The sequence below is a fragment of the Pelecanus crispus genome, chromosome 1, assembly GCF_030463565.1.
Source record: "Pelecanus crispus isolate bPelCri1 chromosome 1, bPelCri1.pri, whole genome shotgun sequence".
NCBI classification, from domain to species: Eukaryota; Metazoa; Chordata; class Aves; order Pelecaniformes; family Pelecanidae; genus Pelecanus; species Pelecanus crispus.
This window is the reverse complement of record NC_134643.1, coordinates 104,329,419-104,473,597: the sequence shown is the minus strand read 5'-3', so window position 1 is coordinate 104,473,597 and position 144,179 is coordinate 104,329,419.

Here is a 144,179-nt window from a genome sequence, read left to right as displayed (position 1 = left end):
CCTGGTCTTACCTCTTTGCGTCACTCCCCTTGGCAAAAGAGGGAGCACATGCTTTTTGCACTCAGGATTTCTCCAGCACAGGCAGCTAGTCATCACCTGTGGTACTGGACAGAGGGATTTCTTGGCATGCGTGACCATAGCACACCGCTTTTGTTACAGTAGTTCTTTTGTAGATAAAAGTCTGCAGACCACTGTGGCAACAGAGCTATAGAGGTATTTATCATACCTATACTTGCTCACAAGTTGAGAGTACTCAACAAGCTGTAACATGGAGATACAGGCACCACTCTGTCCTGAAAACAAAGGGATTCAAAGGATTCAGAACGACTTCTCTGTTTTCTTTCTTCCAGCCATACCGTATCCCTTACTTGAAGTTCACATGAGATAAACTTCTCTTTTTCACTTTTTCCCTGAAAAAAACCCCAAGGATGTCACTGGGAGAGCTCCACTCTGCCGACAAACCTCTGTATTCCAAGTTTTCTGCCACTTCAGTAATATCTCTCTCTCTCAAAACCCAAACACGCTGATAGAAGCTCATGTTTGCAAATCCCAAGACGTTATTCAGGCTCCTCATTAAAAGCATATTCTGAGTTGGCGCTTCACAGAAATCAGAGATGGGAGAGTGAGTAATAGTCTAGGTTAGACAGAATTTCATTAAAATAAATAATACATTCCGTGTATGTTCTTAAGGAGTTTTATGAACATGTGTCAAAACACTTCAGTGATAATTGTGACTATTATTCCACTTGCTAGACTGTAGCTTTTACTACTGTAAGCAGAGATTTCCAGGAACATACCTGCTGTCCCATAGCTCCACGCTCCCCACCAGGCAGATCATGAAGGGTGAGTTTGGGACCTCTGCTGTGGGCAGGCGGTAGCAGCCAGCCAGCTGTACAGCATGGCCCACTGCAGGGGAACACGGGAGGCCATGGTGGGTCAGGAAACCAGTCCAAACATGGTACATGAGCAATACAGAATGAAAAACATGCAACAAACAGTGAGGCTGGACCAGTGCTCGTGTCATCAGTTGCCAAATGCTACAAAAAAAAGACTGAATATGAGTCCTAGATAACAGCTGTGGAAGAATCACAGACATTACAGACAGAGCAATCCCACTTTAAGTCATAATCAAGAAGAAGAGGCAGCAGAAGAAACAGGGATCTCTGATCTGCATAGCAAATTCTGTGTATTTAGTTAAAGATTTGTCAGATAAGTAATTTACTGAATTTTAAGGGCTCATATTGTTCTATATGAAAGTTCAGATTAATTTACATCCCAAAGTAGCTAGCTGTGTTTGCTGAGCTAACTTGATCACATAGCACTTTTCAATGGATTTAATCTTTACATATCCATAGAGAGAACGTCCCTTTCAAAGACAACTCAGTGCTATCCTGTGAAGCCCATGTACTGCTCTGGGGAGCCCAGCTGCTTCAGGATATGAATTAGAAATGCAAACTAATCTTATCCTGTGATATAGGTCAGCATCAGTTGCTGCTAAATGCATCCAAGACCCAGATATTTTTCAGAGAACACCTCAAATAACTGTGCCTTGTGCTGGGTATTCCTGCCTCATCTGCAACAGCTGAGTGATCTTTCAGTGCCACAACTGGACTGAAATCCTAGCATAAATGTGCCAGGGGACAAGCTCTCCTCAATCATATTGCTCTTTCATACATCCAGAAGGACATCGACACTGACTGTTCTAGAGTAAATGCAATTTTTGCAGAGGATGAAGACTGTCAGTGTCATCAAGCTCCTGCAAATGTTTAAATTCTGAATTGGGTCATGAGGCCACATAACTCCGTATGAACATGAAGCCACAGTTTTGCCTTGCATCCTATAATACAAGACAACGATTGGCAAAGTAGTCCCAGTTAATCTGTTCTGCAAGTTGTAACTTTTCCTCACCCTTCCTCTGCATTGAAGAACTCTCCACTGGCTGTTTGGGTTTTGCTGGTAGTTTTATTGTTGTCATTTCCTTCCTTTATAAACAGGACGTATTTGTCATATGCTGTCAGTATTCAGGATTTTAAGGAGTAACTGGAACAGGTTTCATCTCTGAAATTAGGATTCACTTTTCCAAGCGGCCCCACTCTGAGTGCTGGGAGAATAAGCTGCCTGCATGCATTTCAGCCTGCAAATCACTCGCTATTCAGATCAACAGCTGATGAGCTGTTATTCACATGGGGTTTACATCCTGTGAAGATGTCAGGGTGCAGGAGGAGCTGGGCTTGGAGCCAGGAGCACCCCTGACCAGGGTGCAGCCCCTGAGCCCTGCTCTGGGCCAGGGGCAGGAACAGGGTCCCTCCAGGGGCCCGAGTTGATGCTCAGGGAGCCCAGCCAGAGCAGCAGGGCACGGGGCCAGGCACAGGGCCAGGCATGGTGCTACTTGGGGCAGGCCTGGGGCCCTAGCCGCGATGAAACGATGCCCTTGGGCTCAGGGAAAGGGTTCTGGGGGAGCCAGTCAGGGAAAATGAGGCTTGTCAGTCCCCATGGAGCACTGACACAAGATGCTTCCTCCTTGCAAGCATCTGTTTTCAGAAGTTACCTGTTGCTACTTATAACACTGAAATTAAAATAGTATGAAAAAAATAATAAAAGCTTCTAAAACATCTATGAGGGCATTCTGGGAGTAAAGAGATCTACTTATTCAGGGTAATTTTTGCAGTAATTTCATTTTCAATGAAAGTTTCTATGTTACTAAAATGAATATGAAATGAAAACAAAATGCTATTATCTACAACAAAATTATTTTACAGGCTGTATTCACTAGTTCTTTACACATATCCTTCTTTTCCAGAATTCAGTCAGTTGTAGGATAAATTATATTCTCTTGCCATCTCATGAAGAGTATCAATTCTGTTACATATCTGTTAGGCAGAAACAATACAAATTAAATTGTGGGGAATCCATAGATCAAGAAGGACAACATTAGGTTTTAAAAACTAAGCTCCTACAAAAATATTTTGTTCATTCCTCATTACAAGTAGAATTTGCAGAATCAGAGCACAGTGAAACTTTAAATGTGCATGTGTGTGTGTGTGTGTGCATGATACAACACCTACATCTACAGTTAAAAGATCTTTTACAAGGTCTGTATCATAACAAACTCCAAAATCTATTATTGTCCTGTCTCAGCTTTGACCTACTACTTGGCTATACACTACCTTACCAATATCAGACAACAAATTAGCTAAAAATATGTATCTGTTATGAGAAAACTGTAGTGCAGTGCCTGAAGTGTTAGGACTAAATTCTGCATGCAGTTAAAAGATGTCCTGACATATTATTACATGAGCATTTTATTTGTTGCTGAGTTATCTTTTTGAGATCACAGCAACACCAACAGCCAATCTGAGAGCATTGCATTGGTGCCATACCCATACATCATGACAAATAATGAAAGTGCAAATACTATTAATTCAACTACACAGCTCATTATGATGAAAAATTTATTTGCAGATACCTCCTTGATTAATGACTAATGCCTGGTTAATCTTAAACATATCCAATAGGAAAGAAACTAAAGTCAATGAGAGGTACCTGACATCAGAGCGAACACAATTTATCACTCCAATGAATAGTCCATGGCATTGTTCATTGTGCATACAAACACACACAAACACTTCCACAGCCTCCCTGGAATAATGAAGTATCTAGGAAATACACAAAAGGACAGAAAACTCATGAGGCATATAGTATAGGTATTTACACAGACAGTAGACAAAAGCAGCTGTGAGGAGGAAAGAAGACATGCCTGCTGAAAAGAAATCTGTTCTACTCTCTTCTGCTGTACTCAGTGGCATTTTAGAAGTTGCCAAAATTGTTGGTACTTTCTGCTTCAATACACCTACCCAATTTCCTCAAACGTTTGGGGTTGCATTTCAACTGAATAGATTTACTCCATACTAGTGCTTAAGAAAATATTCTTTGCGTTACAATTGCTGGTATCTTAGACAGATTTCTACAGTACCTCTTCTGAAGAATTATAAAGGTGAGATAAATAAAAAGTGCTATATTTTGGACTCTGCACTAAACTGCATGACATTAAGCTGGTCCTTCAAAACCTTTACATGTGTTTAACTAGGCTTGAATCTAGGACTTGACCCTTTGATATGAGTGGCTTAGATTTAACAGCTGCCACATTGGATCAGACCAATACTCCATCCCACCCAGAAGAAGCGGAAGATGCTGCATGGAAAGAACACATGAGCCTGGCCACTGTGTGAAGCCCCTTCCCCTTGTACCACCCCAGACTTCTCATCTGGAGAACTCTCATCATTTGTTATGCGGGTGCTGAACCTTTCACGTAAGGTTAGCCTATGAGATTCAGATCTAACCACTAGGTTATTTAGAGCTGTGTGCATGGAATAGACTCTCCTATCAAACAAATTAAATAATTTCTTTGATATAACTTTTCTTTTATAGTAGTTCTATTAATCAAGTCTACTAATTTAGTGGAATCTCCCTGCAATATGTACATAGTTACCTTAAACACAGACCATAATGAGCTCTGGGAACAGATGCAATTTTCTATTTAAAACAGAAGCAAGGTCCAATATATTGACATCCATCAAGGCACTAGCAACCGCTGCCAGCAACAACATGTACCAGCGATTACATTCCTCTTTTGCAATCAAAAGGGCAAGCCCCACCATCATGCCAGTGTCTCAGAAGAATCAGTGCCAAGGTTACTCCTTTCCAAACCATCCTGCCAGAGTCCTCTGAGTATGTCCAGGACAGCAGCTGGCTCCACAGCCTGAAACGGAGACAAATGGTGCGATCAAGAAAACTATCTGCTAAATAGCTCAGGGGGTTCAGATGCACAAGTGCAACAAGTGCTCGTGGTACAGAGGGGAAAGAGGCTGGACAACAGGGGAGGGAAGTGCAAGGTCAGTGCTGCAGGCACTGCCAAACCCCTGTCACAACCAACCCAGTTGCTCACCTGTCACTAGGTAGAGTGTGTTTACAAATCTACCAGTCATAAAGTGGTGACAGAGACCTATCATTGAAGAACATCCAACGACTGATTTGCAAGTATTTTGAAGAAAATCTGCTTACGAATTCAGAATGATCAGCTGCTAGTTTGCTCTAGATAGAATTCTTCTAGAATTTAATTTCTGCCATGTCACTTTTTTAAATGTGACATCTAAGCTAATTGAAGAAAAAAAATTACAGTATTTTAAGGTTTTCTGGAGATGGTTCAAATACCTAATTTTAAAATAACCCTGAATTTTATGGTAGTCTTTCAGGGGAAAAACACCTTCCCTTTTGCTATATTACCAGTCAAGCACTTCTCTTATAGAAGAAATGATTAAGGAAAAGTAAAATGTGGAATAACTAGGAGATTTTTTTTTTATTCTTGGGTGCTCAACAGAAAGAAGTGATGAGAATATTAACTACAGACAGTGCTTGAAAAAAATTGACAAAATAAACTAAAAATATGGAAGAGCTTTTCAGTTCCAAATGGAAGAGGAAGAAAGGAACTATATTACCATGTGCACCTGCAGTAGCTCTAGTGGCCTGCAGCTTTACAAAAGCACAACATAAATTACTGTGTGAAATCTATGAAACTGAAACAAGACTCTGGTTTCTGAAGTAGCTGCCACACAAACTCCACTAGAGTTGCTAGAGCAGGGAAGGAAAATTAGAAAAGTCAATATTGTATTGCCTTAAAATAAAGACTTCTTGCCAGAAAACTAAACAACAAAACCAGCATTGGACTGGGAAACATAAGAAAGACTTTTTTATTTATAGAGGTTATTTAGGAACAATAAGTATAAAAAAAAAGAAAGCCAGCAAAAAGCAAGCATATCTTCAGAGAGAGAAGCGACAAAAAATCTCATGTCAATGTTAGATTTTCAAGACATTGTAATACCTAATGAATCAGTAGTTCATTAACTTCTTAAGCCCATGGACTGCCTGTAAAGTAAAAATCTTTTTGGTGTTGAAAACTCCATGAGAACCTCTATGCACAGAGCATGTTAAAAATATACAGGGCTTTGGATGGACATCTACAATAAAGCCAAATCATAGAATCATAGGATCATTTGGGTTGGAAAAGACCTTTAAGATCATCAAGTCCACCACTAAACTATGCCCCTAAGCACCACGTCCACATGTCTTTTAAACACCTCCAGGGATAGGGACTCCACCACTTCCCTGGGCGGCCTGTTCCAGTGCTTGACAACCCTTGTGGTGAAGAAATGTTTCCTAATATCTAACCTAAACCTCCCCTGGTGCAGCTTGAGCCCATTTCCTCTCATCCTGTCACTTGGTACCTGGGAGAAGAGACCGACATCCACCTCACTACAACCTCCTTTCAGGGAGTTGTAGAGAGCGATAAGGGCTCCCCTCAGCCTCCTCTTCTCCACACTGAACAACCCCAGTTCCCTCAGCCACTACTCGTGAAACTTGTGCTCCAGACGCTTCACCAGCTTCGTTGCTCTTCTCTGGACATGCTCCAGCACTTCAATGTCTTTCTTGTACTGAGGGGCCCAAAACTGGACACAGTATTCAAGGTGCAGCCTCACCAGTGCCGAGAAAAGGGGACGATCCCTTCCCTGCTCCTGCTGGCCACACTATTCCTGATACAAGCCAGGATGCTGTTGGCCTTCTTGGCCACCTGGGCACACTGCTGGCTCATGTTCAGCCGGCTGTCTACCAACACCCCCAGGTCCTTTTTGGCCAGGCAGCTTCCCAGCCACTCTTCCCCAAGCCTGTAGCGTTGCATGGGGTTGTTTTGACCCAAGTGCAGGACCCGGGACTTGGCCTTGTTGAACCTCATACAGTTGGCCTCGGCCCATCGGTCCAGCCCGTCCAGATCCCTCTGTAAAACCTTCCTTCCTTCAAGCAGATCAACACTCCCACCCAACTTGGTGTCGTCTGCAAAGTCACTGAGGGTGCACTCGATCCCCTTGTCCAGATCATCGATAAAGATATTAAACAGAACTGGCCCCAATATTGAGCCCTGAGGAACACCACTTGTGACCGGCCACCAACTGGATTTAAATCCATTCACCACAACTCTTCGGGCCTGGCCATCCAGCCAGTTTGTTACCCAGCAAAGAGTATGCCTGTCCCAACCATGAGCAGCCAGTTTCTCCAGGAGAATGCTGTGGGATACAGTGTCAAAGGCTTTACTAAAGTCTAGGTAGACAACATCCACAGCTTTTCCCTCATCCACTAAGCAGGTCAGCTTGTCATAGAAGAAGATGAGGTTAGTCATGCAGGACTGGCCTTTCATAAAGCTATGCTGACTGGGCCTGATCACCTGGTTGTCCTGTACATGCCACATGATGGGACTCAAGGTGATCTGCTCCATAACCTTCCCTGGCACTGAGGTCAGACTGAGAGGTCTGTAGATCCCTGGATGCTCCTTCTAGCCCTTCTTGTAGATGGACATCCCATTTGCTAACTTCCAGTCAACTGGGACCTCCCCAGTTAGCCAAGACTTCTGATAAATGATTGAAAGTGGCTTGGTGAGCACTTCCACCAGCTCCATCAGAACTCTTGGGTGGATCCCATCCAGTCCCATAGACTTGTGTGTGACTAAGTGGTGTAGCAGGTTGTTGCTAACCATTTCCCTTGGATCACAGGGGTTCATTCTGCTCCCTGTCTCTGTCTTCCAGCTCAGGGGGATGGGTACCCTGAAAACAACTGGTCTTACTATTAAAGACTGAGGCAAAGAAGGTATCAAGTACCTCAGCCTTTTCCTCATCCTTTGTCACTATGTTGCACCTTGAAAGTGCCCTGCAGGTGCCATGACTTCCATTTATCAGAAAGTTTAATATATTAAAAGCAGAAGTTATTTGGATAGCCCTGGACCTCACTGCATAGGTTTTGGCCAGGGAAGCAGAAGCCACTTTGTTTGAAAGTGGACACAACGTATTTTATACTCCTGCAGTGTTAAGACCCAGGAGAGACCTCAAGGGTAAGAGAAATTACAGTTCTAGTCTATATATTCTCTGCCTACTCAATAGTCAGAACAGGTGACCTCTTAAAAATAAGCAGTGACTGACCCTATGTCTCAATAAAATAGTGAAATGTCGGTAGCTTCTGTGTTTTGGAGGCTAGTACACAATTTTTAATGCTTCCTAGTCATTTTGGACGAATAACCACTGGTTCTCTACCACCTGTCTGATATGCACCTGAAGCTCCACAGAAAAGAAAGTTTAGCAATAACTAAAGAATGAGTCTTGTTTAGATCAGTGTGCAGGTTCTCTCTATAACATTATAGTGCTGAAAATAGTTCCTTATCTGCCCTGCAGTTCATAGGGCCAGATGATATGAACTCCTTGTAATAAAAGGCAGGAGAACCCCTAAGGATATTAGTTTGCTGGGAAATAACGATAGAGAAGAAAGAAGCTGTTAGAGTGAAAGATGGTGAGCTTGAAAGGGGAGAAATGAAAGAAAAAAGAATGAAATATTTTCAGAAACCAACATGACTGCCAAGAAGGGGGAAAAAAAGGAAAGAAAACTGAAAGCTACTGAGTGACCTTTGCTTCTAGCATGGAAAATAAATGTTTCCTTTTACAGTTTCTTGTTAAAATAAGACCAGTAAGGGATCACGAATCTTTATACAGTTTTATAGTTTCCCTTTCAGTGAACCATTTCAGTTTTACACACAATTTTATAATGTAACTGCATAAGAAATTAAGCTTACCCTTAAAATGCCGTGATGAGAACCTATGTATCTGCATATACATACACATACATTTATGTTTGAGTAAAAAAGAATCTGTAACATTTTTGTAATTCACAAAAAAATCTTCTTTGAAATTGAACTGAAATAATATTTCCTAATAATTAAATCAAAACAGAAGACAGAATACCCCCCACAACCATACATGCACACAGCTGCAATCACTATTTTTTAGCAGGCACTGTGCCTTTGATCTCTCCTGGCCCTCTTCCATCTTCTAGACAGTACAATCCCAAAGGAATCATTGTCTACCAGATACTTCTCCATCCCTCACTGGTCCTGGATTGCCTGCCTCTGCAGCAATGTCATATGGAAAATGTGGTAAACATCCTGCAGCAATGTTCTGCAGAAAGTGAGGAAGTCAATACCCACAGTCTTTTTATATGACTTGTTCTCCCCCTGGAAATAGACTCCTCACTTCCCAGAAGTCCATAAGCACTGGTGGAAAAGAGGGCGAACATGCCACAAGTCATTGTTCATCACAGCTGTAAATCAGGGATTGCCTCTGTGTACCAATCCTGAGGAGGCTGCTAGGACCCCCGTGTTCATTGAGTCCTTTCTTATGGAAGACCTCACTGACAGTACCTGAGTGAGCAGGTCTGGTTCAGGGTATAGCTCAGAGCCAATAACTTTCAGAATATCTGGAGATTTTTCTATTTTCCACATGGTTTACTGGTACCAAAGATCAAACTCTAATACTAGCACATCAGTCCAGTATCTTTGATCTGATGTTGACACTGGCCCTCTAGCCTGGCATGTAGGTCGCAGCTCTGATACTGATGTATTTAGTTCTATCCCTGAAAACACTTCCTTTGATTTCTGGAAATGGCTGTTTTCTGCTACCTGCTTTGCAGTGAATGAGGGCTTCTACTTTTAGAGATGGCTCAGATGCCCCTCAGCATAGCTCTGGTATTTCATCTTGGCTGCATTATGGTACTTCTCAAGTCTGTGTTGGCTTCTGTTGGCTGATGCACTAATCTGACATTCCTCTGCAGGCAGTGAGGCACTTTTCTTGTGATTTCAAGTATTCTGATCTGTATCTGACATTTTTAGGTAGTTAGTGAGTCTTCATGGTGCATGCTTTGTCTTGTTTTAAAATGTCTTTCTTCCACTCAGGTTATAAACAGCCAGACCGAGTTACCTGTGGCTTCAAGATCAGGCCCATCAGGTAATTCAGTTCTGGGTAGCTTCTCCTTTCAGAACATCCTTTGGATAGCCTGGATTTCTTGGCAAAATAAATAAATAGATAAACAATAAATAAGTTATAACACTAAAAGCACTTAGATCCCAAAGGTTTTGCAGCAGATTCATCTCATGTCCTGCACTTCAGTATTTGTCATCAGACCGGAGCAGAGGAAGGAGGAAGGGAAGAGAAATGCACAGATTGCTTTCCTTCCCCTCCCCATGGCCAGAGAGATTGCCTCTATCCACCTCCTTTGCAGAGGAGAGCAAGCTTACTCAGGTGGGATGTGGTTTGGTATGCAGAACCAGGGCAGTACCATAGCGTAATTTTCCTCTTCCCAGAGTGACAGAAACTCCACTATAAAATATCAATTAAGGTGATGCACATATTTTAAAGCTGCCTCCAGAACTTCTTTATCCCTTCAATTTATAAAGCATTTTGACATGTTTAACTCCCTTTGGGTTTTAAGCTCTGTTTTTGAACTGATTTTGCCAGGAATTCAGTAGCAGAGAAGAAAACCTAATGAGAGAAATTTCTGCCCCTTGAAGTCAATGCCATACAATGAGAGTCCGCATGATATGGCAGGGAATATTACATCTTTTCTTCTCTTTTCATGCTAGATACAATGGAGCTTTATCAATGAAGTCATACTAGCAATAACTTTTAATAAATACATGGCACATAGCAGCTAAAAGGAGAAAGAAAACAACTTTAATGATAGATACAAGATCCTTCACACAGCGTGTTTCTGGAGGGGTTATTGTAAGTGGCAGCAGTGGCCTATTCTTCAGTCTCCTGCTTTTTGATATACTGGGATTCAGGGCTGGTCTTAAAATGGATGTATTGCCTTACAAATCACATAGCATATTGAAGCATGTTCATGATATGCTGCCAAATTTACAGCCTGCTGCTGACTATCCTCTAGATCAGGCCACCTCTCCTCTGCCTGCTGGTAGAGGATGAGGGAAAAGGAAGAATGGACAGAAAAAGTTGACAAGAAACCATAAGGACAGAGGAAACACAAACCCAGATGAAAGAATCATAGAAACATTTAGGTTGGAGAAGACCTTTAAGATCATCCAGTCCAACCATTAACCTACACTACCAAGTCCACACTGAAACAGTCATGGGTAGACTGGACTAAACCATGTCCCGAAGTGCCACATCTACCCATTTTTTGAACACTTCCAGGGATGGTGACTCCACCACCTCTCTGGGCAGCCTGTTCCAATGCTTGACCACCCTTTCCGTAAATAAATTTTTCCTAATTTCCAACTTAAACCTCCCCGGCGCAGTTTGAGCCCATTTCCTCCCGTCCTATCGCTAACTACATGGGAGAAGAGACCAACACCCACCTCGCTACAACCTCCTTTCAGGTAGTTGTAGAGAGCCATAAGGGCTCCCCTCAGCCTCCTCTTCTCCAGGCTAAACAATCCCAGTTCCCTCAGCTGCTCCTCATAAGGCCTGTGCTCCAGACTCTTCACCAGCTTCGTTGCCCTTCTCTGGACATGCTGCAGCACTTCAATGTCCCTCTTGTTGTGAGGGGCCCAAAACTGGACACAGTATTTAAGGTGCAGCCTCACCAGCGCCGAGTACAGGGGAACAATCACCTCCCTGCTCCTGCTGGCCACACTAGTCCTGATACAAGCCAGGATGCTGTTGGCCTTCTTGGTCACCTGGGCACACTGCTGGCTCATGTTCGGCCGGCTGTCTACCAACACCCCCAGGTCCTTTGTGGCCAGGCAGCTTTCCAGCCACTCTTCCCCAAGCCTGTAGTGCTGCATGGGGTTGTTGTGACCCAAATGCAGGACCCGACAGTTGGCCTTGTTGAACCTCATACAGTTGGCCTCGGCCCATCGGTCCAGCCTGTCCAGGTCCCTCTGCAGGGCCATCCTACCCTCCAGCAGATTGACACTCCCACCCAGTTTCGTGTCATCTGCAAACTTACTGAGGGTGCACTCGATCCCCTTGTCCAGATCATCAATAAAGATATTAAACAAGGCTGGCCCCAAAACAAAGCCCTGGGGAACACCGCTCGTGACCAGCTGCCAACTGGACTTAACTCCATTTACAACTACTCTCTGGGCTCGGCCACCCAGCCAGTTTTTTACCCAGCGAAGACTACACCTGTCCAAGCCATGAGCTGCCAGCTTCCCAAGGAGAATATTATGGGAGACGGTGTCAAAAGCTTTGCTGAAGTCCAGGTAAATGACATCCACAGCCTTTCCATCATCTACCAGGCAGGTCACCAGGTCATCAAAGGAGATCAGGTTGGTCAAGCAGGACCTGCCTTTCATGAACCCATGCTGGCTGGGCCTGATCTCCTGGTTGACCTGCACTTGCCTGTTGAGTTCACTCAATATGAACTTCTCCATAATCTTTCCCGGCACCGAGGTCAGGCTGACAGGCCTGTAGACAGGCTAAAGATAAGAAGCAAAAGCAGCTGTTTCTGTTGTGCTTTTCAGTCAGGTTTCATGAAAGGGAAGACATTATAGGAAGTTACCCAGCTGGTTTATCCAAAGGAGCGGTGCCTCCACAGAACTGCTTATTATTTCCACTGGCGCGAAGCCTGCAAGCACACCTGACACAGCACATCACGTACCACTGGAAGAAGAGAGAGAAGTGAGAAGTAATCCCTGACAGACACCCAAAACAGCAAAGCAGCAAAGGAGAAAAGCCTCTGGCTGCCTATTTACCATCCTGGACACCCAGCTGCTCCGCGTGCCGTAAGGCTGTGCTCTTTGACCCCACGCTGGTATAAATCAGCACCAACTCTACTGACGTTAATAGAGTTATATCAGTGCAGGGTGAGAATCATGTCCTCTGGTGTTTCCACTTCAGGTTATATTTCCCGTTCTGATTTCTAAATGTACAGAGAGGCAACCTAATATACACGCACACACACTGACATACACCGTTCCTTTGCATTTAGACACTCTGAGGACCAAAGAGATGTTCCTCTCCTGAAAGTAAAACAGAGGCAAGGTAAACAAAGAAGTCTGCAACTACTGCAGCAAGTAGTGCTGTATGTGGTTATTTTTAATGAAAATGTCAAGTACCAGTTCTGCTCAACAGTGATCTGAACTGAAAACCTCTTTTCTGAGTGAAGCTGAGCAGGACTTTTATCTGCATTTCTTCTATCCCAAATCATTGCTTGAAATCAGCCAGCTAAAGTAAACTCCTGATGTGTATACACTCCCCTCTCCCAACACTGGAGGCAAACATTCAGAAGTTCTGCTTCATTTCATTGTCAACCTGAAAAAAACATACCAAAACCCTGGAAAACACTGAAAACAAGTACTGATTTCCACTTGTTAGCCCCAGTGACTGGCCCATGAGGTCAATAATAAACCTCCGGTGTTTAGTGCTATTGCAGTTCTAATCCACCTGCCCAGTCCTCCAAGATGACTTCCATTTCTCTGGGCTCCCAAGGTCCATTTTTCCTCATCTTACTGGTGGGTATGCTCCCCATCATCTCAATGATCTCCTACAGTTCTTGTGTCCTTCTCAGCACAGTTAAGTACCCACAACCAATCCTGCTCGCTGCAGCATCTGATTGACCCCACACATATTTCTTGGTGATGCCCTTTTCTTCCACTGGATCCAAATGTCTGCCATTGCTTTCATTCCTGAACATGCTACTGTTTGTCCAAAACAACTGAAAGGAAGCAACTTATGCACATCACCATCACAGGCCCGGTGTGTGTTACAATATGCTGTGTCAAGAGGGCTGATTGAAACATTCCCCTGAGGATGCCTTGAAACAATGGTTGGAGTACCAGATATAGCATGGCTTCACGAAAATAGCGTTAAGACGGATGACAGCAGTAAGTGAGCAACTAACATGGACAGAGACTGACATAAACAGAAGAAAACATAGAGGTGTCTTGCACAATATTAATTAACAGCATAGTTTTTACTGAAGGAGTTCAAGCAGGTTCAATAGTTTGTTCAGAAGAGACTCTCCGATTCATTTAAAATTATTCTGCCAAGCATATCTTAGTAGATAAGTATTTTGGTTACAAAAAAAAAACAAAAACAAAACAAAACAAACAAAAACCTCAACAATGCAGGTGGAGAGATTCATCCTTCTAAAAATACACTGAGGCTTAAGACCCTTTGGTGTCTGTGGAAAGACCACCAGCCTGGGCTGGGTAAGCAGCAAATTAGCAGGTATCTTAAACCCTGAAATCAAAAACTCACCTTCACTTTTGGAAAAACACCAACCAGTGTAGGGTTAGAGGAGTCAAAGTTACCAGGTTTTAATATTTTATAAGGCAATAGAGCCTCAACAAACCAATCCCCATAAAAGAAGGTCTTGTACATATTCTGGGAGGATAAAGACAGCTGCCCTAAGAGAGCTCACATACTTGATGTAAGACAAGAGACACTGTCTTGAACAAGCACAGGATAACACCACAATGAAATTCAGTGATCACAAGATACCAGTTATATAGAATCATAGAATCATTTGGGTTGGAAAAGACCCTTAAAGTCATTGAGTCCAACCATAAACCTAGCACCTGCCAAGTCCACCACTAAACCATGTCCCTAAGCACCACGTCCACATGTCTTTTAAATACCTCCAGGGATAGAGACTCCACCACTTCCCTGGGCGGCCTGTTCCAGTGCTTGACAACCCTTGTGGTGAAGAATTGTTTCCTAATATCTAACCTAAACCTCCCCTGGTGCAGCTTGAGCCCATTTCCTCTCATCCTGTCACTTGGTACCTGGGAGAAGAGACCGACATCCACCTCGCTACAACCTCCTTTCAGTTAGTAGAGGCCCTCCGAGCCTCTTTTTCTGCAGGCTAAACAACCACAGGTCCCTCAGCTGCTTCCTCATAAGACTTGTGCTCCAGACGCTTCACCAGCTTCGTTGCCCTTCTCTGGACACGTTCCAGCACTTCAATGTCTTTCTTGTACTGAGGGGCCCAAAACTGGACACAGTATTTAAGGTGCAGCCTCACCAGCGCCGAGTACAGGGGACAATCACCTCCCTGCTCCTGCTGGCCACACTAGTCCTGATACAAGCCAGGATGCTGTTGGCCTTCTTGGTCACCTGGGCACACTGCTGGCTCATATTCATATAATATGGTACCTGGTATCACAAAATACCAATTATCTGTGACCAACAGAATTTTTTTTCTTTTAATCAGCATCTGTGCTGTTGCACATCTGTGTATCTGTGAAGCTTGGTTGTCACAGATGCAAAGTGTTTGTATGCGTTTTATGAGTTAAGGGCAGAGGATTGTCACTTTCAAAGTACATGATGGTAGAAGAATGTTTAAACACAGACACATGAAAGGGAGGGTTGATCATTTCATTTATGTACTCGCCAGCAGGTCCCTCATTCATCCAAAAAAGTGTCACCAGTGTCACTATCTGCAGACTTGAGAAGCTAATTGATGCAGCTGCAGCTGAACTCAATATTTTTGCTGGCAAAATAACATGATGTGCTGTGGAATTACAACAACCTAAAGGAGTTGCAGGTGGTCTGCCAAGAGATGCAGCAGGAGACCAGGTTCTCTCTGTGAGCACAAAAGCAGCCTCGTATCAAAATGGAGAGAGACTGTATGTTTTGTGCATGCGTGAGGATAGCCAAAGCCTGGAAATCCTGAGCAACTCCCAACCTGGAGGATTAGAAGGTGCGCAGCTGGAATACCAATGCTGTATAATTTTGGGATCTCTCATTTAAAGATACAATCCACCCCATTATCAGGAGATCTCTGAAAGGATTTTGCCCATTCTGGATATTGCCAAGGAGGAAAATAACTGCAGCACCTACTATAGCTGACTGCAAAATCAGTCAGCTTTAATTACACATATATTTCTGGAAGGGGTATTTGAAAGACTTTGGATTTCAAGCTCTTGATTTGTCATTGTGGACTTCTTAGTATATAATGGGGCTGTACAGATGCTAACTATTTCCACATTATTTGAATTAGTCTTGAATTAGGAAAAGTGACAGATTTATTAGAGAGCCACTATGGAGTTTTGTCCATACGCCCACACAGTATAAAAAAAAAGTTGGAACTAACATATTACTGTAGACAAAGGTTTTATGTAACTTAATGATCTGGCCTTTATCAACAGCCTGAATCAGAAACTTCAAATTTGCATCCTGCTTTTTATGATACTTGCTTCAAACTCTCATCCATTCTAATATCTCATGTGCTTTTTTTTTTTTTTTCTTTCTGAGCATTTTGGGAAGTGAAGATTTCATATACTAAAGTATCATCCAGTGATCCTCTGAACAGTTATAGGTCATCTAATTCAGGTGATTCTTTTTCCAAATAATATATTTTGCACTTTCCAGTAGAGAATTTTATTTAATCCCAATATATGAAACTAATTGTTCTTGTCAGCTGGAAGTTTTGATACTTCAGTTTTTATCCTGTTTTCCAAACCACGCATTGACATAAGGAACAATTTCTTAGTACAGAACACTGTGGTATGTCCAATTAAACTTTGCCATCTTGTAAAACAATTATTTATTTGGAGTTTTTTTAATGTTCTTTGGATATCTCTTCTCTTGCTTGGTGACTGCTTTCATGATGGTCTATGAATACTAAACCACCAGAAACCGAGACCCCTAATGCCTGTCAGTTTTTTTCATATATCTAGCTGTCTTTTGGTCTTAACAAGGTACCCACATCAGGAGTAAAGATTTGGGGAATCCTCCTAGAGCACCAAAGCATCAGACTAGTATCTACTTTTCTCTAGAGTTTTTTCATAGTGCTCAGTCTGAGCTCTGCAGGAGTGAGTCGCTGAGAATTGGTTGGATTGCATCAATCTTTTACAGCACCTACAGTTTGGTCAAGGGACTGATCTCTGCTACAAGCCCTGGGTTTAGAAACAGAGAGCACAATCTACAAGAACAGCTTTTGGAGTCTGTGTTAGTTGTACGTTTCACAGCACAGTGAAACAGTTGTATTCTTCTCATTACTTCTTTCTAGAAATAACTTAAAAGTAACAGTCCCAACTTTTTTTCAGATTTAGAAACAAAGCACATCATTAATGCTGTACAGAGGGAGAGACTGAAAACATTTTAAATTAAGCAGAAAAAAGCTTAAGTCTCCCATCAACTAAACATGGTAGGAAACATGGAGTATTTTACTGTGAGTTACTACAACTACTACATCAACTACAGAGAACATGATCATCACTGCAAAGAGCTTAGTAGACACTCTTGTAGAGAACTCTATGCCTACAGCCTTAGCAATGTCTTCCTGGTTTTGAAGAGAAACAACAAAAAGCAGTATAATAACCATATATTCAAGTAAGCTTTCATTCACAAAGAGCAAGCTGGGAATCTGCTTTCTGTGAATCCTGTCTATGTTAAATGCAATATATGTATGCTGGTAGTTCTCAATATATTTTTACTGCACTGAAAAACAATGGGAACTTGTAAATTCCCCTGCCCGTAATAGCAAAACTATATAGCCTTTTAGATAAAGTTTGGGTTTGTTTTGTTTTTTTTTTTTTTTAAAACACTACACAAACAATTGTATTCAACGGGTGAGCTTAGCAACACTGCAGGAGGACATGTTATGAGAAGCTTTTTTACTCATGAGACATTAATACTACACACAGGAAATAATTATATACAGCAAATGGAGGAGTGTGCAAATTTACCAAATGTTTATTATTTTGACTCCTACACTCCTGTATGTTTGCAATCATAAATCACTCCTCACCTAAGAAATTGAGTTCCAACCTCTCATTTTCCTTAACTAAAGCACTACCTATGGCGCAGGCAACAAAAGCCTTATAGCACCCACACAAACACCTATTATACTGGATTTACACCTCTTCTCTTTAAAATAATCTTCCTGCTCATAGCATTTATAAATTAATCAGTTACTGTAGAAACAAATACTATAGCTGTATGGGTGAAACTTGGGGATATTTATCTATACAGTATAAAGAAGCTATTTTATATCATGGATTGAAAAAGATAAGCATCTAGGCAGACAATTTACGGCTGACAGTATGTGTTCTAAATATAGCTACTCTACCAAAAAGTGCAAAGAAGCAATAGCAAATTCTCTTGCCATGATACACTGCCTTGTCAGTTATCTTCTTTCACTGCTGCACACACATATAATAAAATGAGAATAAGGAAACATTAAATGTAGATAACGTATTTATCAAGAGTGCACCTAAGTGACAGGAATTAATTTAGATGCACACTCTTCAGGTTGAGTAGCAAGGAATAATGACAAACAGTTATACTGTACCATTCTAGCTGAAACAAAGTGTTTTATATTGAAGTTATTAACAGTTTTTATTTGCCAGGAGAAACTATTGATTGGCATTATGGTCAAGTATATTTAGTAGAGTAAAATTCTGATGGTCAGACAGGGTATGCATGATTGCATACAGCAATATAAAGAAACTAATGGAAAGACACTGACATACCCCCATTAATCATCCATGTATCGGCATGCATTTTGTTTGTGCTTCATTTTAGACATACACTTGGCAACTATTTTTTCATTGAATTTTGAAACTTACCCCTGTTCTCAATTATCACATCTATTCTCTGGAAAAATAGAATAGCCTTAGTTTACCATACACTGAACATGTCTCTGGAGACAAGGAGGAAAAAAAAAAAAATTTCAGTGAGAATACATTTTCAAAAACTCAACATTTCTATTCGCTGGTTCCCAGAAGCCACAATGAATCAAACTCACTTGTGTTTTCTAAAGGCAAAATTCTGCAGAATCAACATTTTGTTTAGCATCATAAATAACAGCATAAGATTTGAGGATCAGTTTGTTGCAAAATTGTCCGTATTACTCAAGTCATGATTCCCAGTTCAACATTTCTCAGCTTCAGTTTCTGAGCCAACTCATTCCTGAAATATCAGACATTAAAAAAAGCAGAGGAAAACTGAAGCATATCAGTGAAGGCTGACTAACATAATATCCAGTTCCACATTCAACTGATAGGCAGAGAACATTTCTACAGCATATTCTTGAAAAAATAACAATAAAAATGCAGTACAGTTCAAGCAGAGATTTACTAGTGGGTAAAGTGCAGCTAACATTGTTGTACTTTTAAAAGAAAAAAATTAATTGAAAGACTACAAATCTCATATGAACACACTTTTTATATATGCAAGAAGTATACACAAGGCAAATAAAAGTCTCTATGAATTCTAGCTAGGGAAGTATTTACATTAAGGAGGTTATTCACGGTAAGGCACCCATGCAAACCCAAGGAATGGAGGAGGCATTGGAGAGAGAGGTGAAGGCCAGAGCTGATTCCTGGAAGGAACTCACAGTTATTAAAAATTCCATATTTAGTTTAGAAAAATAAAGAACCATACGGCCAACGTCCAGGAAGTAGACTTTGCATATTTTTTTGTGTAAATTAATGCAGGTAAACTAATTTGATGCCCGTGGAACCTTATCATCACAAAACAGCTTTTGCACAAAACAGCTTTTTTGTTTGAGCTACCATTTCTTCCCATGTGGTTTTATTCCTTAGAGAAAGACTGCTGCACAGCTGTAAAACAGTGTGTATACGTATAAGATGCTACAGAAATCCAAAACTCATTCATGTCATCATTCACAGAGAGATAGAGTGCATACTTGATAACTGTCTGAGTTGTTAAGTGTAATAAAATTGTTTGGAACAGAAAGGCCTGATGTTTTTATTAAGCTGGTTCTTACGAAACCATTACTGCAGCAGAGTTGTGACAGTTGCAATTTTTTCCAAATTATGGCACTCTTGAGTGTGGAAACACTGAGATACAGAACAGTAGAAGAGCATCTGTTCTTAAAATAAACGATTTATGAGTATAAATAAGAAAATATATGTGTGTTTATGTGTGCGTGTGTGTGTATATATACACATACATGTACCACATACATACATAGACAAATACTCTCACTGAATTATTTTCACATGTGGCACACATGGCAATAGTACAGATCAGCACACAAGCCCCATCAGGAAGTGCACTTTCATTGAAACAAGCAAAAACAGGTCTGGGAGACTGCAAAACTCACCAGTGGTTTTTGTTTATGAAAAATTGTTCTATCTGCTTATAGAAATAGAGGTTTTAAAAACCTACACAATTCTCAACAGTTTCAGGACATATGTTCCAGCCTATTAACTAGTAAATTATCCAACAGTTGAATTATAATCCGCCATTTTTAGTTAATCATATAGTTGTAAAATAATTCAGCCACTTTGACTAAAACTGTCCTGTACATTATCTGCCTACGTTTGCTTCCTCTGTGCCCCTTTCTCACTTCAGTTTGTTTCCAGCAAAGTCTACCCAAGGAAGTACCTTTTCTTACACAGTGCTCTAGCTGGGAGTTTCTGTCTGGGAATCAGAGCAGGTACCTGTGATTCAGCATGGATGACACTTGTGTCAGGGATGTTTCTTTTGCCATTTCTGCAAAACACTAATAAACCAACACAGAAATAAGATTTTGAGGGGGGGGAAAAAATAAGCCAAAAGACAAAGTACATGTATGCATAGTACTGCTAGACTTTTACAGCTTAGTTTCCCAAAGCTAAAGGAGGCTGAGCATAACTTTTCCTCTTGGCTGTAGCTCCAAACTCCTGAGGTTTGTGTTGGATCTAAGCTGTAGACTGAGTGGTGTTATACTTCTGCTGTCAAGAAACTCTAGTGAAATGCCTAGAAAGACAGCACACCCTCTCCTCCTGTAGTGCTGGTTCACACAGAGGGCAGCAATCACTCTCTTAGCTGCCCGAATGGGAACAGAAGCCAAGAAGATGCTGCAGGGAGATTTCCAGGGAGCTAATTTGAAGTATTAAAAAGAATATAATTAGACATGCAAATTCAAATATACCAGGAATGGAGAAAAAGAAAATTATTTAGTAACACTTCTTGTCATTTCTGAGGGAGACAATGCCATTGATATTAAAGGAATTGAAAAGGGAAGGTGAAAGTGAGCATTGGAGGAGAATCAAGTTTGCCGCACCTACTGAAATTATTGCTTCATCTTGCACAAGTGATGATTTGGTTCTGTGGTCTTCACGTGCTGAATTTCTGTGATCTCCTGTGAAAACACTCTGAGTTACTTAGTTTTGGCTGGGTCGAGCAGGAGCTTCTTTTCCAATACGTGATGTGTAAATTATACTGCATCCTGTGGAAAGCTCTAAGTATCAAAGCCCCAACGTTAATGAATTCTTTCTCATGATTATTTGAATTACTGCTTGTGGATTCTAGAACTTGGAGTGATGCCCTCAAAAATGCCAGGATGAAAAGCTAGTGAGGAAATTAATCATTCAGTTGTCACAGTGAGGTCTAAAGATTACCCTGTAAAGGGGGTATGATACTACCTAACAGTGATGAGAGGGCAAAATATTGGTATCCATCAAGCATCTTTAGCCCAAAGTAAGGTAACAGGAAGCTAAACCAGTATGTACTTATATAATCAAAGGTTATAAGAAAATATATGCTCTGTCAGGCTAAGATACATTATACAACAGTCAAATACTGATATTTTTAATTGATTCAGTCCCCAATATTGTTATTTAATAATATTCTTCTACAATAACATGTATGCGAGTGGAAAGAGAGGCACATGGGTGATTATTGTTGCATTAGATGCAATGATCTGTTACACTGGGCATTACCCAATTCAGAAGCAATACAATTTGCATCAGCTGACTCTTGTGAATAAAGGAACCTACCTCACAAAGATCATCTTGTGGAAAGATAATATTCTTAAGAAAGCATAATTCTATAATGCCCCCAAATATCTCAATAACACAGTGGATTTGCTTTGTTACTGGTGTACGCTTCCTGATTCAAACTTACATTTAGTCTTTAAGATTAACTTCTTGAAAGCAGATACACATATTTGTGTGCCTACATACCTGCAGGCAACTACAAACCAAAGTGTACTTCCAAAAGTAAAATTAATAAGGTTCATCCCTAATCAAAGTAACAAAGTCTACACTTGTACAACTCCATCAAGCTGTTCAGGCTCACACAATACACTAGTTGGTCCTCTTGGTACTGTTAGTATAGGGGAGAGGTAAAAGGAACTAAAGGAACTTTTTTTGTTGTTGTTTTTAGTTTAGATACAAATTTTCTGAATGAAGCTTGATTTACCAATGGCCCTGGACTGAGGCTACTGCCTACTACTGTAGATGTCAATTGGTTTCATGTGTTAATTAGCCACCAGAAAAAGATACAGCTTTGGTGAGTTTGTTATACAGGAGAAAATATGAAATAACTGCTCTTCCAAAGCCACAACAGCAGCATTAAATATTTTGCTAAGACAACAATATGCTCTATCCTCTTAGGTGGACCTTGCACAAAGTAGTAGCGAGGATAGTTCAGCCATCCCCACCCTTTCCCATTTCATCTTCTAGATCAGACTAAGGATTCCAGGCATCTGCAGATATTCCACATGCAGATTTAACTCAGGTTTCAGTACACTGAAATTTTGTCAACAGAAAAGGTACAAGCTCCGCAAGATTATACTTGATTCAAGTGACACAGGCTATACCCCCAAATATATGGATCTTCTTGTTCTTGCAACTTTTACAAGCTCCAAACTAAAGGGCAAAGTCTACAGGCAAAGCCTGTTCTTGCTCTCTCCTAAATGCTTCCATCTATCTTATATCCACACATATGAAAAAACCCCACCTAATGTCTAAAATTAAGATCACATGCTCCAGTGTTGGCATTTTGACAGAAACAACCAGATCTCAAACTTGGTTTAGTGAGCACTGGCATGGCAATTTATAGAAATGAGAGTTTGAAGAGTTTCCATTTTCCCTTAAATATTGGGCTTCTAGGTCAGACAGTATTCCCTAGGCTCCACCAAAGTCACCTCCCTTCTTGCTGAGCTGTGGAATGACGTGAGAAGCCTGATCCTGAGAGGAAGATGAATTCATGAAGTACCAAACCACAAATCCCACCGGGCATTAAAAAATTAGCAGGTTTTTGGACACAAGCCATACCATATTCAACTGTTAGGCAAAATATTTAACTTTTCCCTTGGGAAAAGCAGATCTCTCTTCTCTTCCAAAACAGTTTTTTTTCGTTGGTGTTTTTTTTTTTTTTTTTAAAAAAAAAGGAAGGGTTAGCCAACTCTGTTAAGAGATGAAAATGACTGAAACTACTTTTTGCAATTTCTACATATGAATAGTGTTTCATTCTAAGCTCTTCTAGAATTGGTATAATTCAGATTATATGTCCAAGTCTGTTACAAAAAGCCAGCTAGAGGATCAGGACCTGATACTATAGTCAAACTCCAATTCCTCACTTTTCGTTGCTGCTCAACTCTTCTTAATAATATCTTCATTAAAATCAGAATTGTCTAACTAAAAAAAGGTGGAGGCAAACCTCTTGTTTTTCTCAGTTTTGTTTTCATTTGTTTAAGGCCCACATAAAAGTAATTTAAATAAATAAAATAAAATAAAAAGGCCATTTGGGAAGGCTACAGATACAAATACTAAATCTTCTCTCCATTACAGTCAGTGTATCCTCTATGGAAGAATTTTAAGGTATAGAAAATTATATACAGCATACATTGTATGATAAAACAACACAACAAGCTCATGTTAGTCACAGAAAGGTCAAGTTAACCAGTATCACAATTCATAGCAAGGTGGAATATGCTGAGAAACTAACTTCTCTACAAATGAGTCCACAGGACTTTTCATGCCTGCAAATATGCATTTTTAAAAATTACATCTGGATAAAAACTGTACTATTGGAGGCATCTGATCCATCTGTTGTTGTGTTACTTTTCTACTAAATATCTATTGGCTGCAAAATATTTCATAAGCAGACAGAAAAAAAGAGCTGTAACACATTTAATAATAAGGAACATGTTCAGAATTATTCTTTTCTTCATAAACGCTTGTATGCCTGTGTTTTAACCCTCTTTTCTCTATCTTTCAATATTTTCTTTCTTCTGCCTACACCTGCAACAAATTTGGCACGTAATATTCACAGCTTTGTATAAGACTCAAGTGCCTTGTATTCACACTGATGGAGGATATGATTGTGTACAGATGCTTATTTTCATTTTCCGATGGATTTTTCCTTTCCTATCCAGACAGTTTTGGCGGTGTTTAAAGCAGAAGAGTGGTTGAGAGGTGAAATAAAATAAAAAGCAAGGGGTTTTTGGAAAGAATTACATGGAATGTATGTAAAATAAACATTTGCAAAGACAGCAATTTACTGTTCAAAAAACAGTTAAAATTGCCTAGTCCTATTTACTTACCTGGGGAGACTCTGTGTCAGTAACCAATGTAGAATCCAGTCACCTGTGTAGCTAACAGAGTTTGGATTTCACCACGTGCTGGTGCAGGACCCTTCAGGTCCCAACCTTACTGTTAATAAATAATTTTATTTTGACCGTGAATTTATTTTATCAAGGGGATAAACAATTTCTGAAATTCAGATAAGCCAGCACAGCTGGACAGAGCAGCAGTCACAGGAACAGCTGGACAGGTTCTGGCAGGAACCAGCCAAAATCCACACCCTGGCACTTGGCAGCTTTCCTGCGTTGCATCTTCGTGTCACACAATAACTTTTGGAAATGCTGAAAGACTGAATGATGTTATGAGCCTGGATTTAATGCTAGAGATCTTATGCTAGCAGACAACTTTGGAGAGCACTGTGCTGAGAGCTGTGTCGTGCCTTCGACATCAGAACAACTTGTCTCAGCCCTTCACGAAGGAGGCACGAACGTTTCCATTCGTCACTTCAGTAAGAACAAAACCCTGAACAGGGAAACCAGGAAATCCCAGAACTGTGATTCTATTTCTGGTTCCTATTTGATATGGAGGTTTAGATTAATCATGCAAGCTCAAATTTCCACAGCCTCACTGTTCTGGGGTGCCTTAGATTTTAACGTTTCCGTCAATATGGGGATCACCAGAACTTCAGAAGTTCCTAGTGCTCTTAAAATTAACTAAAGACAGTCCAAAATGAAACCCAAGTCACTGAATACTATGGAAGCAAACGCCACAAACTAGTAAGTCTTTTACAATACTGTCTAGATGTTTCCCATCTGCAAAAATGGCAGCAAAATCCTATCCTGACATAGGATTATTATCAGATATTTACTCAGACTGTGGATGAAGGTGGCTGCCTTTGCTTCAAACTTTCATGAAATTAGTGGTCCCAAGGAGAAAGGGAGTCATGCTGTACACATGCCCTCCTTCCTATTTCACTAACCTCCTTGCTTTCAGCATTGTTTTCCTTTTTCCATTCTCAGTTTGGCCCTTTTCAGCTTTCAAGGAGAGCTGCTACCTAGTCAAAGCAAGCAAAAAATTGATGCCACAGCCAGGGGTTTGAGGAAGTCTTGCAAATTCATCAGCACTACTGTATTTTTACTGCTTTTTTTTCCCCCAGAGCACACAAACTACACATCTGGCTGAAGTTTTCATCTCAATTATTAGGTCTCCACAGCTTCCTGTAAAGAGAAGAAAATTCTTATTCAGGCCAGAACTTGTCCAGCAGAGTTCAAACTGTTAAAAAAACCCCACTAACCAATGTCAAGGAATACAAAGAGAGTCTATGAAGGCAGGTTGCAAGTCAGTCAGTAGATCTGAAGGTGATGGATGACAACTATAGGTACCTGTCCTCTGGCTACTCTTGGAAGAATAAGTTTATATCACAGTTGTCAAAGATGAAGCCTTAGTTTAAGGAGTTCATGCTAATCAGGCTATGACTGACATTCTCCTTGGGTCTCCTCCAGTCACGTAAGTAGAGAAACTCCACGTGCATCTAAGACACCACTGAGGAATCACAAACGAGGAGAAATTTAAACATCTATTTGGGGCTTATTTGGAGATTTTTACTGGCATCTATTCTATAATAGCTAATTTTGCACTTATCTTTTTACACTAACTGGTCACCTCTTTGCCACAGGCCTGCCTAGATATGCCACCGTGTTTGCAGATATGCAGACACACTGTGGAAGCTCACAAAGATATGCATCTCTTCGGGAGCTATTAGATCTCTGTTGTGTCATTTCTTAAATCAGCAGATCCTTGCTCCTCTTTCGTCCCCGCTGCTCTTGTCATACAAGCTTAATCTGCTCTGCAGATTGACATTGGTTGAACATGGAGTCTGTAGTGCATGGAGTACAGAGAAAGTGTCCTCAGATCTTTCCTGTCCTACAAGTATGCGTAGGTATGGCTACTTCAGGGTTCTTCTGAGCTTGTGAAATCCTGAACTGCTTTTTCTAGAGTCATTGACCGAATGCTCCTATTTGACTATGCTCCTACAGCTAATAGATGTTGCTAGGAAGCCATGAGTCCAGGCTTATCATGCTGCCCTGATTTAATCCAGATAACATTTTTACCTACTAGTTGGAATTACTTAAGGTTTTGTTTTCAGAGAGGGTGGTTTGTGGGTTTTTTTCTTGTTTTAAATATGGATTTGGTCATCAAAAAACACACACTCTCACTGAATTAAATTATTTCTGATTTAGGAAGAAGTGAACACGTACAAGGAAAGACACACATCTGGAAAATACAGGAAATGCAATTCAAGCACTCTGAGTAGATGGTTCAAGTTACTTTTCCCAGGTAATTATTCTCCTGCTCCCCTTCTACTCACAGACATTTGCTAACTGCATATTCCAACCTCAAGCACTTTATACATTTAGAATAGAAACATAAGTCTTTTCAGTCAGTAAATAAGCATGCATACTTTCAATTTTCTATGTATGCTAAGAAAGCATCTCTGGTTTCTGTACAAAGAAAGCAAAGGAAAGCAGCTTTTACCTGATTTGCCTGAAAACAAATTTATGTCTTCTGGTCATTGTATATGCTTCTTGTCCTTTAAATTACATTGAGCCCAATTTGAACAATCTTTCTGCTAAAAGTAAGTTTTCAATTTGCCAACTTTCCACACCATTTTATTGCTTTTGGTCCTCTACATCCTTAAGAAATGTAGCTAATCCATTACAAATTTCAGTTTGAACAGCTATGCTACTGCAAAACAGTTCATACTTCTACATACCTTTGGCAATATCCAGTGTAAGTTGCCAGTTTTCAGTAAATGCAAGTTCATTATTGTACCAGTGAAAATATCTGCACTCAAATTTTGCGTCAGCCTCTATTTCCTGAAATACTGTAGACTAGTCATACCTCATCACCCTACGTGGCTCCCAAATCCCAAGCCATGCGTCAGGAAGAACCCCATTTGCCTTAAGCTAGATCTGAATCTTTCAGTTCTCTGTTAAAAATGTCAAGTAACTAGAAATTAGTCCCAGAAATCAATCTGCATTTGAAAATAATTCAAGAGTTTGTGTGGGACAGAGGCAAAATTTCAGACCACAAGCTTCGCTCTGCACTGTGACTGAAACCCCAAATACATCCCAGAGCTCGTTTGTGTGAGTCTCAGTCCAGCCCCCTGAAAAGGATGCTAGTCCTTATCAAGGATGCTCTTAATGTCTTGTTGCAGCCACGATTGTTAAGATACAGTGATAATCCAGGTGTGAATTTTTGCGTCTACTGGTTTACCTTGCCCTAAGCCCCATGGCCACCAAGCACCAAGAGAAAGCCAGGTCCTCCATCCCATCTCCGCTTCCCTCACAAACACGTCCGTAAGTCTCCTCCTACAGCCTTCCCTTCCCAGACAGTGGGGATCCCCTTCCATTTGCAGCAGCCCCGGGGTAGCACCCTCCACCCTCTGCCTCTTCCCCATCTGTTTCTTTGCTGTTGGCAGGCACTTGGCTCAGAAGTCAGCCTGGCATTTGGCATTGTTCCCCTTTCACCTCTGGGACCAAGCTGAGCTGAGTTCCCATGCTTCTGCAGGGAAGGATGAGGTTGCGATCAAGACGGGATTTTCTTCTCAGCGCCCCAGATAAACAGCACACAGAGACTACCAGTCTCAGCGTCTGTCCTTTGCAGAGGGAGCCAGCCATAAGGCCAACAAATCTAAATCACCACTCTGAGCAGTGCCTTCCCCAGGTGCCAGCCGTGCTCATGAGTTTCACAAGCAAAGGAAAAAGGCAGGATAAGAACTCATTGCCGTCTCAAATCCTTATTTATTCTGAAGTCCCAGTTTCTCATTTTTGTTGGCCTTCTGGTTTCTAAATTTGAACTCTGTTCAATCACAACAAACAACATGATCCTAAATAATTCAGTAGCAAAAGGTCCCTGTTGAGAAGAAGGAAGCTGCTTCAAAATAAGCACGTACCTGCAAGTCCTTTCACATCATGCCTTGAAACAATCATCTCTATTAGCAATAGCTGTGTTTCACAAGCTGTTAACATTATTGTCTCTTTTTTGTGGCTTTCTAAAGCTGTCACTAGTGTGTTAAAATTCAAAACGTGAACCAATGGTGAATATAACTGTGCAGGATTCTTAGGATGCCATGGTTATGGCTTTTCTTTAAGCAATATTTTTTTTTAGGAGCTCACAGAATCCCAACAGTTCAACATCTGCTGGTCCTGCACCTCCACAAAGGAAGAACCAACACCATGCCAATAAAAACACCACTGCTGAATCAACTACCTTGTTTAATCCGCTGTCAGGAAACAGCAAAGCTGTGCATCTAAAACTATTCTAGATTTTCCTACTGAGAATGAGAGATAATTAATACGTTTTAGGTATATATGCAGAAGCAGATGCATGCCCCCCCCCCACCCCAAAATACTCATAGGCAGGTCAATTTTTAACTCGCAACTTCCTTCTTAGCCTATGCTTTTAGAAACCTTGAAAAGAGTGTGATGGCTTTTATTTTAGCATTCAAAAATGCCGGAACACACCTAGTCTTCATTTTGAACATTTGGTAAATACCTTTGCAGATCCAGCTTGGATCTGTGTGTTGGAAGCTTTGTCTTGAAATTTTTAGCAATCCTGCCCTTAGTTCTTGCTATTTTAACACTGGCCCATGATTGCATATAAATGAAAGAGTGCTCAAAAAAACAAATCTAAAATGAATGATTCGCTTGAGAATTCTGAAAAATAAATGCAGAAGGGCCGCAATAAAAGTTTTATTTAAAATTTTGATATTGAAATTTTATTACCTTTCTCAAAATCAAATTATATTGAATGTCTGTAAAAATAGCTGCATTAAAAAACTGACAGTGCTAGCCAGGACATTGCTGAATGAAGTGATGTATTACTGGAGACTCAGTTTGATCCAATTCATGGTCACACCAAGGCCAACACTGAAAAACCCGCTCACTTCACAGGGACTAGAACTTGGCACAACAGGCTCTGTTAAAATGCCCATGTAGATCCCTTAATGTTTTTACACAAACATTTTTCCAGAAATCACTTTTAGCAGTCACTAGCAAGTGATACGAGTTGTGTAAATGCAATTAATTAGCCTTAGCTTATTGTATGATTTTAAGACCGATTTTTTATTTTATTTGGGTTTTTACTTTTTCAGTGAAGGTGACAGGTTGATTTTTGTCTGGTTTTAAGCTCGGCTCTCTGTGCGCCTGCAATTTTTGTTTTTTTATTAACATCTGGAAATGAGCTGCAAGAGGCTGTTTTCCCCACATGAAGCAGCAAAAATTTCTTTCTCGGCCAGAGAATCCTCAGCCACTGCTGATGGTACTTCAGATGATGTTGCTTAACCTATGAATCTCCACAGGCAAGGACTAACTAACACCATCCTGGGAGAGCTGCATTCATCACGCAATAGCTCCTTATTCCCACTGCGACTTGCAATCAGCTCTATCCCCATCCAATCAGGTATACTTGCCTGTAAACAACAAATTCGCCCTGGACATTTCCCATACCAGCCTTTCATTAGCTGCCACAGCCTCCCTTTAATTTCATCTGCTTGATGCACCAGTAGTGTCCATTTAACATGTCACTTTCTATTCACTGGCATGCCGCCAAAGGTAACTATTGCTTTCTACCTACAGTGCAGATAATATTAAAGGTGCACTCTCTCATGACTCTTATGAAAGCAATCACTGTTGGAACCACCAGTATTTCAGAGCTGCCAACAAACCATAATGGAAGGCACACAGAGAGAGAATACATAAAAACAAAAGGGCAGCCACTGCCAGTACTTAAAACACTCCAGGCTGGGCACGGCTGGCAGGCCAAAATAAAGGCTGGCTGCCACCATGGTGTGACCAGACCCGAGAATTGCTACCAAGTATCCTGTAGCACTGCCTGTTCTCAGGCAGGGAGTTTTCCACTGTGGTATATCTTCTAAATGGATACCACTGTTTCCCCACCTCTCATTTTACGAATAGGAGCAAATTGCCCCTTCTGTGACAGACCTACTGATCTAATTGCCATTTTATAAGACATCCAAGTGACAGTCACTGGTGCAACATTAAGACGTCGTGAATGTATTCCTTCCCATAAGCCGCTAGGAAAGAACAACAGAAACAAAAAGTGGCAACGAGATCATTTAATTTGCTTCTTTGCTAATTGACATTTCCATAGCAACTTCATCAGGAAAGTCATTCTTATTTAATGTTCCTGCTTATGTTTTGTTTGGGACCCATCAAAGGCCTGGTACCAATACTTGTTTTGTCCTTTTTCCAGTGGCGATAATTTTCAGGAAAGTTTTTTGGTATGAATCGAAGAAGTCACTCAGAAACAGAATGACAAAGCTTAGGGATCTACATTTTTCACTGCTAAAAGAGTGAGGAATGTATTTGGTTTACCTTGAGGGAGTATTATTTAGGCCATGATTCATGAAGGTATTTAAGCACATGCTTCACTACATCCAAGGCAGTGCTTTAACTTACTTGACTTTCACCTGAATAGGCATCATCATGTGCCAAAATACATTCTTGAATCAGGGCTATTAAAACATCTGTCAGTTATCACTTACTATATGTGTCTATGAAGTATTAATGCACCAAGAACAATACAATAAATAAATGAAACCAATAACGTAGAAACTGGTACAGGCAACTAAAGTAATTCAAAACATATGGGTTTCTTCATGATCACAAACTAACTCTTAGTTTTGTATAGTATATATACATTAAGGTCTTTCCTCTCGTTATTCAAGCATCTTGTTAATCATCCCACCTGAGTAACAGAAAATGTTGTATAAAATCCATAGGCCTTTTGAAGCCTCTTGGGTTAAATTCAGCATTTGATCTTGGAAAGGAAACTTAAATCAGCTTCTCTGGAAAGTCTATTCTTCGTATTTACAAAATATAAAATTTTATTTCATCATTGTTCTGAAGAGCCAAAAAGGTATAATGGAATCACTGAAAACTTCCTATATAAAAAGAAATCGTAAAGAGAGCCCTGCAGGGAAGTAAACAGCAACACAACTAATGCAATTTCTCTCTTTGAATTTCTCCTACAACATAAGATGAGAAGATCCAAATTCTTTCCCCAAATGATTTAGCTGGGAACAGGCTCAAATTAACAGATGGCAAAAGCCAATCTCATTACGGGAGGAAACAGATAAAAGCAAAAGTCCACTATCTGAAGAGGGATAAGGAAAAAACATAGATTAAGCTATTGAAGCTATTGAAACTTCCCTTCCAAGCACCTACTGCATGCAGCCTCATGACGTATTTGCATATATATGTTTATATGTATATAAACCAACAAACACTGGCTTTTATAGCAAAGTCCTATACTTTTAAGTCTGTCTGCTAAATTTGAATGTAGACTCTCAAACAAACTAAAAAGAAAAAGGAAATTTAAGACAGTTACTGATCTACTGTAGCATGAGAAGATGAGAGATTGTATTCTTAGGATTGCTGTAGCTTTTGAGATATGCAAGTAAAACAAAAAATGTATTCACGTAACTGCTATAAATGTGGAGTTTTGTCCCTAATAGTTTTTTCCATACCTTGAGTTTCTGAACTGCAGCAATTAAGCAAGACAAGGCCTCAATCAAAAGCAATACAAAATTGTGAATTGAAGACTTGCAAAGAGTTGCAATGAGCTTCCTCCTGAATTAGAGATGGGCTCAAATGGAAGAATCCAGATCCAAAGCCAAACAACCCATTTCTTCACACTAAATAAAACCTCTGTAATTATACACAAAGGTTTAATTCCTCTTTCCAGTAGGTGCCATTCCTAGGAGCAAATCTTAGGAAAATGACACAGAGGTTTCTCCCTCTCCTAAGATATACAGCAATTTTTAGTCTATACCGAACATTAGAACATAGCACTAATGTGAGACATATAAGCACACTGCTGAGCTCTCTCAAAGAGCACATGCTAACACCTGAGGATTTCTTGGAGGAAAGCTTAGCATTTGACACATAGACAACTCAGGAAAACTATTCCAACAGTGTTTCCCACCCTTTTGCTTTACTGTGAAATGTTATGGTTAAAAGATTGCTTTAATATCTCTTCTTTGATTTATTTACACTCTCCCATCCCTTATAACTACCTTGTTATGATTCATTCTGGCTTCAAAACATTTCATCAGTCATATCAGCTCACAGCACAGCTGTATTTCAAGCAGAGATTTACACAGAGGGCACCAAATTTCGCAGTACCAGAATGCAGGATGTGTCCTACACGCACATTCCACTGAAGCTGCAAGGTCACCCGTTGCAGGTGCAGGGGGTTTTCTGCTCCACCAAAGGGAAAAGAAAAAAAAAAAAAGAAAAAGAAAAAGAAAAAACTTTTAAAAAAAGGGTTCAGGCTGCCCTGGGACAAGGCCACTTTTTTCCTCCATTGTGACAGAGTGACATTTATGCGATGTAAGTATAAACTGTGTGACATTATACTATGACACAGTATAGCAAGCAGCAAGAATTTATGTCCTCTTCTGACATAATCTATGTGCTCAGTTTTAAGCTAGGAAAAATATACACTGGTGATCCTTGTTGGAATGTGATGCCTCTAGAGAAGGTGTTTTCATGCTTTTTATCACTTTAATCACTACCTAACTATGACAGTTACTATTCAAAGGGCAACTTATATTCAGAAAAATCATCGCAACAGTATCTCAGATACCATAGTTTGGTAATTATGAATGAATGAATGCTGATTCCTCTATAGAAATCATTATCCTAGAAGAACAAGGGGGAAAAACAGAGGAATGAACAAACAAAAATTGAAACAATGAATTCTGCCTCAAAGGATGTGTAGGTATAAAGCCTCCCAGAGGAAGGTTGTAAATTGAGTTAAAAATGGAACAAGAACAGAGTCAAAACTGGGCTAATCACGAATTTACCTTGGATTTCCCATGACCTTAAGTATAACCTTAATTTCCCCATACCTTATCCATAGGAAGGAAGTTTTTCTTTCTTAAACCTGAAGCTTGTTTTGCCTCTTGAAAACTGTGAGGGAGCACTGAGATGCAGGAGGAGCAATCTCATGTAGTGCATAGCACAACTGGTCCCTGTAGAGAGCCTGCAATAATCTATGCCGTGCTGTCGATGAGTGAACGTAGGCTCCGGTTGACTGCGCTGTGAGGCTCAAGCAGGTCCTCTCTCCAGTGTCCAGGCTGTTCACATTCGAGTTCCTGCATCTGATTTTCCCAAGCTAGCAGGTTCCCAAGAGCAGCCTGACTTCAGCCTTGAGCAAAAGTGCAAGTCAAAATGTCAAGAGCATAAGCAAATAAGGATTTCCAAGAATAACATTTTATGCAATTTTTAGAACTTTCTGTTGCAAAATGGAAAACTGAACAAAAAACTAAAAATGCATTTAGAGTAGATATACACTTAGCTTTTATGAAATTAAAATTTCTTTTTTAAATTTTTAAGTCTTAATAAAGCTATATATTATAAAAACAGCAACAAAATGTCAAAGAAAAAAAAATTATTACAGAAATACCGAAATAAAAATCTTCACGCTTACTGTTTTTAGCCATTCTCCTGCAAAAAAGATTGACCTTAGTTAACTTTTCTATAAAATGTTTTGCTTTCTATAAGATTTCATTTTCTAGTAGAAGTCACTTCAAAGAAATATTTCCAAGGACTGGTAATGACAATTTAAAGTGTTTGACAAACAATATTTGTCTTGCACTTCCAGTTTCTATGTCATCAAGAGCTACTGTGACACAGATGAGCAATAAAATAAACAGAGTTACTTCAGAATTGATCCTGGTTTTATAAAGATTTATAGATTGTTAGTAATTTTTCAACAAATCCATCTTTCACAGAGAAGTTTAAAATGTTACGACTCCTAAGTGGTGCCAGCTGCTTTGAAAAATACGTTTTGTGATCCTGTAAATTTAAAGGCTAATAAAATGCATATTCTGGAAGTGGGAGAGCAAGCAGAGAGCCTCTGCCCTCTCTCATACCCTGGGTTACTGCAAAAGGAGGCACTGGGGTGGGTGACACCAGCACTGGAGCCCACTGACACTGAGGCAGAGCCAAGTCCTCCTGCTAGAGGAGATCACATGGATACTCTCACAGAAATGGGAAGGAGGGAAAGACAGGACAGCCAGACAACCAGTCATGCCAGCCCTGGGTCAAAATCCTTGGGCAACAACCTGCAGGGACACGGTGATATTTTCCTGCAAGCTATGGCGTGGTATTGCAGGAGGGTGCTCTACTGATGAGGGTGTTAGCGAAGAGATGGTTTAGAGAAGAGCCGTAAGAATGATTAATGGACTGGAGAATTAGCAACAGGAACAAATTGCCAACAACTGTAAGCAGATTTTTTTTCTTTGCTGGAAATTTTAGCATTTGAATTTGATGTTTTTTTAATTTGAAAATATTCTAATTCAAACAAGATTCATTTCACTTAACGTCATAAGATTTCTAATACGTGAAATGTCCAAACAGAAATACATAATAGCTCCTTCTTAATTAGCTAGATTAGGATTTTATTCTTTTGAATATTGAAGCTGCAGTCAGGCCTTCATTGGTTGGAGAACCAAGACTCTGGCCCATATGTTTTCCCCAAGAGCACATTATACCAAAGACAGAAAACTAAAACCAATAATGTTGGGAAAAAGAGCTGATTATTTATTTTGATTTTATGCATATCTATTTTTCTGTCTCCTGCTCATATGTTCTCCATAATCAGGACTGGAAGGCAGTGGAGTCCATAGCAGAGTGACGGTGTGATCCTTTATGTCATCCTGAGTGACAAGAATTTCTGTTATCCAGGCTGGACCTTCTGATCTGACCGTAGCTCTGTGTGAACCTCAGGGCTTCCTTCACACAGACAAAATCAGAAAAACAAAATAAACCCCAGATCCATCTCTATTTTGTTTCCAGTAAACTCTGTCTGTTTAAAGTAGGGCTGACTTTTTTCCCCAGAAAATAATAAATACTCTGCTTGGAATTTATTTACTTTTAGGTCACACTGGCACAGAGATTATGCCCTTCAAAATGAAATTTCCATTTGAAACACTCAAAAAATTTAAGAGTTCTTTACCTTAACCTTATGCCTACCTTGAAGTGAAGAAACATGTTTGTAAAGATACGTTCTTAATAAAAAGCTGAGTTAAGCGGTGGAAAGGCACCGAAGTTACCCAAATACCCTCTGTTTTGACGCCTGTGCCTCTCAGACTCATCAAGCTGTTTCCTTATGTATTTTCTGGCACACCACAGCAGAAATTCAATTGCTTTTCCTCCATTTGAAAAACAAAATCTGTGAAGTTTCTATTTTAATGGAAACCTTGTCCTTATTCTCCCCAAACTTCAATGAAAAGCCCTTTGACACTTGATACACCAGTGTGTTAAACATAACAGGGCAGGAGAGCAGTGGATGGCCCAGTGTCAGGCCCTTAATACACCATTGCATCTCGAAGAGGAACCTGATTCTCTTTGTCTGTGGGTGCCATGGAGAGCTGATGTCATGAAATGGCTATGAGGAAGAATAATACCATCAGAACTGTTTATTTAATTAGTAACAAGGGTAAAATCCTCCTAATGCAGCTTGATCAAGGGTCAGTCTGAGGGGTCTTTATCGTAGTATGGGTAGCCTTCAGTGGCTGAGGCTTAATAATAATCTCTAGACTTCAATTTCCTACTAATAAAGGGTAATATAATGTAGGGTAAGCCCTCTTATTTGTTCAGATCTTTTTAACCACTGAGGAGCTAATATGCAACAACTGAACAAACAACGGCCACACAGGTTTCATTTTTAGAAGCACAGATGACCTCTGATGAAAGAAATGATCAGTCAAGCTCTGAGGCAAGGATGGAAAGTTAGCTAGCAAATGCATATTTTTTCTCCATGAACCAAAAGAAAAGTAAGCTATTCTTAAATAACCATATGCAATATCAAGTAAAAGTGCCTGAAAATGAGTGTGAAATTGGTATCCTATGAAAATGTTACAGCTTTCAGTGAATTTCTATTGGTAGATTCTGACGAATCTTGCAAGCGTATTTACCTAAACAGAGTCTGTAGAAAGCTCTACAGTTATTAGTGTTGCGTACATGATAGAGTTGCTGAAGTCTGAACACTGTCTCTCTATAATTTTAATAGCATGTAAACTCACTTTGTTGTTTTCTCCCACACTCTCATACCCAAATACCTGCTAAAGTTTAATCTCCCTAAAAAAAGCCTGCCTATGCAAAAGCGCAGCCAAAGCACAAAATAATTCCTCACTGTAGAAGAACACTACTTTGTCCTTTTTTTTGAAATATTGAAGTCTGAATAATGCAGTAGCCTCCAGACATCAGGGCCAATTTCAGCACCAATGCAAGACAGCAGAGACACATACAACATACCCACTTGCTGTAGGGGGAAATTCAACCTATTTAATCCAGGATTTTCAAGACTGTGTTCCAAAAATTTGTCATCTTAAAACTGCTGGGGTTTTGTTTTCGGTATGCCCACAGGTCTTTGAGTTTGGTTTGCCATTCTTTGCTTACTCGCCGTTCTGTGGATGACACCAGCCCCATCTCCCCTCCTAATTTGCCATCTTCTAATTTGTCTGGATTGTTGCTCTGACAGCAGCTCCCCCAGGAATGACCCTGACTTCCCATGTCAGAATTTTAATCCACTGAGTCTTTTTCCCTGGGGTGCGTAATCAATACTGAGAGTCAGATTTATGTCCCTTTAAATATATCAGTTATGAAATAAAACCCAGAGAGGGTGCCATGTTGTCTTGTAACATGTTATTAGGAAAGAGATGCGATAAAACCAATGCTTTTATGTTTCACTTCTCAGACTAGAATAAATTTGAAGACAAAGTTGGTAACATGAAATATTGAAAATACTTGCAAATATACTGTAGTATTTTACCCTATGCCAGACTCCTGTTACTTAAGTATTGAAAGAATGAGAGGCAAATTAAAGAATATGGTCTCCAGTGAATAGGAAATGTAAATCCTATTAATGCTTATAGGAATTACACCTACACATTGAAAGGGCAGTATACAAGACCTTTAAATTGATTACCTGACAAATGACTATAAAATGAGAATAACTTTTTTTAAAGCACTATGTGACTCTATTTCAGACTCTAGGGTTCATGGATTTTACAGTTATGGAAGCAGATTGTAAAGCTTGTAATACAATATGTACGATATACAGCATTGGGAAACAGCACAAAAATTTAGTATTTACCAAGCTAATAATGAAAAGCTATAGCTAATTCACCATCAATAAAATAGGTGGCAATATGATTGTAATTATCAGGCAGGGACACTATATAGGATAGAGAAGGAAGTTCTGGTGGTAGTAAAGTTACTTACAAGCAGCTACTTAAAAGGCCAAAGAAATTAAATACCAGCAAGGCTATATAGCATCTCTGGAAAACCTGCACTGGACCATTGTGAAAGGTGTAAACTACACTTGGATGCTTCTTTCTGTGCAAGCAGCAAAAAAACTGCAGCATGTGTGTGTGTGAGAGAGAGAGAGAGAGAGAAGGACATGAAAGGGGGAAATAGTATCAGATCTCTTTCAGAGAAACATAATCTGCAGGAATCTGATGCAATTCAGTGACTCTGACAACCACATATTTAATTTTACCCACAAACATCCTCTAATGGTGCAGAATTCTCAAAATTTTATTCTTGTTGCCATCTTGCAGCAACAAAAGAAAGATTATTTAGGATATTGCTGGGAGCAAATGCCTTGCCAATCACCTCCAGAGACATTTGTTAAATAGTGATTCAATGAATTCCAACATAATGAGAATTTAGATTATTTCAGATAAGATTATTGGAAAGGTGCTTAAGGGTACATATCCTCTTCAATCCTTTTGATGGCACAGATGGTCACAACAGTTTACTTTCTGTTCATGTATTTCATAGAAGTTTTTGGTATCACCTTCTTCCCTTCTCTCATCCCAGCTGTCCTCTTTCATGTCCTCAGTTCCTACATGTCATGGATTTATGGTCTCCATTCTGACTCTGGTTTCCACAAAGGCATTATCAAAATTTCACCCTCTCATCTTCAGATTGACGTAATTATTGGTAAATGACTGACCTGCAGCTGGATTCCCACCCTCCAGCCCCCCACCGATGAAAAGCAGGAAGCTTTCCCGTTTGTCGTCACAGACAGATCCTGCAGCCAGCAATGACAGAATAAAACTGTAACACCACCTCCCATCCTTCCATAGCTCCTAAGTCCTTCCTGCTTCATTTGTCACTGTTATTGGCATGGCATAGACACTTTCTGTATTGGAAAAGGTTGCATTGCAAATTAATGATGAACTAGCTAAACTAATTAGCTAAGAACTGATTGTGTCCTCTACCCTCAAATACTATAATCAGACTTCAAAAACAGGCACAAACAACAACGAATCATAGCATTACTGGGGGAAAAAAAAGAAAAAGAAAAAAAAGAAAGAAGAAAAAAACCCAACCAAAAAAACCCAGGCAGTCTTTTCTCAGTATTGTTTTTTCCTTAATAAAATAATATAGAAATTCATTCCTTGACAGAAAGCAAATCCTATGATCACATATAAAATGGGGGAATTAAGTATTCACTTGCAGCACAACAGAGGATATTTCTTTTATGTAATGCTTGTACATAAAAATGAGCATTGAGTTGTGCAGGTCAAATTGATAGCCAGGTTAAAGGTCCTATGTAATTTGGACTGCAAATCTCTGCTTTTCAAATTGTTGACTTTCTCTGATGCAAAATGAAATAAACGTGAAGTCTTTATCCTGTATTGCTTGCACAATCAGATCATTAGATAATTAAAACAACAAAAGACACACAGAAATATTGGCTATAGATGTAAATCAATTACTCTAAAAGCAATTACTTTGGATCTAAATTAGCCAGGGTTATATGGGAGATATATAATATTTAATTTGCTGTATGGCTCTGGCACGAATCCAGTCAACAGCAGCAGCAAACAAAAGTCACCACTTCTCAGTCAAGTTAAAGAGCAACACCACAATCACTCTCTATTGGTGACCCCAGCTCTTAAAGCAAAGATGTAATTAGTACTGCAACAAGTTATGGCATGGAAAGAAAATTCAGCTACTTTGAATGAAAAGAGCTTACCGTGAGGCATAACGAAGAGTAGCTTGGGAAACCCATCTTCTCATTTCTTCTAGACTGCACATGAATTCTGTCACCAGATATGCAAAATGAATTAAACCTTTACCCAAAAAATGTGTGAGGTACAAAAAAAATACAGCTGGATACTGAAAACAAACATATGCTGCAGCATTAAGTAGATTTAAAGGAATCTGATTACTCCAGAATAATCAGGACCTGGATGTTATTGCCACAGGAAACTGTTTGTCTAGCACCTCTCCTATTCTTTTTTAATCGGTTGTTCTTACAGCAGATCCTAAGCAAGGACCAACCACCTTCCTCCCGAGATAATTTCAAAGGGATATGAGGAACACCTTTGCACCAGTCTTGAATGTTTGGAGTTACACTGACACTGCACACTTGCACCTCTGGCAATGCTTTCGTACACACTGACTTCTTGCTTTTGGCCCCAAGAGGAAGCCAACATTTGAACTTGGATGGGCTCCTTCTGTTGAGGAAGAGGAACTAGAGAGATGATCAAGTAAACCTATTCATGAAACCTCAGTTACCTGATGTATTTGTCATGTGTGCCCACATGTTACATTCCTCCCTTCAGGAGGGAAAAGGCAGATTGTGCCTTTCTTTGGGGAGTCACCAAGCACAGAGGTGGGAGAAGTAGTGGAGGGGATGGAAAGAGTGAAAGTCTCTGCAAGGTGGCTGGAGGCTGGCAGCACCACTGAGAGGAGTCAAGCCGAATTCCTAGGAACCAGTCAGGACCGTGCCAAGTTTGCTGTAACTGAATGGGCTAAACATTGGCATCACAAGCCCTCCTGGGAAAGGCAAAGTAAGCAAGAGAAGGTTTGTTTAACATCTCTCCTTTTTCTTTCTGCCTTTATTCCTGCTTGGTTTTACCTAGTCACTTTGAGTTGTCCCCCAATGGTTCTCATCTTTTTGGACCAAAAGAGAGGATGCCTGGGCAGGTCGACCTCAGGTTGCTGGCCAAGCTGCATCCCCACACACACAAGGCCTTACCTGGCTACAAATGGGCAACCAGAGGAAATTCCTCTGAACTGGAAATCACAAGTGTTTCTTCTCTTATGAAAGCTCCCTCTACTTGCTTGTGGCAAAACTCACAGCAACACTTCTTGTTTTCTTTTTTCCCAGTTTGATTGTTTGCTATCTTTCCCCTGCGATCTGCCACCCTGACCCCAAACCCCTTGGTCCCTGCCCTAGTCAGGGCAAAGCCTCTGGAGCAGTATGGATTAGTGTTCCTGGGGGCTCAGTATATGGTCAACTGCTTTGGGCAGTAGTTTCTGTTGTTAAGGAGGATCTTTATGCTCTGGAATTTGCAAAGGAAAGATTTGCATTTTCACCTGTTTCCAAAAAAACATCTCAGTCAACAGCTCCATAAAAAAAGTCTTTTTTCTCTCAGCCACTCACCCAGGTTGGTAAGGTGTGCTCTGGCGTGCAGCTGGTTACACAGCCCTAGAGCACTGGGGAAAATCTTTACCACCACCTTCAAAGTCACTTTGCGTGGGCAGAACTGCACAAAAGGCAGGATCGCAGCCTCACTGCAAATGACTGTCTTGTTTCTCAAAAAAACATCAGAGCAGTCCCCTTAAAAACAGTTGCAGCTCTAAGAGCTCTGCTGTTTGGTTGATGTATGCTACTCCTGCTTCAGGAAGAGAAGTCTCTGTGTAAGTCACCACACAGAGCACAGCTGGCCATTATCAGGGCAGGCAAAATACACATATATTAGTTATATGACATCTAGAATCTCTCACGTATCCCAAAGCACTTCAAAAATCTACATCATGCATTTAAGAGAAATCAATTTTTGTGTCAGGCCAATACAACTCTAAAGTCACAGTTAAGACTTTTTTTGGAGCAAAGCCCAGCGACAGGCAAGATGAAGTTTCATTTTCATTTTCTCTTAGAGCGAGAAGCAGGGGAGAAGGGGGAGAGTTGGGGTCTGGACAGAGGAAGAGAAGGTAGTATAATGCTGCAAAAGGAGAAGGGTAATAGTTATAGGTAATCAAAAAGAAAATTGCTCAAAGTACCATAAGTAGTTCTAAGAAAACCTCAAATCCCACTTAAGAACTTAAAATAGGACAAAATTGGTGCTTGAAGAGGCACACTGGACTTGTTCTGAATATCTCAGGCTGTTCTGCTAAATCAATTCTCTTTCATCATACATTTATTCTGCCCCTCTGTAAACAAACACTTGGCTGAATAAAAACTCAGGGCAGACATTTGGCTGAATAAAATCCCAGGACAGGGTAGGGATGCAGGAAGGTTCAGTTCTGGGAGTAGGTCTTTCCACACTAGTCATTCCAGGAAAGACTTTGGAGAACTAGCCCCTTTTAACATAATAAATAAAATAACCTATTAAAGCAGTGGGAGAGAAGCTTCTGTCATGCCTGCACCTCAGCCCTCAACCACGTCAGCCCCATGGCTGCCTGATGCGGGGAGGCACAGCATAAGGCCCCCATCCATGATCCTGTGCAACTACTGGAAAAACAAATTACTGAGCTAGGAATGTGAGAGAAAGAGCAATTAAAATTTTTCCCCTTTTTTAATCAAGGACTGTTTTGCCTTGGGGGCTTGGAGGGGAAGGAAATCAGGCTTTTCAAGCTTTTGCAGGGTAGGCTTTGGAAAATATCCGTAACAGACATCCCCGTCCTTTACAGACTGTGCTCTGCCCTTTTTTCTTTCCCTTATGGCACACGTGTAGGGAGATTTGTTAGACCTTAAACTTGTCACAAATGTAGTTGCTAACAATTTGCCCCCATGTTCAGATGCTCTTGCAATTGCTTTCTCCAGTAATTACTCAGTGGGTACGCCACAGCAAGCTCCATAAGTTACAGCTAATCACTCTTAAGTGCTGGAAGCAGGACTGTATTTGTGCAAAGAAACAGCAATCAAATATGGTAAGCAGATGGCTGTTTCTTGTCCTGTTACCACACTGAGCACAACAGATTAAGCCACGATGGATTTATCAGCACTGATGGATACATTAACACCATATGCTTTTATAGAATAAATAGCTTTCGACTTTTCATTATAACTTCTGATGCCCCAATTTTTTAAAAGCTGGTTCTTTTGAGATGAAAATGCAGATGTTTCCAACAAAGCCTGTAGGTTTTCCTACGTTCTCCTTAAATGTTGTAGATCAGCAGTTTATATTATGAAAGAGACAATTAAAACCCCAGAAATAGTTTAAGAAATCCATAGCATTTCTTTCGACCGTAAATTGAACATGCACTGCTCTAGAAGCTTTGTGACAATGGGTTCTCGTAATTGATAAACACCAGCATTTTAAAACTGATTAAAGGCTTAGCTCATTTGCCATATCACAAGAATCACATATAACATTATGTAAACAGCAGTAAACTAAACATAAGTATCCAAAACCTTTTTATTTCTGATTTGTAGGCTGATCTGTAGCGTAGAGGATTGCACCGAACATTTAACTGATACTTCTCAATCCTAGCAGAAAGCATACCCTCAGATTTTTCAAAAGTCCTCATCTCACAAGATGAGGAGGGGAAAAAAAGTAAGCAATTTTCTAAGACTGTGGGTGTCAGCTGCCCAGGCTGCTGTCAGTAAGTGAGCAGCTGAAATGTATAATGGGTGCATTCGTGCACTGACACAGCAGACACTTCAAACCAGGCTCTGAACAGCTACTGCGCACAGTCATCATACAAAGAGTGATCAGTAGGTATTCGTTTCTAGTCCCGCTGCCTCTAGAAAAGCAGAATACTAGCTGCTTAAATTGCAATAAAACTGTTAACAAAACCATGTGCTTTCTGGGGACAATAGGCATTTTTGGTGTTTCTATTCAGTAGCCCACAGTAGTTGAAAACATGCTTAAAAGCCTATTTTGTGTCATCAATCAAAACCAGCTGCATGTGTGTGTGTGTGCACTTCTGCACCTTTTGCGTTCCTCCCTGTATATACTTAAGTTCCTGTACAGGTCGTCAGTTTGGCGTTTGTTAATTGCTCATCTGCAGTCTAGGTTTTAATCACCTGATCCATCAAAAGCCCTTCTTTCCCTGCCTATATTCATCTTGTCAGTTAGTGACATTTTTTGTAATGAAAGCAGTAGATCTATTGATAGCATCCCTCAACAGAGTGGAAGGCGTCCTGCATTTGCTTTGTCTTCTAAACCAGCCTGTTCTATTACAATTGACCTTCTCTTCTTGATTACCACACAAATCATAGTCCTCTCCCCACTCCTCCCCCTGCTTCCCTCCCCCCCATCTATTAGAGTATTTCGTCTGTAGTCGTTCAATTGCCTGACTGCAGCTGGTAATTGGATTCATGTTTGGAGCACAGCTTTCTACATACAAGCCTGGAATAATTCAAATAGGACTCTGGCCTAGGGCTGGGGCCTTATGTTAAATTCAGATTTGTGTCTGTAAAATCTGGAGTACCCTGACAGGAGTATAATCCACTTAACAGTACAAAATCCTGTCCTATTTGCAACCTGCACTTATTTTCTTCCCTGAAGTAAAATTCCATTTCGGTACTCTTTTAAGATGTTAAGGGACAGGCAATTTCATTACGGTGACTTGGTGAAATGTAAAGATGAGGTTACTTTGGCAACGGTCTTGCCTCACTCTAGGTTTCAGGAAACAATGCAAGCAGTTTTCAATTATGGTAATACAAGAATTAAACACCATAAAAAATAAAAACCCAACCTGGCAACATGCTTTGTGTATACCGCACACCATTTAACGTGGTGTCTCCAGAGCCTGAAACTTACCATTGGGACCAAGCTCTAATAAAGCTGTTACACTGAAAAGCAGAAGTACAGTTAGCGGTATCAGCTCTCCAACTCCGCACATAACGTTATTTTGGCTTCAATTTATTCACCTAAAGTTAAATAATACAGAAATGAAATGCAGTCAGATTCATCTTGCTCCAGCTATGAGGGTTTGTAATATTTCACTTTCTGTTTCTCGGGCCCTCACACAACCAGCCCTAAATTTTGTGCTGACCTGTAGCCCCCACTTAACTGCTGAACAGTTTCTCTCAGCCTGGGCACTCTGCTCAGCTCTGACCCATGAGTGTAACTGTCCATAGCCCATCACAATGTCTAATAGCAGCTCCGTAACACAAGTTTCCACCCTTCTTTCGGATAATGCCACCTGAATCTCTTTTTACCTGAGCTTCTTCCAGCCTAAGCCATAGAAATAACATCAGTTTGTGATTGTCCAAATGCCATAACACACACCACCTTCATATTAGAGTATCTCCCTGTAGTTCTAAGAATAGTCTGGTGGCACTTTGCTCACACACCTAAAACTCAACCAGCTCCAAAAATGAATTCAGACTTAATACTGTGTCCTCTGGCTCTTCTGAGCCTTTCTGCAGCATCAGCTATCTCCCAGCCCAGTCACTACACCTAACCCTGGATCTCACTTAGAATTAGCCAAGGAGCCTTTACCAACCAAAGTAAATATAACACAAGTATCCCTATTGATACTGACTCTTAGTACGGGCTCCTCTCCCTCCAGCCTCCCAACAGAAGCAGAGAGCTTGAACCAGAGCACCCCAAATATTCCTCACCCCAAGGACGCAATGACCTCCAAGCTGTGGAAGCACCTGAGTGTCCCAAGAAGAGATGAGAAATCAGGCTTGGGTATTATTACATACTCTCCATTTAAGCATTTTCTTCTGAAACCAGTTCATTGCCTGAGCTGTTCAGTGTATTCCAGCTTGAGCCCAAACCTTTACAACAGTTCTCCAACCCCAGACCAAATAATGCAGATCTGCCAGGGGAGCAGGTTACTGTGAAGGCTCCTGTCCTACCTCCCAAGTGCGTGGTTGTACAGATGGCCATCTAAGGGCTGCCTTCTGGGACTTCACTGTCTTCACAGTTTATCAACAGGTGAAACAACCAGCCTGAAGTAATTAATTTCTGTCTCCATTTCTTGCAGAACATCAGAAAAGAAAGATGCCATTTTAAGAAAATATTTCAAAGTTTTGACATTCAACTGAGGGGTCATTTCATACCAATACAGCAGCTTCTGAGTTTCTGGTGAAAAAGCGCCTGCCTGTGATGTGGAAGATCTGGGTTATGCTTCCAGCTGTGCTTCATTCAAAGCAAATTGGGAACACAGGGTCCTCTGACGTACCTGGGAAACGTGCTCTTGCTGCCCTGACAAACAGTCAGCTTTGCTGCTCCATTTTCCATAAGCAACTCTTCCCCTCAGTGAGCTTCTGCGTATAGTACCATATATACTATGCGCACGCTATGCGATTCCTAGTTTGTTACATGAAGTTCAAAGCACCATCTTGAAACTGGTCTCCCCCATGACAGGCCTAGCTCTCCCTTGTTCCCTTTTCACTGCATGTTCTATTCAAGACCTAAGTTTTCTTGCTGAAAATATCACCCAAAGTAACACATTCCTGCAACAACAGCAGGAGCAGCTCTCCACCTCACTAATCCTCACTAATCAGCCAAAGTACCACCAGAATTAGAGAAGAACTAGAAACTGGCTAAAATATGTTTATCCTGCCCTCCCCTCCACAGCTTCTGCACTGAGTTGTTCACCTCCTCCTCTTTCATCACTGAAGGTCTGAGGTATTGGCTGATAATAATCACCTGAGCCCTTTGGCCCATTCTGGCATGTTATCTATTTGCAGCAAGAAAGATAAATTAAATCATTTAATAAGCTTACGAGTTCAACTTATCAACAGTCTTTAAGGTTTCTGAAACCTCCCTCCTTCTAACAAGGAAAAAAAAAAAAAGAAAAAGCTATAATCTTCACTTTTAGTGTTCCCGGCATGAGAAGGAGCTTGTAAAGTAGCTGTTGGCTCCAGCTCTTCAAAAACCAAGAGCTTCCCTGTTCATTTTTGAACTGCCAATTTCTAACTCTTTTCACCTTCTTTACCTTGTGAGTGTGCTCTGGGACTTAGTAACTAAAAGCTGTCCCTAGGGTTTAAATGCTGGTGATGGCCTGATTTCCTCATCTCTACAAACAGGACTCAGCAGTAAGCAGAATTTGTCTTTTCACCTACATCTATCCTACAAATAAAATGGGGTTTCTTCTACACTACCTGATTGAAAGTGTACTGGAACCAATGGAATCTATCTATTGCTGACACCACCAACACCTTTTGTGGTAGATCTTGTATTTGCTACTTTCCTTAGAATTGCAGTTCCTAAATGTTAGTGATGAAGTAAAAACATCATCTTCCTCTCTCTCATTTTCTGTTACCACTCACCTTGGGAACTCTTACCACTATCTCACCCTCTAAGCCTGAAAATGTTACTGAAGTGAGCTGTAAAGCCATTAAATTGACAGAAAAAAAAAAATATCTTTTTCTTCCCTTCCTCCTCCTATTTTATAGCTTCAAACTCTTGCCTCCTGTAGAACTGAAATACCCTCCAAGTCATGATTAAAGAGGTCATTTCTGTCCATGCAGTGATGGAGAGCCTCTTCACAGGTGCTGATCGACTTTTACCTTGCAGCAGGAGGTTGGAAAGATCTGACAAGCCAAAAAGGACCAAAGAGCTACTTCAGATTCCAGGGTGTGATTCACCTCCTCACAAGTCTTCTCATTACAAGCACTCACTTGGCCAGACAATTCCATGAGGTTTGGGGCCAAGAGAACTAAAAATTATTTCAGTGAAAAAGAAAAACAAGTAATAAGCACAAATTCACTGGTGACAAATTATTTCTCTCGGTGGTCATGCAAACATGCAAATTAAACAATACAGGTGCTGCTATCTGTATTATCTTATTTTGCTTGTGAAATTTGTCTTTAAGTTACATTACAGTGTGTCTACTAATGCAACTAAACCATAATTCTGTCTGTGGGAAACAAAAACTGTCAATACATTTATAAAAAGTGCCTTACTACACTTATTTCAGTCAACATTTACTCTATGAAATGTAATCAGGGTGTTAGGTGTTTCTTTCTGGAAGGTTTGAGATGCCATCTTTTGCCATCTGTTCTAATTATTTTGAATAATTTGGCAGACCTCCTCGGTTTTGTTGCCGAACTACAGAAGCTGACTTCACTGGTCTGAATCACATTTAAAAAAAAAAAAAAAAAAAAAAGTTGGTATTTAGTTCAAAACTGCAACAGCATTGAAGGGTCACATATCAGTAGCATGCAATCAGAGGTCTGGAACATCCAGGCTAGGGAGATAAAGTAGAGGTAGGTCTTTACAATTCTCTATGGGATGACATAAAATTGAGGAAAAAATAGCAGACCCAGATAGGGTCTGGCATTAGTTCTTGTGCAGTATGTTCTTCCTTTCTTGGATTATTTTCCTTGAAGAACTCTAAATGAATTTATCAAGTTATTCAGCTCATGATCACAGCGCCTGAGACCCTCACCCAGGCCCTCAAAGGAAGACAATCGTTATTGCCCCTTCTTACATATGGAGAAACAAGACAGAAAAGCAGTAAATGAATTCCCCAAGGTCACACAGGATGTCTGAAGGAAAGCTGAGGACAGCACACAGGGCTCTCCAGCTCCAGACCAGAATGTCAAGAATTATGGTGGGATCTTTATGGAACAGTCACTGTGACTGAAGCTGCTTTGTTTTAGGGCATGGACCACTTATTGAAATGATGGACAGAGTCCAATGCAATGGGTTTCCTACCTGTTTGGTGACAAAGCTCTACTGTAGTATAAATGCTAAATATATAGTATTAACTTTCTGGAAAAGTATAAGAAGCAGGATGATCCAATATGAGTCAGTATTGAATGGTGAGTAGAGGGTTCCCCAGTTATTTATTCTGAAGGTAACTCCGTCACTTCAACCTACCTCATCCAAACCCACACTGATTTTGAAGGAGAAAAACAAAAATGAAAACAAAACCCCAACTGGAAATAAATTTAAGAGCCAAATCATGAGTTCTGATCCAGTTTCTGTCACCGGCTAGGCAAATGACCTTCAACAGGTCCTTTATTTCACTGCCTCAATTTCCCATCTGTGAAACAGGCCAGAAATTCCTCCCTATGCTTTCTCACAGCGATGCCATGAGAGCCAATGGATATTTGCACAGCTTTTTGAACGTAATAAAGGCTAGGAAGAGACAAAATGTCAGCTGAAGGCTGACAATGCTGGGATTTGTATTATGATGACTCCCACATGTATTAAATTTTATGGAAAATAAACAGGCGAATGACAAACACTAGCTTCAGTAATAGCACTGGTAAGGTTGTATTCAGTTCATCTGTAACAGCTGGTGTAATATGTACGTAAATGTTCTTGAATCAGAGACGGAAAGGAAGAGTGTACAAAGTAGCTAGGATTTTTTCCTCAGAGTGTATCTATGTACCAGGGCTAGGTTCATGATCAAGATCAGCGTTTTCATCCCCCAGGCTTAGATAAAGCTAAGGTGCAATGGTTTCCGGCTTAGATTTCTCTCTACAGAGAGCACGCATGGTTTGCCTTGATGCCCTTACAACCAGATCACTCAGCAAATACAGTCCATAAGAACGTTTTCTTTTTTTTCAGCTGAAGAAATAATACACTGCATTATCTTCTGCAGAGAGTGAAAATGTTGAAATGATTTGGCAGTAGCAGTATTATTTTTTCCACTGTGCAGTGGAGCGATGTGGCTATGTGTGGTGTGGGCAGGAACGATGAGACCTTCCCCACCCAACTCTACTCAGGTACCACCAGCCTGGTTTGACGCCGTATGCCTCATCATACAGGATCCTCCCTCTGCCAGACCACCAGGTGATTTCCATGATTCCAGCTATACCACTGCACAGATCGAGACTACCAAACCCCATTTTCATTTCAAACTTCACAGACAGTGTTTAAAGCCAGTGTTTTCAAAAATTGCTTTTGATTTGGGGTGTACAATGTAAGGTTTCACAGGGCCCACTTCTCACTCTGAAAAGATGAAATATAGGAGCAGGACACTATTTACAGATTCAGAGAACCATATATATAGATGCTATATCCTCCCAACAAATTACCTCTTTTTTATAAAACTTTGGTTGTAGTTCCCAAATCTCTAGCAATAGAAACTATAACGTGAAGTGACTACAGTTGTGCAGAACTCCTATATTTGCAATTTAATTTGCGGTGTGCTTTGCAATTAATAGACCACTATGCTGTAGGAACATTTTAGGCAGTTTTAAAGCACAACTATTTTAAGCATTTAGATAAAATTGCTTGCCAAAACTTGAAAAATAAAGTTAATCCATATGGGTTTTCATCAGGGCTATTTTTATGATGTGATTCCTTAGAAAAACCCAAATCAGTCTATGGTAGGCAAGACACACTACTCTTACCCATTGTGATAGCACATAATATAATATTGACTTCTATACTTCAGTAGCATATTTCAGTGTCATATAAATACATATACAAACAAGGTATTTCTTGTATACTTGTATGAATTCTGTAATTAAAAACACCCAACTAATGTAATTTCTCTTTTTTATACCAAGTCTCAACAAAATAATAAAAAAACTCCAAATGGTTGTTTTGCAGTCTTTCACAGAGAAAATGGGAACATTTCTACAATTTTCAATGGAGGCATTTTCAAGAAACTTGCTTTTTGTGAAATATTCTTAATGAAAAAAATTGATTTTCCAACCAGCTATAATGGTAATTACAGTGTTAAAGCAGAAGTCATTGCAGAGACAAAGAACATGCAGACACAAACAGCGTATTTGGATCATTCAGTGGACCAAATTCAGCCATGGTATAAGCAAGAGCTTGTTAATGTTAGTGAAAAAGTCACCAGAAGATAGCAGTGAAACAAAGGCACAAGTAAATGAGAACACAGGAGGACATGTCAGATTGACAATATAAGATGGAGTGTAAACCCAAGTTTACTTAAGGGTAAAAAAAAGAGTGAAGATCAAAAGGAAAAATTCCCCAAGCTGTCTTAAAAGTGAGGTGCTGAGAAGTATTTATTGTTTTAATAATAATAACAATAATAGTAATAATAAAAATTTTACTCTAGGAAGTACAAAATCAGCCATTAAGAAGATCTGGGGGAAAAGGGGGAAGACAACATATTTCCTGATTTAGAACCTAGTAAATCAAACAATAAAGCAATTAGGATAATTTCATTCTTATTTTCAGACTTGTCTATGCAATGATTACAAAGACACTGGGCCAAATACATCTTTAGTGTAAGTAGGCATAACCCTCATCATCTCCAGTTCAAATGATACTGACTTATGCAATGAATTTCTTTGATCCTGAAATTGCTCAGTCATACGTACAAGCATCTTACACAAACAGTTAAGTAAGAGAGCTATTAAATAAATTCAAAAAGCAAGTTTGCACCCATTCAAATCTGTTCAAACACATAGATTTTAAGGTTAACATTTTACTACAAGCTCTAGTTTACTCTACAAACACATCATTCATTATGTCTCAGTGGTGTCACATAACCTCAAACAATATAAATTCAAATTTTGGTTTTTAAATTTTTCTTACCAGCAGACTCTGCAATCATTGCCTATGATCAGGATATCAAGGTGAATTCTTTTTGGCTCACGTTTCTCCAGCGCCATTATAAAGTCTGCAATACAAATTTAGTTGCAGATTTTAGAAGTTAAATGTCCCAATCAAGACATTCTTCCAATGCTGCACCACATGGATAATGCTAAAAGAGTAGAAAGCACTCAAAATTTTATCTTTGAAATAAGCACACATCATCTATTTAATACTTTTGATATACAGAAACAAAGACTTGTTCTATCAAATCCTGCTGGTGCACAATTAAAAAAATAAAATGGTAATGACACAAGACAGTGTTTTGGTGTGCTTGTAGTAGTAATGCATAAAGACATATCCAAACTCTTGGAGTTCTTCAGTGCTTTGAAAAAGAATGAGGTGCCAATCTACCGGTATAATAATTAGTGGGCAAGTATAAAAGCACTTAATGATTTAAATTGGTTAAAATAATTTCAATGAAAGATCAAAAGAACATATGCGAGGGATTTAGGGTCTTCATCTACTCATGCAGAAAAATAAGAACTTGATGTCATCATATAAAATAAGAGCAGCTATATGCCAATGCTGTTGGGTGACTAGCTGATCTTAGTAAGTTTTAATAGAGAACAGTTGTGGAAATTAAGGAAATGACAGAAAGCAAGTGACACAAATCATTCATGCAAATGTTTCTAGACTTTGGACTCATTTGGACTGAAGACCACTCACAAGATTTGTTAGGCCAGTTGAGGCATCCTGAAAGGAGGAATAAGAGCAGTCTAGGGGCAGTAACCTTGTAGTTCAATAGAATGGGCTCTGCAAGAGGAAATCTGACCATAGTCTTGCATTAATGTAAAGACCTTAAGCCAGTTTACTTTGTCTCCCAAACTGGAATATGCTGCATCAGTGTAAAAACTTATATTTTAATGTATTTCTATCTGTACTGCCAAGGGAACTCATCTTTCCTACAGCCATAGAAATAAAGCAAGGAGGTTTTGATAGTTGATTCTTATGACATGGGGCGGGGAACAGGAACACAAAAACCAAAAAACAAATTGATGGACACAGAGTAGACTTTTGTCATCATTTCATCAGCCCCAGAAAACTAACATAGGAATGAAGAGGACACATAAGTAATAAAATGCAGCTAGACATAGAGAGCAGTTTGCACATAAAGAACTCAATACCATGCATTATCTTCCTTCACATTCACTACCCTAAACATAACTATTCACATTTTCTCAACCCCTAATGCTGAAGATGAAAACATCTGAATTCATTTTGTAATGACACTTACAAACTCAGGAATCCAATGCATGGAGCATCTTCTTTGCAAAACTTTATGGTCCTGCAGGACCCCATTGTCCAAGAGAACCTGAATAATATAATAATATTACTACCACTTTCATGTAAAACACACTCATGAAGTCAATGCTTATTTGTTATGGGATGCTGGTGGGGTGATGATAAGAAAAGAAAAGGATTCTTACATATTTATAAGGATCATACAATTAGCAAATCTCCAATCCCAGACCCAGCAAGAGCATATGGCGGGGGGCGGGGGGAATCACATAATCATACATCAGATAATAATCTTGTGAGGGAAAATTATTAGGATTACAAGAGGAATCAATGCACCTGTAATTAAAAAAACCAGCAGCTCTAACAAATGTTCATCCCTCTAAGATCAGTATACAAAGCTAGATGGGATCTACTGGATCAGCCCAGTCTCCCATAAACACAAGCATTTAGACAGTGCAACTTTAGTCCAGAAGGACCAACAGAGCTCCTGCTCTATGCACCTTCATGCACAAATCACACTTCACTGCCCTCTATCAGTTTAAGGCCTTCAGCACTACCTAAAAGAAACAGAAACACTGGAGGACATCAAGGGTTTCACTGGCCTACCAGCCACCTTCAACAGTAAGGCTAAGAGTTAGTAGGTTAAAACCTGTAGGTCACTTCTGGAAGCAGAGTATGTCCTGGGGAATGTCCCTCATGGCTGATGTCTGTAAAAATCAGAGCTCCACAAGTTAAAACTCCAGTAGATATGAAGCCCATTATTTTTTTTTTTTTAAGCTGTCAGCTTGAAAAACCTTTAAAACTTGTTTGTATAAATAGTTAAGTATTCCCATTTATTTATGGGAAGTACACATAAAAATTAACCTTCATTATAGACACTTGCAATAAATGCCCAAAGACTAGTGGAATTTTTACCATTGCCTTTCCAAACACAATAATCTGCAAAAAGTGTTCAGCTATACCCCATGCTCATAGTCTGCACAAGGCAAATTGTAACAGTAGAGCTACTCTGGCTGAAGTTCACAATAAACTGTAATTGAAAGGGAAAAAAAAATCTATACCATTAACAGACTTTTGCTTGAAAAGCCTCTATTGTCTGTTTACAAAGCACCCAAACCTAGCAAGACTGAAGAAAAATTACCACTCAGTGTCATAAGCAGTTTTGTTGGAACAGGAGAGGAAGCAAAGGAAGGCTGCTTCTTCTGGTGGCAGTTTTGATTTAATGTGTGGCTGAATTACAACATCAAGTACCAGTAATCTGATGTCTTTCACACTTTCAACTCAGAATCATTTTTAGAAAGAAATGAACAAATGATAGTGAAATGTTCTCATTAACTTCTTATCCTCAAGTTCTACAGTATGAACAGTAAATACAGCGATGCAGACTAAAAATATGAAATACATATTCCAAAATCTACTACAAAATCCAATATGATGTGTTTCTGAAATAAAATAATAATTGCACGAGCAGCCTGTGTATAAAGGCTTTCCCCTGTATTATGAGATGTGTATATCTTCAAGAAACTACTGAAACCAAGAAATTTTGGCAGTTGTCAAAGGAGAAATAATAAATTAGTCAGAATAGGTGCTAACATTTGCTAGCTCACACACACAAATCTGTCAGTTGTCTCAACTTCTTTGGTCTTTTTTAGTAAATTATCCCTTAAGGATCATTTGCAAACATCGCTGACAAGTAGTACAGACTCTCTTTTCTCTAATTTCTTACACACATTTGCTATTAACTTACCGTTCAGGTGCACCTTCACCATAACACAAAAACTACAAAGAGAGAATCACATCTTGTTATAGCAAGTTTGAAATTCATTTACAGAAACCCAAATGTTTATAGAAATGCTTAGGTTTCTTAATTATAGAACTAAAATACATAAGCAAGTCTACCTTACAGCAGAAGCATGGAAATGAGATGGCACCTGGGGAGGCAGCTGCGTGGCCGAAGCTAGGGCATCTGGGTCCTTTCCTCAGGCTCACGGAGGCCCTTGGTTCTGAGGGATTTCTGGCTAACCAGGGAGCTGGGAGTCCAGGCGTCACCCTTCAGCTTGCAAATGCCATTTGGTTCTTCATTAATTGATGTTTTGTTAAAGCATCCTCTCCCCCGCACCCACCAACCATGTAGCATACTCAGTTGTTCAGTCAGATTTGGATTCGGTATTTTGAAAAAAGGAGACATTTTCTGTGAAGCATGGCGATTCCTGTTCCCACAAAGTGCAAGTGTAGTTTAGCTCCTCTCACCACTTGCCATTCAAAGGTTGGAAAGAGCCAGTGTTCTGTTTTGCTTTCCACCCAGCTGATAAAGCTGTAAGTCGCATGAAAGCAGGTTAGCAGCAAGAGTGTTCCCTTTAGCTTAGAAGACTATGCAGAACAGTCCTGGATCCTGCAGAACACAAAGACTAGCTGTCTCCAGAATCACTGCTTAACGTCAAGTTAAGCAATGTAATGTCAAGTTAAGCAATGTTTAAATACCTTGAGGGATTGATACGTTTAGCATCTTGAAGTCCACGCCTTCTTTAAGAAAAAGATATTCTTATCTAGTCTTTATATACGAGTCATCTGGGGAAAGATCAGCTGTGCACCCCTTTCTTCCTAAACAAGCAGCACTATATCAATTGGATGCTCATCTCAGAGATGTTTGAAGACAAAAATAACATGAGGAAAAAATTATAACATAAAATGGAAATGGATACAAACAACAATATCCTTCTATAAAAATATGCCTACAGAGAAAGACTAAACCCCTATAGCCTTGACTTTGGAATAAACTCCAAGTAGTTTAATTTTCATCTTTCAAATTTCAAGAATTATATTGCTGCAAAATTATACCTAATAAAATGTATACCCCAACTAATTAATACTGTTACTCATAAATTCTCGCAGAACTCACTCAGCAATCAAAGTAAGTGCTGTAAATGTGGAGTGAACAGTCTTTCTATAATTCATATCTGACAAAGAGGGTTAAAATATTTTAAGTGAAAAATTTGACTAAGGAACTACTGCATATTTTATATTAGAATGTGTAAAAAATGCATTGCCACAAGAATGGTCTCATGATTAGACTGCAAAGTTTTGTGATATGTTCATTTGCAGGAGGAAAACACAAAATGCAGACAGGAAATCACACATACAAGCAAAAAATGCATATTTAACAGAGGAATTTTGCATCCTAAAATTACAACCAAATCTGGTACTATCATACATTCTTCAAGAGCCCACTATTTTTTTTTAAGGACCCGTACATAAAATCCACAAGTAGAAAAACAGCAGACCTGGGACTACTCAAATCATGTAGCACTGAAGATTGTGAAACATTTACTGTTGATGTTGTATCAAGTACATACTCATTGTCCTGGTTTCGGCTGGGATAGAATTAATTTTCTTCCTAGTAGCTGGCATAGTACTGTGTTTTGGATTTAGCATGAGAATAATGTTGATAACACACTGATGTTTTAGTTGTTGCTAAGTACTGCTTATGCTAGTCAAGGACATTTCAGCTTCCCATGCTCTGCCAGGTGCACGAGAAACTGGGAGGGGGCACGGCCAGGACAGCTGACCCAGACTGGCCAAAGGGCTATTCCATACCATACGACATCATGCTCAGTATAGAAACTGGGGGGAGTTGGCTGGGGGGCAGGGATCGCTGCTCTGGGATGGGATGGGCATCGGTCGGCGGGTGGTGAGCAATTGCATTGTGCATCACTTGCTTTGTATACTGTTATTATTATTATCATTATTATATTGTTATTATTACCATTACTATTTTACTTTATTTCAATCATTAAACTGTTCTTAACCCAGGAGTGTTTCTCACTCTTACTGCTCCGATTCTCTCCCCCATCCCACCGGGGCAGTGCTTAGTTGCTGGCTGGGGCTAAACCACAACACTCGTGAAAGCTGAAATGAAGCATGGCTTGGACTATGCAGATTAGTTATTTTTTAATTTTTTTTTTTTTTTTTAGTTTGCATTTGAAGCCCTGTTTGAAATGGAGCCTGAGGAAGGACATGTCTTTGTACAACCTTCACTAAAGAAATATCCACATCAGAGACAAAATTGTAATTGAACTCCTTTCTAGTAATCTATACAAAGAGGCAGAGGGTCTAAAGGATAACATAGATCAAATGACTTAGAAGTAGAAAATAACTACAGAAAAAAACAAAATCAAAAGAGACTACAAAGTTAGGTGAACACGAAAGTGTAATAAAAACCTGCCATGAAGATATGCTTTATGGATAAAATAATGACGTAGAGTATCCAATATTAATGCTGGAAAACTTTTTTTTTTTTAAATAAGATTAAGATTACACAGTGTTTTCCTAGATCATCCACCTTCCCACACTCATGCTCAGGATGTTGTATGGATTAAAATACTATTTGCCACATACAGCAAAAATGTTCTTCAGTTTTCTCTATTTTGAAGCACAGCACAAGAAGGTCAGTTCTTACACAAAATCATATTTTATTGATCAGGTTTAGAGCCACAGTATCTTGAAATTCCTGTGAAAAGCATTTTCTACAAAAACTTAGATTTTAATATGCAGTTGAATACATTATGATAAGGAAAAAAATACCCAACTCCAACTTTTTGACTCAGGAAACAGACTAACCTGATCATAGAGTCATAGAATCATTCAGGTTGGAAAAGATCGTTAAGATCATCAAGTCCAACCACAAACCTGGCACTGCCAAGTCCACCACTAAACCATGTCCCTAAGCACCACGTCCACATGTCTTTTAAATACCTCCAGGGATGGGGACTCCACCACTTCCCTGGGCGGCCTGTTCCAGTGCTTGACAACCCTTGCAGTGAAGAAATTTTTCCTAATATCCAATCTAAAACTCCCTTGGCACAACTTGAGGCCATTTTCTCTCATCCTATCACTTGTTACCAGAGAAAAGACACCGACCCCACCTCGCTTCAACCTCCTTTCAGGTAGCTGTAGAGAGCAATCCCACGTTCTGTCACCTCTAAGCAGAAGTACCACCAGGTCCCTGCTTTAGAGGTGACCATACAAACCTTCTCAGTGTCTAAAGCCCATAGCCCAACTGCCAATTAAGTCCTCAGCCTTGCAACCGAACCAGGCATGAAAACCTATACAGGGGAACTTCTTAGTGATCAGTGAACCCCCCTCAAGTCCTAGATTGGCTTAGCAAGAAAATTTAATTTTGAGAGGGATGGAGGTAGATGGCAATAGGTGAGGGTCTATCCTTTACATTCAGGTGAGTTGGTGATACAGGACAAGCCGGAGGAAAGAGAACAGTGGTAGACACTGTTCCCACTCTGTCAAATACAGCCCATGTTTCAGCTAGGTGAGCCTAATTTTAGGCTGAAGGTCTAACTCTCCAAAAGGTTTACAGACTTCTTAAGATCCCAAATGGCTGGCCAGCAGTGAGTGATGGATGGGAGATTCCCCAAACAAGCTTGAGCTTCTCTGCAACTTCTGCTCTCCAGAGAGATGGCTTGCTGCAGCTGTACCGAGCGCTAGGGCCCACAGCCAGCTATTACTCCCACTAATGACATTTTTAGAGGGTGAAGACCTCATTGAATCCATTGATGTTGACCCACGGGGCTACATTTTCTCTGCGCTGCTCAGTGAATTAGGCAGGCAACTGCTATTAATGAAAACAGGAGATCTGTATATCCAGCTCCTAGCTCACAGGGCTGCTAACAGACCCCATAATTTGAGAGAATTATGTCTTAAAGGCTATACTGTGATAGAAAAATCACTCATGATGAAACAATGTTTAAGTGGTGGAAAAATTTTGGTTCTAATGTTAAATGAATTTCTCTAACACAGACTTTCAAGCAAGTATTGCAGAATGAAAATTTCACACTTCAGAATACCTAATTTAAAATAACAACTTATATCTTAGGTACTCTCGCTTACTGAAATGACCAGGGCCATTTCTGTGAAGCACCTGTCCCAATTCATTTTGTCTAGACTTTGCTGCCCCGATTAATCAAAACAAAACCTAAGATATCTACATTTACTTTTTTTTTTTAGTGAATATAATGATTATGAGTGGAATTTTTATGCTGCTTTTTGCAAGAAGAGGTGGGTACCCACAAAAATACAAGTGACCTACCACCAATGCCATTATTTTAATTGACATCTGTGAGCATATTTTCTTAGGTTGCACCGAGACAGACGAGAGCCCTTTGTGCCCTTCTGACAGTGATGGCAATCATTAAAGATTTACCAGGGTCATTAAAGTGAGAAATAGCAGTAAGGCAGAGCTGAATATCACCATCCCATGTGGATTCAACTGAAGTGCAAAGAAAGCCAGCACAGAATTAGCTGAGATCCTGCACTGCCACCTTAACCTCATTGTAAAAAAGAAAAGGAAAAGAAAAAAAAAAAATCACCAACTTGTCTGAAACACATTAGAGTGGCACATTTCACTTATATGGCAGGCATTGCCAGTAAAGCACATAACGCTTTAAAGCACTACTTCGCATTAAAGCACTACTTGTGCTTTCACGCGGTGCTAGCTATGACGAGAGCTGGTGGGGGGACCCCGGGTCATTGCATTAGTGCCAACCCAGGAAATGTCTCTGTTGGATTCTTCTGGGACACTGCAGCAAATGCACCCAGAGGCGGCTTGTGTGCCACCCCCTCCCCACCACCACCCCATGGGGATGCATCCCCCGGTGCTGGGCGGAGGTATGCAAAGGGACACCTTGACGTGGAGCCAACGGGGAAGCCCCAGGGATGAACCACCTCGCATTCACTGACTGCAAGCGTGCTAGGCCACAGCATGCATGCAGGATGTGGGTAGCTCCTCACTCGTGCCCTTCCGGAGATCCTTGCTGAGAAACCTGCACAGTCCTGGCAGCACACCAGTTTGAAAAGGAAAGAGCAATTCCTAGGAGACAGTAGGTTGTTACCTTACAGCCCAGTTGAACCTGGTACCTCATTTCCACAGCATCTGTCTTCCTTCTAATGCTCTTCTCTCTCGGCATGAACCAGATTTCTGCTTTGTTATTGGATTTGAACTTAAAAAGCAACATCCCACCATATCTTTGAAATACAGCCTTTATGTAGGCACTGTAACTATTTTTAGCAAAGACCAAGAGGCACTAAGAGGCAAAGAAACAAACAGCTGCAGGTGTAATAAGCTTTAACATGTTTAACTACAAGCCTGATGACTCATAAGACACACACCTTGCCAGAGCATCTATATGTAAATTATTCTAAGGTAAAAAAGGAAATTATTTTTTAAATCATTATCACATGTGTGTTCAATTATTATAATACCTTGTGAACTGACAGCACAAAAATCCTCAGAGAAAAGGTACAGGGGGTTTCTAACCTTGCTTTGATTATCCTGTTCATTATATCAAATGGAACAGGAAAGTGATCTCCTACGGGAATCAGTCACTGCTCTTGTTTTAATCCATCTCCTTTGATTTCCCAAGTAGCTCAGATTAAAGATAGACCTTCTCCTCCCTCTGATGTGGTGCCTCGCTGTGGAGCTGTGAGAAGGAGCAAGCAGCACAAAGCCTTTTGTCTGCCACGGCTGTGCTAACCAGCCAGCCTGTGGCCTGGGTACAGTGCCAGGCTGCTCGTTGGCGGAAAAAATGCTTCCTGTCAGTCACCTGAAAAATGAAACAACTGACAGCACCGGGCGCAGGAAGGAGGGGGCAAAAATAATCGCAGGTTAAAAATAAACACTGTGAAGATCGCTCTGGGCATGCAAACGCACAGATGCACACGTATATTTGTAAAAAAGTGAATAATACACAACAGTTGTGAATGCTCCACTTGAGCTGATTACACGCAAGTACTCTCTACTGCATTATGGATGCTGGTTTTGTTGAAGCTGTGGGATTATGGCGCTAAAGTCCCTTTCAAGATAACTTTTGCCAGCCTTGCATATCCCAGTGAAAAAAACCATGCTCCTATTGACTCACACCTGATATATTGGTCCTTCAGAGTCAGACATAATTACTGTATGATGCACAACAGTGAACATGTTTTAAACATATGTTTTACATGGTACAATCAATCACAATGCAACTAATAATGCTAATAGTTGGTATATAGTAACAATACGCCCTCAAGCTTGTGCAGTGGTGAGATAATGTGTTTCCCAGGTCATTGGAGGCACTAATTTCACCTTCTGCCTCATGATACTTCCAATAAGCATGTTATCTCAGGGTAACACATGTCTACTGGCACCTGACTGTTTAATTATTGTACACAAAATTCCAAATCAGAATAATTGTCATCTCAAGGTACTGCTGTGCACTGCAGGGCCCTCCTGATGTAAGTGAACAAATGCAAGTTATGCAGCAAATAGAACGACCTTGGTAGAGATTTCCTCCCCAAACCTATGGCATCTCACAACTTTAAAGCACAACCCAAAGAAGAAAACAATAAAAATGTTGTAATTACACTTTCAATTATTATTAACATGTAATTACACGTTCAAAAATTCACAACAGTTTGCAACTTGTTTTTAATATGGAATTTGTCTATACAAAAGATGGTTTGTGGGAAATACACAAACCAGGATCTTTCAAAATATTTTCCCTAGGCCACTTCTTATCAGTAATGGCTATTCTAGTCTTTCTTAGTGACAGCCTTCCACTTTATATAAACAAACACACATGCACACACTGGAGCAAGGCTTTTACATATGAGGCGGATGGCTTACAGAGTCAGTCTCCAACCCAATGAAATAGCTGCATAAGGTGGAACAGCAGCAGCAGGAGTGGGAAGGACCTGCGTCTGAGCTGGTGAAAGCATTGAGTCATGGCTACTAAGCTTGAGGTATGGGAGACCCAGTCCTGAGTCTCCGGTAGGACCAGCATACACAGACATGAGTTTGCATCTGAATCTGCTTTCTGTGGCTTGAACTTCTGAAATACCAAGCATCTGTGGCAGAGGTCTTGCTACATATGACTAACTGGGTTTACTTTTTTTTCAGGAGAAACCTGATCTCAGAGTTGAGATGCATTTCCTCATACAACTCAGCCTCATAACCAAAACCATTCCTACAAGCAATGGGACTTCTGATCAGTTGGCGTTTTCTGTCACTCCATATCCCTGAAAAAGAAGCAAAGACTGATCCCTTAAATATCCACAGGCCTCCAAGTAACTTAGAAAAAATTTCAGTCATATCTAATTTTCATTGCTATTTTTCAAACACTCAAATATTGTGATGGTAGGAACTCTTAAGTATCCAGGCACATTTATTTACTATAAACAAGGAACTTTGGGGCAAATGAGGAACTTCATGGTTTCATATACATAAACATAAGGTTTCATATAATCTCTGTGCTGTTCTGAACCACAGCTGCACCATCAGTTCTAGATGCAATTGGTCCTGGCTTGTCATGGGATGAAAATCCATCACTCAAATTGCTTGACATTTGGAATGGCAATCCATCATCCAAGCTACTTGATACACAGCATACCAGACAATATCTTACCATGAATCACTAACAAGATGATGTAGAATAATACAAAAAAATATAGAACCCTAAAGGATCAATAAAGTCAATTTAGTGCAGCCCCCAGCCCAACAGCAGGATTATTAATACCTATCCCAATCCTGTGAGATGTTTGTGCAACCCATTCTTTTGCATAATCAAAACTGCCTTAGCGTAAATGCCATGATGAGGACCTCAGGCACAGTGGCAGTTATGACTACCTAATGGTCTAAAAGGTTAAGAAACTGGCATTAATACCAATTAGCTCTTAAAAAGCAATAATCACAACTTTTTTTTTTTTTTCTGGAATCACGTTATCTTCTAGAGGCTTGAGGCACATGAGCTCTTCTAATAGATTATTTATGAATACGTGCAACTGGAATTCTGATTTTGTTCCTACTTGGACAGTATCTTTCAAGACATCTAAAGCAATCAGGGCTTCTCTAAAAATTGTTTTTCTATTTAATCATTCCCCTTCTTGTTGTGGATATTTACATATAGAACTAAAAGGAATTTATGAGGATATCCAGTTTTACAAACTGGAATTTACTTTGGGCTCTATCTACGTTAGCAAGTAAATCAGCACAAAAGGGAAAGATTTTCTTGTGGAAACAAATGTTTCCGAGGTCCTCACATCTATGCTACAAGCATTTTGGGGGTTTTCCTTTGACCTACAGTCAGCCTTCTTGCCTGGCTGAACGTGCCCACTGTGTCCATGGCTCAGAGATGACTCAAAAAGAGCTGTTGCTTCGGACATTTTCCTCTTCAGTGAACACATGGAGCAGTTTATTTTCCCTTTAAAGAAATCTAGTTCACATGCATTAATACTGCACAGTGAACTGTCATGGGATACATGGGGACGATCAAGGGGTGAACAGGGTCCCCCTGTTCACCCTAAAACTGCACTGTTCCTCCATCCTCAAAGGCAGGTGTGCCTTCACCCCCTGTTTGCCACCAGCAGTCTCTCTGGCACACTGAGGAGCAAGTAGAAAAATGCTGGCAGTATCAAGTGTCACCATGAATGTGATCAACAGTTATTCAGGATTTTGTGATTAACTCCTTCAGGAATTGCCTACTTGGCTGTAAGTGAACGATTTCCCAAGTGAGAGGCTGTTTGTAGGAGCACTCTCATACACACACACACACACCCAAAAAACATATACTTTCATCTTTTGGATGGATATTTTTCAGCTCTAAAAGGTGTTGCCACAACTTTTACCCACCTGTGATTTTTCAGTGTTGCTTTCCATTATGTTCCTTCTCAGCTGCAAGCAGAAAAATTATGAGTTCTTTCATGAAGGATATAGCTTTATTTTACTCAGGATGAGAAATTAAGGATGCCCTGACTGACAGCATGTGGTTTCTATTTCTGTTTATAAGCAGCCTTACAATAGCAGGTCAAAAGGATTAGAGGAAGGTCAGTGTTACTGTTTCTAGAGGAAACCAGCAATTGTAGATTCACTTCAATGTTCTTGCTTTCCAAAGAAAGTGGAAATCTTATACGACAGGGTTTTTCAAACACCTGTTCTTTTTCTTTTTCTTTTTTTCATTAGTAATTGAAGTAAAGGAAAGAGTTATGGGGTTATTTACCTGTCTTTTTTCTCTTCCATCCATTAGATAATAAATATTATAGAGAAGAAAAAAGTTAATCTGTTTTCTGATATAGGCCCTAAGATTTTTTTTTTCTTCTAACTGCAAAACAAAGAAAGAACAATATCAGTACAACCCACACACTATTTAAGGCAAAAACACATGGAGAAGCTATAATATCTCTGAGCAACATCACAAATACTGTAAAAGAACAAAATGTCTCTGCAGTTCAGTCTTTTCCATTCTCTCCCAACAGTCTGATCTTGCTGTTCAGTAGCATCACAGGGGAAAAAAAACCCTGCTCAATTTACATAGTTTACATCAATTTATCGATTTATTAACAACTTGCAGATAACTGCCAATCTGTGACCCATACGTTCAGGATCAATACTGATGACAGAGCAGGTGAATCGCTATGCTGGGCACTTAAAAAACGTTAATTTGCACTCACAAACGTCCAGGCTTCACTCTGCTTTGTCGCTCCTTTTCAAGCTGACTCCTTTTTCTAAAGTTTCCCTGCAATTCCCTGGTTACAGTTTAATCCAGCTGATGGTTGTCTCCCTCTTTAGCATGATGGGTGTTCGACATGACAAGCTGTCGCACAGCTTACACCTCCCTATCTTACCAGATGTTATCCAGTGTATTTTGGAAAAGGTGGGCTGTGTTTGCACCCTCCCCGTCTGGCCATCTTGTGCATCTCACTGCTGAAATCTTGTTGGGGTAGAGAAACTGCATCCTGTACACAGTACTGCAACACATGCAGAGCAAACGGGGCACATTAGAATTTTTCTGAATTGCACTCTATTAGGACCTATTTCTCCTTCCAGAAAAAAAAAAGGACTGCAATGCTCCAGTTGCTTTTAATGGCTGAAAAATCATGTTCCCTTGAGTGAGAAGATAAGCTGAGAGGATTTTTAATTAAAACTCGCTCTTCCTCATCTTTATCCCAAAAGTCTGTTTCATGTTAAAAGCCAATCTTTCTATCATTCCCTGACATTCCAGATATGTCTTGCAGACTACCTGCTTGCTCTTTTTCATAAGGAAACTGGATTGCATGTACATATTGTAACATGGGACCTGTACACGACCAGGCACATCCTGAATTCAACTACAGGAACACATTTGTAGCAAACCAACCTACAAAACGACAGTATTGCTCTGCTGCATGAAGCAGTATTTTCTTAGAAAACGCATGCAGCACACTTCATATTGATGCAGCCAAAAAAGCCTACAGCAGTGAGCTGCACGCTGGCCTTCCAGCTTGCCTTCCTAGGGCTGAAGCTATGGGTGCCCTCTGCGATGTCAGCAGCGAAGATGCTAACGCAGCTTATCTGTGGGGATGTCACCATAGAGGGAGAGCAGGGACATACTGCAGACCTCCCAGATACTCTAGCTAGCAATGTGACCAGCTTACGACTCAGCTGTCTCTGACCGACAGGCAGCTCAGGTGAATCTCCCGTGCTGGGTAGGTGAGCCCACATTTCAGCGCTACGGCACCTCCATGCGTGTGGGCTGCTGATGCTGACTATGCCGTGGGGCTTGGCATTATCCCTTGCCCACCAATGCACCTGTACTCATTAGCCTGCTCATGAATAGAATTTCTCACGTTCAGCTCACCGCAAAGTATCAGATACGTGTCCTCTAGTTCTTGGCCCTGGGAGATTTGCTGAAAGAAAGGTTGAACGCTGCCAGGGAAATTAAAGGGAAAATAAGAGTGGAAATCAACTCTTAGATATATCACAGCAATGTAAAACACTAAAGAATCAGTTCTTGTCCAGTGACTTCACTGAAGTTACTCAAGGCATGAATTTTACCCCAAAAGGCTAGGATTCTGGTTGACCAAAACTAAACCAAAACTGCTTCCAACTAACAACTGGCCAGAAGAAGCAGGTCAAAACTGGTGCTGACAAATAAATCCAGTCCTGTACCAACCACAAAACCACGCTTCCAAAGGCAGACTGCAAAGTGTCAGGGTGCTCTACTCCTCAGTGAAAGCTTTCACAGAACTGCAACAACTTTTTTTGTACAGATCCCATGGATGCATTTTACAGTGTTCACAGCTGTATCAACAAAAAACAAACAAACAAAAAAAAAGTGAGGAAAAGTCTTGAGAAAATCTAGAAACTCACTTATCATTGCTTCTAATGGCAATATTTAGTACGTAAATAACCTAGTTACATAGGTTTTTTTTACGTGCAAGTAACTGAAGAAACAAAACGTAGTCTAAAAAAAACCAGCTGAAGCCTAGATGAAGAAGATCTGTGCAATTAAGCAACACACTTAAATATGGTGAACCGAGATTGTTTTGTTTGCCTTTTCTTCAGTCTATGTTTATACTGTGGGATTTTTGGAGGCGAGGAAGGTGCTAAGGCACTGGGGAGATAATTTTTACTATTTTTCTCCCTCTTCCATTTTTATCATATGTTTTGTTTAGATGAGGTTTTGTTTAGATTGGTTGTTTTTTAATTATTATTTTTATCACAATCTTGTTTATGCTACAATTTTCATGATTTTGCCCTGAACTCATTTGACTACTCATCATATTTTTACAACTTTAATTTGTAGAACTATTATCTTTTGATCTTCTACTGTTTTTCTGTATGTTTAAAGATTTCAAAACTAATTAAGATGATTAACTAAAAAAGGCTAATTGCATTCATAAATGAGATGTGTTGCTTCTGATTAGCAGGTGGCTCTTTTCTGTTTTGGATACATAAAAGCAGATGGAAATGTGGCAGACTTAGCTCTGTTTAACCTGCCCACTTCCTTCCAGACTGTTCCACTTTCCAGTTAACATTGCTAATGACAATGAAACCTAGGAAAGCTTCAGATTACTTTTTTTTTTTTTGCCTTTGTCATTTCTCATTTGGCAATGGACTTCTCATTTGAAACCCTGGCCATTCTTAACTGAGAGTTTCCAAACTGTTTTTTCTCAACATTTTATGACATCTATTCACAAGCTTCAAGGTGCCTGGAAGGACAGGAGGAAGAAACATACTCAAAAATAAGAATTCAGTTTCTGATTTTGGTGTGCAATAAATAGTATAAATACTCTTTAGTGATGATTTTCAAAGAAAAGCTGTCTAAAAAGACTCTTTTTGCTCTTAGATTCGTTTTTGCTATATTTCAATATAAAAGCAGACATATAACACTCTTTTTCCTATATCCAAGATTTTTCCTGAGTATTACCAGAAATGGTAATACTCTGAATCAGCTGTTTCACTGTACTGTATTCTCTTTTTATTTAGGCTTCTTTTTAACTCTTACTTCTTTCAACTTATGCTTTTCTATTTCATTATTTACTCATTACTTAACCTTTTCTGTGCTACCATTTTTGATACAGTATCTTCAACTCAACCCTTCTCCAAATCTTGACTTTTCCTCACTTAAGCAATTTTCTTGCTGACACATCAAATAAAACTTAGCCCACTTCAGTCAACATCTGCACACCTGATACATTTCTGTTTTGTAGTAATAGATAAAGAGATACCAAAAAGTAGATTGTCTTTTCATTTCCATATGCACAGTATCAGAGAAGAAAGAACATAGTCAAATACATTTTGCAAGTTCACATATTCAAAGTGCTGGGAAAACTAGATCACATTTTCCTGTTTGTAGTTTTGTACTAATCGTGTCCTTTATAATTAACTGTGTATGATTCATTTGTCAGTTGTTATCAGTGTCTGTTTCTCAGTTTTAGGCATAGGTATGCTAAATGCATAGCTCAGTAGGAACTTGCTTACAGGTCTTGTGTATCTTCACATATTTTCTGCAGTGCTTTTTAAAACGTGTAATTAATTGTTAGCCAAATGTATTGAGGATAATGTCAAAAAGCTATTTCTTTGCCACACTGCCAATCTATGACAATTTTACCACTGCACAAATAGGAACAAAACCAAAAAACAACAGTACAGCCACAGGACAGTATGGGAAATAACTAATTCATAGATGCCTGAGGAACAGTGGTAACTTATACATTTTATATCTAAAATACATACACTACTTTGAAGTACATGAAAACAATTTAACAGTTTAAGTGTGTTTGGAGCCAGTTTGTTTTTCAGAGGTTACTTCTCATAAAAAAAGTTCAACATGAATCAGACGTTGACTACTCTGAGTTACAGTGCTTACTGTGTAAAACTGTGTTTTCTGTACACATATCAGAATAACTCTACAAAAGATTATCTGGGATTTATGCAAGTAAATTTTGGTTATATGGGCCAAAATGACTTATTTGATACTAACTTTTTGATGATGCAGCACTTTTGATTACGTGGAGGTATTCCAGAGTAAGTAAGAGAAGGGGGGCATGGGGGGGGGGGGGTGGGGTGGTGGTGGTGTGAAATCAGACCATAGAGATTAAATTGTATTGAAGCAAAAATCCCAAGTTCTTCCATACCAAATTCTGGTGCTTTGACTGTCTTCAATGGATCTAATCACACACTTATGTAAAAATACAAGAAATTAGTATAATTTTTGAGATGTCTAGCAGCTTCACTTGTGTTGTATCACATAACCAAAAACTGGTCAGAAGATAATACATACAGAGTGGGACAGAACATCTGTTGCTTAAAGTAATGGTGTAACTGAAAAAAAATGGAAAAACAAACCAACCGATACACGTAACAGGTGGCAATGGTGCAGAATTCCACATGCATTCAATAGCAAGAACGGTTACCCTCTCTAACCCTCGCTCCTTTTTATTTTAGTTCTTCTCTATTCAGACGTACACACTAAACAATAGGACTGAAATGCAAAGATGTGTAGCTTTTAAGATAGCAGTAATGAAAAAGTGTGTTAAGTCCCAATCAAAAATGAAAAGGACTACACTGGTGCTCAAAATAGGAAAATGTGATACCAGGGGATTTTCTGAATTCAAGGCTTTTATTATATCTAGTATATTACTGTGAATAATAGTATGCCAGAATTCTAAAACAAATCCAGATCTTCTTGCCTTTAACTCTTAAGATATTTATCTTCAGCAAAAAGTTAAGATGCATAAGGACTTGAGGATTTTGCAAAGAGTTCATGAGTGCAGCTACATACACATATTTATTCCTTTGTTCAAAAAACCAAAACCTGGGAGGTACCTTTGCCAATAAATTTGAGTGAGTGCTATTAGTACAGATGCTATTGAATACTAGCATCCTGCATCATCTGTTTAAAGCACTGTTATAGGGAACCGTATGACTCAGGGTATTGGTAACGGGATATAGAGCCTTTCACCTCTAGGTCAATAGTTATAATCTGAAACAGACGAAGAGAGCCCAGGAGTCAATGCCATGTAATTCCCGTCTACTGACTTTAGTAAAATTAGTCTGTGGCCTCCAGACAATCTTTATAGAAGAAATACTGTAACCACAATAGGCAGGAGAAAAATCACTGGCACTAGTATCTGGCACTGACAAGAACAGGAAAGCCAAGAAATTGTCTGGGGGAACAAGCAGTCCTTCTAAAATAAGTAACTGGATGTGTTTCAGTAAAGAAGCTAAGGGAAAATGGTTCACAGTAACTTTTCGTCCTTCTGTGGCACTGGCAACTCTCATGGACTTGAAACCACTTGAAATCTTAAGTGTTCACCACTCACACAAAATATCAGACAATACAAATTGTGCGTCCCATAAATATTGAACAAAATCCATGACCTGTACACATCAATACGCACTATACATGACCTCAGTGACAACGTACAATCTTCAGCTGCTCTAACATAGCTAGTCAAACCTGTATAGAGTTGTGTATCACCATCACAGTAAGAGGCATTCAAACTTATTTGCAGATCTGCAAACAGCCTTTTGTTGGAAACTCCCAGCACAGTAGGGTTTCCAGTGATTTACTCTATGTTCTGATCTACATTTGTGATTGTGCAGCCTCAACCTGTTGCTCCATTACACCCACCTCCTCTCTCAAGGTGACAAACTATACTAGACAGTCCTTGGCAGAGTTTAAATTGCAAAATACTGGATATCATTATTACTGCAGCAATAGACTTCCCACTACAGAGAGGTTAACAATGAACAAAAATCAAACATATGAAGAAAAAACGCACAGTTCATTTCTGTATTAAGCTGAAACATGGATAACCTCAACACCAACAAGAATATCAACAGATCAAAGAAAAGACATCAGGGCTTACATTTAGCTGGGATACATGATACTGATGTGCAGCAACCGGCAGACGTGCTATACAGGTGACACGCAACTCCTCCTCTGGTGAGCCTTTCTCCCATCTGCAACGTATTCAAATCAGGGTCAGGAGCTTGAATTGCAGCAAGGTACACTATGGCCAACGTGAAGGTGTGTAACAACGTTATTTTTCAAATACACTTTGTATCCTTTCTGGAAAGAGAATCTGGACTAGTGTTAACTGGGAAACTCAAAGAACAAGTGACCCCACTCACATGCTGGGAGTCCCATTAATCTTTAGCTGTGATAACATTGACAAACCTGTAAAACTGAAAAATACCTAGTGTCTCAGGACATCATGCGCAATGTATTAATCACCAGAACAAACGTATCAGACTATCAGACACTTCCCTACAATCACATGGATGATCTTTTATTAATACAATTAAATAGTGGGATTTGGTTTGGATTTATGATGCTTACTTGATGACCTTATGGTCACCACAAGAATACCACTTTGTACTAGCCAATATAGATGTTCTTCTACAACTTCTTTAGAAGTTCTGTATCTTCTAAATTTATAAAAGTTCAGATGATCAGAGATATGCCAAACAGGAATCATGAATTTTGAAGAGAAATTATTTTCCTTTCATAAAACTTACTGCAGTTACCTAGATTACCAAATGACAGAGCTCAGCCCTTAGTTTAGAAATAAGGCCTGTTAGTCCTCTCTAACCTCCACAGCATTCTTAGCTTTAACAGTGCCCATTTAAAGTGAGACATAAAAATAGTCAGTAACCGAAGGAACCTTTGTTCATGTTTTTCTTCATTTCTAGTGTGGTTTTTTTAACTCATCAGTTGTGATTAATTTCTTGTGAATAATGCATATGAGTAAAATGGATGAAAATATTTTTGTTAAGTGGAGATGTATTGGGTTTGCATAGCAAGGTTCTGGTACTGAGGGGGCTACAGGGGTGGCTTCTGTGAGAAGCTGCCAGAAGCTTCTCCCATGTCCACTAGAGCCAATGCCAGCCAGCTCCATGGCTGGACGGCTGCTGGCCAAGTCTGAGCCCATCAGCAACAGTGGTAGCGCCTCTGGATAACATATGTAAGAAAGGGGAGAAAGAACTGCTGCGAAACAGCAGCAGGAGGACAGGAGTGAGAATATGTGAAAGGAACATCTTAGCAGACACCAAGGTCAGTGCAGAAGGAGGGCAGGAGGTGCTCCAGGCACCAGAGCAGAGATTCCCCTGCAGCCCCTGGTGCAGCCCATGCTGGGGCAGCTGTGCCCCTGCACCCATGGAGGCCCACGGGGGAGCAGAGATCTGCCAGAGGAGGTTGTGGTCCCGTGGGAAGCCCGTGCTGGAGCAGGCTCCTGGCAGGACCTGTGGCCCCGTGGAGAGAGAGGAGCCCACGCTGGAGCAGGTTTGCTGGCAGCACCTGTGACCCCGTGGGGGACCCACGCTGGAGCAGTCTGCTCCTGAAGGGCTGCACCCCATGGGAGGGACCCACATTGGAGAAGTTCATGGAGGACTGTCTGCTCTGGGAGGGACCCCACGCTGGAGCAGGGGAAGAGTGTGAGGAGTCCTCCCCTGAGGAGGAAGGAGCAGCAGAGACGACGTGTGATGAACTGACCCCAACCCCCATTCCCCATCCCCTTGCGCCGCTCAGGGGGAGGAGGTAGAGAAATCAGGAGTGAGGTTGAGCCTGGGAAGAAGGGAAGGGTGGGGGAAAGCTGTTTTAAGATTTAGTTTTTATTTTCTCATTATCCTACTCTGATTTGATTGGTAATAGATTAAACTAATTTCCCCAAGTTGAGTCTGTTTTGCCTGCGACGGTAATTGGTGAGTGACCTCTCCCTGTCCCTATCTCGACCCATGAGCTTTTCGTTATGTATTCTCTCCCCTGTCCAGCTGAAGAGGGAAGTGATAGAATGGCTTTGGTGGGCACCTGCTGTTCAGCCAGGGTCAACCCACCACAGGAGATTAAGCTTTGACTAACTTTTCTTCACTCACCCTTTGAATATGAAAATATTCTTTTGGTGATGAAAAAAGTACATTTCTCAATTTTCAATATGTTTTCCTAGTTTATGCTAATCAACACAAAAACTAGCAGGTCCTGTACACAGAAATAGTTTCACTAGAACAGTACAAGAAGTTAATTTTTCGGTTGACTAGTGGTTTTTTTTTTTTTTAAATTCCATTTAAAAATGGAATTTAGTTAAATAGAATAAAAGAATATAATTCCAAAATGAAAAACATCAAAACAACTGTAACACTTCCTAGGTGGGTTTTTTCTCCCCATCCCCACCCTTCATTTTGGAGTAGGCAAAGGTGAGAAGACATAGTGAGAAAAATAAATTCTTTGAACCTGATATGATATCAGCTAGTTTCAGTCAGCTGAAGATGCATTTGTCTTTCTCAGCTCACTCTCTTGCTTTTGTTTGGTGCAGGCAGATTTACAATGTCAAAGCCAGGATTTTGGCACCTGGTTTCCCGCTAGATTTTAATGAGAACTTGAGCATCCAAATCCTCTTTGGACAGCTTTCAAAACAGCAGCCCTAACTTCTTCATTATGCTTTTTGGGTAATAAAAAGGCAGCCGTTCCAGCTCTCAGACCGTAACACCCATGAGGACCTTTCCAGAGTGGTGCAGCCCACTGGACATGTGCAGGGGAAGAGGCACAAGCCAGAGCTCTCCCCACAGACCTGGCTCTGGCAGATGGCCCCTCACCCATGGGCACCTCGCAGCCCTCCATCCCCTCCTAGCACCCCTCATATGGATCACGCATCGCCAGCAGGAATTGGCACATACCCATGCTGACAGCAAGCTCTTAACAGCCGCATTTCAGGTATAAAAAACACACCCCCCCACCCCCCCAAAATCTCTTCCCAGCCCTGCATCACATTTCTACACCCAGCAAATGCTACCCACTCCCCTGGGCATCAACTCAGGTTGTCTCTCTGCCGCAAGACTCTCTCTCCTCCTGAGTTTCCAAACTTGACTTTGCTGGCAGGATCTGGCCCATCAGTATAGCTGTTTCCTCAGCTGGTTACCCTAATCCCTCGCCTGTGGCAGAGCAGGAGAGGAAGGGAGGCAGAAAGAAAAGGAAGACAATAAGAAAAGGAAAGCAGACAGGTAGCTGGTTGTCTCCCACCACCTATGCATCCTTGCTGAGCTGAGGGACATCGTTCCCAGAGATCAGCATGAATGCATTTCCCACATGCATTTGCCTAAACCAAATTACTAGTTGTTTTTTGGTTGGGTTGTTTTTGTTTTTTTTTTTTTTAAAAGCAGTCCCTTTTGATATCCATAATCTCCATGATGATAATTCATGGCATTCTGTATAATGTTACCGGGTTGTAGAGCAGATCTGGCTGAACTCGCTGCAAAGGGCGCTAGATTAAATGCAGGTAACAGTTATGAATCGTTAGTTGTAATTTACTGACTGCAGCAGGGGAAAGACAGAGGGCATGGTGTGGTTTTCACAGCATGAATTAGAGTTCTCTGGTGAAATGAGGGTGCTTTGTGCTGATTAAATTATAAGAAATGTGCACCTGGGCCACATAAAGACCTTACGTTCTCTCCCTATAGTTTGACTGATAATATAAATGATGTACTTCATAATCTCCGCATCATCTGAAAGTTTAATACATGTAATTGTGAGCTGCTTTTCTTCTTTGAAATTGCAAACACAGCAAAATTGCAGGCTTGGTGCTACTGATGAGTCATTGTTGGCCTGCTGTATATGTATTACGATGGCCATACATAAAGAAAACTATGACACCCCAGTTTACTATCATTATCTGTTTCCTTTTGAGTTGTTTCCACAGCTGAACAGCTCAGAAGGAGCCTGGGTCAAATAGTGGGGGAGGAGGAGCTGAATTGGTAGCTTTTAACAGAGATGAGTTTGGTATGACCTCAGCCATCTGAAATATAGTGTTTTGCATGACAGCTGAGGGAAAAGGCACTTACATGCATAAGGTGTACACGTAAAAGCAAAAGATCAAACGTTAATAGATAAATGCAGAAAACTGAGCGTGTTAAATAGCAGGGCATCATTTTCCTCTATCTATACCTATGGAAGTTTAGAATACAATGCAGAAAGGAATTTAGCCAATTTTGCTAAAACGGCAGCTATATAAAGATACTTTAATACCCATCAAAAAAAGTCAGCACTTCAATTGTTGAAGCACTGCCTTATCGATTATTTCTTCTTTAATCTTGTTTTCATCACAACTCCAGAAGTCTGGGATGTATGTGTAGACACATTATTCTTTTCAGATGCTTTAAATCTGAAAGATTGTGTTGAATTAAAAAACCCCAAATGTTCTAAATTGGTGGTTAACAGCATCACTTCACTTATTAAACCATTGAAAGAAAATAAGTTACTAAAAGAATGTATTATTTCTTTAGAAATAAAATGGGTGAAGCTGAAGAGAAACATCCATATTAACTAGATCAAAGAGCAATATCCATCTTTGTGTATGTTATAAAAAAGGAATATTGGGGAAAAAAGCCTGTGAAAGGATAATCTGCAATGTATAGGATATACTTGCATAAGAAGGCACTCCTGAGGAAGGGCTTTTTTAGTTCAACTCTCACTTCTGGTCTTACATACCTGATTTCTCTGTCATCTCAGGTTTTTTGGAAAGCATGTAGAGGGAAAAGTGCTTTATTAATGTTCACTCATGCAGATCACAGTGTGTTTGTATGTTTTTCACAGAAATAAAACTCAGTTGAATATGGTGGTGTTACTCTTGAACTCCAATTCAGTCAAATAATACCTATCCCTTATTCACCTTGAAAAATCAGCTTTGAAGAGTTATTGGAGAAAGTTATAGAGAACAGCTCAGACAAAAGCAAACTCAAGATAGTGCTTTCCTAACTGCCTACCAAAATGACTGCTACTCCAGGCTAGATCACAGTAGAGCACAGCCTTCATTCATTAACTGTAGGATCAATCTTGATGGGCACTGTTTAATCTTGGAGAGGATGAACTCTTTCAATCAAGCTCATACTTTCTCTTCTAATCTTAAGAAAACACATTCTTCTAAATCAAAGACCTGTGGTAACTATCACATAGAATCACTGTGATATACATCAAGAATTTGATTAGGTAGATAGAGAACATACACCATGGTTAGTGTAGGGGTTATGACAAGACAATATCACCTTCTGCCTGGGGATAGATTTGGCATCTCCGTTGCAAAGAATCTCATAGTAGGTAGTAGTAAAATACATAATAACAGGCATATAGTGATATTCTCTTGTACAAGAATGAGCAATTGGTGTTACTGGCTTCACAAAAAAAGAGAAATCATACTCAGATTGTTTCAAATTTTGCTGATGTAATAGTAAAACCTCTTCCTTTAAAAGAGATTTTCTTCTCTAAAGTCTAAAACCTTCAAGGTGATGAAATTATTTCAACATAACTTCATCCTACTAAATAAAGGAATCCAACGTATTTCAGCTGGCACAAGGGCTTACCATCATTTCTACTCTGAATAAAACTGAAAGCCATTATTTGCTCCATGAGACTAAGTGAAAATAAAGGAATATAAGAACCTGCACAAGTTAGATTTAAGGTACTACCAATAGCAGTTCTCTTAGCTATAAGCACTCATCATTTAGTTGGTCACTGGTTGATACAAAGGGAACAGTTCAGTTTAGACTAAGCAGAGATGTGGCCCATGGAAATCCCTGGACAAGCACTCTGACTAGTGCAGAAGGACAGGAACTGCATACTGCATTGGTTTTCTTCAGACCGCAGAACCAGCCGAGAGACAACATACTGGTTTGGAGTCTGACTGCCTTTCTTCTTCTGAACTAAATATAATAAATTACAGTTTCTGAGTAAGAGTTTGTAAAATTTTAAAATTATTTCAGGCAGAGGACACTTTCATCCTCTGAAGTAAGGAACTGGGACCTTGCAATATATGGTTGTGGCCGCTCAACCACTCTCTGGGCATAAGAAGGCATTGCTCAGAAACTCAGAAAAAAGGCTTACTTTTACACAGAGCTTATTTCTGATTGCATTTTAGGCTGGTAATAAAGGTAAGACAAGCTGGAGAAGCAAAGGAGACTGAGTAAAAGACTATATCAAAGCCTGACCAATTATTCCACGAGCTGGAAGTTTCCCAAATACATGAGGGATCATGGTATCAGTGACTTGATTTCACAGAACTTGCCAGGACTCAGTCCTTCTGTGCCAGAAATCTGCCACAATAGTGAGCATGCCTACACTGTCACTTGGAAAACAAACATTTTCAGTCTGCCCTGACAGTGACACCAGTCTGGATAAAAGCATTAGACTCCAGCTAGTGCTTTAACATCTATAATTTTTTTCAGGTTATGAGAGAGAATCAGAAAAACAAACCAAAGGAGCATATGTACTTATAAAGTGTCAGAAGAAGGCTGTTGGAACTAGGCTGGTCCTGGGAAGAAATCATGCACTGGATGCAAAGACCATTAAGCCATAAACAAACAAAGCAGAAGGACACAACGGTTTATTTATTAAGCAATGCTCTGCCTCCCTTACTCGCAGTGCATAGTATCTCACTACAGTCTCACTGGGACTATTATCAGAGCAAATTACTGCTCAACAGGAATAAAAGTGGAAAAGTCTGGGTCTAAATTTTAAGTGGTTTTCTTTAATGTTTTAATGTGGTTTAAATTGTTTTTATTATTATGCACAGCTACATTATAGGGGCAATTCTGTATAGATGAAGCTGAGCTGAGCTCTCTGTTGAAAGGTCAAGGCTTGTAAGTGTTACTAATTAGGGACATAGGCACAGAATGAGTTATGTTTCCTTAGATAAGGAAAAGGAAAGAGACCTAGCTGTTGTTTAACATTACATGAAATCATTTCTGCTTCTCCATGGCAGAGTTTAAAAATATCATGAAACAGATACCCTGGCTCTTAGCTTCATTCTGCCCTACCTAATAGGTGCAGAATCACAAAAAAAAGGCAGGTTTATACTAGGCTATTTCAAATTTCAGAAGAAAGCTTATCTATCACAAAGGTTTTGTCAGTCTCGTGAGAAGAGAGGCTAACATGAGATTTCCCTGTCAGAATCCAGCTCAGTGAATCAAATGTCAGTGTGGAGGAGGTTGTGATGAGATCACAGAGGGTACAGAGAAGGCAGGAGGTGATATACAAAAGCTGAAAAGTCTGGTTTGTGGGGTCAGGGAGGTGACATCTGGGACCACTGAATCAGAATGGTCTTTCCAGTTGCAATTCTCATCAGGGTAAAGGATGCTCTCTTTTAAACAAAAAATGTTGTGACGCTTACATGGTACAGCTGGTACGCAACTGAAGCTGGAAATTACAACAAAAATTCACCACTGCTAGCACTAACCTTTCCTTACAATATCAAAAATTGGTATATTTGGAACTTAGGCTATATTTCCTCTGATGGCCATACACAGTTTGGTTAGACAAAGGGCCGCTGCCTATTACTGTACAGGTTATATTTGGTGTAGGCTGACATCTTCACCTTGTACCACTTTCAAGAAGATCAGCTGCTAACAAAGTGAGGAAGAAACTTATTAAAAGGCAATAGTGAAGAAGAAACATATTAGAGAACAACAATTAATTGTTTCCTTTCAAATCACAAGTTAACCTAGTAGGTTGAAACTCACCTCTAAGACAAACACCCCGATCTGAATTCCTGTTATAAAGATGATAGAGACTGATAATTTACAGAGGTGAATGCAGAGGTTACACCCCTGACAGCTCTAGATTGCTTTGTCTAAATTAATAACAACTTTGAATAAAAGGCATCTAGTCCAGCTGTACAGTCTCACACTTAACTTTTCCATTAGTGTCACTGGCCTCCCAGGGGTCTCTTCTCATACTTCATATGTTTATGGACAAGACATAAATGACCCTATATGCATCAGCTGGGCTCAGTGAGCATCTCTCTCTCTCCTCCTCTGATATCCATCAAAATTATGCCCTGTGATTAAACTACGGTCATGTCAGAAATACAACCATACCTTGAAAAGCTAAATAAAAGGCCTAGAAACTCATCCTGGAAACCTTATTCACGCAAGCAGGCTCGGTGTGAAACAGAGGTACTGCAGTTGATGAAGCTATTGCACCTGCTTGTATAAGTGGCACAAGTGCCTCTTGCAGACAGATTTCCTACTGGTTTCCACTTAGCTTTTCCTTTTTGCTGCTCAGCATGCAGTTAGTTTATGAGAAATAGGGAGTGTGCATGGTGAAGTCATATACAGAGCGTGTGAAATAATAAAGCTCTTACCTGCACTCAAGTCACAGAGAGGCATTGCTCCTGTTGTGGAGCTCTGGATTCAGTGCTGAGCTCTACCTCGGGGATTCTTGCTTAACCCAGGATGGGGTCACCTGGCTGCCTGGGGAACACAGTAATGCAGCAATACAAATCAGCATGACCCCTGAGAACATCTGCTAATGTTGTGGTTGGATTTATTTTGCCACTGTGACTTTAAAGCTCAAATAAGCCACAAGAGATGTTTTCAAATGGATGCTTCCCTATTATATCAAAATGTCAATTCTAGAGTTATCCTTAGGTCTTCAAAACTTGCAATAAGAAGTTTCATTCAGGAAGGCAAATGGGAAAACCATACTTTTCAAGTACTTGTATTTTCTGCCCATGGAAACTAAGTAATTGAGTGACAAGTCAGAAACAGAAATTCAGGAGAAACTGAGCTTGGCTGCTCCCAATCACAAGTCTGCTGAGGGACACATATTACTCTTCAAAATCCTGTCTGCTCATCTGGTCACCAGCTTGTTCACTGCATTGACTGTTAACTGCATCATGTTGCTTGATGCATTTATAGAATCATAGAATCGTTTAGGTTGGAAAAGAACTTTAAGATCATCCAGTCCAAACATTAACCTAACACTACCAAGTCTACCACTAAACCAATTAAGGGTAGAGTAGCACTTTCGTGTTTCCTGGCTTGGTGGCTGGATTATTCTTTAATGAAAGTAAAAACTAGGGATCATTAAGATTGGAAAGGACTTCTAAGATCATCAGTCCAACCACCAACCCAACACCACCATGCCCACTAAACCATGTCCCAAAGTGCCACATCTACCCATTTTCTGAACACTTCCAGGGATGGTGACTCCACCACCTCTCTGGGCAGCCTGTTCCAATGCTTGACTACCCTTGTGGTGAAGGAATTTTTCCTAATATCCAATGTAAACCTCCCCTGGCGCAGTCTGAGCCCATTTCCTCTTGTCCTATTGCTAGTTACTTGGGAGAAGAGACCAACACCCACCTCACTACTACCTCCTTTCAGGCAGTTGTAGAGAGCGATAAGGGCTCCTCTCAGCTTCCTCCAGGCTAAACAACCCCAGTTCCCTCAGCCGCTCCTCATAAGGCCTGTGCTCCAGACCCTTCACCAGCTTCGTTGCCCTTCTCTGAACACGCTCCAGCACCTCAATGTCTTTCTTGTAGTGAGGGGCCCAAAACTGGACACAGTATTCAAGGTGCAGCCTCACCAACAGTGAGTACATGGGCACGATCACTTCCCTGCTCCTGCTGGCCACACTATTCCTGATACAAGCCAGGATGCTGTTGGCCTTCTTGGCCACCTGGGCACACTGCTGGATCATGTTCAGCCGGCTGTTGACCAACACCCCCAGGTCGTTTTCTGCCAGGCAGCTTTCCAACCACTCTTCCCCAAGCCTGTAGCGTTGCATGGGGTTGTTGTGACCCAAGTGCAGGACCCGGCACTTGGTCTTGTTGAACCTCACACAACTGGCCTCAGCCCATCAGTGCAGCCTGTCCACATCCCTCTGCAGAGCCTTCCTACCCTCAAGCAGATCAACGCTCCCACCCGGTTTGGTGTCATCTGCAAACTTACTGAGGGCATGTGGACAAACATGCATTGTGATGTGGATAAACATGCATTAAAGAGTAAAACATGCCTATTGAAACCAATTTCCAGTGTGACCTATGCCAGGATTAAACTGAGGTCTCCAAAGGTGAAAGGAGAGTGTATCAATCAACTGCACCTTATAACTACTCTGTCAGCCACAGAACACATATTGAATAAAATTGAGTGCTAAATCAACTTAGCTATACACACAAAATAATTAAATACTATTTATTGATTTGCATTTTCATTGAAAGGGAGGAAAAAAGACAGGCTGTTCTGGTGCTGAAGCTTCAATATGTTGGTCTCATATAGGCAATAGCTTGGGATTTTATTGACACTAAAATAAAACCTTGTAGCCTGTAAATATTAGGCTTTCTTCTTTCTACAAAGGAAAAAAAATAACCCAGAATAACAAAGTATGCATTTAGATGGATATATGTAATAGATTCTGAAATGATCCTCTCTGGACACTTATTCCAGATTTCAGAGTGCCTATTAATTTTAAATTACGTTGCATGTAAGAGACAAACTAAATTGAAATAAAAGGCAATATCCATTTAAAATTAACATGTGCAGTGTCAAAATACCTGTCTGCACTGAAGGAGGCCTCTCAGGCAGAAAAAGCTGCAGAGGAAAAGCTTTGTCAAATGGCTTAACTAAGAGTTAAAATAGCTTTAAAACAATCACTGAAGATACACCAAAATTTAGCATTATTAAAATTCTGTTTAATTAAACAAAATAAAAGTTCAGAAAAAAAACCAAAAAGAACATATTATAAACCAGTTATTTGTAACATAATGGTCTGTTTTCTACTATTAAAATAACTGTTTGTTAATACCATTATGAAAATAGTCGAGCTGATTTATTGAAAATTCAACAGTAGCAGGAAAATGCCAGAAATAGGTAAACTCTCAGCACCAAACTCACAAAACTTTTTATGTCACGCTCCATGTTAGGTTTAGAGATGACAACAAATACTGCAAGATTTTATAGAAAAACCTCCCCAGTGCAGCACTACAAAGAGTAAGCCTTAGGAACATTATTCCTTACCCATTCAAATAACTATGTGAGTCAGTAAGACAAGTCAAGTGCACAAGAGATGTGGTGATTTCTCTCTGATATTTATCAGAGATATATGGCTACCTAGAAAGGAGAACTGGCAACTGATCAGCAAAACCAAGGAAAACACGATTATACACAAACAGATCCCGTTAAGTAATATTATATAAAATATATGGAAAAAATAACATGATATATATTGTATAAAAATATTCTCAATATTAACACATATTCAAAGTCACAAACCTAATTTGTATAAGCTTGGTCAGGAGCATTGTCCTAAATCTGTTATGTCTGGGGATTAAGTACATGATGCCTCTCTATATCTTTCATCCTGTTCTACTGTTTTATTGTACCTTTACCCTCCATTTTCCCCTGTATGATGGGTCTTGTGGGACTTGTTGGTGAAAGAAACTTATTCCACAGCTGTAATGTCTGGAAGAACTATCCTTGTGAATAATAAACTTTTTGTTGAAAAAATAAAAACCTATCAATAAATTGCACATCCTAAGATTTTTTTCCACTGTTTGGGATTAGTTCAAGAATAATGAAAACTTTCATACAATCAAGACAGCTCACTGTCTTGACTTTAACAATTAAAATTATTTTGTTCCTAAAATTTGTAATATTTTTGTTAGGCACAGTTTTGCTCAGGATGTTTTAGATTCATTGCTCATGTACCAACTCTGCAGAAGCTGTACGCATACCCTGGAGTCTAGAAACACACATAAGTCTCTGACTTCAGTGCAAATGAAGCGTGTTTTTGGATGGGTACTGTATAGGTTATCATTTTGAATACTCACAAATATGTATTAAAAACTCACTTCCCATTTTTCTCCCACAGAATTAGCATAACATAGAGTTATAGATTAGTTTAGGTTGGAAAAGACCCTTAAGATCATCGAGTCCAACCATTAACCTAACACTACCAACTCCACCACCAAACCATGTCCCTAAGCACCACATGTAGATCTCTTAAACACCTCCAGGGATGGGGACTCCACCACTTCCCTGGGCAGCCTGTTCCAATGCTTGACAACCCTTGTGGTGAATTTTTCCTAATATCTAATCTAAACCTCCCCTGATGCAAATTGAGGCCATTTCCTCTCATCCCATCACTTGTTACCTGGGAGAAGAGACCAACACCCACCTCGCTACAACCTCCTTTCAGGGAGTTGTAGAGAACAATAAGGGCTCCCCTCAGCCTCCTCTTCTCCAGGCTAAACAATCCCAGTTCCCTCAGCTGCTCCTCATAAGGCCTGTACTCCAGACCCTTCACCAGCTTCATTGCTCTTCTCTGGACATGCTGCAGCACTTCAATGTCCTTCTTGTATTGAGGGGCCCAAAACTGGACACAGTATTCAAGGTGCGGCCTCACCAGTGCCAAGTACAGGGGGCCAATCACTTCCCCACTCCTGCTGGCCACACTATTCCTGATACAAGCCAGGATGCTGTTGGCCTTCTTGGCCACCTGGGCACACTGCTGGCTCATGTTCAGCCAGCTGTCAAACAACACACCCAGGTCCTTTTCTGCCAGGCAGCTTTCCAGCCACTCTTCCCCAAGCCTGTAGTGTTGCATGGGGTTGTTGTGACCCAAGTGCAGGACCCAGCACTTGGTCTTGTTGAACCTCACACAACTGGCCTCGGCCCATCAGTGCAGACTGTCCAGATCCCTCATCTACTGCTCCAGTTAATATTCCCTTTATATTCCATAGAATATTCATGGAAGTTAAATGGAAAATAGGTACAATCAGCTTCATTAAAAATTCAAATGAATGTTTTCCATTTTTGGCAGCATTCCTCACACATCATTAAAAACCAAAACAGTTATTCCCTGAGACATGTAAGTATAAACAAACAAACAAATGCCCCATGACTTCTCCTCCCTATGACTTGCCATTGAAACAGTCTCCTCCTGCTTCCTATACTCACCCTCTCCCATCCTCCCTCCTCCTCCTCCTCCTGTCCCCAGGGGCAAGGAAGAAGATGCCCTGATGAGGGACAGAGGTGCCACCGGGTGGCAACATGCTCCATGGAGCAGCACCCATTTCCAGGAACCGCATCCCTTTAGGACTTGCTGCTCCTGAGAGATTTGGTTGATGTTGGCCAACACATTCATCAGCTTTTGGGAGCAGGAGAAAAGGTGGACCCTGACAAGGTGATTGCATAAAACAAGCTAATACCAGAAAGAAACACAACCCACTCCTCCTCCAGTATTAATTTCTTTCTCATCTGTCAGATGCATGTCATGTACAACAGTCAAGTGCCTCATAATGGCTTAATTTTATGATGGAGTAGGATTTTCCAAAAGGAAAGGAAGGGGAGGAAAAAAAAAAGAACCTTTTAAAGCAAGTGTGGGTCCTATCACTGCGTACTCTCCCACACCCTGAAGCTCCGAAGATAAATAAACTTAGGATCTGCGCAGCAGCAGGGATCACAGGGAGCCGCTACCAACACCAGCAGCAAAGAAAGTGCCCATGGGAATGCAGGGAGGTGCAACACAGGTCCAGAGGCACAAGGTACATGTACAGGGCAACATTGGATCCTTGACACCTCATTTGCAATGTTAGGGGGTGGGGGAAGGAAGGACCAGTTAGAGGGAAGACTGATTCTGACTCTTATTGTACATTTTTTCAAGAGCAGACATGTACCTAAGGGTCCACTTACATTTGCTCACCGTTTCCTCAGTGTATCTCCCTATTCTGTAAAGTATTTTGTTTCCCCTATTGAAAGAGTCTAGCATTATATTGAGTACAAGCACACTCCTGAAAAAGTAACGCTGCCATTGCATCCACTTTGATATGACTGGGTCCCCCAAGAGGATCTTCTGCATAAAGCACTGAGGAGGTTGTAGTCAACTTTGCTAATGGAAAAAAAAAAAAAAAAAAAAAAAGTGGGCTTTCCAAAGAGCATTTTAAATATGTAAATTTAAGAAATAGGTATAAAAACTCTTACAGAGACAGTCTCAGAAAGATGACTTAAACCAATCCAATTTAGACTACTCTTCATCCCAGAAAGTCATTCTTAGAAAAAGCGGGTTGGAACAAAAAAACCCGAATCACTACTTTTAATATCACAAAGGCCAGGAGAGCTCTTTCCAGTGTTCTGAGTTGGATACCTTTGCTCTTTTCAAGAAGAGTGTTTGAATTTTGAAGATTCATAAACTTGTGTACAAAAAATATGGAGGTTTAATTTGAGTCCTTCTGGAAAAAGTCTTCATGTGCTAGTTTCAGGGAATAATGTGGACTCCTCAGTGAATACAACAAAGACCAAAGAGATAACAACTAATCCTCCCTGACACGTGTATGTATAAAAACTGAAAAGGAACTCTATAATAAAAGACAAAAAAAAAGAGATGTCATTACAGAACCACAACAACAACAACAAAAAAAACAACCTACAAAGAAAAAAAGAAAACAACCCCTTTGCCAGTAAAAAGTAATATATTTAATCTGGAACATAGTCTTTAACTAGCCCTGAATATACAGCTAAGAAAGTCACCAGCAAATTATTGTTACCGCTTTCCAGAAAAAGAGTATTTAAAATAAATAAAACCCAATTCACTGAATACACAAGAGTGAAAGATGAGTTTCAGCCTGCTGACCTTCTCCTAGCACATAAAGAGTAAATATTGCAAACAACAAGAAAATATTTTGTTAACTTTTAAAAATGTAAGAGCATAGCATTTACCACACAAATGTACACTATGGAAAATGTGCAATTTTAAGGCTTCCTCGTTCTAATTTTTAGAGCCTTTATAACAGTATGAGCCTATACGTAGGTACATATATATATCTATACATAATAATATTTTAGCGTAGTAGTCTGTCATTTACATTTAAAGTTACTAGAACCATTATAGTTGGCACAAATACCTGAGCATTATGTTACTTCATATTTGAGTTAGAGGTAGCTCTCCAAGATTGGTAACATAACCTAAGCAGCAGAGATCAGATTTTGGGCACAGAACAGCATTTTCAAAATTAGATGCTTAGACTTCAGCTTCAGAAGTCAAACTGGATTAATGGGAGGTGAAAGAACTCACCTCAGTACCTTTTACTCCATTGTCTACGTAGGAATATCTGTTTAAATTGACTTTTTAATAATTGACCACTTTGCTGAAGGGCAAGCACTACACAAATTGTGTTCAGTGGGCCTTTAATGTAAGGCAATAAGAAGATAGTCTCCCTTTAGTCTACTTCTGCATTTACTTCCATCTATACACTTAGAAAGGAAGAACGTCTATTCAACAACAGGCGAAATCTCAATAAAACACAGGAAGGTGGAACCACCTCTGGAAGAGGACCATGCCCCTCGACATTCCAGTGCTGAGTCAAGCCACTACAATGGACAGGGCAACCTGGTACCACGACCCAACCTGCAGGACTCACATGCAAGAGCAGTGCCTGCCATCAGGGTGATGACTGAAGTCCTCAGTATGGCAATCAAGCTGCATGGGGACTTGAGACTCTGCTGAGACTGCCTACAAGCTCAGAGTCCCTCACACTTACCCTTCTTGGAATAACAAAAGCCACTCCCAAAAAAAGTCACATTTTGAACAGGTAGAACTTTCTGATCTCTTCCAGTTCTTGAGGTTGTTTTATGTCCATTCACACAAAGAAAACATTCAGTCTCAACCCATCTTATCTGGACAATAATGTGTTATAGGGGAAGACCTGCCGACAATATCCAATCAAAGTCAATCCTGTCCACTCTTCTGTCACAGGAAGCCATTCTCAGAACAGCATTAGTCTGAGTTGAACACTACTGCTGATATTCCAGGTTTTCTACAAAACTATATAAGATGCTACCACTTCAGTTTTACTGCTGTTTTGCAAGCTTCTCATAACACACAAAAAAATTTTAACACACCTGTTTATAAAAATATAGCCAACATCAATACATGACACTGTGAACTCAACCACAGTATGTGTCTGTTTATCTTCAAATAATATGAATAAGCAGATCTCTACCGACATATTCACTCCAGCAGAAAAAAGAGCAGAAATGCAACAGATTGTAAGTGGTAAAATAAGTGGTGGTGTAAAGCCACCCAGGTCCTTTGCAATTTAAATGTTTTCCTACTTCTGCTACTTAAAAACTGCTGTTATCTTCGGACACCACTTTCCACAGGAACAGCAAAACTAACTTCTCACATTAGCAGTTTGCCAGTACCAAACGCCTTGAAAGCTCTACCACCATAAAAATGCTGTACCAAAGAATAGAACAGAATATTTTCAGTTGGAAGGGGCCTACAACAATCATATAGTCCAACTGCCTGACCAATTCAGGGCTGACCAAAAGTTAAAGCACATTATTAAGGGCATTGTCCAAATGCCTTTTAAACACAGACAGGCATGGGGCATTGAGCACCTCTCTAGGAAGCCTGTTCAGTGTTTGACCACCCCTCGGTAAAGAAATCCTTCCTAATGTCCAATCTAAACCTCCCCTGGCACAGCTTTGAACCATTCCCACGTGTCCTGTCACTGGATCCCAGGGAGAAGAGCTCAGCACCTCCCTCTCCATTTCCCCTCCTCAGGAAGCTGACCATCCTGGCCAAAATCAAGTCAGCTTGGAAACAGATGGAAACCAGTTCAGCCAATTACATATGATACTTGCTGAACACTGAAAGTCACCCCCCATCTCTCCCAGAGCAATGGGACCACACAGCCTGGGGACACCTGCGTGTTTCTGGGTGTAGAGCAGGAAGGAGCAGGGAGCTGCTCTTCTAAATCAGTTCTGTGCCACCAGGACGTTCTCCACAGACAAGTCATTCCCCTCCACCTTCAGTCCCACCTTTCATAACCACGGTGCACACAGATCCTTTTTAGTTACTTCTCCCTGCATACTAATTTCTGATTAAATATGAAGCATTAGGAGAGCATCTCACACAACAATGCAGTTTTTACAAAGCAACTTGATGACAGCCACTATGTAAAACCACACCTTGGCATTAATAGCCATGAAAGGCTGTCAGTGATCCATGCAAAATGTCAATACATCATTTCAAATGTTCTTACTCACAGCTGCTTGAAGCATCCAAAGGCAGCAAAATCAAAGGGATAGCTATCCTTTTTTTTTCAGAAAAAAGGAGTGAAAACAGAAAGGCAATTAAGCCTCCACTAGAACCAGCCCATTCACATTAAAAGGGTATACTTCAAAGAACAGCGAAGAGGGAGACAGTGTGCATTTCAGACAAGTTGAGTGAGGAGCCTTGGACAGAGCAATAGGTCTGTTGTGCAGGAAATCCAGCATTTGAAATAAGTAGAGTTAAAAACCGGAAAAGAGCTAGAAGTTAAAATAGTTATTTAAGCACAGTTCCCACCTGGCAGAAGAACAACCAAAACATCTAGAACTGGCAAGGCACTCTCAACCTCCTCTTCTGCATCATTACCTAGCAGAGTATTTACTCTGGTCATCAAAATATTAACAGTGGAAAGGAAGGACAGCCCAGCCAGGAGGCATAACTGATGTCAGCCTAGAAGCCAGGAAAGAGATTACAAGTAAATAAAATTCAGCAGTGCTTGCAGAGAGAGATTTCTTCACACTTCTCTTGTGGCCCCAAAGATCTTATATTGCATTGCGACCCTACTGCGGTGGAGTTGTCATTCCTGATAGCACCCATGGGCTGGCATGGGAGGAGGTCCATATGTCTGAAGATATTCCCCTAATGCTGCAATCCATTCCTCTGTTCTATGAAGCCCCGCTCTGCTAGACACTTTTGTTTATTGTTTTCTCTGACAAGCCACTCAGGAGCATAGTGGGGATTGTCCTGGTTTCAGCTGGGATAGAGTTAATTTTCTTCCTAGCAGCAGGCATAGTGCTGTTTTGGATTTAGAATAAGAATGTTGATAACACACTGATGTTTTAGTTGTTGCTAAGTAGTGCTTATGCTAGTCAAGGACTTTTTCAGCTTCCCATGCTCTGCCAGGTGCACAAGAAACTGGGAGGGGGCACAGCCAGAATAGTTGATCCAAACTGACCAAAGGGCTATTCCATACCATGCGATGTCATGCTCAGTATAGAAACTGGGGGGGGTTGGCCGGGGAGCAGTGATCGCTGCTCGGGAGCTGTCTGGGTAGCGGTCGGTGGGTGGTGAGCAATTGCATTGTGCATCACTTGCTTTGTATGTTATTAATATTATTATTATTATAGTGTTACTATTATCATTACTATTTTACTTTATTTCAATTATTAAACTATTCTTATCTCAACCCAGGAGTGTTTCTCACTCTTACTCCTCCGATTCTCTCCCCCATCCCACCGGGGCAGGAGGAGTGAGCGAGCGGCTGCGTGGTGCTTAGTTGCTGGCTGGGGCTAAACCATGACAGTCCTTTTTGGTGCCCAACGTGGGGCCCAAAGGGTTTGAGATAATAACAGATTAACCAGAGTGTGTTAAGGAATCCGTTAACAGTTGCCGGTCACAATATTAGTTCATCTGATCTGCACCATGCTCCTTTTTTTGCTGTACATGTTAAAGATTGGGGTTGGTTTTTGCAGTTTGTTGTGCTCTGCAGTGATTAGTGATGTTTTGCCTGGGAGATTTGTTATTAAAACTCTGACCTTGAGCACTATTTGGTATCTTGGGTTTGTACTGAAGCCATTACTGTACTTCGGGTATCACCTTATGGAGAGGATTAGCAATTATACCTCTTCCTCTGAGAGGTTTTTTTGTGGAGGAAATACAGAACAGTATCTTTGCTACCTTCTTCTATGATGTTTCCTCCTTCATTACAATAACTTTTCAGTGTCTTGAACATCCTTGGGTAGTTAAGATACATCTATTGCTATTTCTTGGGAATACTGTTTCGGTTTTGATGAAGGTTAGTAAGCAATTTAAGAATATCATCCAGAGATCTGCTCCAAGGCTGGATAGTTATGAGTGGCAAGGTGTGTGGGATAGTATGGGCAAGTACCTAGGGCAGTGGGCACCTCCAGTGTTTTGGAACTTCACCCCTGAACAAGTGCAGAATCCTGAAGAACTAGTAAAGTATGTGGAAAAGGTATGTTGTCACCCTGGCAACTCCAGAGAGACACAAATCATTGCAACATGCTGGGGGCTGGCCCATGCCTATCGAGCTGTGGTCAAGACTATTGAGAACCCTCAAGGGAAAGAGAAGGTCTCTGAATCTGATGACAAGACAACAGGCACTGTGGCCACTCCAACCCCGGTGACAGGCACTGCGGCTACTCCAACCCCAGTAACAGGCACCGTGGCTAACCCAGAGAACCAACCCACGCCAGTATCAGTTGCCCCTATACAGAAGAAAAAATACACTAGGAAATCAGCTCATTTAGTAAGGGATGAAGATGAACCAGGGCCATCACGAGAACCAGAGGAGGAAGAACCCATAAATGAGATGGTAACTACTCGATCCCTATCCCTGAGTGAGCTGTGAGATATGCAAAAAGATTTCAGTCATCATGCAGGCGAGCACATCATCACCTGGCTGCTCCGATGCTGGGATAACAGGGCCAGTAGCCTGGATTTAGAGGGTAAGGAAGCCAAGCAGCTGGGACCCCTTTCCAGGGAAGGGAGCATTGACAAAGCAATTGGAAAAGGGGCAAAAACACTCAGCCTCTGGAGGCGATTTCTGTCAAGCGTGAAGGAAAGGTATCCCTTCAAGGAGGATGCTATATACCGTCCAAGCAAATGGACCACCGTAGAGAAGGGTATCCAGTACCTGAGGGAATTAGGCATGCTGGAGGTGATTTATAGTGACCTGAATGATGAGCAGTTACCCAAAGACCCAGATGAAGTCAGGTGCACACAACCCATGTGGCGGAAGGTGGTACAGAGCGCACCAGCGTTGTATGCCAACTCGTTGGCAATGCTGGCCTGGAAAGATGACGAGGCACCAAAAGTGGATGAAGTGGCTAGACGACTCCAGGAATATGAAGAAAGTATCTCTTCCTCCCTATGGGCCTGTGTCTCGGCTGTGGAAAACCCGTCCCGAGAGTTCCAACAAGTCAGAGAGGATACGTCCTACTCCCCACCTGCATGGACCAGTGTCTCAGCCATTAGGAGTCAATGTCCCTATGCTCAAGAGAGAGGATATAGAGGATACACACCACGGGGCACCCTGTGGTTTTACCTGCGTGATCACGGAGAGAACATGAGGAAGTGGGATGGAAAATCTACCTCGACCCTAGAGGCACGGGTGCGTGAGTTGCAAGGAAAAACTATTACCAAAGGCGGTTCTCCCAGGAAAATTGCAGCTCCAGTTTCCAGTGAGCAGTTCCCCAGACAGAGTAAGAGGGCTAATTTTACTTCCGACCTTAATCAAGGGACTTTTGATTCACATTTGCAGGAAGTGAACAGCGAATACTGTGACCAGTGTTAGAGGGGCCCTGCCTCCAGCCAGGTGGAGGAAAGGGACAATCGGGTTTACTGGACTGTGTGGATTCGATGGCCTCGCACATGCTGGACCTCTTTTGGCAATACTGCCCCCCACCCTTCAAAAGCACCCAGGGCTGTCGTGATGTCAGATCTACATAGATGAGGAAAAGCAAAACTGGGCCCTTCAACCGGATTGGCCAGCTTAATTTCAAAGGGCTTTTTTAGCTCCAGATAGTCTTCTAACAAACAGGAAAGCCCCTGGGTAAAATAAAATTCATACACAATAAATATCCAGAAAATCAAACAAAAACTTCCCTTTGGCTTATTTTTCCACTGTTTCTATGTACTTCCACAAAGTCCAGTTCCACTGAAATTCACAAGTCTAGTGTTCAGCTGCTGCATGAGTCTCCTGTGGATATTTGGAAAAGGATAAGAAAATGGGCAAGGAGGAACCAACTACCATGAAAAAGCCTCTATTTCTTGTAAGACTACTCTACTAGTTTATATTGCCTGCCATTTTTATCTGTGTATGAAATGATCTCTGGCTTTCATGTGAGATTAATGAGATTGAGTACTTCTGGATCATATGGCACTTTCTACCATGCTGCATAGGTATTTTTATATTGAATTTACATTGAATAAACAGGAAAATCTCCATTGGGGCTAAATTTCACAAGCAATCCAGAAAAAAAAGGAAACAAAACCAGAAAATACTGTCAAACGCTTCAGAGAATTAAATAAATGTTGCACAATTTTTAAAAAGTAATCTTTGAGAAATGGGAGAGAAAATAAATTATTTATGTTAAATATATGTATCCATATGCAAAACATGTATTTTTGCTGTTATTGAATACTTATAACCTAGGAAAAATATGACTTCTCTTAAACTTCATCCAACAGTTTTAAGTGCAATAGTGCTTTTGTTCCTGCTCTTGTTCTGTTTGTCATACAATATTTTTTCCTATCGTGAGAATACCTATTATCCCACACTATGAAAAGTCACTAATAGTTTTATTTTTCTTTTGAGCATGGAGACTACTAAAAAACACCAGAAATCTGTAAAAGGTGAACTTTTCACTTATTATTGACCAATTATGTGAAGTTTCATCATATTTCAATTGCTCACTCAAAACCCCCTCTTCTCTTTTCATCAAATTCAACATTCTCTTAAAACAATACTTCAAAATATTAGTTAAAACCTTCAACCTTTTGTTCCATTTTCATAAGGATGGAAATAAAAATTCACAGAGATGAAACATATCTTAAGGTAAGAAGACAATGACCACAGAGCACATACTGATTGAAAGCCAGATGAATAGCTAAAGGCTTTTGTCATAGTCTTATTTGCCACTTTTATTCTCAGGCTTGTCTTCCAGAGTCCCCTAGTTGCAAAAAGTGATGAAATTAAAAGGATGGTTCCTACTCAGTGATTTTCCTTTGAAGTTCTTTATATAGGCTAAAGACCCAGTCAGTTCCCATCCTGGAACTGCACCTATCCTTGCAAATGCAGGAATAAATGCAAACTGCTGGAAGGGAATATTGCAGGTATTTCAACACAGTGCAACGTAACCACTGCACTACACCAGTAGGAAACCTAATGAACTACTAGTTGATTTGAAAAGATAGTCTTATTACAGCTACTGATGCTAGTAGGATCAGCCAAGGACTCAAAGGACATTTTAAAGATTTTCTTTTTAAGTTGAAAACTCACAGACCTTTAAAGACTTATGGATTTTTTTTTTTTTTTTACATTTCACATCTAGTTTTCTTTCTCTTTTTTTGCCTTTCTGCTATGAAATTCAATAAAAGGAATGATATCAAGATACATTTTAGTTTTCCTTTTTCTGAATCTTTTGTCTGTTTTTTTTCCTGATACTATTTTCTGAAAGAATCTTCCCCTCCATTTTATAAAAAGCAACCCATATAATCCATCATTTCTCACAATAGGTGATTTAGATTCCAATTTCACAAAAGCGTGATTTAAAGCATTGGTTTTTTTCCCAAAAACTTCAGCAGTCATTTTGTACTATACCAGTTCCTTAGGCCCCAGTTCGGCTGCAGCTAAGGTCTATACAAACATGTAAATGCAGGGGTTTCATCTTTGAAGTGGTCACTCGGTATCACCCAATAAAAGACTATCAGAAAGGAAAAGTGCTTTTGAATATTTCCTCATTTCCATGTGGTGCAGAAGCACACCAGCTTTTGCTTAATATTATGACACCCTTCAAAGCTACAAAAGTTAAAACATTTCTTAATGCAGTATATACTGAAAGAATTGGACAATACTTCAAAGCCTTTGGTTTAAAATCTTTTGGTTTCACCACCATTCAAGAAAAAAGTATTTATACAACATTGTCAAACAAAAGTTATTTTGCAGCTAATCTGACAAAGTTTTGGAACAAAAGATAATGAAATTCTATTGCATCCTGTTTATTTTCTGAAAAAGTGAAACAAGATCAGATCAGGCATTTTAGTTCTAAAAAAACCTTTATAATATTGACATTGTTTATATGAGTTCTATGTTGAGTATTTATCAGCTCTAAACTAGGAAAGGTGCAGAATAAAAATAAAACAAGCTTTCCAAAAGAGTGCAAGAAAGGAGCAGATAAGGCCAGCCGACTATCTGTCAAGCTCTAAGACTCATAATCCACTACTGGCAGGGCATGTCAACCAGAAACGGCAAGATGTACTCATCCATAAATACATATGATTGAGAAACACTCCAAAAAATTAAGACCATGTTCTGCCCAGAAGCCTCTTACTAATAGGAAAGAAACATATTACTGCCCCTTCCTTGGCCGGTCGCTGGAAATCCTTTCATTAATTTGTTCAGCTACTACTGACAAGTTTACGTGAGCATTTTCCACTAGTTTGGGAAGTACTTAATCATCAATCTTTCACATTCCTTTTCTTCTAACCCAATTGATTTGGAAAGAGAGGCAAATGCATCCATGCACGTACATGTCCAGTCTTTCTTTTCCTGCATCACCTCCCAGCTCCCATTCTTGTAATGGCCAAAGACTGCAGAAACAGTCCACACAGTAGGCTGGAAACAACAACCAAAAAAAAAACCCCAACGTACCTGTCCCTGCTGCTCGTGACCCTTGCAAATATCATTGCTGATTTTCTTTTTTCCCCCCTAATCCATGGGTTTTTTGAAAACATAATTCTTTACAGGATATATCATTAGTTTTACACAGTAAAATAATTTGTTTCCGTGTATGTAATGGGCTGGATATTCAAATAAGCCACTAACTGACTGAGATAGAGAAATGGACATGATATTGGGTGAACACATATGAATCTCAAGGACCTGAGTTTTGAGTTCAGTGACACAAAACCTGTTGTCACCCACAACAGCGAAACAAGCTTTTCTTAGACAAGCCCTTCCTCATACAAAAGCAGTCAGATCTACATTGAATCTAGGCTTGCCAAAGCTTGAGTGTGAACTGTTTGGCATTTTAAACCAACCTAGAAAAATAAGATATTAGCCCTGCTTTTTAGAGCTGAACTTTTACTCTTGGACGGAAGTACACAGGACCTGGAGGTTTTGGGAGTTTGATGACCCATTGACCATCTCCAGTTGAGGAGACCTGACAAGAAGCTACCAGGGCTGAGACTGAGCCCTTGGATTTGCTAGCAGGTCACACAGCCCCCACCAGGTTTCTGAACTGCCCTTCTCAGTGGCTAGCATCCACCTAGTCCTCAGCAAGAGAAGTGATTTAGTCTCAGGCTTTTTTAGCATCTGGGGAAGTTGTAGTCAAAAGAGAACTGTCAGGCACCATATAGAGTGTCAGGCATGGATAATGCCCAGTGTCATCCATGTTAGGTGAAATGAGAAATCAAAGACCCAGTTTATGCACATGTTGAAGAAATGGCTTTTTGTAATTCTGAATAACCCATGGCATTTCAAAACTAATATCCTTGTCCCATCTTCAGCATGATTTTTCCCAAGTTTACATTTCACAGTTATCCCACAACAAAGACAGTTTTAATTCACATTCTTGAAATTAAAAAATAAAAACTAAAAACATACAACTTGGTTACAGCCATTTAATGTTTATCTAGTCTTGTAGAGATTGCAAGGAAAAATAATGAAAAACAACAAAAATATTAGTATGTCAGTTAAACACTCTCTGTTTTGGCCCCACATCCAAACATATTTAGTGTAATTCTATATGGGTACTTGGAAAATATTACTTTCTTCACAGCCATACAACTTCCACTGGACCACATACACATTTCACCATTGTCTAAACACTAATTCCTATTGAAATCAGTCATTTACTATTATACATTTAGATTTTCTAAATCAAATACAATTATTAATAAACAAAGATATAATTTCTGAGTACAGACTCTAGAAGCAAAGTAACTTTTATTTTTTAGTTCCATTTTCTGTTTTCCAAGTGAGTTAAACAGATCCTAAGTGGCATTTAAGGGACTTGTGAAACCCATGCAAGAATGTCAGCAACTCTACCACTCATATATAATTTTCTACATCCTGAAAACAGTAATTTACATGGAAATAGGACTGAAAAGTCATGACATGGCAGAATTACAACTGCTTGGATGTTTAAACTGTGCTTTTCCTGTTTTTGAAAGTACTTTGGTTCCTTTAAAGATGAGATTATATTCTAAATGCCTGAGGTTTATGAAGATTACTTTTAGTAGAATTGCCAAAATTCTTGTAATTTTTAGCAGCAAGAGTTTAATTACTATGTTATCAAGGGGGAAAAAAAACCCAAAACCCAAAAAACTTTAAGCTTAATTCCAGCTTCACTTCACTTCTGGGCCAAATGCAAAAAGGTTTGAATTTTCTTTCACTTCAATATTGCAATTTGAAATCAATAGTCACACTAAGATGCAAAGGTGTTCTTCTGAGAAGAGAAAAGCCTTGCAAGTAACTGTATTTCTTGAATGAGCACAGAGGCATTATAAGGGCTAAGGAGCCTCTCTACAACATACCCCGTTTTAATATAGTTAAATAAATAATTCAAAAACCCCCACCCAGAGCACAACAGCTGTATTTTGGTTTTAAGCACAATCTGCATTTTAAAAGTGCAGAAATGGTTTATCCAAATAGCGAGAAGAGTTGCAACCTTTTCCAGATATTACTCCAGCTAATGAAGTGAGAGGTTAAAGTAAACCAGCTAAACTATATTTTGCCATAAAATTGTGTCTCAGAACAATCTACTGCAAATGAGAAGACAACTGAGGCCCTGAAGGATTTGTTACTAAGACTGATTCTGTTTAATGTGTTCATACAAACTTTGGAAAAATGAAAGTGGTTGTAGGTTGTCCAAATTTGCAGATTTATTAAAAAAGAGGAATAACAGTTGGAACCATGTCAGGGGTAGGAAATAAACACAAGGAATCTGAATAGGGTAGGACAATAGGGACTGGGAGATCATGTGCAGTGTCAAGAGATATGATACAATGCCTTTAGGGAGGCTCAGCGAAGGATTAAAAATAACTCAAGTTTGACAAGTCACAGGGAAGATGAATCATGGATAATGACAAAAAGAAACAGCATGAAGACAGGATCACAGGATTTGTGTCCCCCAGCAGTAAGAAAGTCAAAAGGTCAGTGAAGAATCAGTAGGTGAATCAGGCACTTATGCCCTGTATTCTCATCAAATAATCAGTTTTCAAGTTTTAGAAAAGCAGCAAATTTACAGACTTCATATACTTTTAAAAAGGGAGTGGTGATTTGTTTCAGACAATTCATCTTCAGTCTAACCAGAACGTTCCTCCTTTTTGCTACTAAGACTGCATAACACAGTTGGAGAAAACAACAGTTGAGAACGATAACCAAGAAACTGGTCATTGACTAAAACTATGCATGTACCATGTGGTTAAGGGAACAGCAGTGCAGTTTCTCTTGACTCTTTTTGCAGATTATCTTGTTAAAAGACTGTTATACAAAATGTTAACTGTGTTGTGCATAGTCAAGTTTTTTAGGGTGGTTTTTTTACGGTAGGGGAAAAATGAAAAGGGGAAAGCAATGCTTACAGAAGAAGCAGTGCTCACAGATTGAAATCTCTGAAAAGGGAAATGTATCATTGCCATAACAGGCAGAACATGTAATGCAACAAACAAGCTCTCAGAATTTCACAGTTGGGAGATAGAAGCTTCATCTACGAAGATGCCAGGACTCTCATATTTTCAAAAAACATATTAACATGCACAGAAATACATACTTACATCCCCTTGAACTTCAAATTGTTTCAGACATTCTTCAGCCAGGCAGGAAAATAGCTATTTCAATTACAGAGTGAGTAGAAAGCATTACACCTTTTACAAAAAAGAAGAAAGAAGACAAGAGAAAGAAGACAAGAGAGGGAAAAGAAAATAAAATTAAATGTACTTTGTTCTTATAAGCAGTTCTTTAAAATGTGGGAAAAGAGGCAGGAAAAAAGGATCGCAAACTAAACCGTGCCCAGAAGCAGAGAACAGAAGTACTGTGTTGTCATTGCTTTTCACAGCTGAGATTGTGTTGAGTACTCTGTCTTCAGGAATTAATTCTTTTCAGACACTCACTGGCAATGGTTCTCTGAAATATTACAGACCTTGCGACATGAACAACATGCATAATTTCTGATCAGTGAATATTGCCTTGTTGTCCAGCAAAGCAGACGAGCTCTGCTCCTTTTCTCTGTACCGTTCAAGGTGCAACAAAAGCACCATGTCTTTGATATCTAAATGCCAAATGAAAAAGAACTTTTTTGTCTTGTTTGGTTTTTTACCATTTTCTATAGTACTTATCCCCAAGGCTTAGTACTGTATCCCATTATAATAATTCTCAATAACTATATGTTGTAAAGCCATGCTTATGCCACAAACTGAACTAGTTCTTACTTACTATACCTGTTAGAAACATTTCTGATGATGAAATCATATTAAAAACTTTAGAACAGATTTTTCAACTGTTAAATAATGTTTCAAAGTGACTATATCTTCCTCTGAATAGTAAGATTTTCTTTACTTTTTTTCCTTACAAAGGTATGCACTGGCTATGTGAATTATGTAGTTTTTAAGTAAAGCAAGTTCTCTGTCTGAAGTTCATTTGCAGTCACAAACATTAGATTCCACTGAAAGAGAGATAAATTGTATTTATGTCACTTAGTCATTAAAATACATTAATTTTTTACTTTATTTCAGACTGTTGAGATTTATTGACATTTTGAGTGCTCCCAGAAGGTGAAAGAACAGTTCCAAACTTAGTTTCAGTAGGGCAGACTAGTTCAAAATCACAAAAACAACCATTAATGATGGAAAGAGAGCTTTTGTTTTGGTACAGCTGTAAACTCAATTCATGCAAGTTATCCTTGAACCTGCATTTGAAAGAGACTGATCACAAACAGCAGATTTAACAATAAAAACAAGTTACTAGAAAAACCTCTAAAACTGTTTTTTCTTGTTTCTCAATTTTTAAGGTGTTGATTGCAAGGATATATGGTAGGAAGACTGCAGCTGAATATCCTGTATCATTACAGTGAAGAATGTATAATCTTCATCAGTGAAGCACTTTATGAAGCAACCTTTATCTGTTTTTTCCTTCTCTCCTTTACCTTCATTCAGTAGCTTTAAGGCATATGAGCTCCTTTCACAACCAGCCTCACAGGGAACTTTCTGAGCTCTTCAGTACATTATATGGTATATGACAATAATTTAAGCAAATATTCATATCACAAGGAACTAGAGTTATCTCTTCTTGTACAAAAAATATTCTCACATTAGTGCTACCTTTTGCATCTCTCCATCAAGCTGTAGTGTTGTCTGATGGTAATAACTGAAAAAGTGATTCTGATGCACTTTCTTCTGACTACAGATTAAAGTTTGACCAGAGAACTGTGAAAATCACAGACCACAACTCTTTCAAAAATCTGCATTTCTGAAGAAATATCTTCTATTCAAAGAAAAAAAAAAAACCAAAAACAGACTAATGCTTTCTTCCAACCTCAGTATGTAAGTGAATAGCCAATGTTATATTATCAAATTTTATCCGGGCAAAATTGACATAAATAATAGTTTCAATTAGGAAAAAAAAATGTCAATACTCCATCCTTACAGGTAATGTGATAGCCACACAAATGCATGTACATATTAAGGTCATCTGCCATCTTTCCCATCACTTCCAGGGAAATTTCCATGGTAAAGAATATTCTTTTTATTTTAATGATAAGCAATCATTTAGATCTTTCACAATACTAAAAAAAAAAAAAAAAACCATTATGATACTGCTAAGTTTGCAGTATTGTTAAATCTGCTAAGAAAAAATAAAAGTCAATTAATTCAAAAATAAGGCACTACGGAGTGAAAGCAGAAGTCTTCCTCTCTCTGAATTACTGCTCTGTGGGTCTACACCCTGTTCCTGTGGCATTTCACATTATCATGAAAGTTATGAGACAAGATAGCTGCATAATCCCTTGCCCTTTCCCACTGCCTGGGGATACTATTTCTGATGCTCCTCCTAAAATATCAAAGAAATTTTGGTTTTACGTTCCCTCCTCCAGAGCAGCTATCAGCACAAATCCTCCACATTCCAATAGAGCACCTTGATTCATTGACAGAGCATTTTTCTAACAGAAAGAAACATTAACTGGAAAATATACAGGCACAAAGAAGTAATTGCAAATTCAGTTACTATTCATAGACAGCTATAACTACAAACATTCAAACTAGGGATTACAATTCAACTGCAAGTAAGAAAAACCAGGCAGACAGATGGTATGCCAGGCCTCACACCCATACCCTGTACACACTTTTTGCAAGGGTCCATCCATCCAGAGCTCCAAGTTCTTTCCATGATGCAAAAATGATCGATAACACTCTTATGTCCATGAATTTTGTCTTGAACAGGGCTCAGGTGGCTACTCTTTTTAAAGATCCATCAACATATAACTTCTTTACTTCTGATCTTGAATTAAAGCTTGGATCCTGACCCAGAAGAAATAGGCTTGCTGTAAAACAGCTGAAAGCTAATGTAGTATTTCTTTAATGAATACAAGTCTTATTGACTGGGGGAAAATAAAACACAATATGAATCAATTTGTGCCTGTTTTGACTGTGCATTTCAGTGCTAATGCTGTACAAGATAAGCCTAAATGGTACTTGGGCATAATTTGTGCTTTTAATTTGTGCTTTTTTTTGGCATAATCCAGGGGTCAAGTTTTATTTTAGTTTAAATTCACAGCATAGCAGACCTGAGTAGCTCGATCACTATTTACATTTACCTATTTGGTTTCTTCTACTTGTAAAACACCACAATTTGGCAATACTGAAGGACAAGGGGCAAAGCAGAACCAGACTGTCTTTTCCAGCACTGACAGTCTGACTGTGGCTGGCTGCCAGCCTCCCACCCAGTCACTCTCTCACTCCCCCTCCTCAACAGGACAGCATGGTTTTTCTCCCCGTGGAAGGATGTGCCCTTGCTGCAGTCCTTCAGGAATAAAACTTCCTCTGGTGTGGGCTCTCCACGGGCCACGGTTCCCTCAGGGCATATCAATCTGCTCCAGCATAGAGTCCTCCACAGGCTGCAGCCTCCTGCTCCAGCATGGTCCTCTCCATGGGCTGCAGGGGAATCTCTGCTGTGGCACCTGGAGCACCACCTCACTTCCTTCCCCAACTTTGGTGTTTTCAGGACTGTTTCTTACACTCCTCCCAACTCCTCCAAACCCTTGCAGCATTTTTTCTTTCTTACATACGTTTTCACAGAGGTGCTACACATGTGGCTGATGGGCTCAGCCATGTTCTGCAGTGGGTCCATCAAAGCCAGCTGTGTCTGGCACAGGGCAGCCCCTGGCCGCTCTTCACGGAGGCCACCCCTGCAGCCCCCGCAGCTGCCAGCACCTTGGCGCCTATGCCCAGTACACCAGCCTAAATGTATCTTTGATTCTATGACTGTATGATTCAAAATGAAGAAAACTGGGAGGGAAACAGTGAGAAGAAGTTGGTCTTTCAACTTATGCTGCAGCCAAACCTCAACCTTAACACTAAATGCAGACCTATCTCCTAGAGTCCCACCCAGTCTCAAACTCTCATTACCACTTGGCAACCCGAACAACAGCAGTGGTAATTTCATGAGAAGACTGGGCATTGACATAAGACCAAGGAATAAATACAGCAAACTGAAGAGTTTGCTTCTTTCAAGTCTTTCTGCACTATTTAATGCCATCTTCTACTGTACACATTAAACTGTCCCCTAGCCTTGCCCAGGATAGCTACAACTATCAAAGCACCTGAAGCTGAACTCACAGATCTGCAGATAGATGGCTAATGAAACAACCACGCTGCCAACACAAATTTCTGCACTGATGTACAGCTATTTATTGTCCTGAAAATTTGAATTAAGCTTTTTATGGAGTTTAATTATGGATCAGATTAAGGCACTATGTTTAAATAATTTGGCCCAGTTATCTAGAAAATTTGGGATAAGAATTTATTGGAAGTACTGGGAAGGTGGGAAAGTCAACAGTTCTTATTATTAAATTCTACCTCATATTATGAGGCTCAGACTGTACAGTCCTGTCATTTATATAAACACAAAAGAGGATACAACATGTGAAGTTAAAGACTAATCCCATGACAATTATTGGAATGACTTTGAAGTGAATAGAATTGACACCAGATGAAAAACGAGCCTCAACTTTAAAACTACAAATAAGGTATACTAAACAGTGGTCCCATTTCATTGTCAGTATACAAGCTGTTAAAAAGAATTATCACTTATATTGCAAGGAATGATGTGCTATTTTGTCCTATGGGATGCAAAGTTGATACTCGTCTTTGGAGAATTATTGAAATCTGATGACAACAAGCAGATGAAGTAAGATGCTCTTAGCTTAATAGTGGCTGTGACATGCATCTGTACAAGAAATTGAAGATGGGTGTAATCAGCCTTACATACTGACAGATGAGCCTCAGCCCATTCCAAGACCAAATCCACTTTTTGCCTCTTTTTTTATTACTTACTGGAAAAATGGTTGCTCAGGCTAAGCTTGCTATTTTCTAACTCAAAGAGTTTCTTTCTTCAGCTGTTGGACAAACAATAACATTGATCATGTAAAAACTACGATATGTACTTTATAAAAACTTTTTTTTAATCTACTGAATAGATATTTTAAATAGCTGCTGTCTTCCTTTCCCATTATAGCTGGCCAAATTCTGTGCAACTGATTGCTTTATTGTGGAGTCCAACTTTTGACTCCCTGGTGACAAAAGCCATAACAGATAAACAGCTGGGGTATTCTCTTCTCTTCACTCAGAGATTACCTTTGCCAAGAATGCTTTTGACTGTGAAAGTAAACACACACACACACACACACACACACCAGGGGAAGACTGAAAATCATCTATTAAAAGCTGTAAACATTGCTCATTCCGTCTTTTAGGATTTTCTGTCATGCTCATGACTGTATTGTGGAAGCAACTCATAATGCACAATTGAGCTTAGCTCCACAGCACTGCCAATTAGAGTTCTCTCAGTTATGCAGGGGAACAACCAAGCACAGAGACATAAAATGAATACCTTAAGATTATACAGAGCAGCTACAACGTAGACAGGAATAAAAGGTAGCAACATCCATATGCTGATTTCCACAGCACAACTCATTCATTCTGTCCCTATTCCTGGGTAAAATGGACCGTACATTTAGCTACTCATGGATCAAGCCTCTGATCCAGTGCACGTTTACTATTGTGTATGTCTCCACACAACAGGCCATGAAAAAGGACTTATTTTAGAAAACATGCACATGCCAGAGGCTAAAATCCTTTAAGGAAATGAAAGGAGAACCACTGATACGAAGAAGAAAGGGAGTTAATGTAATGAGTGTGACGCACTAGCAGGATTATTTTAGCAACAGCTTTTCAAATGAGCCAAGCACAGTGGCCACAATCAAGACAAAAGGAAAGATGGCAAGATATGACTACTTGGACATGGGTTCCTGGGAGCAAGATTTAGCCACCATATCTGTGTGGTCAAGAATTAGGGTTATGTCAAAGATGACTTGCAAGCAATGGGTCTTAGTTACTGAAAGGTGATCTCTAGCCGTGGGGAGGAGAGGCAGGGAAATAGATGGAGACAAGATGAAGGGATCACCCTGAAATATGCACTGAAGAAACATGCAGTGGTGGCAGGCAGGGCAGTTTCAGTGAAGTATGTAGGAAAGGATTCAGTTTGGAGAGAACATGAGGTCAACCTGAAGGGCAAGAGCTGCAGACAGCAGTCATGGAGAGGTCACATAAGGAATTCAGAGGTGGGGGAGAAAGTGGATAGTATGAAGGAAGATATGGTCAAGATCAAGTTTAAAATTCCTATGACCACAGTGTATTTTTCCTGGGAAAAGAAGAAACTTGATTAGAAGGAGTTTGTTAGGATGAGCTCGAGGATGAGGAAGGTAGGCACTGGGCTAAGCTTATTAGGAGTTCTACAGACAGGCATTAAGACCATCTACCCCAAAGAACTTACACTTTTCATAAACTAACTCCTTGTACAGCCTGGGACTCTGCAAAGATTCAGTCTTTGTTAATATACAGATCAAACTCACAGATGAGCTTCGAGTGTGAAATATCCCATCCGGCTTGTAGCACTCAGCAACCTTTAGACAGAAATAATAATAATGTGGTGAAATGGGATATGGCATACACCATCTGGCAGCTGTGCAAACAAGAAGAAGAACCCTATGAAGAACATTATTACACATTTGGGGACCTGCTGATTACATTGCATGTCTAAGGTTAGACATTTTGGTGTGTAAAACTTGAGAACACAGTCTAAATCGTGGATAATTTAATAGGTTGCACATGGACTTCACCTCTAGTTTATTAATTCTTTTTTATTCAACAACATATCCATTTTAAAAATTCTGTCTTCCTTTTATGGTGAACTGCTTAAAATGCTGTTTCAAACACAAAAATCTGAAAGGAATAATTCTCATTTTTCTGTAACAGGAATGTGCATAGTGGTCTGGTCCTATCAAGGTGTTCAGTATGGCCACACAGCTGAAAATACATATTTCAAATTAATATATCACCTGTGTAGATGGCAAACCCTCTTCCCCTTAAAAAAAACAAGGAGTTTTTTTATTCATGCCCTTTTCCTTTTTTTTTTCCCCCCTTTATGAAGGAGAACAACAGAAAGTGATTAAGGAGAGTGTGTTAATAAAAAAAGTTCTTTAAACCAACAAGCTTATGGATTTTGAAGGACTGCCAGGAGACTCATTAACAGAAAATATTCAAAAGGCACTTAGACATGTTCTCTGACTTCAATAGATTTGTTTCTGTCACCACGCAAGAAAACAGAACAATGGAAATCTCAGGCTCACTCCCTGGCTCGTTCTCTGTGCTCGGCAGCACATTTCAATTACCCATTCAGGCCTTTCTTTGCTGCCAGTATTCTCTCTCTCACTCCTTCTCTATCCAAGAAACACTCATCTTTCCTTCACCTATCTCACATTGACTATTTCTGCTACTTGAAGCCCTGACTTCTCACTTCTCCTTTAAACCACCTCTATTACCAGGGCAGAGTATTTCATCGCACGCGACTTCCACGTGGTCTCCTATGCATTCCTCCATTCTTTTTCAATCTCCTCTCACTGTCTCATGCCAAATTCCCCTTCCTTCTGAAATGCCATGATATGTATTGTACATCATGCTGGTAGTGCAGCAGATGGTGCTTTGGAGAAAAGGGATCAGGTGCACAATTAAGATGGACAGATCTGAAATTGCAGATTGAGATTAAGTTTTCCAGGTATGGAGAGGATGTTTGCATCAGATGTCACACTAACTTGGAAACTAGCCTGAAGCACCTTGAACCCACACTCCTACTGGTAACTGGCATTAGCATCACTGAGAATAAATTCTTCCTCTCTGTTCCCCTATAAGTGCAGGAACATTATTGCCTAATACTGATTCACCTGTTCTGTCATGCTGCCTCAGGACAGAAGAGCACATTGTTTCAGAATTACAGAACTGGAAAATTTGTTTTCTATGGATTTGTCTCAGGTCTTCTATGTCATCCCCACCATAATACCTTTAGACCTTTTCTATGTCTCCTAGCCTAATCTTATGGTTCTCTGCCCCATCCCATCCTTCCTGTGATTGTCATAATCCCAGCTCCCTCCCTCCTGTTTTTCCTTTCAATACTCTTAGCTTTCCTTCCATGCTATCTACCTAAAATTTTGGGCTTGCTGACTGACTTGGCAGGGAACAGTACCTGTTGTGACCAGTCCAGCCCAGCCCAGCATACTTACCATCCCGATGACCGCTGCCTTGATTTTTCCTAGCATTGACTTTAAATTAGTCTCTCTTCTGATCCCAGATGCTGACTTCTACAAAATTCTGTCAAATTTGGCATGTGGAATGACTGCTTAAGCCTCATTTCCTTAGGAAACCAGCTAAAACATTTCACTTCCTTTTTCTAAACTGGATTAAATAACTGCAAGATGGATGGTGTAGCAGCCGGACAAACATGACCTGGTCAGGAATGGCGCCAGGACTCACAGGTGCTCTTTTCAAAGGCTGGGGAAAACAGCGCACAGTGTTGACTCATCTTTCAGCCCTCACGGATTCTCCTAATTGCTCCGTGAATTATTCACCCCAGCTTGCCATTGCCTCCCTCACTCCTCTAATGCCTACTTTGCTCATGATTTGCATGCAACAACTATTTGTCACCCTTCCCCTAAAGTACCTACAATAACAAATTCAAAAAGATAGCTCCTACTTCCACAGCATCAAGGACTGACCCTCTTCGGGGTGGGCTACAGCACATGCATGACAGAACAGAGAAATATTTTGAAGTCATGAATGATGAACAAACACCCTGTAATAATCAGGGTACAATTGCAAATAATTAAACATCCTCCAGTGGAAGAATGGACCCATTCTAAAGCTGGAGAAGACCTGAAATTGTTCAAGTATAGAAGTATTTGTGACAAAATACAAGAGGAGCATGCAGCAGTAGTAAAATGTAAGCTAACTGACACAGCACTGCTCTCATTAGCCCTTAATTTAACTTACCTGGGAAAAATAATTCTTTTTAGCTGTGCAATGTATTCTTTTAAAATACACAGAGCACGTAGTACCATAGCTTTTCTCCCATTGCATCAGCAAAATAAATTACATTTGAAGTTACCTTCTTAGTAGGTCTCAAAGCCTAACATAATATCCAGTCAGAATATTGAAACCAAGGATCTGAGCTTTTTTAATCAGTCTAAAAGATGAAAGAAATACTCAATGAAATGTTGATTATAACATACTGGTTTTTAAACAGGAGAAACACAGAGTTTGTACATGCAAGGCTGAGAAAACAGCAGTTTTGACTCCCCAAATCCTTTCAGAGGTTACAAATCTTAATTGACCATAGCACCACATGTCAGGAAAGGTAAGTAGTGTCATTCCTATGCCAAGGAGGAGAAAAGGAGTACAACAGGAAGGAGCAATAGGTCAAGCCTGGACATCATGACAGCCTGGATTAGAAGCCAGGCATTGCTGGCTCTCAATCCATGCTTAAAAATCAGTGCTCCAATAACAAACAAAAAAAATTGTCAGTCAAATTTGATTGAATTTGAAAGACTGTTCTATAATCAATCATGACAGGGTTAATTCTCCTAAACTTTCACTAGCAGATACTAATCTGCCCTGGAGTACATCCATGATTCCAGGATAATTATGAATGCAAATCTCAAAAAGTAGTTTCTAAGTGAAAAATTGTGCATAGCTTTCTTCTTTGTTCGTTTTTTCTGCCTCCCAAGAAACCCGGATGGACAAACACACACACACAAAACCCCACAACAACAACAACAAAAAAACAAACCAAAACCACCACCTTTAGCAAACACTGTCACTAAAAACTAAAAGATTAATCACATCACATCAAGGAGAGGTGATGAATATACAGATGGTTTTAAATAACCCAGCAAAACTGTAATAAGTTAATAAGACTAATTAAGTGAGTCCAGTGTAAGGAAGCAGAGGGCTCCCATGAAATAAGCCACAACTCCAGGAGCACTCCACTCTTCACAACCTCACTTCCCTACAGGAACCTGATTATTCTAACTCCTTTCACCCTGTACCCCCAGCAAAAAATACCTGAAGGATAATCAGGGTCCCACCAGCTGAATTCTAGACATCTGTCTGTCCTGAGTCCCTTCTGACCTTCAGTTCTATCAAATGCCTATTGCAAGTTGCTCTCCTAAAAAATTCCACTGTACTTTCCAGTGTCCAGATACTCTATAGTTACTTTGAGCTCAACCCATTTTGAACTAACTTCTTCTGCCAGAGGAAAAAAACAAAACAAAACAAAACAAAACAAACTCACATACCAGAAACCCAACCAATGCACAGATGATACATTCCCTACCAGGCTTCTACCAGTTTCTGGAGAAAGAATTCCTTACTTCAAGGTGAGCAAACAGTCAAAACCCTAGTGCCATAAACACATAGCTCTTATATAAAAGATACATGAAAGAAGAAATGGGTAGAGAACTGTGCTGGTTTTGGCTGAGGTAGAGTTAATTTTCACCATCGTAGCTAGTATAGGGCTATGTTTTGGATTTGTGCTGGAAACTGTGTTGGTAACACAGGGATGTTATCATTATTGCTGAGCAGTGCTTACACAGAGTCAAGGCCTTTTCTGCTTCTCACCCCACCAGCGAGCAGGCTGGGGGTGCACAAGGAGTTGGGAGGGGACACAGCCGGGACAGCTGACCCCAACTGACCAAAGGGATATTCCACACCATATGACATCATGCTCAGCATATAAAGCTGGGGGCAGAAGGAAGAGGAGAATGTTCGTAGTGATGGCGTTTGTCTTCCCAAGTCACCATTACGTGTGATGGAGCCCTGCTTTCCTGGAGATGGCTGAACACCTGCCTGCCAATGGGAAGTAGGGAATTAATTCCTTGTTTTGCTTTGCTTGCATGCGCAGCTTTTGCTTTACCCATTAAACTGTCTTTATCTCAACTCATGAGTTTTCTCACTTTAACTCTTCTGATTCTCTCCCAGATCCCCTCAGGCAGGGAGTGAGCGAGCAGCTGTGTGGTGCTCAGTTGCCAGCTGGGGTTAAACCACAACAAGAACTCAGCAAGAATGAGAAGCTCTGGAAGAAAAAAGGAGAATTTAGATTATGGAATTAAATGAGAAGGCGGGGGGCACAGGGTCTTCAGCTCTTATCTCCTGCTGGTGGACTAATGGGAGTGAAAGACCTTCATAAGTGGAAAGACCCATCATTTTTTTTCCCCTAAAATGCAAATCTTTGTTGCCTGTTCTGGAGGGATAACCCTCACACTGTGTTCAGGTTGCTTTTCCCCACCCACCAGTAGACAGTAGGGGTTTCACATAAAGTATAACACATGAAAGTAAATGAACAAGATCCAAAAACCTGAAATCTCCTGGAGTGAGCACATCACAGCATGTTAAGCTTTTCTATATTGATTGCAGTGGCCCCAAGAACAAAATTGTCAGGGCTGTAGTATAGCTGTTTAATTCCCTGAACAGAAGTCACAAAGTTGCTTTTCTGAGGTTTTTTGCACTTTCTTGTCAGCTACTTTCCCTCACTGGCCATAACAAATACAAATCCTCCCTAAGATGTAACAACCAGAGCACCTACGCACATGCTGAGCAGCTGGCCAGCAGCTCTTAGGTGGGATTGCTGAGTTAAGTTTGTTCTCCTTACTGAACCATTATTTGGGGTATTTTCTCCTATCCCTGGATATCCATTAGGAAATTTACTGTACTTTTAATAATCTTTGAGACTTCAGCTTCATTTTCAAGTTGAGTTAAAGCAGGGGAATGAATTTCAAAATACTTTGGGAGGGGAGAAGAGTCAGACAGGATAGGACCAAGAAAGCAACTAAACAAACTTCACTTCCTTAGGACACAAGCCTGAAAAAAGCACTGCCTGGGAAGCTGGCTCCAGAACACAAAGTTAGATCTTGGGCTCTGTAGCAGCCAGCATTAGCTTAATAAACAAACCAAAAGGCTAACAATCCCTTCTAAACCTCACAACTAAAAAGCCAGATATTCTTTAAAAAAACAAAACAAAACAAAACAACACAACACAACAACAACAAAAACCCCAAAAAACCAAAACAAAACTGACACACAGTACCACAGTTATTCAGTCTCTCTAAATAGAGGCAAGACTCTCCAAAGGTCCTCATGGTTTCAACCTTTCTTTCTCCAAGTAACCTATTTTGATCTTTCTGTTTGAGTGGTTATTTTTCAAAAGGTGGCGGGGGTAGAGGGGAGGAAAGGTCTGTGTGTATGTGTTTGAGGCACATAAAGACAGGCGGAGAATGAACAAATGAATCCCTAGAGCCGAATAAAGTATCATCTACCCAAACATGTTTATCATATTATTATTTCTTGAGTCAAACAAACAACTGGTTGACTGGCATTACACAGCACAATTTAATGAATGGAGAGCTGGGAACTTGCAGAGGGTTTTTTCAGAAGTTAAATAATTTCATTTCAACAGCAGTGAGGTCAGTAAAGCATAAATCCAAGAATATGTCTTTAATTAAGTGATAAAGCTAATTGGATCTGAGTTTATTTCCTGATAATAGCCTGCACTGCTAAGATAAATGGCTAGGAAAAGCCAAGGGAAGGATTTCTCTTCTTTAAGCTCCTATTGAGGGACAAGCTATGATTTGACTTGATCACAACACTATTTCTAATGTTTAAGATGCATTGAAACAATAGAAACTACATTTCTTTCATCAGTTAAGAAGATGTAAAAACCAAGTGAGCTGATACATGATCATCATTTGATTCCCAAGCTGTAAGGTTTTTGGTAATCCAAGGGCCAAATGAGAGAGGACCCGTTGAAATACATACAAAGAGATGCTGTCCTCGCTGTAGCTTAACAGAACCACACTTCCATTTTTCTGGTGGGGGGGGGGGGGGAGAACAAAACACAAAACAGAACAAAAAAACCCAACAAAAAAAACCTAAAATTTCTGGTATAAACTAGAGCCAAACAAATAGCTTAAGTACATTTCTTTAATAGGCACTGATTCTTGTGAATAACCTAACTTGATTTCACTTAGGAACAAACAAACAAAAAGCCAGTAAGAAAGCTGATCCAATTAGTATTTTGCTTAAGGGCATATTTCTCCTCAAGTGCACAAATGGTCTCATTGACTCTGATATTAAAGTATCTCACTGGATTGCATCAAAGCGCTAAACATGTTGCAGAATCCACTCCTAAATCTCCAGGTGTAACAGTAGGAAAGAAAACATGAATGTGAAACCACAGAACTGTGGCAGAAATGCCTGCCCAAATCTAAAGCATTGGCTCCAAGAAGTGTAATTTTCCCAGAGGTCTCAGTAAGGGGTTAACTCAGATGCCAAGCAAATATAATTTAGATGTCAACATTGTTAATTATTTAATTGCTCATAAAAGCACAATTGGTGCAGACTCAGCTATGAATGACATTTCATTCCCAAGACAAAGCTAGGGGGAGGGAGGGCTGCTTTGGAAAATATTCGGGTTTGTATGCCTCTGTATCCCCCCCACCAGCCGGCTGGAGGCAGCTGTTCCAGCCTCCCGGCAGGGAGGCCGTTTTCACAAAACACCTCGGAGAGCCCGTCAACTCACCCGCTCCTTCAGGAGAAGGGCCCAAGAGCACAGCAAGCCCAAGCATGCACCTGCACGCAAGCAGAGCACCTGCACTGCTGGCTACGTGCCGTGCCCCATGCCACCAGCGTGGTTTGCAAAAGCTCTCCTTGGGAGAAAAGTTCAAAGGAGAACCACCAAAAATTTCCTTCCTCTGCTAATTTTTTTTTCCCTCCCTGTCATGGAAAAAAACCCAGAAACATCAACAACATGCTTTTATGTTATGTGCAATAATGTCTGATCAACAATTATACATTTCCTGGAGTAATTACTTTTCCCCACAGATTTACCATTCTGAATGAGTTTATCCAGAATGTGATATACTGTTCTGTCAGACCTTTTGTTTGGTCTGATTTTTAACCACAGTACCTCTAAGCTGATTCATAAAAATATTCCACCCTGGTGGAAACTATTTTTCACAAGTATTTTTGTCCTTAACAGAAACAGAGATTTTCACAGAAGAATTTCTTGGAAAAATCTTTTTTTAAAATGGTGTCTGGCAATGCATATATAAAATAAACACTTCATCTTCAGAAAAAGTGAAAGAGGAAGTAAAAAAATGACATTTTTCTCTTCTATGATATCTATGACAGGGGCAACTCTCACTGTCTTGAACAAGTCACACTGAGAGAAAGTGCCTGGCTATCTGTACTATAGCTATTACCACACATTTGCAGCACTCTACAATTCATTTTATTATGGTTAACAGATCCATGTTGTGCCACATTGTAGGAGATCTTATAAAAGTATTCCACAATTAACAGGGCTTAGTAACAGACTTGTCAAAAAAAAAAAAAAAAAGAAAAGAAAAGAAAAGAAAAGAAAAAATACCTCACACACAACAAACATCCCCCTCCAACCACAAAAACCCCACAACCAAAAAAACCAAAAAACCCTACAGGTTTTAGGTGGATTTAAAATGCAAGTATGATTTTTTTTCAAAATGCTAGCTGAAGTTTTTAAGTTGCCACTTCAAAATGAAACAATTGTCAATTTAAAAACATAATTTTAAAATTTCAAATGAAATGGCATAAAGTTAAAATAGAAAAATATTGCACAATAATCTTCAGTATGTTGCTGAGTATGCTAAAAGCATTCCTATTTGTCTACAAAATATACATGGATCTATAAAACATTTTGCATCAGAATTTGCATCAGAAAAGTTAAAAAAGTTTCATCTCCAAGAATGATAAAGTTGCTAGCTTTTGGTTTGATAAAATGAGAAATCAGGTTTCCCCTTCAGGAATGGCTGTGCCTCCCTCAGTCTCAGCAGAGCTACCTGCAATAATCATCTACTCCATGGCTCACTTCTGCATTTCTTCCTGAGAAGAGAAATATCCAAAGCAACTCCTAGTAAAGATCACAAGATCAACCTCAAATCATCTTTTCAATATAGCCAATATTGATAATCTGATTAATAAGGTATTAATTTTTTTTATTATTCCTGCATATGAACCAACAAAGCAAGCTGAGAATAAGGCTGTCTCCACATATTTATCTAATCACTAAGACCCTACAAGAATCAGATTTGTTCTGCTTTATACTAGTGTACTAGAGAATGCAATTAGATTTAAGAAATACAACATACCAAGTCCCACCAAAAATCTCAAATATTATTGTATTTAAATCCCTCTGTAGAAACATTTATAATTTATTCAGATTTTTGCTCAAGAGACTTAGTTTATTTCTAAATAAACAGGTAGTCTGATAGAACTTAGGCATTAATAGGTCAAAAACACATGGCCAAAACTATTTTGGTGGAAGGATTTCTTTAAGGAGAAGTGAATTTCTAATGCAGATAAGCTTTCATGAATACTTCCTATTATCTCATTAGCATGTTTTCTGACCTCTGGACTTGAAAATCTCTTGCACAGTCTGGATTCCTAATCTTGTTTAAACCCATATTTAAATGCAGAATAACTGATTAGCCAACATCCTTTGTGTTACACAACCACACAAGTTTCATGCTTTTATACTAAAAAGTGTCATCCATTGTTTTTTATTTCTCTGACCTTGCACTGAAAAAAAAGCACAATCTGATAATACACTGTACCTTTTTACTGCAAATTCAAGGACTTGTTTTTTTAAAAGTAACAGAATTAAAAAGGCACTTTCCTCCAAAGACATTCGCTGCACTGTACAGTGAAACATCGTATTTCTTATATATGTGAACTGTCATGATGCCAGTGTGCAAGTATAACAACTAACAAAGTTCCTAAATGCATTGTAGTGAAAATCTGCATAGGAGAAAACCTGCCTGCACAGTTTAAGATATGCTGTCTAGAGACCTCATTTCTTTAAATTATGATGCTTGTTAACATGTACTGCATGTATAGATTGCACAGCACTTATAAAATATTTTTAAGTAATACAAATATTACAAGATCACTAACTCATGGTACTCCACATTGGGTCCTCTGAGTGTTCAAGTAAAATGAGATTCAACCTCTACTCTATATATGCTACTCAACATAATTCAATAAAATTAGATAATTTGAGTTAGGCAACATATTTTTCCCCCTCTCAAATCTCAGAAATTCTAAACATTTAATAGTTCAAATTAGATCTTGACACATAGCTTGAATATTGTGAGCACTCCCAAAGAATTTCTGAAATGAAATGTATTTAGAAAGAGGAATTAATTGCTTCCATTACTTTTTACCTTTTTTGTTTCCTATTTTGAATTTTAAGACATACCTTTCTCATGCTTTCAAAGCCACAAGTATATAATTCAAATTTTCATGGTGGATACAATTGTGGGAGAGCCACATTAAAACTAGTTTCATATGGGAAACTATCAAAATTGGCTTCACTTACATCGTTTTCCATTGCATTAGAGGTCACTTGCTGCAATTATTATGACTTTTGGAGGCATACAATTTTTTAGAGAATCAAGGGAAACTAATTATGTGGCACTGCAAACATAAGATCAACTTTTAAGTCTCTGCACTTAATTTCTGTACAGTTTTGAAATTAGCAATTACATTAAGAATATTCTATAATAATCGATTCAAAAAATTTGCTAAAATGAAACCTTGAATAAAACCAGTTAATCATCTTTGTACAAGTACTGCAAACTAGCATAGCCATTAATATATGAAAATATGTGCATATTTATACTAAACCAGTAATTTTTGTGTAATACTATGAACTACATTGTGCTGTAGATGCTAATTCAGAGCAGGCTTTGAGAAATGTAACTGTTTATTTCATACTGAGTTTCATCAGGAATAGTCTTTAAAGGGTATGTGCTGATTATTACTGTACGGGTTTATGATCCAATTTGTGAGCTACATGTCAGAATAAAAGCCATGGAGTGAGATGGCTCAATTAACCTCATCTGCAAATAATTTGCAACACAGAGTACTAGTACTGTGATACCAATCCTAAACCTCTGTTTTTTCTGAATCAAAGTACACACACAGTAATTACTATTAACTGCCATTAATGCTGCTGGTACTTAAAATGGGATTAAGAATTTAACACTGGGAAGAAAAATGACCAAAGACAGGTTTTTTAACTCAGTTACATTAATTTGAAAAAGAAAATTAAAGTTATCTAGATTGAAAACAGGGGTCAGAGAGTCATTAGAACACAGAACCTCTTTTTATCCAACCTAGGGCTTTATTAAGCTGTGTAGCAAAATACTCCTGTTCTCTGATACATCAGGCTGTTCTCTTATTCACTTATTCTACCAGTATCCCCTGCTACTAATCTCCAGGGAGGAAGAGGGGAGCTACCATGATTATGAAACAAAATATGTACAGTAAGTTTTTAATTAACTTTTTAACAGTTTGAATCTTATTTGAAATATAATTTAAGGAGCAGAGCAACAAATCTACAATGAAGAGCTAATTAAGTGATGCTATGTACCACTGTCATTTTTCCTAGCTTTCCTAGAAAAATAAATGTAATTTTCAATTTCGTCATATATAAACATGAGATTTTAATGAACTGATGCTTCATAAGGCACTTTGTAATTGTGTTTTTCCTTGAATGTTAATTACAATTTTAATATTTTTCTTTCCCTGCAGTGGTTCCTAGCATTGCTCTGACTTTCATATGCCTGCCTTCAAGATTTCCAGCTGCACTGCTAAGGACTGATTGAAAAGGAATATTGTGCCTTTAAGCTAAATGCCTTGTGCGTGTTAACAAGTAAGTATTCTACAGACACGTAATTTGTAAAATTGCACACTCAGAGTTGTAACTTTTCCTCCCCCAAAACGCAATATCTGGCAGAAAGTAAAGCTTTCAGGAAGGAAAAAAAGTACAGCAGGAAAAAAACCCCACCCTTCTGCTCTGGTTACGTGGGCTAGCATCCTCTCCTTGCGTGATCGAAACAAAAAGAAAAAGCACGACAGATAATCCCTGAATGCCCAGCCTTTAAATATGCAGGAGCCTTATGCACGCAGAAGCAAGTTAAGTAAATGCATGCATTATCCAAATTGGAGGTGTGGAAGCAACAGAGAGCAAACCCTCTCACCCCCAACCTCGCCCAACTTCAAGCATCTTTTCTAGATGCAGAAATTGAACAATTTAAAGGGAGAGTTTTTCCAGCTTTTGGGTGGAAAATAACTAAGCAAACTTGAGGTATGATTTGCGGTCATTCTAAAGTGGTGATGTAAGGCAGCTGTCGCTTTTCATATTTGTCTAATGAGCAGTTGACTTACAAAGGCCATAAGGTACATGCACATCTCATCTATTTACACCTATGATCTTTATGGCAGAATTTTAGAGAAGAAAAGAGAAAATAATCGCTATTTAGATCTTCTATATTAAACCAATGTTTTTCACACTGTCAGGCAAAATTCATCTAATGAATATATTGTACCTACTAACTTATTGTTACATCCAGGTAACACAACTTTTAAAGAAATAAATTCTATGCTTAAATATAAAACTCATCACTTCCCCAAGCATGTTGTTAGAAGGCAATGTATCATGCAAAATGCATAGGATGGAAGTATTACCAAACTCATGTGATCATTCAGTTCAGTACACTGGTCTAAAAAAACAGTTTTCAGTGCACAGAAACCAGAACTCTTCCACACAATTTCAATGGCAATCTCACTGCATACCCTCTTGGAGCATGTACTAATAAATACAACATATTCAGCCTGACTTTGGCCAGCAGAAGCAGAAGTATACTTGTGTGTGCAAGTGATGTGCTAAGCAATGATAATCTAAAGACATCTTCCTCCTGACGAATCGCTCAAGGGAGCAAGTCAAAAAACATGACTGCGTGCTCGCTCAACTCCGACATGTAGAGCCCCAATGGCCCATCTATTCTGTCTGTCCCCTGCTGGACCTCCAGCTCAAACACCCCTTCTACATCCCTTTCAAATATTCACTGTATAGTCTTTGAACCAGGGGATTATGCCAGATAGACTTCATTTTTAAAAAAGGAGGGCTTTTCTTAATATTACATTTTGATGGGGAAAACCAAAAGTGTAAAGAGACTGAACAGCTATTAGACAAATAGAAAGACCTTCGGGTTCATTTCATAGTCCTGGGCAACCAGCTGTAGGCAGTCCTGCCCGAGCAGGGGGGTTGGACTAGATGACCTCCAGAGGTCCCTTCCAACCTCAGACATTCTGTGATTCAAGCTTAAAAGTTTTAAACTCATCTCAAGGTATGATCTGATTTGGGATTTCTGAACTTTTGTAAATTATAATACGCACAGTACTTACATATTTACCACATTATTGCACATGCTTCACAAAGATATATGAGAAAATATTTCTTAGAAGAGATCGTCCCCCCATCCCCACCAAAGAAAACCCCTGCTTACATCAATTTTTAGACCAGCATTACTCAATTTCGATGCATACTAACACTAGGAAGAGGTTCAAATATAACAGGGGGGAATGCCATTGAACTCAAGCGAGGGATTTGGAATTTGGAGTAAATATTTTTACACCTCTTTAGTGTTCTAGCATTTCATCAGACAAACTAAGAAAATAACAGAAACTTTGTTTTACTCCCCAAAGGTGCCTTTTTTCTTAAACTAAATATAGCAAAATGTTATCTTTTATATAGACTAATAACACTGATTTCATCCATTAACCACGGTAAAATTAACTAGTGGGTGTGACCAGCTTACAACACTACCCCAAGGCACATTTTTTTCTAGAAGCCACACCTATAGGCTTTCCAAACACACCCCAAAGTGAGAAGTAGCTGAAAGCACCCATATTCTTTGGGCCAGAGCTGAAGCTGACAGAAGTTGCTGTGACCTGCCTTCCCCTCAACACTACCACAATACTTATGACCTCTGGCTCTGGCTGCCTGTGGCCAGCAGTGCGCTCAGACTGTGTTTGCCTCTATACCGTTCACCTATAAATGGTCTTTGTATACTTACACATGAAAAAATTACATTATTTTGTTCCCTTGTAAAGGTGTTTTTTCCATGTTTCCCACAACCTACTGAGAGGAAAATACCCAAGAAACTCTATGACACCAAGAACTGCATTTAGATTTATGTCATGGTAAATAATAAAACCACTGATGAATCACTTATGAAGACAACAGATCTACTGAATAGATGTCAAAATATGAAATAAAAATTCTTTAAAGTAAAACTTCCATTTACCATGTTCCTTCAGGCTGCTATTTTTTCTGTATTGCCACCAGGGATTTATGGAGGGGTGTGGTGTGTGGAGGGTGAATAATCAGTAAACAGGGTCAAGTAATCAAGAGTGTATAGAGTAAAAAAAAATGTCAGTATAAAATATAGAAAAAAAAGCTTATGGTTATTCACATTGACAGTGAAATTCCATTCATGATTGGAGTTGCTGTTTTTTGACTACCGTTAACTAAAAAATAGTCTTGCAGCCCATTATATAAGGAAATTATCTGAGCCATGTTTTGTAGTTACTGCAAAGCAAATTCCTATCAGTTCCTTAGCTAGCAGTAGAGCTACATGAAGCACAAAGAAGAACTCAACTTCTAATTTTTAGTGAAGTAAATTAACCAGAGGTAAGAACACAGTCTCAGTCACAATATTTCATTTTACAGTATTATAAAAGCCAGGTATGCTAATCACCCCAGCAATCAGATGAAATCACACTTAAATGAATAGTTAAATACACTAAAATCCACTCCTCCTCCACCTCTCTCGCTCAGAGAAAAAAAAAAAAAAAGGAAAAGAAAAAAAAGAAAACTACTTCAATCAGTAATTCCAGAAAAAGAAGTAATACCTATTTAAAAATTGTATATATATATATAAAAAACAAACAAACAACAACCTAATGATAATTACAAAGAATCCATGGATTATAGACAACTAAAGCACTAATGCTATACAAGATAGTTAACTCAATACTCTCACAGCATAATGTTGTGCTCTCCTTACACATCTGCACACAAAGCTGCAGAAGAAATGCACAGGGGGACAAACTCCAACCTGTACTAAAACACGCTTGCTTACAAAAGTAAGCAAATGATCAGGAGTAACAATATTAAACAGGTTAGTGCTTAAAGTACCTTTGACAACAGTAGCCTTTCTTAGAGGGATGAAAACTAGGGCTAGAGCAGCAAGTTTAGAAGGAAAATTGCTACTTTGTTCATATTGCTTTAAACATGGCTGCATCTTGCATCACAGGTTGGCTTTGTTGTGCAGCATTTCCATGAGACTGCCAGGTGTTTGGGTTTTTTTAATGCAAGATTTTGTTTTAGTATTAAGCGCCCCTCAATTTGCACACAAAAGCCTCAAGAATAGGTTGTAATGGACTCCGTTCCACCTTTGACAGCACCGGGATAAAGCCAGAGGATGCTTCGCTGTATCCAACAGCGGAGGATGAAGCAGTGTGCGGGGCTGACCAGCGGTAGTTTATGGCGGAGGCAGTACTGAAATCCATTTTTCTCTTTTTTTTAGAACCCAGCAAACAGAAGATTCACAGGCTTGCCTTAATATATTACCAAAAAGGTACTATTTGAAACATAAGGAGCATTATTTTATTGTGGGGGTGATAGACAAGTTCTGATACAAAGTGGAGTAAATTTTGAGTCACTTCAATTAACGCGCACTAGTAAAAACGGAGAAGAAAATGCACTCTATAATTATCTGCAAGTTTATTCCACTTGTCAGCTTTCATCCACAACAGAACTAAATCAAAGTTGTCAGTAGTTACTATTAAGCTTCTCATTGTGCAACTGCTTAAGTAGTTAATAAAACAACTACTGTTTCTATTTTCTCAACTATAAAAAAAAATGCTAGTTTAAATTCTTGAGTTTTTTCTTGTGCAACTACTTAATTCTCTTTAGAACAGGAGCAAACTATTGTTCCTGACCCTCATATGCCTTATAATAGCATTAATCATGCTAAATTCTTTTGGTGCTCATGTGGATATAATGTAATTATAACAAATTCCTGAAGATAATTTCTTATTCCCATTGGTCTTTGAGGCAAATCTAAAATGCACTTCATTTCTGTAAATGAAAACATCCTGTAAAACTTCTCTTGCTAAAATAAAGGTTATAAAGTAAAGAATAAATATCAGTAAGGAAAAGTAAAAATTATTAAACTAAAACTGATATATATTCAAAACCAATTCCTTTCTAATGTATATTTCTATGTTTTCATCCTGTTACCCAAAGCAATAAAAGCCTTCAGAGTACTGTCTTGAACTACAAATGCAGTTTATCCCCCTATTAAAAAAGACTTATTTTTAAAGCACATAAATCTGCAAAATATTCTGTACGTGCACATGAGGCTGTTCCTCAAACACAACTTGCAGCCTGGAATCCAACAATATTTACATCCTAATAAAATGTTGGCAGATAGAGGATTTTTTGAATTCACTATGTGTGCTTTTAAAAATGCTGTTAGGAGTTTGTTTGGTTTTTTGGTTTTGGAGGGTTTTTTGTTTTGTTTTGGTTTGGTTTTTTTAAAGTTGAATATCAATTGAACTTGTCTGCCAGGAGCACAGTTAGTGGCCTTCATATATAAAAATGCTGAATCAGATTCTGCATATGCACAAGCCACAAAACATCCGTTAGGTCAAACCACACAATATTTGGAGGACAGGATTCTTTATCAGTAGATTATTATTTTAAGAGTCCTCCTTTTCTTTTTCTAGTGTAACACACAAAACCACAGATTTACAATACTGATCTCATTTAGAATATATCCCTTTTAAAACACAGGCAAAACAACTGGACATAGAGCTTTCACAGTCTCAAATAATGTAAAGAAAATCTAGCAAGCCCACCAATTTAAGATACAAATGAAAGAAAAAAAAATGTGAAAAAAGATTTTGAAATGCTAATTGTTGTTATGGAAGTTTAATATAGTGAATTTAAAAAGGAAACTTGTAAGTAGGACTTTCCATATGAAAAGTGTACCCAGTGACATTTGAGATAAAAGAGCCAATTTCTGCAGCATTTCTCAATAACAGTAAATACTAGACACCAGGATTTTTATAATATGTTCTAACTATATATTCTAAAATATACCTCCTAAACCAGCCTATTCTTTGGAATAAGCTTTATCTATGAGAAAATGATAAAGTAATTGTGGTAGATAATCTGCAAAGGAAAGAACTCATTGGTTTCAAATTTCTTATAGCTCAAAAAAAAGAAGTTAATTACAAAGACCTGCAATACAAATTGTCAAAAAAAAAAATTAGATTTCTGAATTTAAATTCTTAAAAAATAAAAAAAAATTGCTGCTCCTATATGTAGCCTTTAATTTCCTCTTAGAAATCAAACAAAGTCTACTGGAAGTGACTAGGAACGGATGAAAGTTTAGGATCAGACCAAGAGTGATTTCAGACCAGTGAAACACACAAACTAAATAGTTCTCAGAGTGCATTTCACACAGTGGAGGTCCAACATTGTCTAGTTAGCAGTCTAACACAAATGATTTGATTTTTCTTTGTTGAACAATGCCCATGAAAATTAAACTTCATTAAGGTCCTAAGTAGTAGTGCTTCATTATCTATTTTAAAATCCTGCCATGATCCCTCTATTATGCTCCCTTTCTTATTGTCCCGTATTATATCTCATATCACACAACAGATAAATTCAGTAATTAATTTTAAACTTAACTGGCTGATGCAATACAAGTATTAATGTTTTCAAGAAAAAAAAAATTCTCTTCATGAGAAATGGCTGATTACTGCTTATGATTTAGGATTAAAGAGAAAGGGTGAAACGAAAGAAAAACCAAGCTTTAAGGCTATAAACTTTCCAGGAGCCAGGACTATGATTTCCTCTGTTTACACGACACGAACCAGAGAGGGTGCCCCTTCCTGCTCACACCCTGTGAATGTTGCTGCAGCACAGTAAATAATTATAAACACTTCCCTTTGTACAGTATGGCTTTGTTGATAACAGCAACTACAGCAAGCCTCTTGCTCAGAAATCAAATAGTATGTGGCATTCGAGTATTTATTTTAATAAGATGCAATTGGAAAAACCGTGGATGCTGGCGCAGCCTCTAATGTGTCAATACCACTTCATTTTCACCTTTGAGCACAACTAATATAGACGCTGCTATGAAAGGTTTTCATAGTATCACGCGCAGCGTAGGGCAGGCTGAGGCCAAGTGACAAAATCTACCCCGCATGTTTTCAGAGACTAAAAACAAACCGAAGACAGTCACCTTCTCCAAGGAAAACCATAACAAAATGAATACACGGCACAGAAACATGGATGTGCTTAAGCCAACACAACACCCCCCCCCCCCCCCCCCCCCAAATAAACCAAAGTAAAAATCAGATTGTCTCTGTACTAAGCGGTGAATCTATAACTGCTTTCCACAAAAGTCATAGCTTTGCCCTTTGTAAAACCAACATCTTTGTAAAGAAAATGTAAGTGACAATAAGAGCAGTTTAATAAACCTTTGCTTCCTTTGCAGCTCTCCACAGATCAGGCACGGGAATTCCCTCTACTGACCCCTTCATTTGTGAAAAGCTGAAGAGCAAAATCCGGTAATGAAGCCTAGAGTCTCCCTACTGCCTGACCTCTCACTCCCCAACCCAATTCCCCCTACATGTTTCCAGTTATTTGAAACGGAAAGATGCACAAACCTCAGCAATGCATTCACAACTCCTCATTCTAGAATTAGGGGCCATTATTCATCCCTGCTTTCTTATTTCTCTGCTATTTAGTTCATCGCCTTGCTGTTGCTATGGGTGGGGAGGGCGGGAGGGCGGCGGGGGAGGCAGAGGAAGGTATTACTAAGTTCCCAGACCTCCTTAAACTGCTCAGAGCAGCATGGCTAATCTGACCACGCAATATTCAGAACAAGTGCTCATACAGGGAACCTTCCCCTTTGTTTAAAAAAAGCAAAACAAAACAAAAAAAACCCTTCCCCCCAGCCACCTTCCGTGCACATTAAAAGCATTTTATTCCATACAGTGCCTCTTTTTTTTTTTTCCCCTCCTCTCCATACACCTCCCCATTTCAAGACCCTCTCCAACAATACCAGTCTCCTTTGAGGGGCCTGAACCAGATGGTAATTTTGCACATACAAATAACCACTCTGGAGTGTCATCTTCATGCGTATAATGGGACAGCTCACATGAGGAAAGTTCCTGAGGTGTCTAAGGATGATACAGCCCTACACAAAGAGGTTAAAAAGGAAAATAAAAATAACTAGTCTTTCGCCAATAGATACTTAGGGTTGAATACATAGGTACGGTTGTTCTTTGTGCGGCATTATCTCCTTCTCCCAGCAAGCCTTCTCTCTTCTGCAGTAGGATCTCGTGGCCATGCTTTCACCAGCTAATGAAGCTACGCTCATACTAAGTGGGTTATTGCTGCCAAAACACCAAAAATTGCAGTCTCACCTGCGTGAGGGCAACTCATCTGCCACAGCGAGCAACTGAGGACAGCCCAGACCTAAAGTCTTGCATTTGTCTTTCCCCTGAATGCAACGTACTGTACCATCGCTGGCTGGCTCAGAAAGGGAGTATTTTAATATCACACAAAAAGCAAGTATTTCATGTAATTGTCACCATTTTTTCCTTCCACTGTCTGAGTGATGTTAAAAAAAAAAAGGGGGGGGAAAAAAAAAAAAAGAGAGCAGTGGCTCTTTACAAGGAATGAAAAAGAAACACCATTTCATTTCCGTCTGGGGGTTTTACTTAATACCCATTTGTTCACACAGTACTGCTTGCAAAAAAATATTTGTTTGATATAAAGGACATTGAATAATTTATGCAATATTTAATAATGCAGTAAACCAGGGAGAGTTCAGCAAGACAGGCACGGCACTCTACATTATTTGCCTTGCCCGCCTCGCTTTTCCAAATAAACCCCCACACTTAAAGACCATTAGTACACACAATATAACAAAAAAGAAATACTGCCTAATTTGGAAATTAAACAAAGCATCTGGTTCTGGTTCGTAGGATAAAACATCAGCTTTCCTAGTCATGTATTTTTAATAAAAATAAAATAAGGGCTTCAAGACCAAAATCAAAATTAATGGAACAGGATTTATATCAGCATCCAGTCCGTTCCATTTGAGTCCAGAAGCCATGTGAACTAAGTCGCAGTAGAGTATTAGTGTGATAAATGACTAATGGTTCTTCAGCATGCTGCACAGGGTATCTTGAAAGCAAATACATTTTAGAATACCAATAATTGCATCAAGCCAAGTACAAAGCTTTCACAACATATTACAGGTCTCCTGACTTTTCATTCTTTAAACAGCCATAGTATACATAAGCAATATATCAACTTCCAGGGCATTTTACTTTGTTTTCTAGGGTTTTTTTAAAGCATTTAATATACCTTTTACTCATTCCTTAACTCCAACTTTCTCCTGCTTTGGCAACTCCAAGCAAAATAGATATGAACCCTGCTTTCAAGAAATGTTATTTTGCTCAGTGAGAAAAGCAGGAAGAACTCTGTACTTATAGATAAATGTTCAGAATACTATGTAACATTATAAAGAAGATCTCAATTTCTTTCTCCTATTTTCACATTTACTAAATATGTTTGGTGAGCCATATACCAAGGCCTGACTTCTAGACAGTAGATAGCTAAATGGGGTTTAAGATCTCCGGTTGTGAAAAAAAAAAAACTTAGAAGTCCAGGTTTTGAAAATTTTTCTCTCCTCCAAATTATAACTCAATGTTTACTCTGTTGAATTAACTCTACATAGTTCACAGATTATAGCCTTTCTTTTGGAACTGTGCACTTTATTGTTCAAGAATAAAATGTGATTTACAGAAACTAACATGATCTTGCAGGTTTCCTAAACTCAGTATAAGTCCTTTGCTTCCTCCCCCCCCCCTTAAAACAACTTGCTTAGTGCAAATAAACCATTCATAGAAAAAATGGGCTACAGAGTCTTTAAATTATTTTGTACTGTATAAAAGAAAAAATAATATATTTTTCCTCCAGAAAATCATGCCACCAAAGTATATATGTGTTTATACTCCATCTTCTTTATAAACACTGACTTTAGAGCAATAAAATTTCAAAGTTTACAACTTTGTTTTCACCACCAGCATCAGGATCCAAAGGAGCCAGTTTTCACTTGTCCTGCACCCACATGAAAAAAAACAATCTTTATGATCTCTCACCTGAGCTAAAGCATGCCCCTCTATTTGGCAACACACTTCTTTGCCATGAGAATTCCTAATGCAAGTTATGTTTAATTGCAAACCATAACACGCATTGTATGCCTAGATATCGCTTCAAACCAGATTTTCCCATTTGCTGTGTAATGGATTAAGTTGCTTCAAAATTTTCTTTTCCCTGACGGATTTATTGTTTTAATCAATTTGGAAGGAGTTGACTGCTTTGGTAACTTAAGTGTCCTCTTATTACACACAATGTCTCAGGGATGTTGGCTTCAGGGAACTTAAAAATCTCACTTCTGTTAGAAGCAGGCTATTGTTGGTGCTTTTGTCAGTCTCCACTTAAGCTCTTTTACTTCCAGAATTTTTGCGTACTCACAGAGCAATATAACAAGTTCATAATGTCCATGACAAGAGGCCATTAATAATAATCTCCAGCTTTTACCAAAGGGAGATCACCAGAGATTAATCATTGTGGTAATTAATCTATCAGTACTGTAGAAAGTACCAAAACAAAGGAAATGCTTTTTCAGTTATTGTGCTTAAAAATTGTTACACAATTCATGTTCATCAATGTAGTTATATGCCGCTAAATTGTGAGGCAGATGAAATAGCGTACCAAGTACATTTTCTGCAAAACAAACAAGTATGTGCAGCTGCTTAAGGATTTTGTTTGTATCTAAAAAGCCTTGTCATTACAATTCATTCTGCTATTTGCGGGGGAGATAAATCCCACTGGTTTTCAACTGAAAAAGCCCAATCATTAGGCTAAATTTCGTGTTTGTCTACCTAGTGCCACATTTGCCATTCTGCAATCTGTATGTTTAAGAGCATGGAGAGCGTGCAAAGGAGAAAGTGAAGGGCAGGAGGGCAGAGAAGAGTTTTTTCAGGCCTGAAAGAAAGATCATTTTATGGGAAGACAAGCACATATATTGCCTTGTTTCATCCAGAATCCTAGCAGCCAGCTTGAATAGCAAGTTAAAGCCTGCAGATGGCCTCTTCCATTTTCAGCGAAAGGCAGGGGAGGAGGGAGATGCAGAGCGGGTAGTTGCTGAGGCATAGCTAATCTGAGAGGACAGTTCATGCTTATTATAGACCCATTGCTGATAATAAAATCTGAATCAAACTGCCGACTGGAATCCACTTGAGACTCTCCGCCTCTTTAATTTTTAAAGTTATGGAAGCACTTGACACTGAGGTGGATCAAATATCACTAGTTTGCGTGCAAGTACTTACTTAAGCAATCCAGTGTGCCCCAATCTGTGCAAAAATTTCAGGTGAGCACTGTGAAACAGCAAATAATTATGATGTTCCATTACCCCTTTTCTAACCATCACAATTGGCCCTAAGTGGTCACGGCTGATTTATTTCAATTAGTCTTCACAGGCTTAGAGTTATGACAAATTTATGTTTTGGCTGCGGGAAATTGGTAGCAATCACGAAACCACCAAAACATCAAAACAGAAGGGAGCACCCCCGCTAACAAGGAGGCGGCTCAAATCCCTGGGCTGGGAGCAGGGTGGCGAGCCTGACAGAGGTTTGGGAGAAAACCACTCCATCTTCTCCTGGGTGTTTCCTGAGCTTTTAAGAGACTGGGAGAAAAAGTGCCTCCTCTAGATGGCACTAGGAAAAGGAAGGTTGTGCTCAAGTGCTCCAGCAAAGAACAGTTCTTTGGATGCAGAATGTTTATCTGTTTTGTTGCCTTTTTGTCTCCATCTGTACAGTAATTGCACATAAAAAGCAGCTGTCCACAATGTAGTTTATGTGGGCTATATCTAAAATGATCACATTAGGAAGTACATCCGAAAAGCATGAACTGGCAATACAGCAAATGATTCCCATTTATGCTGGTAAAAAAGGCAAAATTGGATTTCTACCCACAGATTCAAATGCAAGTTCACATTCAGATGTAAGCAAATTTCTTCCTGAGTTCAAAGATACTGAATCTGACTTCTTGTCTTTTTAAATAACATCTAAAGCATCACATTCACACTTTTTAATATAAGCATTAATTTCAACAGCCTGAAATGTTTTATATATGCATTAATTTCAACAGTCTGACAGGTAAATTCAAATGACTGAAATTTACCTCTCTTTTATAAATCAGAATACCTTGCTTCCTTCGCACAGTTGACTTAAATTCATAAGTCTTCTCGTTAGTAACACTTTCCTTCCTTAGTTCTCTCCCTTTCTACAGCATGGCGGGGGGGCAGGGGAATCCTACAGCACTTTAAAAAAAATGCTATGGTATTAAACACTGGTAAGCTAGGAAATCTATTATGATGCAGTCTCATGACATGATTATATTGATTTTCTGCAGGATATGCAAGTGCAAGCACTATAAATGTCATAAATTAAACTACTGTATGATAATTTTCATAGTAATACAATGAAATTACAGCTATGTAGAATCTTTGCTATGTCCAGAAGCAGTACAGGCAAAAGCATAGTTTGGTTTTCACATATTGGATGCCTATTTTAAAAATACTGGCATGCCTCAAATTACTTCAACAGCTCACTGTTACAATATATCATCAAGAAGAATATCCACTTTCTCAAAACATTGAATTTCTGTTTAGTAGTAAAGCTGGTTGAATATCTTTGGACAAAACAGTTTTCCATTTTAAAAACATGAGCGCTTCATACAGATGAAACAGTTTTCAGGAATGCAACTATTCTGAAGAGATTTTTCACTGAAGGAATAGAGCATCTTTACTTCTTTATATTTTTAAGACTAATACTTTGTTGAGATATATATGCATGTATAGGAACAGTATGAAAAATAAAGTTTTATTTCTAAATTAGAAAGCATTAAAATTGGTGTTGCAGTACAAAAAACATGTTTCAGCAATCAGTCATTTTTGTTCTTACAGAAAAGCAATTCTTATCCCTTTCTACATCTATTTGTAGTATCATCAGAACTAAAAGACCAAAATTGTGGAGAAAAAATTATACCCTTAATGACAAAATATTTTAAAAAGTAAAAATTAATCCCTAAACCAAAGTGCCTGCATGTCTTTGATTTTCAGTAAACAAATCCTTTAATTTTATCAGGTTTATTCAATATTTTAATTGTTCTTCAACTTCAACCGAAATATATCAGTAATAAACTTGGCCTAAAGTTTCTAAAACTTCCAGCACCCCATGACTGAGACTGAGGAGGAAGCAATAACTCTAAAAGCATATACTGTCTTATTCAAGCAAGATTTGACAATGGGAGGACAGACAGTCTGACATAATTTTAGATACAGTAACTAGGTATCAGTTCATTTCCACTTAGGCCAAATTCTAAGCCCATTAGCTCCATTAAAAAGGAATATGGACCTTCACAAAGGTAACGTGCAACACTTTATTTTGGGGTTTGTTTAAATATTACTTACAAATATATTTTCCTCTGGGAAAGAATATTTTCCAGGAGTTTTAAGAAACTGAAGGGACAATACTTGAGGCTAGAACATTAGACTGTTTCCTTTCCTATGGTTCTGAAGGAGTTGTATGATCCATATCACCACAATATGTTCCTCATACTAGCAGTCCATATTTATACTTCAAAGTTTCTCTCTGTTAATAATAATTACAGTGTAATTGCTTTGTAATTTTTTGTTCTGCTTTTAACTGCAAATTAAACTTATGACCAAAAGATATTTCTAATAAATACTTTCCTGTAACTTATCCCTCAATGAAGATACAGGCATTCACAAAGAAATACATCATACTATGCAGATTCAAAGAGCATCACAAAAAATGGTTATATGTTGTCAAAGAAGTAAAAAAAAAAAAAGTAGTATTTTGTTAATGAAAACATCTCTCCAACATTTTAATGACCGCCATCCTAAAGAATTTAAAAATCAAACTGGGTAGTTTCTAAGACCTGGAAAACATCTCAAGATCTTCTGGCATGCAGGTACATGAATAACTACCTTGTGAGGACATACCTCAGCATTTTCACATATTGAAAGTTGACAGAATAAACTTTTTCCGTTATATATTTGTTTCTGCAAATAAGAAAAAAAAATGATTGAAAACTTTCATTATACAGCCTTCAAGATCAAATGCTGACTTACATGTACTACAGTTATCAGCACATGCAACATATGAACCAGGCAATTAGCTGAAAGCAGGTAGCTGCTTTTGTCTTCTATTGCTTAACAGAAAAGTTATCTCTTGAAGTCAACTTTAACTTCATCATCTTTAAGTAGTATACAGCTAAACTGCAAAACATGCAAATACAAGATACTTCTATATTTTCGAATATTCTTATTTCCCAACTAACAGAGCATTTTTGACAGTGGTTGCAGAGCAAAAAATATGCCCTTTCCAAGAAAAAAAATGGAGTTCTAGGATTCAGATAGCTAAAATGGGACATTTCAGTTGGAAGAGATGTTATGGGTGAACCCAGGTAAAAATTATATAATTTCTTGTCACAGCCCAGTCATGTTTAGGAACAGCTCTAAATATGGTGCACTCTTTTTGTCATTTTGGCAGTCTCTGTATTTTGATGGAAAACTACCATTACAATCACTGTCATGATTAATATTAGGATATAGTTCAACTTAAAATTCATCAGCAATAACCACAAAAAACTTAGAGTATGCGTAGTCTGCGTGTCCTCTCTATTGAGCCAGCAGAACCTAAACACATGGAAACAGTGTTTAACCTGTAAGTATATGCAGAAATATCACCTTTAAACATTAAACCTCGAGGGCAGAGGACAATTTTTTTTGCAAGCAATTCTTTTAGGTACACTAAACTATTGTGTGCATACATCTTCATGTTATCTTGCATTTCATTGGCCATGGAAGTTGCTTGTAAAGAAATTGAAGATACTGTGGTGTTTAGAAGTGCTGTGTGTGTATGCAAGCCACTGTTATTGCTTGAGGAAATAAAACAGCCTTCAGCAAAGAAAGGTCCAGCCCAGTCACTTAGAAATCCCCTGAGAAAGTGAGTACTCACAATATTTTTGCCATTATTCCTGTTTTTTCGCTTTATTATGGACTGGCTCTTCAAACTTGGAGTAGTTTTAGTATAAGATCTAAGAGAGTATCCATCTCTGACAGGTTTTCATTTGCTTTTTGTTGTTATTTAAGTCTTCATCTTGGACCACTTCCACAAATTCCAGGCAATCCTCCTACATCTTTTTCTCCAGTTTTACCATTCTTTTATGGTCTCTTCCTCAGCTTGGGATACAGGGAACAGCATAAACCTACAGAGATTGGAATTTTCTGCTGTTATGGGCTGCTGGTTTTGGGTGAAAATTTCCAGGGTAATCTGGTAAAGTTTCTGCCAAAGAACTTCAAAGTCTACCAGAAACTGACCTATGTCCATGTTTGAAAAATTTATGCTGCACACAGTCCTTACTCAATCTTTGTAATAAAATATTCTGGTCCCTTTATGGCATTTTTTTTGCTGTTTGCCTAGTCATTAATGAACCTTACCAGACACTTGATCCATTTTCCATATGATCCATTTGCTCATCTGTTTCTACAACTGCAGAAACGGGGGTCAGGGATATAATATGCTTTAACAGGAAGTCTCAAACATCTCAGTGCCAAACATTCACAAAGTTACACCCAGGATTTTTAATTCAAGGCAGTCTTAGGAAAATACAAAAGTGGAAACAAATAAAGCAATGTGATGAGTTTTATTAAAAGACTACGTTTCTTCAGGCTGAGCTCTAAACTGAAACCAAATCTTTAATCAACCTTTAATTACATAACAATGTACCACAGAGGTTAAATTCAGCCATCAAATTAAGAGAAAGTATAAGTAAACATGGATTCATTTCTATGAAGAAAAATAACACAGGGAGGCCATCACTCAATTCAATCACCTTCCAGACCCCATATGAATTAAAATATTTTTCCAGGGTTGTTTTGCTTTCTGGTAACATAACTAAGCTTTGAGTTTCAACATCATTACCTGCGACTGTCATGCTAGGTCTTTTCGGGGCATAACCTTGGGAGGATAGATAATTCATTAAAGGGCAGATTGCCAACCCAAGAAGACAGTCTCAATGAAACGGAGTGGATAAGCCTGTAGGATATCAGCTCAACATGAAATGCTGAAGTGTTCTTGTAGAAGAGGTTTTGAGTTACAGGATTTGTTAAGCCCAAAGAACACACCTTGAAAAGACATTTCCTGTTACTGAGTAGATTAACAAACTGCTTGGTGGATTTTATACATTGATTTCAAGAGAGCAGAAAGCATAAAGTCCAGAAATAGTTTAATCTATATTTTGCTTTATGAAATACTTTCCAAGAAGATAAATGTGCATTTTCAGAGAATTGTAAGATATCCAAGGTATTCCAAATAGAAACTGAGTATTCATTAAAACTTAGATAAGTTCTCAGAGAGCCTTTCCAGAAGTTGTCAGTTCATCCTGACTACAGAGATTGACACCAGCAAATAATTATTCCCCGGAGCGCTTCAACACTTATAGTACCTATGAAAACTGTGTTTCCTCTACAAGTACTGAGTATAGAGTAAAAAATGTTAATACATCTTCCAAGCTTTGAGTTTCAACTGTCATTCTTGATTTTGATACTTCTTGGAAAGAAGTTTGGGAGGAAGGGCTGGAGGGGGAGTGGGGAGGGAGGGAAGACATCCGCTTCCTAAGGACCAAAAGAAACAGTCTCTTCAAAAATGTTTTCTCAGAGTAATAATTTTTAGTGTCCTTTGCTAGCAGGGCTGACATAAAGCTACTGAAGGAACAGGAAAGCATCACTCCTTCCCCCAGGCAATGGAAGTAATAACGCAAACTCCAATAAGTGTTCCAATAAAGTTGAAGGAAACAGACCTGTGCTTGGCTGTATCATGCCTTTGACACATATCAAATGATGTGACAATTATCCTAAAACAAGAAACTTGCTGCAACTATGAAAGCCAAAGTTAGGCACAGCACAGCTCCTTTCCCCTTTGGGAATCTCTGTGAAGAGAGTAAGCAAAAGAGAAAGAAAGGACTTCTGGAGGTGACATCTTTTCCATCCCAGTTATTTCTTTGAAAGGAATAGTGTACAATTTCATCTTGCTTGTTTTAAGTTTATAAGAATAAGAGAAAAAGTGGGGTACCATTCCCCAAAGGTTTCTCTGACTTTCTCACTTGGGTAGAGAAAGATTTTTAATTCCCCCCACACCCCTATTCTAAGGAAATCATTTTAGTATTTTTTTTATGCAAGACAGCATCTGAAGAAGTTGCAAGTCAACTAACAGGGTATCTTATAGCAATTCATCCATAGCAGGCTCTTGTGTAATTACCAGAGGAAAAGCAATATGATGGTATATTTGAGGTAGGAAACCACTCTATAGTAGAGCAGCAACTTATTAATTTTCTAACAATGAATTTCTTAGCTTGTTATACAGTTAGCTTGTTATACAGTTGCAGGGGCAGGGAATCCGTCATTGTGGTAACTGTCTTGATCAGGATCATAGCATAACTCGAGTTGGAAGAGAGCTCAGGAAGTCTAAGTCCAACCTGCTGCTCAGACCAGGGTCAGCCATGAGATCAGATCAGGTTGCTCAGGGCTTGGTCCAGTCAGGTCTCGAAACCCTCCAAGGCTGGAGACTGCTCTGAGCAACTGCTCCACTGCCTCACTGTCCACAAGGGGAAAAAGTTTCTCCTTATATCCAGTCAGAACTGCTTTATTTCAACTTCTGCCTGTTGTCTCTCATCCTCCCACCGTGTACCACTGTGAAGAGCTTGGGTCTAAACAATTCTAGCTGTATTTTATATATGTCCTTAACTGCACAGAATTTAGATCAATTCCTGCTTTCTAAATAAGGATTAATACCAGTCTTAAATAATACGTGCAAGGACAACCCACCAAATATCAATATCCAGTGCTTTAAAAAAAAAAAAAATTTACTTTTAGAACAATTTTTGCAATCAGCTGTTTGGCTGGTAGAAGACCAGCGATACATCTGCTATGAAAGAGCCAGCCTCCTTTCCTGTGTTGCCATTGTCACGCTCCCAGGGTATCAAGGCAGCATGCATAAAGCATAATTCTGAAATATTTACAAAGATTATAGCTACACAGGCTAGGGAGAATGAATGATTAATGTTAGAAGACAGTATTACTGAATAGAAAATCAGGGTAAAAGCGGCGAAAGTCCCTTTTAGGCCACATTACAACTTTCCGAGAAGTCTGTTTCAGCATGAGACGGCAGCTTTGTATTTGCTTCCTCCATCTCTAGCTGACCCTAGCTCAAACCTCTTAAAAGATATTTTCTCTAGTCGAGTGAATTATTTGCTTTATTGCTTTCATTATCACACAGTTAGGAAGCAAGATATCAGGTTGTTGATTTCTGCCAGGGCACTGCAGGGGCCAGGAGTGATGGCGGTTCCCTGGGGCGGCAGAGCAGGCAGGGCTGGGCAGGCAGGGCCGGGCAGCCAGGGCCTGTCCTGCTGCCCCAGCCAGGAGCAGGGCAATAGGGGAGGACAGCAGGGGCAGCCCCAGCCCTGGGGGTCCATTTGGCACCTCCCTGGGGATGGGGACAGGCTGAGATGTCGGCCTACAGGTGGACCTGGCCTGGCTGCTCCTGGGCCATGGGCAGGGTTGGGGGAAGCCCTGGGTAGGCCGGGCAAGGACAGTTGGGCCCATTAGTGCCCTCAGGGCCCTGACTGTTTTCCCAATATCACTTTTAAATGTTACAATTCACAGTTTGTACAGGCAATTCTAATTTTTCACTCCTAGCATCTTATTTTGATTTCAAACTGTTGCTGGTGCAGAAACCAGGTAGTAACAATAGTCTGGCCACGCTTAGAATCATAGAATTTTTTAGGTTGGAAAAGACCCTTAAGATCATGAAGCCCGACTGTTAACCTGGCTCTGCCAAGTCCACCACTAAACCATGTCCCTAAGCGCCACGTCCACATGTCTTTTAAATACCTCCAGGGATGGTGATGCCACTGCTTCCCTGGGCAGCCTCTTCCAATGCTTGACTACCCTTTCCATGAAGAAATTTTTTCTAATATCCAATCTAAATCTCCCCTGATGCAACTTGAGTCCATTTCCTCTTGTCCTATCACTAGTTACTTGGGAGAAGAGACCAACACCCACCTCACTACAACCTCCCTTCAGGTCTCCCCTCAGCCTCCTCTTCTCCAGGCTAAACAACCCCAATTCCCTCAGCCGCTTCTCATAAGACTTGTTCTCCAGACCCCTCACCATCTTGCAATGTTAGTTTCCCCTGTGGCTGAATCAATTCACTGAATCTGTTCTAAAAATTTTCTCAGAGAAAAGAAACCTGCCATGTCTTCCTCTTGTGGTCAGGTCTGATAAAGTAGCACAGAGCATGCAAGAAAACACAGAGATACTTCAGAGGCGCTCAAAGCCACAGAAGAGCAGGAAAACTCTAAACAGTATCAAGAACATCAAAAAATTGATCATGCTGATCAAGAACAGCCAAACAAAATTAATTATTCCCTCTCCTCCCAGCACCAATAATTTAGAACATATGCAGGCTCTAGTCCCTTGGGACTCTGGATGTACGTTGTTTTCGGAAACATCCCTGAAGCTCCTACAGGAATAAGAAGTCAGGGGACAGGCATATGCTGCAAAGATGAACTAGGCTTTCATCAGAAAACTGGCAAAGAGGCTGAGGAAGTCTGTATAATTCTGTCTAGTAACAATCTGTACTCACTTTCAGTAGTAAGGAAAATGAAAGCTATACAAGGCAGAATTTATTCTACAAACCATGAGCTCATGTTGATCACTAAACCCGACCACAGCCACCAGTGAGACAGCTGTAGAAATTTCCAAACCATATGATCTTGTTTAGCCACAGATTAAGACCATCAATGCAAGAATTCCTAGGTGAAGTTTCATCGCCTAAGTGACACCAGGAAATCAAACTGAGCCACAATATTGCCTTTATGCCCTAGAAAAATCCAGCTATGCTTAGTTATTATTGATCAATAACATTAATTCTATAGCAGTGACTTTAAAGCTTGCTTGTCTTTGCTAAAAGATGTAGCATAGTTTGAGACCAATAATCATGTGATACAGTACATGAGCCTTCAAATAAAATGCAAGGTAAGCTTGCTTGTGATTGAAGAAAATATATTGTCATCTAGTAAACTAAGTGCCCTAAAATAATTGTGTGGTGTGAGCCCAGGCTCACCAGCGAGTATCCAAAACTGATTCTCTCTCTGATCAAATTATGGAGCTTTTCAATAATGATTTTATGACTTCCATTACATTAAATGCCACCATGCCTTTATCAACAAGAAAAATGGTACTGCAGTGCCAAGTGTTAAAGTGCCACATACAAAATTTATCAGCTACCACTTCTGAATGAAAAGTGTGCTACTAGTGTTTATGCTTTTCTAAATACAGAAATAAATTGAGGTTACTGGTTTATAAGTAGATAATGAAAAGATTGACTTTAGGCATCAGGGAGGCATTCAGGACTCTCCATCTCACATCTCTGAGGGTACAATACAGCACAGGGCTGTTCCTAACATGTAGCATCCTCCTGAGGTTAATACCCTGAGGCTAAGAACACCAATTACGCAACATAACACCTTGCTACACTTGGCAGTAGCCTTTTTAAATAGCCTGGGCCAAATCCTTGGCCACACGTTTGATGACAGACATGGCCTGAGTAGGAACAGACATCCCAATGCCCAACACTACTTGTGGGCAATACAACAGATTTAACCACTACCCATATATTCATCAAAACCCTGGATCTAAATGACGGTTCATACCCTTAGCTCCAGGTCAAACCTACTCTTAAAATAAGATATAAATATGCCTGAATCTTTTAACCAAACTACTGTGTCCATTTAAGCACGTGTAAAACAAGAATAATAGTAATGATCTGCTTGTAAGATAAGCAATGACTGCAGAACATTTCAACATCCTTTGATATTGCTATACTACAAGATTATATCATTTCTATTGTCAGTCTGGCATACTTGAAGCTCTCTAAAAATTATATAAAGCTCTGAAATGAAAGAAGCAGACTAAAATCAGCCAAAGGACAAAAGCAGAGATCTGAAAGCACTTACAGGCAAGGAGCTGAATAAACTCGATTTTTTGCTGCAAAGACTGTTTGACATTGAGCCTGAAAGTGAGAATTGTCAGTCTTGCCCCTGTTGGCAAAATGAGCTTAGGATTTCATCTCAGAGCACACTGACAAAACTCCTCAAGATGGCAGAAAATAATTTAAGTAGTTGATTTTGGAAGCACAACTTCTAGCATCAAACTTTTCAAGCAGATTTTTGATGGTGTGAATAGGGCATCCAGAATTATGACAACTTTAACTATGATGAACAGATTCTTGACTAGAATCCAAAAAAAGTCCTTAAGGAGATATGGGCTACAGTTTTGGCATTTTTCATTTAAGGGATCTGAACTTCTTCATGTAAAGATCACTGAGATTTTACGCTGTCCTGGTATATTCCCAAGTAGACCTATGTAAATAATTGATTTTTCCAGTGGTGAGCCAAACAGAACAGAAATACAAATTAACTCAAAATTAAATATTTTACTTGATCTGAAACACCTTTGTTTTAAGAAAAAAAAAAAAAAAGAAAAAAGTTTAAGCCTTCAGTTTCAGCCCATTTCAAAAAGCAAACAACATTTTAAACCAAAAAAACAATACTGCAAAGTTTTGTTTGCAAAGATTACTGTTCTGTTTTAAAACTGTTTCCTGAATTAGGTAGTAAATAAAAGTTTTGGTCTATTTTTCCCCTCATCAAATAAACTACACGGTAGAAAGTAAACAGACAAGGTCCTTGGGAGCATCTGTGTCTGCATCAAGGCTGGAACATGTTATGTACGTCTACAGCTTACCACTTTAACCAGCACTGGATGGTTAAAACTTCACCTTATTTGTTCTTTCCTTGTTATTATTCCAACAGAAGGAATTTTAATGGATAGATAAACATCTGCCAGCTTGAGATCTTAACATTTGGTTTTTTGTGAAGGCAGACTAATAGGGAGACCTCAGCCAACATTTTGCCAAAACAGGGTTTTTCATCTCAAACACACACCCCCCCCACCACATTTCTGGGGGGACTTGGGGGAGAGGTGCCTGGAGAAGCTTATTCTTTCATCTTCTTCCCCCCCCACCCCCCTCTTTCTCTGGTGCCCCTTTCCAGAAAAGCAGTGGCTAGAAAACCCATCTTCTACATTATTTGATTCCTACAACTTAAAACTAAGGCCCACACGATTGTTTGTACATGATAGTTTTTACGTATAGTTTATAAGTAAGAAGAGCCCCTGCTCCATGCCAGTGGTACTGCTTTGGGCATGGGGGCACCACAAGGGCTGGGGCCAGGCAGCCATAATGTCAGTTCTGTCTGCCCTGAAATGCTGCTTTGGGATGGGCACCCTGAGCCACACAACTGTGCTTTGTTGTCATAAGGAAAAGGATGAAACACTATGTAACCTTGCCCTCTTCTGTGGTACAGAAAAATTTACTTTCCTCTTCTCCAACAAGTCTTAAATCCATCTGATGAGGTACAACCGAGGCAGCTGTTTCCTCCATGCCACCCTGCAGAGGTGGCTGGATGCCTGGGGACACAATGGGATGTAGACTAATTTGAGTGGATGGAGTCCCATTTGGCCAAAAATAGATGCAACCAGATTTTAAATATAACCAAGAAAATAAAAGGTAACAGTATCTCTCAACATCTGTTAGGATTTTTTTTTTAATCCTAAGTAAAAGACATATGATAGCTTGAATCTCACGGCTTTAATTCCAAAAGGAGTTGAAATAAAATTACTTCTATTGTCTTCTGGTTTATTGTTTATCAAGTTAAAGATGCTTCTTATAGGAATTGCAAGGAATTGATTAATGTTTTCAAAGTGCCACAGAGATGGCACAGGCACCTAGGTTTTGAGAGAGAGTGTGCAATACCTTATTCTTGCACAGTACCTTCTATCTTAGGGTATAAAATTGCTTTAACTTGTTACATCTCTGCCAAGCAATATTACCTTAGTTCTGAATGTAAATTGAGGAATAAAGCATTGAAATTACTTGGGCAAAGGCATGCATAGTAATTCAGTAGAAGAGTTTGGAGTCATGGTTTCCAGGTGTCCCATGACAATCCTTCTTTCACAAACCAAATTTATTTTTTTATTTAGAAAAACAGATAGCAGTAGAACACTTTCATTGAAGAACAGAAGCCAATAAATTTTGTACATGCTGCTTAAACACTCACAGCATCAGTTGCACTGTAATACCATATTTCTTGTTTATTAAGGTATAGAGGCATGTAAAGTAATGAAAGGCATAAAATCATTATTGAAAAGCTCCATAATTTGACCACAAAGACAAAAGTAGTTGTGACTGCCTTAAAAACTTAGCTTAAAATTTTTTGTACTGGGTCCTTGATACCAACCACATTGTTACCAGTTACATCAAGAATGGTTTTAAGACAAGTTAACAAATGCCTAAAATGGACTCTGAGATGGAGATTTCCTGGGTCCTGAATATAATACATCATGTAAACTTATGAAAGGTTTTTACTTATTTATTTAAAGGGAAGAGAAGGGAAACAGAGATATCTTTTCATTATGGTTTTGCACACTTTCCCTCTTCTATGGTCTAAGGTTTTTGTAATTAAAAATGGTTACCTCACAACTGTGACCAAGGAGGTGCCACTTGATGATAGACGTTCAGAATTTCAACTTCACCAGTTTTAAGAGACAGCTATTGACCCCTTCAGAGATAATTTAAATTTGCCTTCCCTTTGTAAAACATGGCCTATACCTTTGTAGCCTTCAAATCCATCAGAAAAAGCAACTGCCTTTCTTGGAGGCAAAACATGAACCATCATCAAAAACTTTAAAGCTAATGCTAAATCACTAAGTGCAAAGTGTCTGTCTTACTTTGATACAACATACCAATCCCACAGTGAACAAGCAGTGCAAAGACTACCCATTCCAGCATTAGTTACAGAGTAGGAGCAAGACAAATTAGGGGTGTGTCTTTTTGCCTGACAGCTGGAAACAAAAAGTGAAGGTAAGATCTACTAATGAGGTAAAGACTGTTGTCTGGAAGAGTTCAGAGGAACTGAACATGTACCAATTTCAGATACATATTGTGCTTAAAACACACCGTTGAAAAGTATACAATTTTTTTAATTTTCTCACACTTGAGAATTGAGAAATGCAATAAACATACATGCAGGGCCCTGTACATTAGTTACCCAGAGGCTGATATTACTTAACAGTGACCTGCCACATGCATTCAAAACCCAGTAGAGAATGCAGCATTTGTAAAATCTGGAGGTCACTAGGGCAGAAATAAATGGCCATCTTGGAAGATAATTAACTGTTAGAAGTATCTACCTGGAAGGAGATTGTAGTGAGGTGGGTGTTGGTCTCTTCTCCCAAGTAGTTAGTGACAGGATGAGATGAAATGGCCTCAAGTTGCGTCAGGGAGGTTTAGATTGGATATTAGGAAAAATTTCTTCATGGAAAGAGTGGTCAAGCATTGGAACAGGCTGCCCAGAGAAGTGGTGGAGTCACCATCCCTGGAGGTGTAGACATGGGTAGTAGACATGGCACTTTGGGACATGGCTTAGTAGCCATGGTAGTGGTGGGTTGATGATTGGACTGATGATCTTAGAGGTCCTTTCCAACCTTAATGATTCCTAGTTTTTACTTTCATTAAAAAATAATCCAGCCACCAGACCAGGAAAGATGAAATTAATTATTACTCTACCTTAACTGGTTTAGTGGTGGACTTGGTAGTGTTAGGTTAATGGTTGGACTGGATGATCTTAAAGGTCTTTTCCAACCTAAACAATTCTATGATTCTGTAAGTAGGGCATGGCAACAAAAAATATTCCTGGAAAATACAGCCACCTACATTGACCAAGCTATTTGCAAATGAGAAAGTTTTCTGTAGGCATTTAATCAAAGGCCTAAATGAACTGGTAGGCTACTAAATCATACAGATTAAATAGAGTAAAGGTGAATTTCCTAAAATATGCACTTCTTTCTTAGTTGTATCAACTTTGAATTGAGCCTGACCACAAAGCATTTCAGGACTCTTGTCCTTAGCTCTTATCCTAAGGATGGAGGCAATCACCTCTGGTGCAGGCACATTCTACAGCGGAGTGGGGGATTGAGGCATACAGGGGGGGTTTCCTGAGCAGGGGAAACCCCAGGGGTGCACAGAGACCAGTGCCTCCACCCAGACAGAGCTGCTGAAGGGATAGACTACAGCGCAGATCTCAGACTGCAGGAAGTACCTAGACCTTTCTCATGGGGCAGGGACAGGTGGCAGAGCTGCCTGCAAAAGGTGTGCACAGGTGGAGGACCTCTTGAAGCAGACAGCTGAGCTGCAGGAGGCAGTGAGAAGGCTGCATAACATCAGGGAGGCTGAGAAGTTAGATAGCTGGTTCCAAGCATAGTCTGCAGTGGACCCACAGGCCACAGCCAAACAGCCACAAACTCCCCCACCGGCCCAGCACACACAGAAGGGAGGGGGGACAATAATGCAAAAGAGTTGACGGTTGCAATAGCAAGGACCAGCAGGAGGAAAAGCCTTCCCCCCAAGCCTGAGGTGCCCTTGCAGAACTGCTTCACCACTCTGCAGACTGAAGAGGAAAGACCTGTCACACCACAAGAGACACTGGAGCAGAGTATGGCAGCCCGATCTGCTCCCCGTATAACAACCAGCACAACTAAGAAAAGGTGACGGGTGATAGTAATAGATGACTCTCTTCTTACAGGTATGGAGGCACCCATTTGCTGGCCTGACACACTCTCTAGAGAGGTGTGCTGCTTACCCAGGGCTCATATCAGGGATGTCATCAAGAGACTACCAAGCCTTGTATAGTCCACTGACTATTATTTGCTGCTGTTGTTCCACGTGGGCACCAGTGATACAGCCAGGAGCCATCTGAGGAGTATCAAGAAGGATTACAGAGCCCTGGGAGCAGCAGTAAGGGACTCTGGAACAGAGGTAGTTTTTTCATCAATTCTCCTGGTAAAAGGGAAAAGGTTTGAAAGGGCCAGCTGAATCTGTTGAATTAACAAATGTTTACAGGACTGGTGCCACAGCCAGAGACCATGGGACTCGCTTTGAGAAACCTGGTCTACTAGGGGCTGATGGGGTCCATCAGTCAGAGAAGGGGAAGAGCATCTTCAGTCATAGGCTTGATCACAGGTCAGCAGGAGAGCACGTGAAGACCAGCACAAAGGAATTCCAGCCACTCCAGTCACCTTCATTGGAGGCTCAACTTAAATGCCTCTATGTGAATGCACATAGCATGGGCAATAAACAAGAGGAGTTAAGAGACGTGCTCACACCTGCAGGGCTATGATGTTATTGGCATCAGAGACACATGGTGGGATGGCTCCTATGACTGGAGTGTTGGAATGGAAAGATACAAGCTCTTTAGGAAGGACAGGCAGGGGAGACGAGGAAGGGGTGTCACCCTCTATGTCAATGACCAGCTGGAGTGCATGGAGCTCCACCTGGGGATGGATGAGGAGCTGACTGAGAGCTTATAGGTCAGGATTAAAGGGAGGGCAGGAGCAGGTGACATTATAGTGAGGGTCTGCTAAGAGGCCACCTGACCAGGAAGACCGAGCAGATGAGGCCCTCTATAGACAGATAGGAGCAGCCCCACCCCTGGAAGGGTTCAAGGCCAGGTTTGATGGGGCTTTGAGCAACCTGGTCTAGTGGAAGGTGTCCCTGACCGTGGCAGTGGGGTTGGAACTACATGATCTTTAAGGTCCCTTCCAACCCAAACCATTCTATGATTCTATGACAGCACATGAGATTGTGTCATTCCCAAGTGGTTTAGTTTCCTAAAACAGTAAGGACAGATCACTTGAATTAAAACCAGACAAAAAAAAAAAAACCAAAACAAACCAAAAACCACACCACACTAAAACAAACCAAAACACCAACAACCCCACAAAAACCACACAACCACATACCAAAAAAAAGCCCCACACGACACCAAAAAAAAAAAAAACCCGCAAAAAAATCCTGCACAGTTCAGTAGTATGGCACCTTCTTCATTTTCCTAAAATCTAAATATAATCCAGAAATAAACTGGCATATTACATGGGCAAGAAAGGCAGTAGGAAAAGCTTTTTGCTGTCAAAAAGAGTGGAACTTTGTATAGCATTTCTAGGGTGAGAGAGGAAGACTCCCAGATACTTAGAAACCACAGGGAACTGTTTTTATGGGTTATCAACAGGTGGTGAAGGCACCACAGTACCTTAATTCTTGCTGGGTCCCTCCAAATCCATGCTATTCCTAGGTTTAGGTGTATTGGAAAGTCAACACATTGCAGAAAGATCTGCTGTATCTCAAATCTGGTACAACTAATACAATATGCCCCCAAACAATACATCTCAGTCAGCTATCTGTTTTATTTGACAAACTAGGAAAGAAAATCCCAGATATTTTCAGCACTACAGAAGCTCAAATACACAACATAACTCTGATACACAGGATAGATATCTATAAAAATATTTTTTTCTGCAGACAAAAATACGCATTTGCATTGACTACAAAATACCAAACCTATTTAACAAAACAAACAAAAGTAAATCCTTAGTTTTATAATTAAACTTTTATTTTTGGGTTACAGCAGGCAGGTAGCAAATAGATCCTTGAATGGAGACATCTGGGGTTTGCTGCTGACTGTCCCTAATTCCTCAGTCAAAGGTCTAAAGAGCTATGCCAGTTTTGCCCATTTCACTCCACAGAAGATACCCATCTTTTCTCACAACATACATGTGTATATATATGTTATACACACAAATATACATGATGTTCATATATTAACCTTTAATTCAAAGTTCTGTTTCCATGGAAACATCAGCAAGCAGCTATGTGTCAAAGTCCTGTTAATTTCTTCATGAGCATGAAATGGATGAGCATCTGCTGGAAACACAGATTAAAAGGAGTGACAATTGGAACGCAAATACTTTTCTTAACTCCAGGTTTTAATATTACTTTTTTCAAGAAACATCTATAGAAAAATCCAACTTAATTGCTGGATTAAACTAAAATTCATGCAAGCGCACTTATTGAGGAATAGGAGTCTGAAGACAGCAAGTTAGTCAAGAACTGCTTATCAAAAATTACTTTGTGCAGATCTACAATGGAGAACAGCTGTGTTTGATAAGAAGAATCTAAGGACTCCAGCTTCCTAGCATGGCCTGTTGCACTGGCTGCCTTTAGTATACCTGTAGGATTGCTGGCAGAATCAGAACTTAGAGCAAAAGAGGTCTCAACCAAAAGTGCAAAACAAAAATCTTTTGATAAATACTTAAATACTTTCCACATCAGAAGGACTTTCACACATCTGTTTTTCTCAGTAGGGAGCAACCAAACACACACTTAAATACTTTGCCAAATTCCTGGTCTGAGTCAACAATTATAAATATTCAGTGAAGAGAAATTAAGATATTTTCCAAAAATAAAACTTAAAAAATGGAGTGACAGCATATCCATACTGAATACTTCGTCCTTCAAACACTTCTCTTACATCTTCGTTAGTATTACCAATAATCTGAAGACCTAGCAAGAGTTTTGTAAGGAAAATAGTAGGAATACTTGGGATTTATAAAACTCTCCCAAGGTCCACGTACTCCTGTCTACAAGATCATTACCGTATTTATACAAACTGTAATCTAATCTTCAAAACTTTAATTTGCTTGCTCTAGCTTCAAGCATTGTCCAAAGGCAACATGTTTGGTGGAAAGAGCCCACCTATCATGTTCACTGAACTTATTAGCATATAGAAAACAATTTTTAAAACAGGAAAAGAGATAAGTGAAAAGATTAGTTATGTCAAAATCAAGTAATTAATGCAGATATAAAAAGTTAACAGACCTAGAAAAAACACATATTTTAAAAATATTATTCTATGACCTTATAGCACGTTTCTGCTAGATACCAAGCCTAAAATAATGTTACGCAGGAAGCATGTCTAGCAGCCCTTAACCCAAAACTGTGCATGTGCAAACTGCAGACTGTGAATACTTGCACTCTTTTTGTGGATATGAAAGGGTGATATATGGGCTTTGATCTTTTAATAACTCTGCTTAAGAGGGTTTAACTGTATGAATTAATCAGCAGTCTTCCGAAATGCATTAATTAATTCTACTTTGGAAATTATTATTATTATATAACAATATTACATAAGCTAGGGCATCCAAACTTTACATTCATCCAGTAACTTCTGTGAAAAAAATCAAGGGAGCTGCTCTGCATTACAACAAGGAGCAGAAACTGCTGCACAATATGATCGGACACTTAACAAGTGGAACGTTCAAATCGCATTACTGTAAAAGTAACAATTTAGGGGGACGCCCTCAAAAATTTAGTGGGAATAATTAAAGGAATCTGAAATACGACTTTTTTTTTTTTTTTTTTTTCATTTTCTTTGAACTAAGTGAGTTAGCATGATACCCTTTGTATTTTTCAGACAGTATTAATTTTCAGGACTGTGAGGGGGAAGGCCTGGAGGGCAAACTTGAAAAAGATTAGTCTAATTCAAGCCCTATATACAGAAGAGAGAGTTTTATCTGTCAATTTGAAAGAGAACTTTAAAGACGCTGTGATATGGAGCGGAATTATCACCACTATTAATTGCACAGGCATATTAAAAAGACCCTGGAAAGTGACCTCCTCTAATACAGAGAATGCATGTAGAAAAATATGTCTTAATCTTCTTTTCTGCGCTGAGATAAATGTCAAGTGTATCTATCACCTCAATTAACCATAGGAAAAAAGCTGTCAAAATCTAATTCTTTTTTTGACAAGGCGTTTATTCTGAAACCAGCAGAGGGAGAAACAGGCACTTGTATTAGAAAGAGATGAGTGTCAAAGGGTTCTGAAACACATGGTGAGTTTTCCATGTGCGAAATGCTGATTAGAACCATGGTAAATCAGTGCTAGTGTGTTCTGGGTTTGTTGCCTGAGCTACAGTAAAACTGAGGGCTTTGTGGCACGGTTTACTTCAGCATTGAGGTTACATTAACAAAAGAATGGTTTTCAGCTACAGTACCATGCAAAATGCAAAAGAATTGGTGAAATGAAAGAACCTTAACTTCAGGAACTCTAAAGACTATTTCACAGAATATTGTAAAACATATTTATTGTGATAGTTTATTTACTCTCTGATTTTTTCCTTTAAATAGAATTGAAACCTTTGTGTTCCTTTCGCTGTTACATCAATGCGATCTCATCAGGGTATTAGGATGGATTCACCCTTCATCAGCTTGATTCTCTCACAGAAGTTTTCCTATGCTAACCTTTTTTTTTTTTCCTTTTTGCAAAAGAGCAATAAAAGGCAAAGCAGAAAAATAATATTTACACATATCTTTTTCATAACTGGGCTTTGAAAGCAAAATGACTGACCTACTAGTAAAATCTTCATATTCAGGGCAGCTTGAAAGAATTCTGTCAAGTAATTGGTACAACCAAACATTGCTTCAGTTAGAAACCATGCAGAAGAGGAAAGCTGCCTATCTAAACCAATGCATTTTGAAAGACCAGTCTGGAACCATGAGGCTTAAAAGTCATTCAGCTATCTTTCTTAATTCTCAAAATCTGATGCATGCCTATATGCATGTGTGTGTGTTCATTCAGATTTTTGAGACTCCTGCACAAAACAAGAGAGTTTTAAACTTTTTTTTTTTAAATTAGAATAGAGTCTTTCACGCAAAGTATTAATTTTAAGGGGGGAGGGGACCAACTGTAAGAACTGAGATTGAAATCCAGTAAAAGTCTAGGTTTTTTTCAACCTCCAGAGCTAAATCATTTCATATCTCTCAAGATGAGATGAGCCTGAGAGCAGTAGCTGCCACTGCGGTAGAATACCGTGTTCTTTGCCACCATCCTTTTTCCAGAAAAAAATGATGCCCAGAAAATCTGTATATATACACTGGAAATATATGTGACCCATGGTATTTGTTAGAAGATAGAGGTGTATTCAAGGACTGAAACAATTGCACCTCACAAAAAAGGACAGAGTTTTGTAGGAAAAGCTCTAGGATCACTTGTTAGCTGTAGCACAACTGAAAAACAATAGATCAGTCTTCCACCTGTTTACATTGTCATATGCTTTTGAATTCAGTGATGTGATATGATAGAGCACCACAACTGGCTCCCTCTTTTCCATAAGAGTAAAGCAAATAACAGATCCTAAAAGCTTAATTATACAAACAGGAGTCCTCAGGCAGGTGCCTGCTCTACTATATTTTTTTGCTGTTGTTCCAAACATTACTCCAAATTAAAAACTGGCCAAGTCGGAATCACATCAGGTATGTTTCTCTTACGGGACTTCTGTTAACATGAGCAACAGGTAAGGCATGTGGTCCTGCTAGCCACAATGAAAGCATGCATACATCTGCTAATATAAAATTATTCAAAAACAGAAAATAAAAAGTACCACCAATATTTCTGAAAATATAGATTATGGAACTTAAATTATTTCCAGAAAGTACAACAAAGCAAACAACCATTGAGCAAATATTAATTATGGCATGGAGAATTCAGGTGATACACGGGCTTTGAGAATTGAGGAATTTTCTATTTGCTCTTTTTTAACCTCATCTAAAGGAATTTGGATAGAAAAGTCTTGGTATTCTGGGTAAATTATATGAATAAAGTACAAGACAATCAAGCATGTATAAAAAAGTGATTAACCTCACATAATCATTCAACACAACATTCTCTCCCATTTCCTAAG